Genomic DNA, 144,179 nt, shown 5'->3' with positions numbered 1-144,179 from the left:
AGTAATAATTTCAGCCATCTGACTTCTGTAGTGATGGCAGAGTGCTAAATTTATTAAGCACAATAGAAATTATCACAATACTTTCCAATAATGCTGAAATAATAATTTAAAATAATTTCTGTACTGCGTGGCATGTTAAATAATGATCTTGGGAGAAAATATGAAGATAACTAAGAGAAATTAACTTAATACAATGCTAAATCAGCTGTTTCCTATTAATCTTACAGAAAATGGCACTGCAAATTTAGGGGGTTTAATGACCAATAAGAAATTTTGTTTGCTTCCTTTTGATTCAACACTTTCTTAGTTGAAATTGATAGCTACCGAATAGCATAAATAGTGTATGTAATAGTAGTTTATTTGAGGGGTTTCTATTGCCACCTAGTGGCTTCCCCCCCCCCCTTTCCTGTGCACTACCTTGAGTTCTTGAAAGATTTTCAGTTGTCTGGAGCAAATGAGTTTGTTTACTGACAAGTGAGGGAGTGATGCAAATGATTTAATTTTTTAGACATATAAAGAAGAAAGGCTTGAAGTTAAGTTTCCTCGTTATATGGACTAAACCAAACTCTTTGAGTAACTAAGATCTCCCCCAGCTGACATAAATTAAGACCCATACAATAACTTAGTAATGAACACTACTTAGAAAAGAAGCAGCTATACAAATGTGCTTTTGTTGTTGTTGTTGTTTGAAGCAGATGATATGGATTTGATGTGATTCTGTCTTGCCTGAGTTTTAATCTTCTCTAGTTATCTCTGATTTCTGTCGAATTGATCCATTTTTACCCCTGGAGCAAAACCTGCTTCTACTCTTACAAAAAAGAGCGAGAAGTTCATGTTGGTCTTGACAAGGTATGTTGAGATAAATCGTAAGAAATATGAGATCTTCAGTTCTCGTGACTCTTTCTCGATAATGGTAAATATAAAATGATTTTCTGAGCTTTTGCCCTTGCACGCTCACACCTGAGAGTTAAAATAGAAATGACTGAGTCTCAATACCTCTTACTTATGCCAATATAAATTCTTGGGTTCACTGAAGCCAGTGGAGGTACTCATGTCTATGGAGGTAAGACTTGCTGTAAATAAAATCAGAATCAAGTCCGCAAACTTGAATGAAGTCCAGAAGTTTTTCTTTGTACCTGGTCTCATGTGACTAGTACAGTACAGTAATATAGATTATAATACATAACACCTGCATGTCAGAGCTCCTTGTATCAGAGTTTCATTTCTCCACGGAACAGTTTTTCAAAATATTCTTCCTTTTGAATTAAAAACTTTCCTCTATATAAATTGCTATCACTTTTTTGTTTCAGTATAGGCTAAAAAATGAGATTTTATTTCTCGAAAGTTCTATTTTAATGACAAGTAAAAATTGGAAGCATTAATTTTGCCTTCACTGCTTAAACAGAAATGGTGTGTTCTGAGTGATAACCACTCCTCCTTTTAAAATAAACCACAGAGTTTTGTCTTGGCAGACATTCAGTTCTAGAAGACTTATCTGCTTGTAAAGTTTTCCTTTGCATACATGGTCACTCAGTTTAAATACATTTTTAAAGTATGGAGCAAAATACAGAATGGAAAAAAGTGTGAAAGCTTTGATATATATTCTATCTTCACTGTGTGTGTATAGAGTTAACTCTCTCTTTCCTGGTGAATGACTCCCCTAGACTTAGTATGTCTTTTCAGAGTCACAAGAACTGCCCATCTGAAGCTTAGACTTCCTGCAATCGGTGGCTTTTCTGAATATTTTTAATGCGCAAATTGGCTGGGAAAAAGAGGACTGCTATGAGCCTGACATGGGACTCAGAGACATGCATTAATTTTCCCATTTGGTCAAAGCCTTCCTGTGTAACCTTGGCCAGTTCACTTAGGCTCAGATTTTCAAAGCTATTAAAATACTTTAAGAGTTACTTTTTAAATACTCTTCTGCCTCAGTTTTCCACCTATAAAATAACACGCTCCACAGTAGCACTTCTTTTCCCTGCCTTGTGCTTATTTATAGAGAGTATTTAGGAAGAGCAAAGCACTTACCTGGCTTTTGTCTCTGCAAGTCCCTCTGAAAGACTGCAAGTTCTTGGAGGTTTGGTCTGTCTTTTCACAAGAGGATCTACCTCAGTTAGGACGAGGAGGTCCCATACCAGGTTTAGGCTTTGAGCTGCTGCCACATTTCAAGCAGTAAAATAAAACAGGAAACCAATGTGAATGGTCATTCTTCAAACTGAGTGTGGCTTATTCTCATTGAAACTTCTAATTGCAGAATGAACAATTACAATGATTGCACCTTGAAAAATGAACGCAGCTGATGGAAGAGACAGTACACTACGGCGAGTATATCAAGGCTACCTGCCAATCCTGCATTCATGCTTCCTTGACAACTCCAGGACAGGAGCTAAGCTGGTGTCCCTGGGAACAGCAGTATTCCAGTGATTCCTGATGAAAAGTAGAGCCAGTAAGAACCAGCAGTGGCTTGCCATTCCAGTTTTCTTACTTAAACACGATTGATCTATCTACCTAGATATGTGTGTATATGTGTATATATACACAAACGTTTGAATCAGAAAAAGGTTGTCTGAATTCCCAGTTCACAGGGCAAATTTTCAGTGTCCTCTTGCATTATTTCTTGAAGTGTTTCAAAGTTTATCATTCCTGTAGGCCTTAGTAAGCAAATAAATTTAAAATTAGATTTTTTTTTTTTTAATTACTTTTATTCTCTCTAGAGGCATTTTTCAGCTGAATGCCCTGCCTATGCTAATGTAATAACCATCTTAGAAGCACACTTTAAGTGGTTTATTTATACCATATTCCAGGTTGCATATTGTGGGTTTTTTTTGCTAAGTGAATTTAAACTCGGGGGTGGGGGGGGTGGGGGGGTGGGGGGGTGGGGGGGTGGGTGTTAATTTTTTTGGTTTTGGTTTTTTTTTTTTTTAAAGGGAAACAAGCTTCCAAACACAAGGGTTTTTTTTTCCTCAAATAACACAAGAAAAAGCTCCTATCAGGTTATAGGTTTAAACTCATCTGTTGTGTTTCAATATGATGAAAACTACAAATACCTTAATTTTAAGAATAGTAGTAGCCAACTGCATAATGGTTAAAGACAGGAGTTAGTGGAAATTTAAAGTCACCTTTACAGTTCAGTAATGTGTTAAGTTCCCGAGCGCTTTGTGCCACCACATTAAGCCGTGGTTTACAGGGTTAGGCACTTGTGCCAGGTAGCTGGCATACTGCTCCCACAGTGCAGTCGCACTCCAGCCAAATGTAAACTTTCCCAGTGCGAGCACTGGAATGGCTGTGTTTAAGCTACAGAAGCCTAAGAAAAATTTCTGTAAGGACATAACATAAAAAAACTTGACAGCTAATTGATAGGGTGAGAAGGTCACAGGGAAATGCTGGTCACTTGGATGCCTGAGATTGTAAATATCTTTCTGAAATGTTATGGCGTTTGTATGCCTGCACTGAGTGAGCAAAAAAAGAGAATGAGGCATGTGGGAAAAGATTGAAACGGTCAAGGTACAGAGAAGTAAGTGCTTCTAGTTGCTCTCCAACGGGCTCAGTGATTAATGATGGGTTTTTCTGAGCCTCCGAGTTGCCAGGGATATAGATGCTCACCACAGCAGCCGTCTGGGATGAACTGAGGCGAGTTCAGGAGTTGTGCCTCTCTGCATAGCAAGACGACTGGGTCCTGTTCAGGTCCTCACCAGAAACCCCCTGGTACTGTAACCAGTACCATATTGGGTGCCACAAAGATTTTCTTAATGGCTTAGGATATTTTGGAAGATGGGAAAGATGATTTTATTTGACAAAACTAGACATGATACTGGAATTTTGCTTCTCTGCTACCATTCTGGAGGTGTGAAATCAATACTACAACAGCTTCTGAGATGTCTGTGTTAGCAGCTGGCAGTGTGCAGTTTATCTCCTAGGTAGCTCTGGGCAGCACAGTCTTCCTGCAGTTCATTTGGGTTTAGCACATTTGCGAGTGCCCAGGTAGACGGGTACCTCCCTGGCTGGATGCATCTGCTCTGCGTGGGACATCCCCTGCTCTAACAAGGGGGATCAAGAGGAAGATGAAGATGTGTTGCCTGCTCATCGTCCTTGCCATGACCCAGAGACAGGACAAAAAATTGTTATCAGGCTTCAGGCTTCTACCTTCACATCTTCTCTCAGTACTAATGTAGTAGCACATAAAGTCTCCCATTCAGCAAAGTGCATAATTTAAGTGAGTGGGCATGTGAGTAATCCTTTTCCTCCTCAGTGAGGCGCAGCACGTGTTTAAATCCTATTAAAGCCTGTTGGACTTAAACACATACTTAAAGTTTGGTGGAGTTGAAAGGCAGACGTGGAAAATGAAATTGAAGAAACGCAATTCTGCCTGTCGGTTTAACAAAGGGCTGACTGCACACTCACTGTGTGTGGATTCTAGCTGCAGTATTTTATGTACAAAAATGTCCTGATACAGACAGGTAACATCTATTACGGAGGATTGTCACGCTTCGCAGGTAGATTAGGATTTAGTTAGATCCTGATCGTCTTCATTCCCCAAAAGATTCGCCAAAGTTGCATACTGGGCACAAGCATGTGTTTTTCCTTCCACAAATTTTGGGCCTGGTACAAGTATTTGACAGAGAGAGAGAGAGAAATGTCAGCCTACTCTGAAGATATTTTGTATTTGGAATGGATATTTTCTGGAAACTCATTCTCCAGGTAAATTAACTTTCCTAAAAGCTCTGAAACACTAAGTTTCAGAAGGAAAATGAAGTGCAATCCCAGGCTCAAGGAAAAGATTTTTTTTTTTTAATAAATATTCTTAGTTTAAAAAAAAACCAACCAAAACAACAAACAAATGGAAAAAACCTACCACCCCCCCCCCCCCAAACCAACAGCACCACTTATTTTTCACTAGTTGATGATTCTGAACCCCCCTCTGGGAACAGCAAGCCGTGCTGCTGAGGTGGGGAAAAAAAAGGCACCAGTGTTATCAAGCTCCTTGGGTACTGTGCTGCTTTGCTCTCTGATGGCACACAGTTCGTTTCCTGACCTCTGGAGAGATGGCAGGGAAAAAAAAGAAAGAAAACAACTCTTAATGCTAAGGAACGAACACTGAGTTCAACTTGAAATATAGGGAAGACAGTCGTTCAAAAGTTGTAGCTGTATTTAGCATCAGAGTTCATGAGATCCACATGTACCATCTTCTTTTTCTACAAATCCCAGAGGGGGGAAAAAACATTTATTATGATAGCCTGGAAGGAAAAAAAATGTCTGTTCATCAATTTCCCCTTTTTTTAAGAGATAACCACTGACTCTACCCGTATGTTATCTTTATCCTGAGGCAGCAAATTTATCATAATTTATTCTGGTATATTCTAAATTTACCATGTTGATTACCACTGTATAAACAACGTCTGGCATTTGCCTCAGCCAAAGAATTGAGGCTGGCGCTGATTTGGAGTGGAGATCTGTGGAAGAGCTTCAATCTACTGAAGTGGCTGTAATATCAGTACAAACAGCAGAGATAGATAGCTAAGGATACGGTGGTTTTAAAAGGAAAAAAAATAAGGATTCTTCTCCTATGTAATGCTAATGAGCCACTTACTGAAATGTATCTGTTTGGAGAGGGAAGTCCAAATGACACAAGGTTAAAAAACATTAGAAAGTGGTCTGCAAGTACAGCTGACTGGACTCTGTCATGGAAAAGCTGCTCTTAAGGCTTCTTAGGGATCAGTGGGTAAGGGTTAAGAAAATCTTTTTGTAATTACTGCATACAAATATAAGTAACATGAAAGCATTCTCATAAAGTTGGACTAAAACCAGTTCTAATCTTGGGGACTAAAAAGGATTTAAAAGGAGGACCAGAAAAAGGGGAGGGAGTGCCTGAACTGGAGATAAATCTCTATTTACAGGGGAAAAAAGAATTATTTGATCAATTGGCCAAACTACGTATTTATTGAAAAATAACTGAGACTCCATACAACCAAGTAGATGGAGCAAATCTTGTGTCTGTTCCCTCATGCAATTTCAAGGTGACTCCTTTCTTCACAGCTCTTCAACCATAATTCTAATTTACATGGCAAATTCTGAAATTAAAGTCTAAATTTATGAACAAAACTTATAAATAACATGATGAGTTCTTTTATAAAATAGCATATTCAGGATTTAACTTCTTTTTATCTTTCTTGATATCCTGTTTCTCTGTTGTCCTGTGTAGCATACTTATTCCAGAACACCACTTTTCTGCCTTAAGACTATGAGTGAACTGCACCTGACTTTAATGAGGCTGGAAAAGTCTAATTGACTTCCCTGGCCAGCATTTCCCTTTGGTCTTTTTTTCTTCTGTGAGACATACCCAGACAAGGTACAATGTATATATATTAATTTTAATAATTAAAAGGAAAAAAGCACTAATTACAAGGTTCAGTAGCTTATTCCTGGCTCAATTATGTGTTTTCTATTGTTTAAAAAAAAAAAAAAGCGAGAGAGAGAGACATCAACTTGCCATTTCGGAGCTCTAGCTTGTGCATTAGCTGATTAAAATGAAAAATTAGCTCCTGCTATGTGTGGAGTGCGCACTGTCATGATCTGTGTGAACATGAGAGCTTTTGGGCAAGAAGTGTGTGTACAAGCCTAGCGAATGCATCTTTGGAAGCATCTTGGAAAGTCTGTCTCTAATATTCCGTGGTTTTGTTTGGAATTTTTTTATCTTTGCTTAATAGTGTTAAGGAAATCCAGACATGAGCTATGTTTCTGATTTTCTGAGTTAAGCTAGAAAGATAATTTCAAATTGTTTTCCTCCAGCTTGGCACTTTCTATTGATTCTGCTGTACTCTGCTCTTCTTCCCTTGCAGAGAATGCTTAAATTTAACATCAAAATAAAATTCATAGTTAAACAACAGTGAAGGAAATGGGCGAGGTTATTTACAGTGACATCAATAAATGTACTTTTCTCTGTTTTCAAAGACACAGTGCATCCTAAGGGGAGTGAGGATGTTAAATGTAACTTCTGCACAAGAGATGCAGTGTCAGAAAATTTGCCCTTAGACCACAGTTGCCCTGAAGCTCATGTGTAACTTCAACTACTTGACTTACATCAGTGGCTTCCTAAACTCATGACATTGATTGCTTTGTGGATCAAACTGGACTGAACAAAATCTTGTAGGACTAAGTATTAGAATGTATTTTTCATGTCTCAGTACTCAGTTCATTTCAACTCAGTCATTTCAACTTCTGTTGAATTGATTCATGCTACACACAGACAAGCAACACAGTGTAACTTTCAAATACGAACAACAGGAAAACCCAGGGAACTTTGTATAAATAAATAAAATAAAATTCAGCACAATTCCAAAGCATCTTTTGTGGCTGTTACTATATGAGTAGCAAAGTCACAGGCTTGACCCAGCTAAGTGCAGGAGCATGCGCTGAACTTTGAGCATGTCACCTCATCTGCAGAGTTACATGCTTGAAGGTAAGCACTCTGTTTCAATGTTTTGCTTTCTTGGGGTGTATAAAGTATGGTGGCTTTCCACTTTAAATCCAAAGAAAGTTGTTAATTTTGGTCTTTGCTCTTTACAGGGTTATATTCTGATACGGAGCACCCTGCATGACACTGCAGTAGTATGAAACCTGATTTTTTTTTTCCTAGTACCTGTCAACGAGGAAATGAGGTTATTATAAGAAGAGCTGAAATTGTATGGTTCTTTGACTTTGAATTATTTGCCGGTGTGCTGAAAGAAAGCTATAAAACCCTATAATTGCAGGCCAAATCAGCCTCCCACCTCTATGCATATGCAAGGTAGGAACGAAAACAAGAACATCAGGACTCTGCACCAGCAGTGAGTGACTCCTTGGCCCCCTGTAGCACATATTTAAACATCTTCATGTGCAGCAGGACAGAAGACATTTGGGACGGCCAAAGGCAGCTGTGGGAGGTTAATCAGTCTGTGAAACCTTCTGTGGCACCTTTACCGAAGTCTGTGCAGTAACAGTACTGACCATGATCTTCAGCCTATGTGTTTGAAGCACAGATAAATATGAGAGTGCATCTCTGCAAAGGTAGCTTCTCTATCAGGCCAAATAAAAATGAAAGGATTTTTGCTTAAAGTGACAATACCCTGCACTCAGCAGATGTTGCAATGTTTGATAAGCCATATACTGTGATTCTTTTTCCTTCCTTCTTCATTCCTGAATCTTAAATTCGGTTTTCTGTAAAGCCAGCAGTTGCTGTGAAGAATCCTTATGCCAGTTCTCTTCTGTGTTCTATTATGAGTGGTTTCTTTATACAGTCTCAAATATCCACTTCTTATAATGCTAAGTACATGTTTATAGGAATTGATTTTGACAGGGCAATTTGAAATGCGAAATTTCTCTTAATGCCATCACAATCTTCTGGGACTTGAAGACAGAGACATTTGTTCCTACTTGATAGCTTCTGAATAATACTCTTTGAAAATTGTATTTGGGGTAACCAAGGAAAAATACAATGCCCCCTTCTAAATGGTTTGGAGGGCTTTTTGGCTGGAAGACAGAGACTGAGTCTTTGCTAATGTGTTCTTTAAAGCCCGGTATTGTGAAATACAATATTTTATTGGAGAGTTCATAACAAACACACTCTTCCAGGAAAAAAAGCTGTGCTAATCTGTTTTGTGGTAAGGCAGTTTCTTCTGCGGCGTTAGCAGCTAAGCCGTGTTATCCATACATCAATTTGGAAAGCAGTTTGAGATCATTCACAATGGTATGGTTAAAAACAATATGGTTAAAAAAATTGCAGGTATTTACATTCCATTTCATGTACTGACTTGCTCCTGGTAATGCCATTAGGAAAAGATTGAAGTTCTTTCACGAAATATAATCTAGCCTAAAAATACGTGTAACATTGTCTGGTAATATAGTAATTATTATAAAAATGTGCTAGCCTTCATACAAAAGAATATACTCTTTCCTTTCACAGGCTGCAAGCTAGAAGACAAGCTAACAAATAGAGAAATTTAAGACATAAAATAGTAATAGACCCACTGCTTTTCATAGGGCTGTGTAGTGACTTGCTAGAGACGCAGAGACTAGTTTTCTTGCCACAGATCCACACAGCGTTGGGCAAGATGCAAGTGGTGATCACTGCTGCAGGGCAGAGAGTGGTTTTTTGCAGTCTTGGTCATGTTGCTTTGTGTGCATTGCTCTTGGATCCGGGTGAGTTGCTCTGGCCCAGCTTCTCATGCAGACTCATGGTTGCCTCTGGGGGATGGCACTGCCCCCTCCCAGGAATGCACCAGTCAACATCTCAGCCGTGTGATAATGGCTCAGGAAAAAGGGCAATAGCATTGTGGAGTGATTGTGGGTTTATTCTGGTATTGTGTTGGGGTTTATCCTAGGAAGGAGGGGAAGAGTGAAGAGCTGGATACAGCAGCTCCTTGAGAATAACAGATGCTCAGTGAAAAGTACCGAGGAACATGTGCCAGAATGTATATTGAATGAAATACAGTGCAGAACATAATGTTGCATGAAGAACTCCTTAACACATTGTTCAACTTGGGAGCAAAATGGATGTTCAAAGAATAGGTTGCGTTCTGCATATAGAGTACAAACCACCACGCTCTGATGCGCTGTAGTGAAAACGGTGGAGGTGGTCATATCACCATTTTGGGGAAGAAATTGTTACCAGAAGCAGCGAACATCATCTCTGTTTGTAACTAGATTTATGAGATCAAAAGCTGAGAGAAATGTCACAGTTGTCTCCTAGGAGACTCCTTTACAACGTTCTAAAAAGGCGTGGAGTTGATTTGGGCATCCAAATACTACTCTGGGTACTTCTAGTACAAATGGAGGGGAGCGAAACCTGAAGATGCCATAAATAGAATTGGCAGTCAAACAGCCTATATTTCCTGTGAAAATTGCTTTTTATGTGAAAGCTGAAGTTTCCCCACACCTGCTTTGGATTGCTGACTTATTTTCTTGGAAGTTTTTCTTTAAATTTGGTCACTGAAGTTTAAGCAGCTGAACTTCACAACTGACTTGCCAGGGCGGACACAGGCTCTTGAAGGTAAGAGTTAGGTTTCCCAGAATAATATCTCTGTATCTGTTTAGTTTTATCCATATATTGCAAGCTGCTTCCACTACGATGAGTCTAAGCATAAAAAAAGGAATTATCTCAGTCTGTTTATATTTTCAGCATTTAATTTAAACAAGATATTATGATGTCTTTGTATCTAAAGTAAACACTTGCTCTTTGACACTGCAAAATGTGATGCTGTAAACTAACTGGATCTTTTCCAGCTCTACCTTGCGTGCCTGGGCTGGCCTAGAACCAGATTTTAACATTACTGTTGGGACTACATTTTCAAAGTAATAAACAATTAAACAGTAGCAATGTGGTGGTGAGGAAATTTTTTTTAGTGTAAGACTTCAGCTGGCTCAGGTTTCTGGTTCCAGTGATTTTACAAGCAAACACTAAATTCCTTCTTTATTCTTTCCTCGGATGACTTACAATCAAAACAGGGCAGGAAAAGTTTAGTATCATAACTTTATATAAGAAATTAAATTTTATTAATGATTTAATTCTGTGATTCTCTGTCAATTACACAGAACCAGACTTTTTAAATCAATGGTCTCTCAACTGCTATTTTTATCCTACTTTCTGTTGATGAAAATACAGGACCGAGGCGACATACTATACAAAGCCTCACTAAACTGTAAGTTGTTTTAGTTTGATTGCAGGCAGCATAACTATGGCCTGCAATAGTCATGGTGCAAATAAGATAATAGTGAACGAGAAGAAAGCTTTGAGGGACATTTTGTTAGGATTATTCAGTACTGACTTTCACACTGTTATAGATGTGGAATAGGAAAATGTATATGAAAAGCTGTACCCATCCTACTGTTTTGTGCATTCTCGGAGACTTACATTCAAGTGTGTTACACCCTTTCATCTCATATTTTGTCTCTTCTGGATCTCAAATGGAAAGCTATATGTCCTCCAATATATTAAAATGTCTATAGGAGGGTTCTGTGTAGGTGCCATATAGTGTCTGGGCTCAAAAGGTAATATTTGGACTTCAGTTTTGTGATGTGCTGAATTTAATGATAACTTAATATCCAGTCAGAATAATGGATCAACTCGTTAGTAGAGAGAATCCTTTAATTCAAAACTCACAAAGGACAAACATGAGAGCAAGAAGACAGGAAAACAAATTTCATTGTACAGGGAGGAAAAAACTTACCATCTCAAAGGTATCATCCCATACTTTGGATACACTATTTAGTTTCAGTGGAAATATTAGGCAATACTGGACAGAAGGCTGGAAGTCCTTAGAAGCAGTTTTTCTTTGGATTGCTAATTTCTTTGCTCTGCACGGGTTTCAGCAGCGTGGCCTGGAGAAGCGCGTGGACTACCAGTAGTGCCCCCAAACCTGCGGTACGTGTCCTACTGGCCTGAGCTGCAGCATGGGCTGAGACGGCGCCTCTGCCTCAAGCAGAGGTCACAGACATAGCTGCTTTCAGGTGTCCTCCCCTAGTTACAGCGTTACCCAATATTACCCAAGTTATTTTATTTCCTGCTCTAGCCCTTTCTTACACTTGAATCCAGTGCCATGAAATTTTAGCAAGCTTCATTCTTGCACAGCTGTGATAAAGCAACGCATGTCCTTGTAAGCTGAGATCAAGACTGTCCCACAGGTAAAAATGGTGTAAGATAATCCAGGAAGCCCCTTCCCTCCCTACTTCTAAGTAGGCTTTTTTTGTACTGCTTTCCCAGACAATTTTCCAAAGCATCCAACTGTAATGTCACAATTTAAATCCTCGTGCAGTTGATGTTCTTTCCACTGACTTTAAAGAGATTTGGATCAGGCCCTAAGTAAATAATGAGAAGTTCTTCCACCTCAATTTATGTTTAATTTCCAAACTAAGCAATTATGTCTTTCATCTTTACTCTTTATATTTTTTTCATGACTCTGTTTGTTATTTTAAGGAAACAGTAATATATACAGCATCTATATACACAGAGTGCAATATCTATATATATATATATGTATACACACTCCCTGAAGTCCAGTGGATTGTCTTGGTGAAGGGATGAATATATGACTGTAAGAAATTCTTTAGAGTTCATCCAGAATACATAGTTGCTCCTTACTTTGTAGCCTGGATTCAGTCAAAGGTGTATTTAATAGTAATTTAAGATTTTCTTTTTTACCAGTGTGAACCATGATAAATGGTTCAGAAAAGATGCACATTCAGGGAGAAGAAAAACCCTCTGTTAATATCCAGCTTGCTGCTTAAGTCTGCAAAAATCAGGAAATGTTAATATATGTTCAATAACAAGTTAAAGAATAAAGCCAATTATCTCATCTACTGACCAATGCAAAGTTGTTCCCAACTGTACATTTTCTAGTGTTCAGTCCCAAAACTAAGTGCTTTTAATTCCATTCCTGCGCATGTGTGCATTTATGCAAGGGCCTTTCAGTACAAAATCACATAACACTAGGGATATTAGCTTCTCCCTTCCAGTTTCCAAATTAACTGTTGTCTACGAATGATATCATCACTGGCATGCTGTCTGTAAGCTGTTTTTGCTATGACATGAAGTGCTTTGCATCATACTGTACATTCTGTCACACACTAGCTTTCATTTTCATTTCTGAGTAGAAGGATAAATATTGCCTTTGGAAAGAGTGGCAGCAGAGGAAAGAGCGTGCCACGCGTCAGAGGTTGCTGTGGCTGTCGTGCCCTAACGAAGCAGTCTGCGAGACGTTGGCCTGGATGCACCCCACCTCCCTGTAGGGATGGAAACGAAGTCCCTAAGTTAAAGTAACCTTAGCTGGGATAATGTCACCTTAACTTAACCTTAGTTATGTTAATTTTAAGCCTCACAAGCAATAGAAAGGCATCTCCAGAGGAGAATTTGGGATTTAGGTGCCTCTCCCCACTGCTGGTGGAGAAGGTAACAGATACCTCAGTGCCTGTGGTTAGGTGGTGTTTTGGCAAGGTGGGCTTTATTGGAATTTTACGATACTGAGAGAGGAACAATAATGATTTCAGGAAAATTAGTATCTAGCCATCATCCATGTAAATGATTGTGGCCAAGGCATATTTAGGGGACAAATATGAGAATTAGAAGAGGGACTATTAAGGTATATAAAATCTTAAGTCTATAGACCCATTGGCTGTAACTTAATGCTTTCTTTCATTTCTGTATTAACCTTACTTTTGGAATCAATTAGGACAACTTTTTAGCCTTTCCCCTTCTTTAAATGACATGCTGAAGTGGTACATGATGCTCTTTTTCAGAATTTTTTTTCAATTCATATATATTTTTTAATAACATTTTATTGAGAACTCCCAAGTATGTATTTTCCTAGTGCTAGCAAAGCAAAGAAGTATAAGGACTGGAAAACCTATGGGCCAGAGGACATGTGGAGAAATGATTGTGGGAATATGCTCTTTGGATTTGAAATATGGGTCTTTGGGAAAGGAGAGCAGGGAAGGGGGAATGCTGGCAAGTGTACCGGCTCCCTAGAAAGGAGGAAGAACATAAGAACATGTAATGCTGCAGCTCCTGCAAATGTAAGAAACAGCGGGAAGTGGGGTGGAGAGATCATTCCTTCTATTTATTTTAGCTTTTAACATGTCATGTCTGTTCATATAATATCCTCTTCATACAGATCCTAAGAATTCAAATTGGGTCACTTGAAGCTTAGTTAAAAAAGGGACGAAACAAAAAAACCCTCTCAGATTGTGAGGAAAGTGTTTAATTTTCAACAGAATCCAATGCATGATTCAAAAGAAGGAACAAAGAAACCTACCAAAACAAAAAAAACCCCACCTAGCTCTTCTGAACCAAGCATGCGCTGCCGTGCATTCCCCAGAAGTGCCCCCGTGCAGAACCAGCCTGGGAACGAACTTCATCTGAATCTTCTCTGTCCGGTTCTGGGCTGCTCTTTGATTTCAAAATTAAATCAAACTAATGGACACCTCTGCTCAAGTGCCCAATGTTTTAATGTTTCTCTTCAGATGTCACTGTCGTCTTTCTATGGATAGGCTTCGTAGCTTTATGTGCATTTAAAGGTGGTAATGAGTTGATAGTTTCAGCTTATGTATTCATTGGCTGGGAAATACTGTTGTTGCTTATACAGCAGCTACCTGCTCTCATGATTCTGCTAAAATACAGCCTTATTTACATGCAGCTCTTGCTGCGGGCTGAAAGTGTGCTTTTGAAATAGTTCTTGATCTGTGGCTTAAATGAGTTGCAATATTTGCTCTTCTACTGGGAGCACTCTGCTTAAATATCTCGTGTAATAATCCAGTGAACATGTTGTCCACACCATGCTATAAAGTTCTGGCTAGCTATAACTATAAACATAATTCTTTATGCAAAGTAATTGAAAATGAACATGGATAGTGATTGACTTAGTGAGAAAATGCAGGCATGAAGTTTGAACAACAAAATAATTTAATTGATCTGTTTCAATGTATTTATTAATTTATTTTAGTTGTTTCTGTTACAAACCCAGAAGCTGGTGTTGCCTTCAGATTCAATATGAGTACGTCCGTTTCTGATTAGCTGGTGAAAGTAACTGCAGACACTGTAGAGCAATTATTTTACTTGAGATCCTTTGATCTGAGCATGTAGTCTGTAACTTACATTTTTAGTCGATAGAGAAATACATGTTTGAAATCATGCCCTAAATGACCATTTCTGTCATTGACTATAAAAGATAACCTAGACAACAACTTTTGCTGTGGATGTACCTGTGAACACATAACAAGTATTTAAATCTGATCAGATGATTCCCATCCTTGTAAGTTAAATTATTAAAGCATGAGATACAAACATTTTCTGTTGTAACAAGGAGTCTGAGTGGGGTTTTATGTGTTATTTGAAAACTGAAGAACTGCAGACGATTTGGGGTAATGAGTTCCAGTTAGAAAGTATCCTAAGACTGTAGGGTAGCAAAATAGCAAAAGCTAATTTGTCCTGCCATATCTCCTGTGCTTTTATTTGAACTCTTTCTGGGCGTACAGGTAACTGCATGTAACTCAGGTATAGGACAGTAAGCAAGATTGTCTGTACACAAATTCCTTTGCCCAAAATAATGTCTGAGATTATATGTGCGAAGTTAAGCAACCAGAGAGAACACAATGACGGCAGTAAGTCCACTGTTACTCATGTACAGTCTCGTAAAGCTGAGATCTACAACTATACAGCCTTCTTACACTTTATACGAAAGATAAAATGTCATGTGACTGTATTACTGTCAGGGACAGATTTTTAAGCTAAAATCTCAGCCATGAGAATACCTTAATGGAAACCTGTAGATATTTCCAAACAAGAAACTTGATGTTCAAGTGCCTTTGCCCTAAAGCATGTAGGATTCTTCAGATTAATTACAGTATCCCCAGAGCTAGTTTGACCAAGTCCAGAGACTGGGCACTTGGCTTTGCTTCCCTAAAGATAAAATATGTCTTTTTTTTTTTTTTTTAAAGGAGGAGGGGGTAGGGAGGATATGCTTCTTCCCTTTTCTTTTGATGCACTCTGAAAGAGAAGAAACTGGGAGAGGGGAGGGTGACAAGAACTGAAGCCAGAGAGCTGGTTCTGTGCTTCACGGCAGTACTTCGCTGTGGCCCTGCTCCGAGGTCGACAAGGCTGATGTAGCTAAGGTGACTGTCTGTAGGAATTGTGCCTTACTTATCACAGATACTGGAAAGAGATAAAACAATAGGGGGACAGGAAAAAATAGGCTCATAATGAATGCTGCCTTGAGATCCCCCTTTTTGGGGTTTTTCACTCTTGTAGATGAGGGGGACAGCAAAGTATGCAAATGCTAGTGCTCTCATTGAGTTATTTGCTTTGTATTCATAATTTCTTATGTTAACTAATTTGAAACACCTGTGGCCAGCTTACCAGGGGTGCTGAGCCTTCATGACTACTGCTGAAATTTTTCAGTGCTGCTTTTCAGAATCTATGTAGTTAAAGTCCAATTTTTCACAGTATTGTGTATGTTAAGATGGTGTCACAAATTCATGACTGCTCCTGATCTGAATTTTTGGTTTCTCTATGAGGATAAAAATACCAGTAATCTCATGGGTCTTAACAGTAAGGTGGTGTGAAAATAAATCTGCAAAGCACTCCATTAATCTGGGTGTGAGGGAGAAAGGTGGAAGAGGGTATAAAACCATGAAGTTCATAGCTTTGTATTCAAAGCAGGGCTTGGATAACATGCCTCTGTGTAATACTTATGCATACAATGAATGCAGAAGACACTAAAATGCAGTATTACGCTTTCACCGAATAAGACGGGAGTCCTGTTGAAAAGCTAATGCAGGATCATAGAATGAAAGCTGGATAAAAGTGCATTTGCACAGAGGCAACCGATGTGGGTAGGTTGCATGAATTCAGGCAACATTATTCTGGCATTTCCAAACTTAATCCATCAGCTTTAATATTTGTTAAGTATCCTCTGGGATACTTAAGTTACATTAAGTTACATACTGTTTTCCCATTTTGCTCAAAGTGCTGTGAAGTTAGCTTTGCTTTTAAGTATAATAGTTCGAATGTTTTGATGCAGGAAAGCAAGGGTGCTTTCAAGCAGAAGCTAGTATACATGATAAGAACCCCATCATTCCTTGGCACCCTTCGTGATTATATTGCATGAACCATTTTGCAGTTCTGTCACAGATTCTCTAACACCTAAGTGCATAAAATCTTTGTCGATGTTGAAATGTATGATACTATTATTAACACTTGTAGAACAAATCTATAGGCCTTTGAAATATTTAACTATCCCTCTATTTTAATGAGCCAAAAATTCAGAATATGCTGTTTGGATCCCTTAAATTCCAGTTTTGCACAGAGTAGGTGCTGAATCTGAGAGGTTTCATACTAATAAGGAATAAACCACAAAGTCTAAATCTGAGTTTCTCTGAAAGTCAACTCCAACCACATCCTAGCTCCATTTGTAAGAGGGATCCTCCCAATCCCTCCTCCTTCCGTGTCCTTTTTCCTGTGGAGAGAAAACCTATACGCAGAATCCAGATGAAAGCTATATCCTCTTCCTTCCAGTCTTACATTTAGGATGAACAGGGGCACCTTACTGTCCTCACCCATGTGTTAGTCTAGACAGCCAACCTATCTATACCTGGTTTGGCTCTTGTGAGGGAAATTAGGGAAATTGTTTATTTGTTTCCTATTCACCAGAACGAATGACTAATATTCAGTGTGGACAGGGGAGCTGCATTGTTCTTTGTTTGTATTCCTGTAGTGCCTTTAAATTCTAAATGTCGGCCATGAGCTAAAGGTGTTTGTTGGTCTATAGACACCGTGAAAAAGGATGCTGTGTAAAACTACAGCATTTGAGCAACAAATATGCTATGATCTTGGAAATGATGGGGGTTCTCTGAAGTTGCACATTTGAGGATGTTACCTAAGTTCTTCACTATAGAAGTTTTGGCAATTTCTTTTGTCATTTTAGAAATACCATATCTGTAAAGAGAAAAGATTGAATTACTCTGAAATGCGTATGGAGTGCTTTCCTGGCTGTGGTTTTGGCACATGATATGGGAAGTAAGTATAACGCTACAGTTCTCTTGATCCTGTGTCCTAGTGAAGTCAATATAAAGCTTTTATTGATTCCAGTGCCTCAGGATCTGGATCAGAGTTTTCAAAATTTAGCTTCAGAAAATTAAACATATACTCTTACAAATAAAGCTGAGAGGGCTGTGGATAGTAGTATCTGTGTAAATCCGGACCGTGTTTCATCTCTTTCAGTTTCATTTCCATGCACAGTGTACGCAGCATATTCCTTGGTAGTTACACGCATAACGACCTTTTAAATTTGCCGGTATCATTTCACTTTCTCATAAACACAAGTTTCCTTGTGAAAGCAATTAATGAGTGAGATTACTTTGCAGAATCTTAGCTGGTGAAGAGATAAGAAGAAAGCTGCAAGATAGGTACGTTAATATCATTCCCGAAGCAGAACGAAAATCTCAGCTTCAGCAATGTCAACAAAAACATGTTTCTTTTCAGATTTAATTTCCATGAGAAACTATGTTAAATTAAAACCTTCCAGTGCAGTGTCCTTCCATTTTTTGCATTTTTACTACCTAGAGATCAAACAGTTTGACGCAGCAAAAATTCTAGTGAGTTAGGAAGAAATGCTGATTGGTTTGTTGGCTGGTGGCCGGGGGAATGTTATGACCGAGTAATTATGTGTTCTGGACAGATGTATTAACCAGGCTTCGAGCTGGAGCCACTGGGTATTATTTTAGTCATAAGACTAGAGGAACTGAATCATTTTCAAAGAGCTGGCTGGCTGACACTGCTTTAGTGATGCCTGTTCCAATGATTCTTTGGCAACAACTTCCAACGCTGCACTTATGACACAGTAAACAAAAACTACATTAAAGGTTTGGTTTTTAATCATAAAGAAGTTGAACATTTCCACTGAGCTTTTTAGCTATTTATCAAGAAGCACTGAAGGCTATTGTAAAGCTTCCATCCTTGTTTCTCTTACCAAAGAAGGGGAGCTGTTTAGCAGAACTGTTTTAGATCTGGTGATAGTAAGAATACTTCAGAATTCAAGGTTTTTATCAATTTATTGACTTCTTATCACTAAACCTGCTGTGTCATATTTGTTTATTCACTCACTTTGTGAGGTGAGTAAGAATGGGTTGGGTTGTTTTTTTTTTTTTGGACTGACAAGTAGAATGAGGGAGGTTTTCATTATCAGCTTCAAGTTAAGAAAGGGTGTGATTTCTTCTGTTCTGGTAAGTAATGATATTATTTTGCAAGGTCCTGGAATATTATATTGATAGGTGCAGAATGAAGTTGGAAGGGAAAAGAAATCTGTATTAAATGCAGTCTTCACTAAAAAAAATGTAACTTTTACATGTAAAAGGGCATAATGTGTGCATACATTAATATTTAATCTGTTCTAAATGTGATACTTTGAATACTTCAGCGAGCTTTCTCACCTGATAACCAGGCATTAAAAAAGCTTTTGAGTTTTGAAGAAAAGTTGTTTTATTCATTTTAAAGCCACTTGATTCTTGCAACTAATTTGTAAATGCACATTGCCAGGGTTGGGTTTTTTTGGGGGGGATGTTTTGTGGGTTTTGTAGTTCTAATCTGAGTTCATCACTGGTTCTTTCCTGAGGACACAACATAGAACAAGAGCAGCCCTTCAGAACGAAGCGGGAAAGAGTCTGTTGTTTTGATTTCCCTCTGCAGTGACGGATTATGAATGTAAACTGTTATGTAAGGTCATTTTGAACATTGCCCTGGAGGCAGTATGTCAAGCGAAGCATAGCAAACAAGTCAAAGTTTCTCTTTCTTGGAATCGAAATGGATTTAAATGAAGAAGGCTCTTTTCTGCCCTCGGATTCTGAGGACACAGTATGTGACTGGAAAAATGTAGATATGTACCTAGAGCCTTGGCAGCTGGGTAAAGGAGTCTTGAGAAGAAGTTTTATTTTTAGGTCTCCTACTTGCTCATTTGACCGTGGTAAATGGCAGTCTCTCGGGGCTCCGGGTTCGCCTTTTGTAAAACACAGGTGCTAAAGTGTTGGGGCTGACAACATAGTGCTAAATGTCTGGCGCTTGTGTTTTGTTTGGTTTGGGGGTGGTATGAATAAATGAATACGAAAAACCAATGAGAGAAAGAGCATGGTATGGCAAAATGCAAAAGAGCGAGATCAAAACTCTTCCAGAATTGTGCAGGGGTAAATTCTCCTGTTCCCTGGTGATCCATGGTGTCTTTTGACCATTCTGTGCATATTGGAGTGCCTTATAATTTGTAGACCCTGACCAATTACAAAGGAGCAATTTGGCCTGCATGTTTGCCTTCCACCCTACTACTGTTGGCAAAGAGGGGTTTGTCTGCAAACTTCCTCTCCATATACCTCAGCAGCCAAAACTCCAGAGTCAGTTTGCTAAGACAGTGAACAAGGGAAAAGTGAGATCCCGGTATTGTATTTGTTTTCTTTGTTTTTTTTTTTTTTAATCAGGGTAGCCCACTGTTTCAGACAAGCATAAGGTTTCTCTCTGAAAGACGAAAAGAAAGGGAAAGCTATAGTAATTGGGCTCCCGCACAAATATTTTATAATTGCTTTCTCTTCTTAATACTTTTAATAAACTGTAACTTGTTGCCAGTGCAACATAAAATATTGCAAAGTTCTATGTATTTCCTGGCTTGATGGAAACTTAGCAAACAGCAGACAAACAGGTGCTTCTCTGACAGGGAGCCATTGAAGGAAGAATCAAGGGATACCTCCATGCTTCTGTTTCATTGTCTGTTCAGTAATGAACTAGGTCACTGCTCTGGTTTGGGTCTTTCACGAATCTTTCCTGTCCAGAGAAGACTTGAAAAAAAATAATTTTTTTTTTTCCTTTTCAGAATCCTGTAAGGGAGTCAGAAAAACATACACTTAATTTCCTAAGTAAGACTTCATGTTCTACGTCTTTGTGTGCATCCATGTATGTACATCTGTCTGGGTGTGTGCATAAATTATTCAGATTATAATCTGAGAGCCATCCAATGGAAGACTACCAGACAAAAATGAAAGCCCCAAGTGGCACTTCTAAATTTGTTCCAAACTCTTGATGTGTCTGGGAGTCTGGCCAAGACAAGGTCTGAAAATGTCTTCAAGAGCTGCTTGCTTCAGTGGGTCAAATCACCCCAAGTCAATAGGAGACTCTCCTTTTGCATTTGTCTGATTTGGAATGGGCCCAATGGATCCAACAGGTTGATGTGATGTGAAGCTAAGTGATCACATATGCATAAATGAAATCCTGCTGTTGTACATGTCTGCATTATGCTCATTTAAATCCCCAGAACACATATGAGTGCTCAACAGCCATTAATTCCTTATCCGCCATAATGAGCTTAAACTGTGAGTTGAGGTCCCTGGAAGATTTATGCAAGTTTCTTCTTTTCCTTAATTGGAAAAGTTGGCTTTTTTTTTTTTAAAAAAAAAAAAGTAATAATAATAAAAATTAATCCTTCTGGCTTAATCATGATTTCTTTTCTTCCACTTGCATCTGAGATGTTGACACTAAAGTGTACAGCCCAGACACTGAATTCTCATGAGGCAAATATATTAATGGTTTATAGATTACAATAGCTATTATCCCATTTACTCTGTGAACAAGCTACGAGATATAAAAAGTGAACGGTATAATGAATAAATCTACTAGACCAAAAATTGTTTTCTAAAGATGAAAAGTGGAAGGTCATGGGACTTCAGGCTGGCACTTTTTTAATAAAGTGTGCTGACAATTGTGGCAGGCAACTATAATCCTTAGACTACGACTATACATTATCCTACAAATTGCTGTAAATGGAAATAAACAGTGGTGCTCAGGCAGACTGGCTTAGCTTACACAGAGCAAAATAACCCACTGAGAGTAAAAATGAAGACCATAATGTTTTTTTCCTTCATTAAATTCTTAGAAGTGTGTATATACTACCAAATCTATGAAATAAAATTTAGAAATATATTCTGCATTGGATATATGGGTGTGCATACAAGAAGTGCGATGGATAAATGCCCTCAAGCATTGGGAGCAGCGATTCATGATTTTGGTGTGATTTTGAATAGTAAATGGTCCACTGGTATAATCCTAGGGCCTGGGAACCAACAGCATATTTAGAGAGCTATCACCAAGAAGTGACATTTCGTTACTTCGTTGGTATTTGGAAGTCAGCAGGAGGTAGGAATGGCTACCTTGAAAGAAAAGAAATCCTGCTCATCTGCAGATTGGTGCCATCTTTCCTCCTTCAGCCATAGCAACTCTTGGATCCTGGCTGACTTATAATTTTAGTTTTAAAAAAACCCCAAACCCACAACATTCAATACTGTCGTTAAAAGCCAGAGCATACCTCGTGCACAGTATGCAGCTGAAGCAAAGTGCCACCTCTGCTTGCCCCGCTGTGTGCAGGAGCTGTAACACGCAGGTTAGTTTGGCCCTTGGCTGGTAGTGGCCCTTGGCTTTTGAGTGACTAGAGTAGGTGTGATTTAGAGGCTGACTTGCTTTGCCCTGCTGTTTTGGTGTTGATATTGGGAGCTTTTTATTTTCGTTCTGGATTTTTTTTTTTTTTTTGAGCACAAGAACAACTAGGAGGATTGTGCCGCTTTTAAACACATACACAACAGAGGCAGAGTCTGATTTACAATTTATGGGAGTATATACTGAGAATAAATCCATTACCAATATGGTGCTCCTTGGGCATTATATTTATAAGGCCACCACGCAAGCATTTCTGTTTTCTTACAAACTAAATCACATTTATACTGGAAAGACTCCTGATACAAATATGTTATGGACATAAATGAAAGCTGCCTATGAATGAAGATATTTTGTTTTGTTTTCAAAACAAAATAAAAAATACAAATCCTGGTGCTAGTGGGTTAAGGATGAGGATGTTTACAGGATAATTTGAGTGGGGACTAAAACAAAAGGAACATTTTCATCCTTTCTGATTAATAGATGTTTGTACAGCACCATGAAGATGAGAGGCATGTTAAGTGTTATTAATTAATATTCTTTCAAGATATTTATAAGATATTTATAATATTTATGTATGACAACAAAAATGTTTCGATATAAAAGTGAATTATCCCAGAAAAAATGCCAAGCTTTTGATCTGCTTATACATCACATCACTGCAAACCTTTTCCTTTCAACCTAGAGTTACATTCAAAAGCAGAAAGATATACAGCTGACGTTTCAAACTGAACGACACTACGATAAACTAGGGTTTCTCTAGAAGATAAAATACATCATAAATCGGTGTAACACTTACCTCATTTTAAATATTACTGTCTCCTTTTATCAGGTAACACTATATAACCTCCCCTTACCTCCTTTCTTCCCATATTTTATTTGGTATATTAATTCTGAACAATGATCACAACCAGAATTTTTTTTAATTAAAATCAAATATATGGCTTTAGAGGCTTAGGTTATCTGATAAAAATATTTTAATTAAAAAGATACCAATTCTTTTTATTCCCTGATGAATTGATAATAATTGAAACATACAGTGTTAATTTTAATCTGCACCCAGTTGTTTAAAGAAATAATTATTACCCTTCTTCAAAGTCAAAAATAAATAAGAAAAAAGAAATCTCTTATGGGGAAGAGGAATCTCTGGCCCAATGGACTTTTTTTATTGCAGTTTGTCACAAAATCACCCGTTATTAGAAAGACCTTATTACATTTACTTATAAAGTTATTTTATTTTATTTTTCTAAGAATAAGGAAATACTTGTGTGACTACAGTAGCTGAGCTGTTTCTACTTTCATGGCACTCTACCTCTACAGGAACATTATATTTCTTACAAAAGTACTTGCTTTACAAAATGCTGGCTCCATCATGATCAATTGGGAAGCAGATTTCATTGAAGTGAGGATTTCCCCCGGGGCCTTGCCCTGAGGAGTGTGCATGTAACAAGGACAAATTTCAAACTGAGGAAACTATTGGTATGTCGAGAACACGGTTGCTGTGTAGCGGGTCTGCAATGCCCCGCTAGAGGAAAGCGGTTTAAGGAGAGGATAGGGAATAACATTCTAACACTTCAAGAACAAATCAAGAGCATACGAAACCAGGAAAGAGAAAGTAAATGTTGATTTTTAATTTTTTTAAAAATTTATTTATTAATATTGTAAACCACTATCAGAACAACTTCTTTTTCAGTATTTTTGAGCACTTCTTGGTCAAACTTTTATTTGAAAATTGGTTTTAGAACAAGCATTTTAAGATGGATCAGATGTTTAGGAGTGGTTAATTATTATTTTATATGGCAACTCAGTGTAACATGAATTTGATAACTGAGACTGAAACAAAGGCATAGAACTTGACTGGCAGGAGTTATTTTTTTTCCCTTTTGAGATTGTTGCACTTAATTAGATATTAATTCCAGGTGGGATGTCACCTGGAATTCTTTCATTTAGAATGATTGATTTTTAAGATATAATCTGTTTTTATAAATCACTGTATGAGCATGACTCAGTTCAGACCGGTGATTTAATTCTATCGTGACTACTGTGACCTGAAATATTAAGCAAGCATAGGATACTCTCTAAAAACTGTTATGGAATACTCTTCTGAACAAAACCATTTAGATTTAATTTTTACAGAAATTTGTGATGTCTTTATTTTCCAAATCTGATGATGATTAAGCAAGATTGACTAACTACAATCAAAATCAACTAAATTCAAATAAACTATCACATCTGGTGTTTTTTTTTTCCATAACAATTTAGGTTAATCTACACATGCACTGTCTCTAAGCCACTGGTAAAACAAAAAGCTCAGAAACTGAGAGAAGCTGTGCGTGCCATTGAATACTGTGTAAGAGTACAAACTGTTACTGTGCTACCCACAGAAAAAATCGCACCAACTATGCACGGTAGCAGACCAAGTATGCTGAAAGCGTGTATGCAGGTGCCAGGATACGGAGTGTTATTCCCTCCCTTTAATATGCCTTCTGCCTAACCAAACACCTTATTTAGGCAGCTTGATAAGTATCGCAATTTTCAGAAGTGCAGGGCACTTCCTGCTAGCATTAGTGGGAATTGTTGGCCAGACTTCATTAGGGGGTTAAATAAGATCCTCAGAGTCCAACTGTACGCATATACCTCTAAGGCTTTTGTTCAGCAGCCTTAACCTGCAAAATTTCTTAACATATGTGTAGTTGATTAATGTCACTCTTTCCCGAGCTTGAAAATATTCCTGGACTCAAGCTTATTCTCATGAGTTCTGTAGATTGTGCCTAAATATTTTCTTGTGTATCAGTTTTCACTTTGCACATATTGCTTTGCCTTGATCCTGAGGTAGGGGAAGGGGTAGGATTTATTTATGCGTACTATTTATTATTCTATATGTTATTTCTGCAAAAGTTTCATGATTTCTAATAAGATTTCCCTTTTTGAATATTTCCTGAATGTGTAAGCGAGAGGATGAAACTTGATTTGGTAAATCAATTAAATCAGGAATCAGAATTTTAGAAACAGGTAGGCAACTGGTTTTAATTCTTTGACATTAAATTAAAAAATGTCGGTGACTGAAGTGGTATCGCTATTTTCTCATCATTTAATGTTATAACTTGACAATCTTGACTTCCTAATATCTACCTAATTGCCATTAGGTAGTCGTAATAACAGAATGAAAGAGGCATTCTGGATAGGTGTTTTAAATCAACACTAATCCTTGGTGAGTAGTATTCTCTCTTTAGGGTGAAATGCATTTGTTATCGATTCCCCAAAAACATATTCAGTTGGTGCATTTTAGTCTCTTATTTCTGTCTTTTTCAGGTCTGTAGTAGGAAAAAATAAATGAAGATCAGCATACAAAGCTCTTGTCCATTAAGTCAATAGTGTGGTTCAGAAACAGGTTTGTGGCAACCAGACATCCAATGGCTTTTACTTGTCTTTCATCTTGTGTCTATACTGTTTGCTCCATAAGACAACAGGAACAGCCAATATGAAGAAATTTGGGCTGCTTAAAAGTTATGTCAGACTGTGCTTTTCTTGAGTATAGCTTAAAACAACATATTTCTTATCTCCTCAGGTTTTTTTCTTTTTAATGAATCAATCTTTTATTATCTCCCTTCACAGAAGGGCAACATTTGTTTCTTTATTTTGTATATGATGTTACTACAATAGATAACAGGATATTGCAGTCTTTGTGATGATTTAGAACCAAGGGGGGGGTTCTTTCTTTTTCCCTTTTTTTACGTGCTGTTTCTTTACCTCCTTTGCTTTTGGTTTTGCTCATGTTGGATTGACCTGCACATGTGCTGTAGACAGTCTTCTGGCTTCCACGCATACACGCACATGTGGTGCATATACCAACGGGATCCACCATGAGAGTCTGCATGCATTCCTGCAAATAAAACCTCTCTCTTTTGAAAATGTGGCTTATTGACATGTCTCACTACAAACAAAAAAAAAACCCTCAAATTCAGCATATCCTGAGAGAGGAATGCTTAAAAGCGGTGCTAATAGCTGGGAGAGAGGTCTGTGTTCGTGACTGCTTTTAGCTTCCCGTGTCTTTACAGGAGAAATCCTAGTACTGTGTGGGGTAGTCTTTCAGCTTTGAAAAATACACACACACCCATTGCAGTGACTGCGCCCTGAATACGTGCTTAATGCATATTTTGCTGATTAATCAATACGTGTTGTTAAAAGCATTTTTGGGTTTCTGATGATATAGAAGCAGAAATAATCGTATGGATCACAGAAAAATAATATTTCTAAAAACTGACGTATTCACCAGTTAAAATGTCAGTGGAATAGTCTGCTAACTGAGTACACTAAATTGTTTATTCTTCATTTTTGTAAATCATGTTATTGTTTTGAAAAAAAATCTTCACAAAATTTCGGAGGAAAATCACATTAATTCCTTTGAGATAACCTTTATTATTCTGGTTATCTGTAGAGCAAAACTGTAAACTCATGAAGTTATGTCTGCTTACGTATTTTGTTCAGAAATTAGTTGTATTAATGAAATAGTCTTTTTTTCAAGCAGAAATAAAGGAAATAATTTTTAAACATCACGAATATTGCCGCCAAGCTTTGCATTTTATAAAACTTTTTAACATTCTTTAAATAACTTTATTCCCTCATCAGAGAAAAAAGATCCAACTTCTAGCTGTGCTTTGCTGCTAAAGGTATGAAAATTTGTTAAAAAGGAAGTATAGGATCAATTTACTGTTAAATGTATTACAGAAGTGAAATGTTAAAACGCTGCAATGGTATGTTGGAAGCATTTAATTTTGATAGGCATGATGTATAGCTAGGGAAGTAAGTGTAGTCAAATAATTATGCTGTCTTTGAAAGACTAGGCAATTTAAAAGTAGATTATCCAATGAGACTGAAGTAGTAGTTGTCAAATTTTCAGGAAGTAATTAAACAAGCAGAGGGTCTCTCTTTTTTACTGGCCGTTTCTGGGTTACATAGGGATTATGGAGAGAGACAAGAAAAATGACAGAGCAGGCTAAACAGCACATCAAGCTCCCCTTGAAGAAAGCTTTTTTTTTTTCCTTAGTGACTTTCTGACTTATGAATAAGCTAGGTAACGCTTTGCAATATTTTTGGTGCAGGTATCTGAGAAAACGTGCCCTTCAGACAAACAAGACAGCATAGACATCTTTTTTTTTTTTGAAATACCTCTCAATGAAATCTGTGTGTTGCCCCAAAAGTCTAGTTCCCTGTTTAGGGTTTGGGCTTTTTTTTTCCCTTCTTTTTTTTCAGGGCTTTTGTTTAGACCTCGGCTCTTCTGGTCGGCTGCCATCTGGCACTCTGCCTTGTCTTTCCGAAAGTAGGGCCGCGATTGTTTCTCCAGCTGCGGTCGGTGCTGCCTGAGCCTTTGCACAGCTCCACACCGCTCACGGGGCGCCTCGATCCTCCTCCGGCGTACACAGCCCCGCTTTGTAGCCCTCTGGTTTTTTCAACTCACACGCTGCAACACGTAATAGCTGCCTCTGGGTTTCTCGGCAAGATTATATCTGGTAACGAGCAGCTATTCGCTTCGGTCTTGGTTCGGCTAAGAAATTTCGGTGCCTGCCCCTTGGAGCGGAGAGCAAGGGTGTGCAGCAGGATCCTGCACTTGCGGTCCAGCGCGGGGATGCAGTTAGGTGATCAAAAAACACCCGCTGGCCAGTGGAAACATGGAGGGCAGGGCTGTGTCTTTAACCCCACCTATTTCCACTTGCCTCGCCTAGGGGTGGACAAAATTGCTCCATTTTTTATGATTCACAAGCCAAAATACTCTATGGAGATGCAAGGTAACTCCACGACTTCTACTCCATATCTTAAATTTGTTTTAAATACTAGAAATTGCAGTTTCTCCTGAAGAAAAAAAAAAATCGTTATTTGAGCCCTTACAGTTTAAAAGGCACAGGGTCTCTTTCTTCTGGGTGTCTGACTAAGCTGAGCAACAACAGCACAACCATGTGCTGTTCTTTTTGTTTAGAGTAAATACAATTGCAGTTGATAACGAACTTGATCCAGCAATTACCAGAAGATGTCTTTCGGATGAGACACCTCAGGGAATTTCTGCAGAGAAAGTTAGGCTTTCTCAGTCCCAGGTGGGCTCAGGGTTTAGTTGTGATTATTCAGAGTCAAATTCAAGGTACACAGGAAACTTTAGAATCAAAAAATATACAGTTATGGAATTGAAGTAATATGGACACAAATTGAAAGCGGAATTAAATATCTGAGTCCACAACTGTGACTCATAAATCCTAAAGTTTTTATTGTGCTTAATCATAGTTGTGGCTTTTAGTTTTTGTCTCCATAGGCATGTTTCGGCAGCCATAAACAAGTCACGCAAAATTGAGTGTTTTTGTAAATTCTTATGTAATCCTCCTAAGAATCAGCCCTTGAGTATCTAGGTAGTGAGTGTTATATCAAATCAAGAGGTTTTCTGACTTCAGGAAGATGAGAAAAATGCTAATTTATCTACAGTATGTGTTCTGGAGCATCTCTAATAATACAGTGTACTCTGATATTTCATTGCAGGAAAAGTTCAGTAGTTCTTTCTTCTCCTCACTTCCACGCCAGGGTCCTCTGGTAGTGAGGGTCAAATGGCAAGGTCAAGCTATCCCAGGAAAAAAAATAGCCAACTTCAGGGTAGCTAAAATATTTGAATACTTTGAACCACGGCTGAGTTTGGGATTCTCTAACAGGTTAGAGAGCCCCGAACAGTAAGTCTAGTTCAACGCAGGGCTTTGGCGCATAGACACTTCTTTGAAAGGGTGTATGTATCTCATATCAGTCATTTTTAAGTGAAATAGAGCTGAAATCTGAGGCTCTTTAGAATATAGATTAACTTATTTGTAACAGTGAAGTATCTAGTTTTTTTGGCAGTAGGCAGTACTCATGCTGTTTTCTTAAAAAAAAAAAAAACAACATACACACAAAAAGGAACCCAGTTCTTTAAAGAGTGATTCCATTTCAGCTGTGCCCTGTTTTGCCCAAATGTCATCTCACCGTCAAAGATATATGCCTAAATTTGTATACACTGAGCTGATCTTCAGGGAGGAAAATAAATGATGCTCAGCATACAATTGTGCAATTTTGTATGCGTGTTAGTCCCTTTCCTTCTATTCTCGACAGGCACATAGTGACTTTCTAAAAGCAGCCTAGCCACAATTTGCAAGATAGCCAAAGTAATAAGCATTGCCTGAATAACAAGATGTGCTGCTTCCACCACAGGGCTCATGAGCTGTTTGGCAGGATTGTTGGTGCAGGTGAACAGAGACGTGCAGCTCCTGGATATCTATGCTTACTGTACAAACCAGCTTAGATCACTCTGCGCCATCCTCCCAGCTCTTCTTGGTCTAGTACCAGGACAGTTCTTCAGGAGCCCTGGCTACTTAGACTCTCCTTTTGGTAGCAGCTCACCATCCACCTCATGCCAACACCCACAGAACATATTTCCGAAGTATGTAAAAGCAGGAATGTAGGAATCTGATAGATGAGTGTCCAGCCATGAAAATGACTTTCATCCTTATTCTAAATTTTCCATCCCCCTTTCTCTGTATATTCCAGTAGAGCAGACGCAAGAGGAGAAATCACAACGGTCCCATCCCAGAAAGTGAGGAGCAGATCAGATCATTGCAGCGGGTTTCTCTGAGAAATGCCTCAGTAAAGGATCATAGGCAGTAAAAAGCATTCCTGTCCTTGCATGAGCCTTTGGGAAACCTCCCGCAGTGTCCTGTGCCCAGATTTGCCGTTGCGCTGCACAAAGCGGTAAGCGACACCTGAGACCACTTGGGGGGACTCAAGGTCCATCTGACTGGACTCTCAGAAAATAGGAAGGGAACCTCAGTATTTTGAATAGCCAGACCAACACTACAATTACCTGCAAGTAGCAGTTGCTCTCTTGACTTGTTCCTGAGGCATGACATTTCTCCTGAGAGCAAACTGCTGACCCTGCCATTTTCAGTTGCCTAAAGAGCTAATTCTCCCCCGCACCAGCCAGTGCTGCAGCCACTCTCTCACCTGGCACTAGGACTAGTGTGGAAACTTTCCATATTGATAACAGAGCCAGAAAAGGCTCTCTTCACCTTCTTTTTTAGCCTCTCATACGATAGACTAATGCAGGATTTCTCTCTAGGACATGAGGATTTATAGCTGTTTACCTTACCCGTTCCCTGCTTTAAACTGCAGGACGCAGACTCCTGATTAATGCTACTGACTACTGAACAACAGCCGCTGTAGTCCATTAGGAGGGCTGGAAGTCACCAAAGGGATCTCTGGGAGCAAAATTTCCCTTTAATAAGTCCATAGTTGCCTGTGCAGCAAATTATTCAATAACATTTCCATAAGTAAACCTTAGAAGTGAACTTGTAAATGAAATGTACAATTTCATTTTAAAAGTGGGAATTTGAGAACTTGAGTAAGAAGATTTTTTTTAAAATTTTGAAGCAATCACCTTAAATATTTTCACTTCCACACCTCACGAATGGTTACATCTTTTTTAAAAAATAAATTAGGTTTACTTTTTTCTGATCAGCTTTGTACTTCTACATGAAAACTGCATTTTCAAAACACTATTTCTGGTAGTTGGAAAATTGAGATAGTAGGAAATGATGACAGTAGATGAAGGTGACAGCTATTTTTCTTAAGACTTTCTGCAATCACAGTTGTGATGGCCTGGACTAAGGTGAGAGGGCATTGCTCTTCTGCAATTGCACCACCTAATTAGGAGTGTATGCACGACACTGGATAGTGTTGATGACACTAAACAGGCCCTTTTCAACCTCTCCGATCCCAGTAAACCCAGATATGCACCTGCATATCAAGAATATTATACACCAGCATAATGACTGCATCCACAATATACAGATGTTTACAGGAGAGGTATCAGAAAAAGTACTAGTATTTGCTAGAAATACATATATGTGCACATCAATTCAGTTTTAGAACAGGTCTGTTAACAGACTGATTTTTTTCTTAACTGAAACAGCTGAATGGAACTGATTGTACTGCCTTGGAGTCACCAGTCTTGCTGTTTTTTTATGAAAGTGATGCTGTAATCAGTGTCCAGGGAGAGGCTGACTTGTGAAGAGTTACAAATTGAATTGTTACAAACTGGTTTGGGACCGGTGGGGAAAAACCTCCCCTTGATACCCCGGAGAGGGGTACTTGGAAGGTCACATTCAAGAAAAGAAATGTTTGAGAGTTGTTCTGCATGTGGTAGTAACACTGGAATCTGCAAACTGCAGATCAGCAGTATATTTTCATGCGGAGAATACTATTAGACATTAAATTGAAGCTGTTAATTGCAGCTTTTATTAATTACTGTGGGTGTACAAGGGAATAAGATTGATTTGCAGTCTGAAAGTGTGTGTCCAGAGCAACCTTCGATATTATGCACACTCTCAAGCTGAAGAGCAAGAGGCTAATTCTTCAAACCAGCGTGGTGTGAATAACTTCACAGTTCCAGTGAAAGGGTTTGGTTGTATGCGTCATCCTTTTCGTTTGGGCAATTACTGGACATGATTATAAATACAGGGAGAAAAATTTGTGGATATATGTGAGAGACACCAAACAGCCCTCTCCTGAGATTCGTTTTCAGTCCTTTATGATACTGTCTCAGAATTAGAAGGCTTCGAAGTTTGCCCCAAATAATTAAGATGTAACTGAATTCGGGAACCCCGTTTGATCCTTTGGCTTCTATGCAGAGAAACATGAGTGCGAATACACTTGTCAAAGCACTTGGTTTAAAAACAAAACCAAAAAACCCTGTCAAAGCAGATCTTGCTGCTCTTTTTACCCAGCTAGAAGGCTGGGTTCTTTCGTTAGTCCCGCTGCACTCCTCCAGCAGCACAGGCTATTTGCAGATAAAAAAAAAAAAAAAAAAGTGATATTTCCTTTCATCGGCTTTTATTTGCACGTTTTTAGCTTCACTGCCCGTTTCCCACTCTCACGTCTCCGTACCGCCACCGCGTCCCTCTTCACCCCCTCAAATAAAACTGACCCCCGGCTCCCCACTCCCCGCAGCTGGGGAAGCGTTCCGTGCCTCTCATCCTTTCTCCCTTGTTACTGGACTCCTCCTAATACTATCTTTTTTTTCTTCTTCGGGTGGGGGAGACGGCTGGGCTGGAGCTAAAGGCGAAGGTAAATCTCCCGCCGACGGCACGGGCAAGGGGAGCCCCTGCGCGCCCCGCCGCGCCCCTCGCGTCCCCCTGCTCTGGCTTTCCTCTCCCTGAAGCACTGTGTACACAAAGGGCTCGCTTCTGCCTTTCAATTAGGTAACCGAGATTTATTTACTTTTGCTCTTTCTCCCGTCCCTACACGTATTTGGTGTTTGTAGCTCCTGTCAGCTTTGGGGTTGGGTTTTTTCCTCCTCCCGAAGAAATTATTTATTTGTATTTTTCCGGAGGCAGTTTTAAATCAAATGGCCGTGTCAGGGAGGACTCCGTCCAGCCTGACTCCTAAAATAAGCAGACGGCTCTCCGCCGCTCCGGCCGCAGCGTGCGGGTGGCGGAACGGGTTTTAACGAGCTGTCGGGGCAGATGAGGGCTCCGGCCGCGCTCCTAACCCCCGCCTCGGCAGGGCTGGGGCTCCCCGCCGCTCTGGGGGGTGCCCGAGGAGTCCCAGTTGGGTGGGTGGCTTCTTCCCAGCACGGCGCGGGGGGGGCACGCCGGGCCCAGCCTCACTACATCCCCTCGGAAAAAAAAAACAAACCACCAGGGTATTGTTGGAGAAGGAGGATTTCCCCGTGTTTAAGGGGTTGAGGCGGGGTGGGGTGACCCGGGGTGGCGGGGACAACGCTTGGCATCGGCGGGTCCTCCGGGGCTTTCCCGGAGCGCCTTATATGGCGGAGGGTGGGGGGCCGCCGCGGGCACGGCTGCGAGGCGCCGAGCCCGAGCCGTGGGAGAGCGTGTGCGTGCGGGAGCTGCTGCGGGTCACACGCGATTGTGTGTCATCCCAGGTGACAGAGGGAGCGGCTACCGGAGGAGACGGGGGATCTCAGAGGAGAGCCCATCCCGCCAGGAGGGAGAGTAATGGCATCCCTCCCGACCACGAAAGGTAAATCTGATTTGGCCGCTATAGGGTTTTTTGGTTGGTGGTGGTTTGGGTTTTTGTTTTGGTTTGAGCGGGGGTTTTTTGTTTGTTTGGGTTTTTTGGGGGTTGTTTTTTTTCCTTCTCCTTTTCCCTCCTCTCGGCGTTTTCTGAATAGCACGGACCTACTGGGGGCGAGGCGGCTTTGGCACCCTGGGGAGCGCCGCTGTCCTGTCCCCCGGCAGCTGTCTGTCCCACGCTGGGAGACGAACACGGCCGGCTCCGCGCCGGCGGGGGAAGCAGCGGGGACGTGAAGCGCTCCGTCCAGCAGATGCTGCCTCCGCTCCCCGGCGGCCCCCCCCGCCTCTCCCCCCCCTTCCGCGCAGCTTCGTCCCCAGCCCCGCGGCCGCTGAGCGCCGGCGGAGCCGCTGGCGGGAGGAGCGCTGCCCGGCCTCGGGGGTTCTTTGCTGCCGGCCGCTACGGGGGATGCCACGGGGCGAGGAGAAGGCACTTCTCCTCGGAAGCTCCTTGCGTTTCTTCCGTGAGGAAATGGGGGGGCTGGGGGAGGTGGGAGGAAAGCCGAGGATTTGTCTGTTTTGCATTAAAACAGGGAAAAATAAAAATCCCGTGGAGCGGCCACCTGCTCCGCACCTTCCCGCGGCTCCTCCGCGCCCTACCCGGAGGAGAGCCCGGCCCTGGGCGGCGCGGCGGGGAGCCCCGCGGCCGCCCACGTTCCGCGGCCCCGAGCGGGGCGTGCGGGAGCTTTTATTGTCCATAAACAGCAAAACAGGAGCGGCCGGTAATAAGATCAGGAAAGGAGGTATTAGGCAAAGCAGCGCTCAGGCACCGCACGCGTCAAAGCGTGCTCTCCAAAGACACTTTCGGTCGAGCAGCAGTAAAGGTTTTATTGGTAATTGGGAAGCGACTCGCACCCGCAGGTTTGGCATTAATGACCACTTCAGTGGGTGGAAATTACACGGCCTGGCTTGCGGACGAGACCCACCGGGCAAAGGGCACTGCGCGGTAATAACGAGTATTTACTAAAGGAGTTACTGCCAAATGAATGCCGGGATTTAGGCTTCGATTTGCCGGATAAACCTTTTAGTAACTATGAAAGCAGGCCAATAACTTTTATAGAGGAAAGAAAAATATTTAAAGTCAGTAACTTCTCTAGTAGCTGAAAATTGACTTCTGACAACAAACGGGATTTTCCCTCCTCGTTGAATCAAAGAAACTTCTATACTTAAATTTCACCCTGCAAAATCTACTATTTTAAAAAATAACAACACCCCGCAGGGCAATTTTTCAGCTTTAGAAGGACCTTTTAAACCAAACCAAACCGAAGTGTTCCCTGTGGGCAGGCGGGTACGCTCAGAGCCGTTGAGAGCAGAGCATCCACATTATTTTTGTTAGGATTTTCGCGTGTGCAGGGAGCACAGAAACGTTATTCTCCCCTGCAGATCCTGAAGTTCTTCCTACAAGGTTTTCTTTTTGATCTCCTTGTTGTCAAACGAAGTAATTAGTAAAAGGAATTACCCGCTCCGGCGCTGTGCCTTCAGGTAGCAGAGGCATTACATTTTCTGAACGTCTCGGACTCACCTTCCTCCTCCATCGGCAACTTTCGGGGTTTTTAAAATTTGAATTTAGTTCGGTGTTACTTACTGGTGAAGGGGTGGGTGGTGTCGCCGCCTCTGCCCATTTAAAATTAAGAGACTGGTTCCAGTGACCTGGTGTCTCTGGGCAGAGGCAGGGAGGAGGTTTCGCTGAGAGGCAGCGCCGCCGGCAAGCCCCCCGCTCCGCCTGCCCGCCGCCCGCCCGCCGCGGGGCTGGGGTTCACCGGGGGCCGCTGCCAGGAACATCAGGCCGGGCGTCGATGAGGGCAGTTGCCTTCTTTTGCGATTGAAAATCTACCACGCCAACTTCCCCAGGTGGGCCCCTAGGTGTTAATATTCTCTTTGATGTTAACGTTACCTTAAAAAAAAAAAAAAAAAAAAAAAAAAAAGAAAGAAGAAAGCGAAGGCGCTTGTGACTAATTAATCTTTGAATTTTTACCTTTTCTCGGACATGGTTCTAAGCTTTTAGTTTCATCTGTGTAAACGAAAACAGTAACGATTGGGGTACGGATTCATAAAGATACATAAATGAACGCATAGCTATAATGTGAGTGTGTGCGTGTATATATAAGCAGTTTTGTCACTTGTTCAGAGCACTTTCCTTGGAAAATAAAGGTGGCTGAAGAAACGGTTATCCCTTCATCAGATTAAAATCCTTCTGTTATTTTCAAATGTTTAAATCCTTTCGTCAGGATTATGGCTTTATTCCAAATGATGAAATATAGGGATTTCGCTTGTCGTAGGAAAAAAACCCAAACAAACAAACCCCCAAAACATTTTCTCCACCTTCCAATCTCCAAAACAGCAACAAAATCCCAGAGCGTCCGAGCATTTTTTTGTTTTATTTTGCTTTCATTATTCAACGCTGAGACTTAACAGACGATTACAGGTTGGAAAACACATTTGAAAACAGTAGGGTCACGTTACGACAAAGGTCTGGCCAGCATTAATCTAGTGTTTGGAAAACAGTTGACAGTTGAGAGAGTTCCCCCCCGCCCCGTTTTCATCCTTTCCTTTAAAAATAGACCCCTTCAAAAAGAAATCACAAACGCTGTCTCGGTTACTCTAGGTATAGTCCCCTCTCCCTTTCCACTTGCAACCAGCACGAAGGGGTAAATTGAAAGATCATTTAATTATTTTCATTCTAATCGCTTTAATCCCCCTTATACTACGAGCAAATGATGATAATGGGATCCACATGGAAAAGACCCTCGGGAGGGGGGGGTTAGGGCAGGGGGATCCTCCCGGCCCTGCGCCCTGGCAGGTGGAGCCCGGCGGGGCGGGGCTCGGCTCGGCTCGGCTCGGCTCGGCTCGGCTCGGCGGGGGTGCGGGCTTTAAAATAAATAAAGCATTGGAGCAAGGCTCCCTAATCTGTGGGCATCTTGTTTTTTATTTTATTATTTTGTTTTTGCTCCAAGTGACGCGGCTGTAAAGTGACCCGGTTGTCACCCTGTGGCGACAGGGGACCCTCCTGAAACAGGGGAGGGTAGAACAAGACCCCGCTCTCCCCTCCGCCTCCTCGGAGCCTGAGCAAGGACTCGCTGATTAATTTTCTCGGGTCGCCCTCGCAATCCCCGAGGGCCGCTTCCCTTCGCCGCCGTCCGCGGCCGGCGACCGCGCAAATCCCGCCGGCAGCAGGGCTCCTGGTTTCACCCAGGGTGGAGGAGGAGGAGGGGGAGGAAGGGCAGCTCATCGGCAGTATTAGTTATAACCACTGCCGTAATAATACTCCCATCTGAGGCTGCAGGAATAGAGCCAACAGCGAGATCACCGGACGCTTGGTTTTCTTTGGGTGTTTGCAGATCTGGACAAATTCGGGACCTGCCGGTTTTTATAAACATCTTTCATGATGCAGTCAGTCAATCATACTGGCAAGCAAGCAGACCAGGAGCCTAGGGTATATACAAGGCATAAATATATACATATAAACCCTGTCAACTTTGTAGTATTTACACTTCTTTTTTTTTCCTATAAGCCTTTCCAAGAGAAACTGTATCTAGAACGATCCCAACAGAGTCAGGAAATCACAGTGAAAAAGTAGGAGGTATTGTTAGGAAGTTATGTTACGATGTATGTTTTAATACCAGCAAGGGAAATGTTAGAAAAGAGAAAGAAAAAAAGTGTCTAAGCAAGTAAGACTTAAAAAAAATCCTATTATACTTACAGTCAGGGACACAATTTCAAGAATATGTGGCTGAAAAAAACATGAAACTGGGTCACTTGAAAAGACGATGCAATAGATATACCTGGAAAAGACATGAGTTTACCAGATTTTCTGGTCAGCAAAGTATTCTTTATGTTGCAGTCATTTCTAGTCTTACTTTAATTTGAAACATACTTGTATCCAGGGATAGGTCCTTCCAAATACACTGTATATATTTTTTTTTTACGATCTTTTGATAATAAGAGCTCTGCACAGCATGGAGTTTGTCCCTTCTCTTTCTGACACTGATTCTTTTGCTTGCAGAAGGACATGTGTGAACAAGGAATCCATAGCACGAAGAGCACAACAGATCTGAAGCATCCCAGTAATGCAGAGAGAATAGTTACATATCAAGGTAGGAGGAAATCAAGTTTTAGGACTTAAAAGAGAAGGGCAGATTCTGAGCTGGTGTAAATGAGGAGTTTCACTGAAACAGAGAAGTGGCTGGTGCTGCAGAAATGGGGGGTTGTTGTTCTTATGTTGCCAGGATCCGAAACTGTGCCGCTCACTCTGGAGAGTGAGCATCAAGGAAAGCCCTGGGCTGCTTTGGCCAGAGGGGGGGAATGATGCTCAGAGAGCAGAAGCTGTGCTTCAAGGGAAGCTTTTCCCAACTGGTCAAACCTGCCAAACAAGCCTGTAAAATTGGGGACCTGAGTGTTGGTTTTGCTCAGGAACGACCTTGTGACTGCATTGCCTCTATGGAGCCATTGCCAAGCATATTTTTCTTTTGCTGGAATTACTACATTTGTTGTGCAAGTTTTCCTACCAAGAATAAACTTGATGTTAAACTCACTTTCACTCCATGGTTGTCATCTCTTAAAACAAATCAGAGAAGGAGCCTGAGCCAAATACTACTCATGTCAGCAGAGTGGTTTTTGGTGCTGCCCTTCCAAGCTGGTGGGGTCTTACAGACATAAATAGTATGGAAGGCTGGTTTCACTGGCTTCTCAGAAACTTAAAAGCACGTGTTTAAAGACGTGTATCATCAGCCAAATAGGTACTGGGTTATTCATCTGTGTACATCTAAGACCCCCTCCTGTAAGGACTTGTGTTTAAAATGGATTGGATCAGTTGCTTGCTTAAAGGCCGTTTTCATTTTTATATAACAATTTATACTTATCACCATGTAAGTGAACGCTTCATCAGTCAAAGCTTTATTCTTGTGAACCTGATGTATTATTTTCCATAGCAATGTATTATGGAGTCCTTTCACAGAAACTTGTCTTGATCTATGGTAGATAAGACTGACACAATGAGGGATAAAATTTCCAGTTAAAATAGTACATGAAATAAATAACAATAATTAAAATACTAGGTGAAGATTCTGTAAATATTTAATAACTTTGATGTAAGTGATATTTTTGTAAGCACGGTAACACCAATTCCACATTCTAACCTTCTGGGGTGGTAATTGCAAGGTGACTCTCTTCTGCTCTCAGACGTCAGTGGATCAGTTTGGGCTCACATGAAGTTCATAATCTTTATTCACAAAAATTCTTGGCAACTACAGGAATGGTATTTTAATGTTACGGAAAAACTGTGAAAACTCACACATCTTTTTTACCCTCAAAGATTCACAGTCTTCCTTCCCTCCCTCCCCCCCCCAAGATAAATGATTGTTAAGAATGATATAAACAAGCTTTTTTGGAAATGAAGAAAGTGAAAAAGGAGGAAAGGGAAAGAGAAGTATACGATACGCATACCTGACAGTATAAAAACCCCACCCACGCACCCACCCAACCTGGCTTTCTTCAGCCTTTGAGCATACCTTCTAAACTTTGTGATATGGCAAGTGACAAATCTGTTTCTGGAAGGTCTTACTTCTAAAGACAATGCTACTGACTCACCAAAGACTGTTTGTGAGAAGTGCCAGCCAGAGCAGATAGATTACTATTCATCAGCCTGTGAACACACGAATTCTCCTTTGCTAGATTATGTGGTACACCTGTACCCCAAGAATTGGCTACAAAGGGGGTGAAACCAAAAGGGCGCTTTAATCACCACTTGAGAAAATTACATTATAGTTTATGAAAACTGAGACACCTTTTCTTTTAGACCAATATTCTGCTATGCCTGCATGGGTGGGACTCTGCTATTTATTTTACAGATGTCCTATGCATCATGGGCATTGAATTTTACTATTTCTCTTTTCTCTGAGGTTAAATGCTTTTTGACTAAAGCATTACTTGTATTAAGTAACAGTATTACTTGCATTACTTGTAGCAAGCATAAAATCTCCAGTCAACCTGCTTTTGTTTCTCTTCTTTATTGAGAGTAGGTTATCCAAAAAGATTTGAGAATACTGCTATGTTGCAATTGATAACACAGTGACATTTATCAGCTTAAATAGTGTGCTGAGACCATTGGTCTGTCAGAACGTGAGGTATTAAAGACACTTCTAAGCTTTTGCTTCTTCCAAACCGTAATGACATCCTGAGTCTACTCCCGTGAATTAACTGATTTGCTTTTGACAGTGGTGGGGCCAGAATTTTACTAGGGTGTATCTTGTTGGGTGTGTTGTAAGGATAACGCAGATAAGCCTCTCCAAGTGTTATCTCATATTCTGTGTAAAATTCTGCTTAGTTCAAGTATGTAGTGAACAACTTCTAAAATAGATTAAAGATTGTTAATCAGCATTCGTAGAATTAATTTGAGGATTAATTTGGAATAATTATGAGATTGAAGTTATTGACACAAAGCTGTATTATTGGCAACATGGACTTCCTTTTCTATTTCTTTTGTATGATAGAACAACTGTCTGTACTTGAAAAATACCGATGCTCACTGAGAGTATATCTTAACTGCTAATTTCTTTTGTTTCTGTTACTTAACCAGTGTTAAGAAATTACAGAGAACACTTTATATTTTAAAAATAAAAAGATTACACACAGTCAATTAACTCATTTGGGGGAAGAGAAGAGTAGGCTGCAAAGAAAGACTCTGCTCAGCTTCACGGCGGACAGCTCTGGAGAGGGGCAGCCTTGTTGGACAGGACGGGAAGGCTGCTACGTTACCGCAGGAAAGAGGGAGGATGAGGTATGAACATGGCTGGGACCAGGTATCCTCGTACAGAAACCACTAATCTCACCTCTTCAAAACTTCTGTCTCGATCTGCATTAAAACTAACAAAATTTTAGTTTTAATGAAACCTTTAATGAAAAGTCTTATAAATGAAAATTTCTTCCTTTGGCTTTCCTCCCCTTTTACTGATTTGTGTCTTTAGACCCAGACCATAAATCTTGATTTCTGTTTAACAATTTAACTTAATATTACTAAATATTACTCATTTAAAAGAATTCCCAATACATTTCAGGGTCTTTATGATTTTAAATAAAAACTACTTTATATAGGAAGTCGGCACAATGTCTATCTATGTACCATTTAAATCTTCAAACTAGGCCTTTAAGTGCTGTGATTTTCAGTATATGTTATGCAGCACAATTGTGAACACTTAATACCGAGAAAAGAAAATAATATATTAATACTTTTATTTTAAAAAAGCAGAAAAAAAGTTTTAACAAAAGCTGATTACTAATCATGTGACTTCTATATTTTATTACATATCTAAACCTTATATATAGGGGAAAAAAGATTCAAGCATTTTTTACCATATTTTTACTGTGATAGATGAATGTTGTGTATCTACTGTAAATTTTGCTGCTATGCCGAGGGAAAAAACCCCACAAAATTAGCTTTTGCTAGTACAAATCAGAAATGGTACTGTCAGACTTTAGACAGCATGGAACAGTAACAAATACATTTATTGATATAAATTCCTAAGTGGAATATAGAAATAAGAAGTTACATTTAATGTGAAAAAATGCAGGATCTTGATTGTCACTAAGCAGCACACCGAGAGATGCACTTCTCTGACACTTCTAAAGCAGTTCTGTGATTTCCTTGCTTGTTTTGTCATGCAGCTGATTAATGCTGCAGAAGGCAAGTAAGCTTAAGAAGTTCTCCAGTTATAAAAATATATTTTGATTCAATTGCATTACATGTAATTATGACAATTGGTCTGAATTCTGGATGTGAAGACAAAGAAACGGCAGCTGTGAACATACTTTTTTTAACACATAAGAAATAGCTAAGATAAAAGTAATGCAAAGAATACCCCATAAAGGTATTCTTAAATTATAAATACCCCATAAGGAGTATGTTCTGCCTGGTGTGGCGGAACAGTACTAAGTCTTTTTTTTCACCATCTACACTTCTGTGAAACCTCACAGGATTTTTGGCCTGCTGAGTTAGTGGATAGAACTGATGTATAAAGGGGTCCACAGGAGTGAATGAAAGGTCAGTTTGTTGATACAGGGTTATGTGACTGCAGAGAGACTTGTGCAGCACAGGCAGACATATGTCTTCTTGGAAGGGGAAGGCTGGTTTTGAAATTAATCTTTTCAGTTTTTGTGTATGTAGCCCGCCAGAATAAATTTCCACAAGGAAAGCGAAAAAGACAAATCGTAAATAGTTTTCAGTATCTATGTTACATTTCAAAAGAATTGCTCATTTTCTTATGCTATGGTTACACATGAAAAGCACTGCGAACTTGTTAGGTTTTGGCTATTAGCATATATGTGCACACAGATGCATCTGCCTCAAGTCCAGCAGAGCACTCCTTGTCACTCGGCAGCCTATTTGCCTGCGTAGGGCTCAGAGGATGAGATCCTCCTAACGGAATACAGCCAAAAATGAGACAGGTTGCATAGATGGTCTTTGTCCAGAAAATTGTACCTGAACAAGCTTTGATTTTTTTTTTTTCCCTTTTAAAGAATTTCTTGTCTGCATGGATTATAGGGTTTTCCATAAGGTTAATAATAAAGGCTATGCCTGCTCTGAAAACTTAAATTTATACGGGTATCCACTGTCAAAACCAGACTACTGAAATAATGAATGAGGTTCACTTCCTCAGAATGTGTAAATGTCCCAACTCAGAGTTAAACTTTCAACAGCTGAAAGACAATACCATTGACATGTACCTGGCACTAGTTACTCAGGTTTATTTTTTCCTGGAAAGCTGTTTTGGGCGACAGAGTGGCGTCCGGGTTTCCCAGGTTGTTGTGCTGACAAACTGCAGTGGTGGTAAAGGCAGGGAGTCTGACAAAATCTCATTAATCATTTTAAATTAAATCCAACATTCCTCTCCAATGCTGCCAAGAAGAAAGCTAGCTTTTACAAATGAATACTCTCTCTGAAAAGAACTGGTATCCTGACCATGTTGCTTTCACATAAATATGCTTGATTTCTGTCCTGTACACACACTCAATTTTTAAACTTAAAAAATAATGCATTTGTTGGATTGCTAGAAATCTGAAAAGTGCTTTTTGCTCGTTTTCTGCATTAGGTGCTATGAGTGAATCACACATCTGAAAATTAGAGCCTCTTCATTCTTTCAACAAATTGTATTTTTTTTCTTTCTTAAATTATAAAGCAAATACAGAAAGTTCCTTTTTAATGCAAGAAAATTTCACGTAGGGAATTGAAGTATTCTGTGTAAACATTTTCTAATCCATCTCTTCTCTAAGCTTGTTTATATGAATAAGAAAGGAAAATTGCAAATTTACTAACATCATTGTCAGCAAAAGCACTGAAGTGATGAAGGAGCAATGTGATCTCTTTGAAGCTTTTTATATACACATTAATCTCTGTAACTAATCCTAGCTATCTGGTTATGATTTAATTACACACGTTGTATGGTAAGTCTTAACTTTTAACATCTGATAAATAATATTAGAAGATCACATAAAATTTTATCTTACTAAAATCACTATTAAATGCAGATTATCAAAGTTTGTATATTATTTCTCTTTAAGGCAAAATGAAACCATAATGTGCCTATGGGAGACACAGGAAATCCTTTAAGTCTGTCCTTTGTCCATTTTAATAGTGCTTTTGAGATTAGAGTGGTAGATTTTACAATGGCAGAGAACAAGTCATCAGTCTTAATGTTTATTAGTTTTGATACTTACATGAAATATGTGAAAAGAAAAAAAAATCCCAATCCAATATAAGGCAAGTAAATCTGACTTTTCTAAATACTTAATATTGTTATTTTGACATTTTAACATGATCAAGTAGGTATACCTCAATTTTGCTTACGTACTTAAAATAATTTAATATTGTTTTCTAAAAACAAAACTATAAAAAATATCAGATTGCACAATGACCACCTTACACAGAGAACAAAACTATTACCACTTCAAAAAAGAGCAATTCGTGTTGATTAATTTGTTCAATGTAAAGAACATTAATAAACTGCAGTATACTGAAGAGGAACTAGTAACATTTATTTGCCCAGCTAGACAGTTTATTTTCCTAAATCTGTATTTTGAAACTGTTTATAATTTTTCTTTTTCCAGTGTGGGGGGTGGTCGAAGAGAACAAATTGATTTTTTTTTTCCCTGACCACGAATTTCTTGCTCACTTCAAAATTGACAAATGTGTCTCTAACTTATAATTGTTTGGGCTTTTGTATGTTGAAGCAGCTTTGATTTATTTTAAAAAGCCAAAGCTGTATAAATCTGTTGTTTAGAGTATGAATGGAAAGTATTCAAGACAGAAATAGAGTTTTGAGAAAATGTAGAGTATCAGACACTGTCTGTAACTAAACCACGTGAGTATGTAACATACGCCGTATTCCTTGAATAAATGCAATGAGAGCTTCAGAATTTAATACAGGCAAAAATGAGCTGTATTATATGACACTTTACATGGACAGAGGTACACCTATTTCCCCTACATGAACAAAGAACAGTTGTCCTTCTGTCTATACTAAAGTTAGCAAAATTTCAGAAATGGCCATTCAGAACACAACTTCAGTGTCTTTTAGGACCAGAAGAACTAGCGTTTGCAGGGGGATGGGCTGCAGGCTCATTTCTTCCTTCAGCGCTGCGTACAGTTAGCGTGAAGGCAACATCACATGGCCAAAGTTCAAAGGACATGCAGTGGTGGAATCACAATAGCTCGGGAATCACTTTGCAGTTATAAGTATGACCATGCTCATGTAATTAGGCTTGGGATCCTCTATCTACGTATTCTGAAGTGCTTGATCAAGTAGCTATTTCCACATCACATCATTTAGTGACGCCTGGATCAGTGAAGTATCTATCACTGTTTTCTTTTAGATTGTACGCGGAGACACCAATAGTGCATTGAAGAAGACACTGCCCAAAACTTTAGAGGGCTTTTGGAGGATGACTAAGAGAATTCAAACTTCATCTTTCTCGCTTTGTAAGAGTACTGTTACACCTGCTTAAGATTTTTTTTTCTTTTAAGACAGAAAATTGCCTAACTTCATGAAAAGTCTAGATTTTTAAATGCAAAAAATTACTTCTCTGCCACTCTGGAGAAAGACTCAAACTTCAAAAGAAAACAGGACAGAAGAAACGTCTATTGTCATATTTTGTTTCTTGGTTACCTCCAAGGGAATGCACACTTGGCATGTTGTGTTTGCTGTTTTCTGTTCCACTCTGAGTTAGTAACGTAATGTACAGCACAAGTTGGGTGCTAACCATCTAATACTGTTCAAAATCCTATGGTGCAGATCGGATGCTTTATCTGTATGTGATTAGGGTTGGGTTTTGCTTTTTTTCTTTTCCCCTGGACTTGTGTTTTATGGAAACTTTAACCATATCATTCTGTTTCTAATTTATCTTCTTGGCTGTTACACTGGCCTTGAAGCTTTCTAAACCTTGTTAATAGATGTACTCATCTATTCCAGAAAAAACACGTTCTGTCTGCCTGGAGGCTTTGTTCTGTATCTGTTTGAGGATGGGAACTGAGGGTAACTGGAAATTAAGAGAAATGCAGATTAACAATTTGTACTCTTGTATCAGTGCAAAATCAAAACCAGTGTCACTAATGTCAACAAATACCAGTCAGAAGAGAACTAGGCCTTGCTCTGCATTTGTGGTTTGAGAAGAAAACATTTCCTGATAAGATTAGTTGTAATTTCAAAATTTACTGAATTTTTCTTTTTAAGTGTGTAACATCTGACAATTTTTTTCTAGAAAGCCATATTCTGCAGTCTTCATGTAAGATCACTTTAAGGAGCACAGAAACACTTATCCTTTAGTGTTGTTTTTAGAGGTCATGCTAAAAGTTTTCCAACTTTTTTTTTTTTTTTTTAACAGGACCAGATACCTGTGCCTTAAACAAAGCTCCCCAATGTACTATATACTCCTTATTTGTGTTTGAGATTAATTGACCACTGCAGAGTGCATCCTTGAGCTTTCTGAAATACATGAAATGACACAGGGTGAAGTGATGAGAAGTTATCCTGAGAGGGGGGAGTGGGGAGCGATACTGTAAAATCTGTCTGGAAGATAGCTCCAATACAGCTGGCTCCTGGCTTTGGCTGTGTATGCTACACAAATACAAACGGCATTTACACTTGATTAAAGGTAACGTAATAAAAAAAAATACAACTTTTTCTGGGTGCATATTTGCATGTGGACCACAGCTAAAACCAAAACTAAACACTTGAAATAACAGCAGTAGCTACATTTTTTTCTCCCTGTCATTTATGTAGCCCTTATGTGGACTGTCATTGTCATCACTCTTCTCATATCTAAGACAAATGTAACACCCCCTAGGTTCCAAACTGAAAGCAGCACTGCAGGCAAAGCATGTGCCTATGAGGAGTACGACCTCCATTCAATTCCTGGTTCTGCCATAGGCTTCCTACATAAAAAAATCAGATTAATCTGTAAAACAGAACTAAGAATATCTTCCTACCTCACGGTGTGGAAGGGAAAAAGGATAAATCTACTTGTTACCATGATGAATCCAGATGCTAGCGATAGCTGAATATTATATAAACAAACATCATCAGGAACAGCTCTGATTTCAACTACATGTTATGCCAATTTAAGAAAGCACTCCTCTACGAGTTACCTGAACAAAGACCAGGCAAATCCTCATTCAATTCCTGCACATGCACAGCAGTTGCACTGCTAATATTCTACACACTTCAGAAAATGTAAGACACAACCCGACTGAAACCATTCGTGAAGTATTTTCATAAATCTAGGACTATTTAAAATCTAGCTACATGACAGATTTAGAAAGAGTAATTCAGTATGAGAGTCTGAAATGGCTCTCCAATCCTGCACAGTCACTGCTCTAATCTTGCACAGTCAGTTTTTAACAGTTTTGCTAATGAGTCATCTGGTATATATTTGCCTAGGCATTTCCATCATTGACACTTCTAGACTGAGGGAAGCAGTTGAAAGCAGCAACACGTTAGCCACCCCTACCACTTTCCCTGTTGAGATTTTTCCTTGCTTACCATGCTGAATAGATAACTGTAGTTGTCCTATGTCCCCAATAACTAGTGTCTGCAATATAGGTTAGCTCTCTCTATATAAACTGCACGATTTCCCTAGGCTATCCCTGTATGACATTAGGGTTCATCTAAAATAGAGGTTGCAATCTTCTTTAAAAATGAGTGAATAGCGGATTGGCAATATGCTCATTCAAGTTAGTCAATATAGTATTAAATATCAGCTTAGATATTTTACAAGTGTTCTGTCATCTCCTAGAATAAACTTTATTGTAGTATTCAGACCAATGTTTCTCTAACTTATGTATCTGAGGTAGTCAGCATTGTAAAAAAATGCAAAAGAAAGAAGTACAACAGTATTTTAAGAGATAAAAGGAGAAATTTTAGTTAAAATATTTTACAATAAAATAATTATGATTATAAATCTCTTTAGTTAAATATATACACATTACATGGTATTCTAAAAAGAATGAACTTATTAAAGTTCCAAGCAGATCTAATGCACAAATTCACCACTTTGTCAGCTTAGACCGTAATGTCAGTTTAACATTTGTAAATGGCTGTGTCAGACTAATGGCATTGTTTTGTGCAAAACTAAAAAAAAATTATGAAAAACAAATCTCGAAATCCTTCCGTTCCCACGGTAAATAGATAGAAAAGGTAGTTTACACATACACACACTTACACACACAAACTTTGATTGCATACAGAGGTTAGAATGACCAGCACTAAAATAACCCCCTTCTCTACAAAATAATTAATTTCTTGAATTGATGTAGTTTTTGAAAATTACAAATTTTAAGTGCTAGCAAATTGTGCTTTTAGGCAGCCACATGGCCAATAAGGTAGATGTTGTCATAAAGGTGCCCTACAAAATCTTCACTGATATTCTGTGCAGCTCGTCGTGTATTTCGGATGAATTCCCTCTTTGACATTTTGTTCTTCACGTGAGGGCTTGTTAGGTCAATGGAAAGTAGAATCAAAGAGTAACACAGTACATAAACTGCATCTAGACAAGAGAGAATAAAAAAAAAATTTAAAAAGGAAACTGTGGTCATTAAAAATATTGTTCCCTGTCCAAGAACCTTATGGTCTTCATCATCTGGGCTTATAATTATATATATACACACATATATAACAACTCAAAAGGGTGAGTGAAATGCCAGTGAAATAAAATTTAATATAGCAATTTTCACAGTAATAATGTCAGCACATTGCCAAATGAGCATTTACAAATCTCTTAATATTTCTACGTTATCCAAAAGTCACTAAGGGCTTTACGCACATTCATTTAAACAGATTCTTGAAGCTTTTGTAAACTAAGGCCAACATCTCGCTAAAGCTTATCTTTAAATACGCAAGCAGTCCCACTGCTGAAAACTGGCTTCCCCCAACCTATTAGAAATGCTTGTTAACTTGAGGGAGGCCCAAAATTCCCTCTCATTTCTGTGGGACTATCCACAAGGTAAAATGTTAAGTGTATAAATCTTTGCAAGAGGGAACTTAGAGATAGTACAGACCTTAAGCATAGACAAAAGTGAAGGAAAGATAACATGAAGATAAAACCCACTTATCAGCTAGGTCTAAGAGAAGAATCTGTATGTTATTTTTGTTTTTTTTTTTTCAACGCGAGTGGGATGATGCCTGTATACTGAACCCTCCCAAGCCATGTTTGTACTTTCAGAAATAATTTCTGAAATTATTCTGTTTAGGTGCTGATTTTAAAACTATCAAGAACAGTAGCATCATCCAGAAATACAAAGACTGATCCACTGAATCAAAGCTCTTTTTTGCTTACCGGGGCTAAGGCCAAGCTCTCTCATCAAATCAGGGTTACAAGCACAGAATCTGTGTGAGAACTTTGTTATGAGAGTCTCAAGGTACTCCCCACGCTCCTCAGGAGCATGAATGTGTCTGAAGAACTCCCTCAGTGCATTTGGCAAGAACTGATTTCTGAAGTTGTGCAGCGTCACAAGGTCATCCAAAACATCTCGCCTGATAGAATAAAATCCCACATAATTAGAGAAGTTTCTTTTAACTGTTTAAATATGAAAATGTAGGTTTTAAAAATAAAAATGAAAGCTTTAGAATAGTTTATGAGCTTTGTTTTTTGCCGAAATACACAGAAAATTATCACTAACAGCACAAAGACAATAGAAACACGTTCTTCAGACACTTACAATAGTAACCAAATACTATGAAAATATACATTAACCAGAATTCTAAGTTTCTTTATATGCATATTCGATCATAGTCTACGTAGAGGCTTCGCTTCCTTTCAACTATCTGACAAAGCCATTAAAAAGGACAGTAAAGGGAATAGATTCATGTGTGTCACACATTTTGGTGCCTAACTAGAAGCTGTTACAGGAGTATCTTGTTAAAACCAGGCTTAAGTTAGACAAAATTTGCTCACAAACCCCCTTTAAAGTCTAAGTCCATCAGGGTGTGATGCTCCCAAGCTGAACATAGAAACATCTAAAGGATTCAGACTAGCCTACATGAACAGATGTGCAAAAGACGTCTGAAGGAAATTTGGAAGCAAATTTGAAGTGAACCACAGAATATTCTCGTATGTTTCTCCTTTTTATTAAACATTTCAGTACTAAGAGGGGAGTTTCAACATATAAACCTACTTTTTATTTTTAGTGCTTGATTACACTCTGTTTACGAAGGGAAGATGAATGGCAGTAGGAGTTGCTAATATTAACTTGCAATCCCATCCATTAAATGGTTTTGTATTTTTTCTATTGCCAAAAAAATTGATAATCTGAAGTTTTACAGCACAGGATTGTCAGTGGTGATAACACTACAGAATGACTTGTTTTATTCCTTGAGTGGTACAGGCTGAGGAGGATGAGAAGCAGGAGCGGATGCCTGCTAGAAGTGCTGCTGTCCCTCTGCTCTTCCTATTTAGGTCCAGTTATTATTCTCCTCCTCCTTCAACTTCGCTTGAACGTGTTGGTGCTCCTCTTTCCTGATACTGCACTACCCCAACCTGAAGGTATCCTGGAGGGCAAGAGAAAGCATTGTGCAGGTAGAAGAGCATGCTACAGCAGGGAGAGTGTTCCCTACTGCAGCTCATGCTGTCTCCAAGAGGATGCTCTGTTGCATCTTAGGAGGTGGGTGTGACTTCCATTTGAGAAATATCAGACAACCAAATAATGTTGAATAACCATGATTCAACAGTAGTTAAAAAGCTATCATCACTTGGTAAAGTGATAACTGCTTAACCCGTACTAGATAGGAAAAAGAGAAATCTCAAGTCAAAAAGAGCATCAAAATATCTATAAAATCTGAATGTCATACAGCACAAATATTATCCTGTGCAGTTTAAATGCTCACTATAACTTCAAAATAATTTATGCCCAGAACTGCAAAAATGCAGAAAAAGCACAGGATGTGAGATTTACTAGTTATAGGTGGTATTTTCAGGGGTTCTTATAAAGTGTGTTACAGTCACATAAATACTTGAACTGAATAACTGTTCAGATTTAGCAGCAGCATTACTTAGTTGCATTTTCTTGCATTTTTACATCTTTAAAATTACATCAATACAAGCAAAATATTGTTGAATGGTGCTGTACATTGAAAATTAATAGGAAATGCCTCAAGAAAAATTCAAATTACCTTTCATCAAGATAGATTCTCAGCTTCTTCCAATTTAATGTTCTTGTGCAAAAGATAAACTTAGCTATTTCTTTCGGCGAATCGTCTAGTATGCCCTTGGACATAAAGTAGTTGACTCCCTGAGATAAAATACATGTATGTATAAATATGTTTAATCTTCATAATGTGTTCAGCAACAAGTATTGTACTTAGCAATGTAGGAATATAATCCTACTAATTAGTTGGTTTGTTTTTCAGAATGATTCCTCTTCCTCCAAATCACATTTCAACATGCACAGTACACTCTAAAATTATAAATGAAACGCAAAGAAACAATTTATTGTTATGGTTGAGATTTTACATATAGTCACGGTAGGAAATTTAGAATTATGAACCCCATAATGAGCATGATCGTTCTTTAATAACTTATTTACAGTGTAGACTAGTATTTTCATTTTTATACTTTTGTAATTGTATTTAAAATGCTGTGGGGACCATAACTTTTAATTTCCTAACTTTTGTAAATAAGAAAATCTTAGCCATAATGTGTTTAGTCTTTAATATCTTTCATTAAAACACTGATATTCTCACATGTATATGATGTATCACATTCAAATAGATGCATTAAATGCATTTGTTTAAATGTGTAATAATGCAAATAAACACAAGCACGCTGATTTCAAAGCATAGGTAAATATCAACATATATAAATATGCATACACATAAATAAGAACAGTGCCTAACATAAAAAAAAAAGTTTAAAAAGATAGAACAATTGTGTATATTTTATATTCATATTATGATTTCCAGAATTTTCCACACTTTGCCAAGCACACATTTCTTATAGAATACACATGCCAAATTTCATTTAAAAATATTTCAGAGATATTCTGGATTCTTTCCATTCATTGAAATATCCCAAATCATAAAACTATTTTCCTTATGACCTAAGAAATCAAAACCAACTTAATGGATTTTAAAAATCTTCATATGTTTCAACAACAGAAATCTAAACCTGAGAATAACTAACCAACTGGTTACAATACTTAAGTACAGTATCTCTTGACTATACCATAATGTTGAAATAATATAAAATGTGTAGGACAGTGCATTTCTGCATAGGATAATGTACTAAGGCCACAACTTAAATCACCTTTAAAATACTTCTGAAATCTTTTTTTCATAAATCTTCTGATATCAGACTTCACAATATTTTGCAAGTCTGCCCTTTTAGTTTACATTACATCTATAAAGATGTAGGGGCAACCTGTCATTCAGTGTATAAACTAACTTCCCAGCGCTTTTCAATTTTGCTTAAAAAAGAAATAAAGGACTGAGTGCAGGTTTGGAAAGTTGTTTTATGAAGTGGATTAGTAAAGCAAAGCCTCAGTTATATCAAGGAAAAAATAAATTAGAATATATGCTTAGATATCGGTAACACAAGTGAAAAGCCAACGAACACCTGTAATATTATCTAGCTGTTTTTACCAGTCCATAATTTTTGCTTATATATTTATAGAAAATAGCAGTTAATCAGCATACTTTTTTTTTTTATTAAAACAATGTTTTATAAAATAAATAAAAATATAAAGGTTTTATACAGGTAAGAAAAAAAAAAACCCTAGCAATTTTAGGCCTCAATTTTAAGAGCAACCTTTATTTAGGATCGTAATGAAACATGTATTGCACTATAAACTTGCATTTAAGTCCAAATTGATCATATTTAAGTTTGTCATAATATGGATGGACAACATAAGGTTAAATACTTTCTTGAATTAGAGCTAAATAGGAAACTAAAAATGGGAGATCAAAATGAACATCAACTGCATATTAATTCTTAAAGTATTTTGGCAATTTATACAAGACTAGCAGAACATCTCCTTTACATATATCCTGACTTAATGAGACTTATGCATTTGCTTCAGTAATAACTATTTGCTTAAGGTAATACAAACTGAAGCCTGGCGAGGAAGTCCCAGTAGTGTTCCTCCTGCAATTATTTAACAAACAACATATCCAGAAAATACCTGGCACGTCATAGATGAGGCAGGATGAAAATAACACCTCCTTTAAGACAGACAATGGGTTGGTTTCTCTGTGACAGTAAATGCCATAAGTAATTTCCTTCATGCAGTACATTTCAGCTCAATGTAGGATGATCTTCACCTGATGGGCTACCAAGTTTTTTGCAAAGCGTTTTTATTTCCTATGTCTAGTTCCCTCTCTCTCCTCCCACCACACATAATGCTTGACAATATCTTTCTCTGTGAATGCACTCGTTATTCATTTTCCTCATCTCCTTCACAAATAAACAGGGTATAAATAAAATATATTTCAGCACATGCCATCATTTTTAGTTGCTTTGTATTTCTTCCTAAGCAACCACAAATACTTTGCAACAATAGAAACCTGTTTAAAGTTCTTAAATTTTGGCTTACAGCAAATGAAAATTATTTACAAGATTTATGGCATGACATCGAATCTGCTTTTTGTAACACTGTAAACACTGCCTGGAATTCCTCTCAGAACCCACACTTCAAATAAATCACTTTTGGTAGCTAAAATGGTCGCTTGTGGCAGGTATACTAGCTGAAATAAGTAGTTCTACACACCGTTAAAATCTATGCTAAGATTATTTATCAGTCATCTGGTGATTCTCTTAGGAAACATTTGACTGAAGTCAGGTAGGCAGAGCTGTGCCACTATCCACCAGGTCTGAAGAAGTCTTTTTAGCGCTTAGGAAACACTGCAGGATGAGCACACATCGTACGTTCTTCTGATTCTGATTTAGTGGAAGAGTAGTTAGGTGAACAGTACAACAGCCAAGATTTCCATAGCTCTGTGTCTGCCTAACTTATATGAGGAGCTTGCTTGTCACTATAACGTTCTTAGTATTAGAGAATTAGGAAAGATGTCTTAAAGGGTATCTTGCCTTTGGGGCAGGAATGTTACCACTGAATTTCAAACAGCTCTGGATAAAATCTTAATGTATGAAAGTGATTTAAATTATATATGCAAATAACAATCATAATTATAGACTAATAGTAACAAGAAAAGTCATTCACTGTATTTCAATATGTTATTTTTTACAGTTGCGCCTTTTTTTTCCAGTCACACGATGCTTGTTTTGCCAACTTGTTCTATTACTGACACTCCTAGCTTGCTTTCTACCTGTTCGCAAGAGCCTTTCCATTCATTTATATCCATACAGGACATCTAAAATCGAAAAGTTTTCTTTTTCAGTATTGGCGTCATTTCTGCATTGATTTTCTTCTCTGCTAAGAGTACTTTCAAAACATTTCAGTAGAGCAGTCAACATTAAAACTTTTGTAGTTGCCTTTGAAATCTCTGTTTAGATATGCATACAAAACAAACCAGACATATTCTAAGTTAATGGCATAGAAATTTTGGAATCAGTATTTTTCTACACATATACATGATTTCTCTTTTTGATATTTAAATGGAATTGTTTGCAAAATCAGAGTTGGGAGACAATGAAGCTTTTTACCTAATGCGCAATTAAAAGTAGTGCAGGAAAATATATGACAAATACATTTGTCAATATAAATTTCACTTAATATTTGAAATTTCAAATAAATAAATGGTTGTACACATGCTCTATTTGTTTAGCTTAAATAGTTTTAAAAGGTGACTAAGGACATCACTAGCAGCATATTAACATTAATATTTTTAGGTGATTATAATTCTGTGAGTTATATGCTTTTACATTTTGGTAGGACTACGTAAGTATCAACATAAAATACTGATTTCTTTCTAGTCTGTACTGTATTAAAAAAAGACGATTTTGATCACTAACCAAATTAAAACGTTCTTAAATAAAAGCTGAGGAAATATAGGAATTCAAGTTTAAATACTAGCTTAATTATTTAGATAGATTCTTTGGGGGCAGTGACCGTAATTTTATTCTGTATATACAGTATCTGGCATAGTAGGGTCTCAATTTCTAATTGGGGCTTCTAGGTAACATTAACATTATTAGTAAATAGTAATTAGACATGTATGGTATTATTATTCCCATTTTTCTAGGGAAATGCAATATCTTAATATATTTCATGGTGCATCTTCTGGAACAAAATGCACAGTACTGATGTTGTATTTTGTAATAGAAATTTTTAAGATTCTTTTCCTAAGTTACGAATCAAGTCATTTGGTGACAAATGTGGACACAATATAGAACATAAATTTCAAACAGCATCTCTTTCACTGTATGTCTTTAAAATACAATCTCAGTGATACACACTTATGATGGCAGAAATCACAAGTAGAACGTAGAAATATTTTTCATGTTACACAGAATCCATAAATAATAATTTACAGGATTAAAGTTCTCTGACTTTAGTGTAGAGTTTTCAAAAGGTTTCAGCTGTCTGGTCCATTCCAACTTTTTAGATAAATCACACAAAATAACTTCTTCCTTCTACAACATACACATACTTTTAATATTCTTCAGACAGATAAATCAATGCATCTCAAAATTGGCTTGCTTAGTAGATTACTATGAAACAGGGTAAGTTTTCAAAAAATTTGGTTAGAAATATACAGCACAGTAAATATTCCATCATCTAGACTATCTGTAATTCAAAGTCAGGTAAGGTAACTTTATGCAAGTGGTTAACAATTCATTTATAATCAAGAAAAGGTCAAAAGCCTGACCTCCCTGGCAAAAACTAAGGGCATTTGGTAATGAATGAAACAATCAGAAGAATGGAAAGCCAGGCTTAGTATAAGCACTGTCTTACTGTACTTTATTGTTATTATGCTACATAAAGGAAACCCTGACCTCATTAAAGTCTGAGAGTTTCGGTACAGTCCAGATTCCAATAGAAAAAATTTCCATAAAAATAAATGCTATTAAACAGAATCAGTTAGAATCAATAAGGATGAAACAAAAATTACATCTTTCCTGACCAAAAGATTCTCTTTTCCACCTTCAGTTCCAATTTTAACTACATAGTATAGCTCCATGTAATAAACTTGACAAAATATTTTGTAGGGAGTTAGAAACCATATACAAAACAGTGGGAAATAACTTCTGGTTGCTTACAAATTCTGAGTCATAAGCATATGAGATACAAAATGAGCACTGCACGAGAAACATTTCACATACACCATACACTCTTTAGAATAAAATACAGCAGAGACCATGTAGGCAGATTAAACAACATAATATTCATATTCAAGTATTAATACTAACACTAAACCACCCCCTCTCCCAAAGAAACAAAAACCAAGTTACAAAATCTTGGCTACAATGGTGCTGCCATATGAAAAAAAAACCCCATAAACAACAAACAAAAAATAATGAGAAACCAAACATGCACTGAAGTGTTTTTTCCGATTACGTGTAGTGTGATTAGGCACATCCTTTCAGCAGAATGTGAGCACCTGCTATGAATTATGCAAGCTCATGCACACGATCAATACATTAAATTACAGCAGATATCACAACACCATGCACACAACAATGGCTAACCAGAGAATCCTACCACAAAGTGTGTAGATGCTCTTCCCTACCCCGTGAGCCACCGCTAGCTCTGGAGCTGTTGCTGTGGAGCCTGGTTACCCATTTTCATGACATGGGCGGTGTCCTTTGGAGAATCTTGCTCCTGTGGCTGTAAGTATTCCTATTTTTATAGTAATTTGATCAGGTCTGTTATCAAATGTAAAGCAGAGTTTGGCAGGAAATTCGGAGATGCAATTTGTAATAGTGGAATGTCATATCATATATTCCAGTTACAGTGTCCTTAGAATAATAATTCTGCCAATATCACAGTCGTAAACAATAAAAGCAATAGTATTTGTGAATTCTCCTGAAACTCAGGCCCTCAATGATTCCTACCAGGCTATGGTGCTCCACAGGGAGAGAGGAACAGAAGCCCTTAGGAGATATCCTGAGGTTCTCATCTCTCACTAGGCCTGAAGCAGACTGTTTGTACTACTACCGTACAATATAATCATAATGAACCCAGAAGAAGTAAGTGTAGCATAATAAATTTAATACCTAATTTAGGTATACTATAAGGTAGCTCTAATTTGTAGATCTTAATTTCCTTTAAAAATAACAAATTTTTTATTCAGTGCCTTTTGTGAAGGCTCCAAATGCTTTAAACCTACCAAGATTACTTTAAATTAGGTTGGAATATAACAGCATATTATAAAGTAAGATAGTAAGTGAAAAATTATGTTAAAACAAATTGAAAGACAAAGAAAAATTTGGATGGACAAAGCTGTTACCAATTAAAACTTGATATATTCTTGAAAACACATTTAAGTTACCTAAATATTGTGTTTCATTTGAAAAGCTTTGCATTTATTACTAAATTCACTAAAAGCCTGCTGAAAATCAATGCTAATCACTCAAGTGGCAAGGTGCTGATAAGACGTCTCAGCACTGTGTATCACAGTTCAAGGCAGAGCTCTAGCAGAGAAATTACAAAATACTGTAATTTGTGACTAATAAAAGTAGTGGGTTTCTTTATCAAGCAGAATATGAGATAAACCAAGAATTTAAACAAAATCACATTATTGTAATGATTCATGCGACTGCTTTATTTATTTCACCCTGTGGTCACAAGTTCATGTTTTCTGTATCATATCAGCAGAGTGAACTGTTGGCTCCTAGAAGTGTATCTTTTCATGTCTCTTAGTTCTTTTCCTACTTTGGATTTATTCAATTATCACTTCCTTGTGTATGTATAAATATATGCAGGAAGTTAATACTACTTTTTGTTCGGTACTGTGTACCTTCTTTTCCTAGGAAACATGAAACGGGAGTCTGGTTTTGTACACAAAAGACTCTCTTTGTCACTTGGGTGTTAATTGAATATCTCCCAGGCAAAAGCTGTCTACTCTCAAACTCTTTTCTTCTTTGAAAGGTGACAGAGCGAAAGCAGAAACTGACTTTTCCAGTTAGTTACACAAATTAATAAATTTGACCTGGGGTATTTTTTGAAAATAAATATATGTTGTTATATACTATAAAGAAAGATTACGTTTATGCATAACAAACATCCACAGAAATCAAATGAAACTGATCTTTAGGATAGTTCAGCAGCACATCTTTTTCATAATACTTCAAGATTTGCTCCTTGATAGTGGATATATTTAAAAATCCCTTACAAGAAACCGTAATTGTCGTAGAAGTAATCGGTGTTACTTTATACCTCATCCTGCTTTAACTGAAGTGGGATCAAACTCATACTCTGCAGAAGCATTTTAGCATTTTAATTCATGTAAGCGTATTATTAGCCTTTTTAAATTCACCATTGTCCCTTCAGTTAGGATCTCTGCCTCATTCCTAAGTCAATACGTGGTTATGAATTTCTGGCATCCATAGGTCAGACCGCTGTACAGAGCACTTAAGAGGCAAGCCATGTAAATGATGTGCACAGGTATCATATGCAAAAAAAGATCAGGATAGGGCTGTAACTTAGTATTAACCATTCCTACAGTAAAACAAACACCTATTAAAACCTGGCTTTTAATATGGCTATAATTATAAAACAACAATCACAATTATTTTAACTGTTTATTACTGTCAGCAACAGTTCACTTACCTCATCAGGGTTGGCATTAAAGGTGAGACTGCCCTCATCTAGCTGCATATACAGTTTTCTAAAAGAAAATCCTAGAGGCGGATTCTTATTGTATATAGAACAGTGACCCCAAGTGGATTTGCACAACCTAAGAAAATAGAATTAGTCTATTATCAAAATTCTTTTCTGTATTTCATCTATTTTCTAGAAGCAAAATGTAATCAACACTGCAAAGCCAAATACTCAAACTATAGGAAAAGTCAGAAATAGGTTGCTTGTAACACTTAGTTATTAAGCCTTTTGCATATGTGTTGCTAAAGTCTTCACTTATATGATTATTGTTTTCTTCTCACACGGGTTTTGGTGTATTTGAGTGCAATCTCAAAACATATCCCAGTAGGTGGCATCATAATGATATTCACACAGCTGAGACCTCTGGCACTTCTAGTATCTGAACATTGGATAACTGTGACAAGTTGTTCTCCTGCAGCAGTATGACAGTTTAAAAAATTGTGTTTCTTTTCTGGTGCCCCAGTTGTGTAGCGAGTGGGACACCACATCTGCACAAAATTATGCCATTAACTCACTGCTTTCCCCATCTGTCCTTTTCCACCTGCCCTTTTTCCAGCCTTGACCACTCCTAATTATTTGATTCAGCCCCGTCCCTCTGTATCTTTCATCATTTCTCAGTTTCTTTCCCTTCTATCTCACCCTGACTCCGTATCTCAGTTTCATTGGTTTCTGTCCCTCATCTCAGTTTCCTTGATGACACCATCTGAAATTCCCTTGAACTTTCACTTTCTAGGCACTCCGAGTGTTATCTAGATTCCTTATTGAACTGGTAGTTCTGTTTCAACACATCTGTTCTGTAAATAATTAGGCAAAATGCTTAGGACCCAGCAGGTAGCCACTGAGGACGTGGGAGAGACTTTGTTTTCAGTTCTGGAACCTAGGTCTTATTTGGACTGAGTTCGGAACTGCAGCCACAGGACTTGCCAAAGCCTTAACTCAAACACATCCAATACAGGTGGAATATTGAAGACTAAGATGTCTGCAGAGATTATGCAATTTGAGATTTTTATTAATTTGCTAAATCAGGACACATTTTCACTACCAATGTGTATACTTTGAACTGAGTATCATTTGGGAAGATTTCACTAAAAATGATTGTGCTATTTCCCAGGATGAGCCCTGAGGAAAATATGTATTTTTTTCCCTCTTCTATGTTAAGAATATATACTGGATATAATTAAGACGCTCTAGTATCTTCGAGCTTCGGTCCAGGGAATTTATTTGTATTTAGTGTGGTTCTGATACCAAGAACCTAGTACAATACAATGCATACTTACCCAACTGCCAAGCTATTTGATATACATAACTTAGAAGCTTAGCAGGATCTTCACTAGAATTCCTGCTTCCTGCTAAGACAACAGTCCCCAACAGCAGAACAATTGTGACTAAGAAGTTATAATTGCATTATCCTATGGCTGAGTTCATAAAGCATGATAGGAAGGGAAGCTGCTTAATTCAAATGCAGAGGGGCAAAGAAATAGATGAGGAAGTAAGAGATGTAGAGCGCAATGAAAGGAAAAGAAACAGGACCTGAACAACAACCCAACTATTACAGTAATACTACTTACTGTCTGTTAAGTTAAGGGGTAAGAATATGTTGTGAAAAAAGATACAAGTTCTGCTGACCATCTACTCTAAAGGTAAGTATGATTTCATGAGTCTTTCTAGTGTTGTAAAACACCAAATATCAAAGAAAATATTTTTAATTAAATTTTGATCTTATACTATTTTATTTGATAGAACGTTCCTTTATTTATTTCCTGGACATATAAACTCTGCATATGTTATACAAATGTGTTTCAACTGTTAGACTGCAGAAATTCCATTTGACACATTTGCAGAACTGATGTTTTCTTTCCCCCTTCCAGCACCATCTTCCAAAAAACATACACTTAAGTTGCTCTAAGACAAATACAGTAGATGAGTTATCATCCCTTTCTACCTGGAGCTTCAGCTGAATAGGTTGGTTTGCTCAAGCTAGATACTTGTTTGAAGTTCAGAGAAGTAATAATACAAACATTTGAGATGTGCTTTGAGCTAACAGAAAAGTGAAGACAAGTCCTTGTTTTTATCCCCATGATATATCAAACAACAGGTGTAGCAATACACATGTATACTTGTACGAAGCATACTTGTGTGTGTAGTAATCTCCACTAATACCTGATAGTAATTAGAAATCCACAATAAAACATTTTTAAACTATATTCATGTTTCCCCTATGTCAAATCTCATTTAACTTAGGAAACCTTTGCTAAAGTTAGAATGACAAAAAGCACATGTTGAGACAAATTTAAAATCTAATAATTATTTTTACTATGGCCAGGTGATTTTTTTTTTTTTTTTGCTTACCCTTGCCAGAGAAGCTCATCGTTAGCAAGATCCTGCCAGACACATGAAGCTAGACAGAGATCAGTTGCATTCAGGTATGACAAAATGGTAAAACTAAGCTCTGGTGGCAGCATTTCCAGGTTAATGAATCCTTCTTGTTCTTTAGATTTTCGTGTCTTCAACAGGTGGTAGATGTCAATGCCTCCTTGGGCTTGTTTGCGATGGCTTGTATTGGAAACATTGTTAGTAGCTATCCTCCTACCATGTTCTCTGGTAAGGTAGCCTTGTCCACTGTATCCTTGGTGTTGCAGTTGCTGGTTCCTAGCAACTCTCCAGAGTCCCTGACCCATCTGCGAGCCTGCTGGACATAAAATCCAAATCAAATGTTGACAGCTATTTACAAGTATTTGTAAGACAGACTCAGCACACACTGGAAAAATACAATTGTAGGACTGATCTGAATAGAAAAAAAGTGAGTTTTGTCAAAGTTATGCTGATGATGTAATCTGTCTCTAATGGAGCAACTGAATAAATACTGAAAACAAAAACCATAAAAAAACTAGAAGATTTTTTTCAAAATTTCCATGCTTGAAGAGTTACAAAATTAACAATAAGCTTCTGCAAACAGTATCAAACATTATCTATGTCCTATGCCAGTTAAGAAACGTTAACCATCAGAATGTTTGGAATTACTATCTTCAGACTTCCTTTAAAATTTAATAAAGATAGCTTCTTTAGAGTCAATGAAGTGCTATAAAATGTAAGGAGAAACAAAAATGGCCTGAGTAGTGGGTAGCACACAAAATTAGGTTGTGACTGACATTAAGACAAAGCTTAACAACTTCAATGATAATGCATTAAGGATTCAGTTTCTTGTTTCTGAGCACCCAAAATATCTTTTCAAGCCTTCTTGCATCAGCATAAAAACCTCATGATAAGGCTTCTATATCTTAATTATCACTGTGTTTGTTATTTTTTGTCAAACTTTGCTGCAGATGATAATAAAAAGAACAGATCCTGAATATTAGTCAGTTATTAAGATTTCTGAATGCCACAACTCAAATTTCAGTAACCACCTGTTTTTACCAAGAGAGAAAATTAAAGAACGCTAAATCATACTAGTTCAGTATGGGAATGTTGTCTTAATCCCATCACAAGTAGTGTATGTATGGTGATCTATCTTATTTTTCAACCTTTGCTATGATGACAGTCACTAAAGTGATCATACTAGGAATCTGCAGGTTCCCAATGCTAACTTTCAAGAAAGAAACACTTATGGCCTGGTCTGGTAGGATCTCACATGTGTTTGAAATTATTTATGTTCTATTAGCACAGGGAATTAAAAATGGGGCTTTAACAAGGTTAAAGGTTGGACATAAATGGAAACTGTTCTACATAAGCAGAAAGAAACAAAGCCATGGATGCGATGAGTGATTATGGGGAGAAAATGGAGAAATTAGAGAAATTACAGAAAAAAAAAAGCACAACCAAGATGAAAGTAGACAAAAGACAGGTTCAGCTGGCTGGTGAAGCAGTTATCTACATCCATTCAGGGGAAGTTCAAGAATTCGTTTCTAGATAAGACCACAGTTGTGAAGAAACTGTAGTCACGTTATTATATTCAGTTTAGTAATACGCAAGATTTAGATAAATTCATCATTATTTTTATTCTCATTTCTTGTACAGTTATATATTTAGCTTAATTTTTTTTATCATACAGAGGCAGGTTAAATCATGATCAACTGCTATAAATTATCAGGCAAGTTTAAAAAAAAAAAAGCTTACTGAGTCACACCATAAGTGTGTGTAGGATATACAATTGGCTGCAAGAATGTATGCATAAAGAAGGTATTCTCATTTTCTTGAGACCAGCATAAAATTTTTAAAAGTCCTTAGGGCTACTGGTAAAGTTGCTTCATGAGACGAAGCTATATCACAATCTGCCATTTAAAAAGAAGCAACACAAGGATGAGAGGTCTGATGAAAGTGGGCCTTGGTAATTCATGCTGGTGTTTGCAATTAATTTATGAAACTTCTAGGTGTAAATAAAACATATTTCTTCACAAGATGAAGAACGCTGCCTTTATTTTTTCATTGCCTAGCTAGATTAAAATAAGAGGTAGCAACTTTTTGTAAAGTGACATTCCCAGAGCTGCAGTTGCTCAGCGCCACCTTTTTCTGGTTTTGAGCAACTAAATCTCTCCAAGGAGAAGGAAGTTACTCACCTTCAACCCAAAGGAAGATCACCAAGCGTTGTTACAATAAAATCAAGAGCTATTAAATGAATCAGTGGTAGGTGTGCCAGAATTGGCATTTGGGACTACAAGGATAAACCCATCAAGTCGCCTGCCTCTCCAACTCCAGCTGCTGCTGCTATTGCCCCTGCTGAGCAGGCAGAGCATACAGTGATGTGCTGTGAAGAATCAAGCTAAAAACCAGTTTGTGTGGGTAGGCAGTAACAGCCAAGGGCTGGAAGGAGGAGAGAAGACTTTACTAAGGGATGAAAAGAGCAGATAAGGAATATTTCTGAGTAAATAAAACATTTCAAAAAGGGCTGCTATCACCTAGCTAGAGAATTCAATTAAGATAAAGTTCCCTTTGCTAGGCATTGTACATGAGCTTGTTAATTACTTAAGTACAGTACTTCGTAAACAGATACCTCTAAATATCTTGGGTGGCTTCAACCAATTCTTGACCTTAGCCCTGTGAGTAAATGGAACACTGCCAACATGGCATTACACCTTCAAATTTAGAGGCTGTGTTCACTCTCGGAAGATATCAGATGATCTGAATGACTGAATAAGAATGATCTTTTAATTCAATTATGTAAAAAATTTAGGGTTTTGAAAGAAGCAAATGTACACATACACATGTAGATGTAACTCAAATATAATCTGCACACTTTCTCAGTGTAGCTGTTATGCAAAAACAAAAATAAAATCTGCCTGAAAATATAGCATTGACTCTAAACAACATGATAAAATAGTGAAACAGAAAAACACTAGTTTCAGGGACAGAGAGAACCAGGAGTGAGGGCTTGTAATTCCTCACCATTATTTCAAGTCCTTACCCACTAAAGTAATAGAAATCAGCAAGAAAAAATATGACAACATTACAATATTAAACCTTACATTTTACAAAAGACGAAATGAGAGAACCTATTCTATGTACAGTGTGTAAGTCAAGTAGAGAGAAAGGAAAGTTCTGTTAAATGCAGAAATCTGTTTGTTGAGGTAACTTTTTGTAAGACAAATTAAGGAATTTATTTTGCTAGTATTTTTGCCATATTTTCTGACATTGGTTTATATCTTATAACAAAGCCACATTTCTATACACATTTGTTAACTCCCAACTGTTAAAAATCTTCTGAAAATACTAATTATTTGGGCATAGTTTAAATAAAAGAAAAAAAAAAAGGAATAACAGGAAATTCAAGGCTCTGAAGATCATTAGGAATCATATTGTGACAAGTTTCATAATCATAATACACCAGAAAGACGAGAGAGAAAGACCAGCAGCATTATCAAAAACAATTCATAGAAAGGCTGTGCCCAGCCAGTTATCAAGTAAACTTTATGCTATCAGGTAAGCATCTGGCAATTTATATTATCTTTCGAACCTCTTCAAAGTCAGATTATCGTTCTGTTCTACATGCACTACTTGTAAAGAATTCGGTAGTGGTCACAGAGGACCAAGTTCCCCTACTTAGCCCTAAACCAAATATCCAAATTTTAGTTGCTAGTTTAGTATCTTTATTGCAATATTCAGCTAGAAATTCCTGTTCACAAAATACATTCTATTGAGGAATACTAAGCTAACAAGAATATTACCAGTTCTTGTTGGTGCTCACAGGGTTTTTCTCCCCACACAAAACCTAACTGCTAGACATCACCAACAACATAATCACTTCTAAATTATTTAACACTAGAAGCTCCAAGACAGAAAAAAAATACTATGTCGTTCAAGAAACTAGCCTTCTTATAATGTACTCGCATACTTATACAGAAGATATCAGTGCAGAAATCGTTTTAAAAGTCTTTTTTAATGTAAAAAATGATAAAATGTATTTGCTATTTTTAGTACCAATTGAAGAAATTTCAGAGAAGAAACAAAGTGAGAGACAATTTAAACCATTCTAGAACCAGCTGCTGGAAATCCACAAGCTTTAGTATGTGTATAGCTATTCAGCAGTTTACATGCCATTTGTTAGATCACATCTTATTTTCCACATCACACAATTACTTTCAGCTTTGTAGTAATCCAGGATGAATGCTTTGAGAACTCGTAAAACAAGATGAGTAAACTCATTGTTATTATAAAGCCCTGTAAGTAATGGTGTCCAGAACTATATTTTTAAATTATTTTGAACATACATCTTCAATCTCCAGATACAATAAGCCACTCAAATGTATGTTTCCAAACTTCCAATTATGTAACTTTATCTAAGAATTAAAACCTCTTGATAGCTTGGCTGTAGTAACTACCACAGTAAAAATAACAACAAGCTTGTTTATAAATTGCTGATCTTCTCTGCCTCTGTCTGATATCTATCAGAGTCTGATTTCAATTTTAATCATGTCTTCTTCATGTTACTTTGTTACTGCATAATAAATTCTTCTGCGGTGTTGAACAGCATGATAGGATACTCAAAGCTAAATGTAAGCTGGATTAATGCTGTATTGGTACTGGCTTCTGCTTTATTAAATAAAACACAACACGCACTCTCAATATAAACCCCCTCCACCTTACAGCAACCGAGCCCTACAGCTGCGGCTTGACGACCACAATTATCCTAACAGGAAAATGTTCCTTCCTTCGATATTATCGACCCTGGAGCTTCGTTCACCGCGGCTGCATTCGTAACCGAGGCCTGCTGATCCCCCTAACGCGACAGCCTTTCAAACTGGACTCCAGGCAATGACGCTGGCGGTTCCAGAGGCACAGCCGGTCCCTCACACCCAAGGCCGCCCCAGCTGACGGGAGCGCCCTCCGCCCAGGGCCGCGGCAGCCCTCCCGCCGCCCCGCGGGGCTCCGCAGCCGCCCTGCTCGCCGCCTCCCCGAGTCACGCTTCGGCCGCCCCCCCCTCGGCGGACACCGGCGGGCCTGGCCCACGGGTGCCGCCCCCGCGCACCATTGGGCCGCCTCAACGGCCCCGGCTCTTGATTGGATGCGCCGCCCGCCCGTCCGCACCCGCCTGCCCCGCTGAGGAAACCCGCGGGGGCCCGTACCTGTGCGAGTTCGGGTCCTAACCGCCGCCGCGACGAGCCCGGCCCGAGTCGGTGCGTGAGCCTCGCCGGGCAGGAAGGAGCTGAGCAGCCCCCGGCGGCGGGGAGAGGCGGCGGGAGCCAGGGAGACCCCTCGGGCACGCAGGGAGCCTGCCGCCGCCGCCCCGTCTCCTGCCTGGCAGGTTTGACGTTTGCTGTTGTTGCTGGAAGTGACGTCACCGCGGAGGGACGCGCGGGAAGCGGAAGCGGCTGTCGGCTCGCGCGGCGGCAGATTCAGTCTGTGCCTGCCGCCGGTTGGGAGTCGCTGCGGGCCGGCGGACTCCGGAGGAGAGAGAGCGAGGCGCCCGGCGGGGAGGGGCAGGCGGCCCGGCGGGGAGGGGATTCCCGCAGCGGGGGCGGCCGTTGGCGCGGGTGAGCGTCAGGGTCTCTCTAGGGGCAGGGGTTTGTCCCCCCATAGGGGCCGGCGGCGCGGGACGGCTCCGAGCCCAGGGCCCTCCCCCTCCTCAGGGACGGCGAGCCCCGGGGCGGGGCGGGGGAGGCCCGGTCTCCGGCGGGTCTAGGGACGGGGAAGGGCGGGCGGAGAGCTGGCCCCGGTCCCGCTCTTGCGAGTTCGCCTCAGCTCGGTGGCGCGGCCCCGGGACCGCAGCCGGCCTTGCCCATGGCCGGGCCACGCTTTTTTTTCTGCCGGTGTTTGGATGGCTCCCAGGGCAACGGGCCCGCGACGCGCGGTTCCTTCAGCGGTTCACTCGTTTGCAAGTACCCTGTGTGCTTGAAGCCCGTCTATTACAGCTGGCACGATAGCGAAGTGCAATATTTGTCCTTGACAAATATTTTTGCATCTCTGCATAATGGTGTGATTCCCCCCCTGCTCCCCATCCCATGTAACAGAAGAGTCTAGATACAATTTGAAGAAATAAAAAGTCTTTTTTATTAGACATTTCAAACACGGTGTTTACAGTGCTAAGATACTTCGTAACTTGCATGGGGTTTTTTGTGGGTGTTTTTTTTTTTTTGACATTCGTTAGTTCTTTGAATACTATATGCAATTTTGAGAGTTGTTCTTTAAACCAATTGCAGCTCTAGGTTATCATCTCTTAAAACTTTTTTATACCTGATTTTATTCTGGATAGCAAATGTTCTGTAACTGTTTTGTCATGAATTCCTACCGGCAAAAGCTATGTGCCACTTTTTACAGTGTTCACCTTCCCAAGATGTTGAAGTATTTTCTACTAACTTAACTCTGTTATTTTTATGATCTCTTGAGCTATTCAGTTTGTAGTGACAGTAGTTGCCAGTTTTTGCATCCAGACGTCTGGTGTAGAAAGGATTGTTGATACTTTTGGGAAACAGCCTATATGATTAGATGAATTCCTGTGAGAGTGTCTTCTATGAGTATTTGCATTGTAGATTAGAGCTTCAATTTTATGTCAGACCCTTTGAGACTTGTCTTGAGATCTGGTTAAATTGGCAAAACCATAGGGTGGATCACTTTGTAAGGTAATGCAGGGAGAATAGCTGCCTCAGTTTCCAAGCGCTCGAGGTTAAATTGTCCCTAACCTTTAACAATGAGTGTTGTGTACTTACATTTAGCATAACTAATAACCCAGAACCTAATGATTGAAGAGGAAGAACCTAATAATTAAATAGGAAGAAAATACTTTAACAAGGGCAGAACACACGTGAAGATCTTCATCTTCTTGAAGGTTGCTGATTTAGACACCATAGAGGCACAAGAAGGAAAAAAAAAAACACAACAAACTGAGACCATTCTGAGTGCAAGCTTTAACTGGTGGGTTTTTGTTTTGGTTTTTTTTTTTACTATAAGTGAATCATAGAATAATAGAATCATTTAGGTTGGAAAAGACCCTTAAGATCATCAAGTCCAACTGTAAACCTAACACTGCCAAGTCCACAACTAAACCATGTCCCTAAGTGCCACGTCTACACGTCTTAAATACCTCTGGGAATGGTGACTCGAAGTCTGTGGTCCAGAAGTTCCTTTCAAAAAGACTCATTGCTTTAATGAGTAGGACCAAATAACAAAGCTGCAAACTGGAGTACCCATCAGACTTGATTTCTGACAAGGCTAGACATAATATTCTTGGAGTGTTTGGTTTTTTGGTCTGAGTCTCATGTGTCAGCAAGATATGATATAAAATTTTGTATCTTGAGAATATCTCTTCATGTATAGGCTATCAGGCAATGCCTCTTCACTGCTTGGATTGGTAGGCTTCAAAGTACTTGTTTTCTGGCAAGAAAAGAAATTCAGTGAAGGCAGTGACAGGCAATTATCTCCCAGGTTCTAGCAGAAAACTGAACAGTAAATTCCTGTTTTAAGGCTTTATAGCTGAACTCATTACTTTTACTGAGGCTTTTGGGGAAGTACTGTAGAGGATTAAGCCAGTCACAAGCAGATCTCAAGGATGTGAGGAAAGAGAACTTTTTTTGTGAGAAATATCAACTTTCTGTACTTCTGTACTTTTTCTTTTAACCGACTTTCTCCTTTTTTTTCCCCCCCTTGTTTTTTCTCTAAACCATTCAAAAACCACTGAGTTTGGCAGTTTGCTAATAGACTTTCTCAAGTTCTATCAGTCTGTTCAGAGTGCTAAAATGCAGGCCATTTGGTTTCATTTGTGACTTTAGAGCTGGGCTATCATCCAGTCTGTGCTTTTAAAGTTTTGTGTTGGAGAATTAAGATTGGTTGCTTATAAACCAATTAATATACAAACTAATTAAAAAAAAATACAAATTAATATGCTAAATTAATAGACAAACAGACAGTTGCAAGATAAAGTAAATAGTACTCGTAGGCTATCTCTAAATAGAAATGTTTTTTGAAGCAATGGAGTGAGGGGCAAGGTTCTTTAAGATTATTATTAGTACTGATATTTGAAGGTACTGCTTCGGGTGTTTCTTTTTACTATCTGCCAGCCAGGGGGAGTTGCCAGTATTTTTAGATCTCTTACGGCAATTTCCTTCTTCTCCCCCCAACCTCTGCCCCCCCACGGCCCCAGCTCTTTTTCCTCCATTTGAGAATTTACTAATCAGTTATGTTTGGTAAAATGTATTAAAAGTGTGAGCTTCCTGTACTTATTTATCCATTTGATAGATCTAAAAACTGATTTGAATGATGGTGATTTCATGCTTTGCTGATTCTCTTTTGTTGTCTTTTTTTTTTTTTTTTTCTTCTTTCTTTCTTTCTTGCAGTCTACAGTTTCCTTGCAGGATAGTTCTGCAGGGACAAAGGCACCTTTTTGTAGTTTGCACCGAGTCCTTAGATGAGTCTCTTTCTTCTGTGAAGCAAAGCCCATAATAAATTAAAAGTGAGTTTTCAACTTGTATGTTACAATGCAGAACTTAAACATGGATCTTTTGGTTATCATCCCAATAAACTTGCACCTATTTTGAAATATCTACACAGTCTGTTACCTCCTCCCCCCGTGAACAATTTTAAATGTATTTAATGGATCATCTAAATAGAGAAGTATTGTCTGTGATGAGTTGCTAGTCCTGCCTTCTGATGTTTACACATCCAAACATGGCTTTTTTGGCCAGTGAGCTTGGGGCCAGGTGAAGAAAAGAATAAGAAGCATTTTAAACTGAAGAATGCAAAAGGTTTTCACTGCTTGTGGAGTTTCTGCTCCTTTGAAACAGTGAAGAAACTTGTTTTCACTCAGTTTTAGTGGATTTAGCCAGCCCTAAATTCTTATTATGCTTTCAGATATCTTTATCTTTAAAGATCTTTGATGGTTGGTCAGATTGAGGATTACTACTTGATCCCATTTAGAATGAATGAAGATGATGACATATTAATTGGTATCGAGTCCTAGCTCTGTGCTGTATTGTAACACTTTGGAAATAGGAGTGTCTGGAAAAAAGGAGCAAAAAGCTTTGAATTTCAGTGATAATTCTATTGCATTTTGTAATTTTTGTGTACTTTTTGTTGTTGTTGTTGTTAAGGAGGAGAATGTATTATATTACATTTATTTCATAATCTGGAAGAAGAATAGCATTTGGAATAATGGCAACAGGAGACCTAAAAGGAAGTTTAAGAAAAATAGAACAAGGACTTCGCTTGTTAAATTATCCAAGAGATGTGGATTATACAGTGTAAGTGGCAGTGTGAATAAATTTATGCTAATACATGATGGCAGCAAGATGTGTAAACAAGATATGTGTAAATATTAGCATTGCACCCAGTGATGAGTAAGCAGAGCATATGTCTGTGGGAAGTTGGGGTTTGATACATGTGAACTGGAAGATAAAAGGATGCAGTTTTGCTGTTCTGAGCAATCCTTGGAATAACCCTGAAGTGTATCACTATCTTGCTCTTCTTTCTTCTGCTGTTTTTCTCTTTTCTTTGATTAATCTCTCACCTTTCTAATTTCTTTGTAAGTACTAGCAAAACTTTCTTCAGGAAATTTCATCCTATAAAGATTAAAAAAAAAAGGTGTTGAATGTTGAAATGGAAATGCTGGTGGGCTTTAGACCCGACAATGTTAAAATTATATGAGGGTCACAAAAACGCGTTGTTTGAGCATTTTACAGATAACAGTAAAGACTGCTGAATGAGATATGCCTGGAAAAAAACCTTAAAATGAAGGAGATACTTGGGTATAACATGCTGGCTATATTAAAACACCTTTCAAGTTAAATGTTTGAATTCATATAATGAAAGGCTTTTGTTATCTTCTACTGTGTAAAATACTTTTGTTTCTCAATAGGTTAGTAAAGGGTGATCCAGCTGCGTTTTTGCCCATCATCAGCTATTCTTTTACATCTTTTTCAACTTATGTAGCAGAACTTTTGGTAAAGTGCGATGTGGAACTCACAGCAAAGAGTGACTTGCGTTTTATTGAAGCTATTTATAAGGTATCTGTCTTCATGTTCTTCACAGAAGAGACACAGTGTTGAGTGTGGCCTCATAAAAAATAAAATATCTAGTATGAATTTTACTAAAAAGTGAAAATTTTTGGCAATGAACGTGAATTGCAATTGTAGTAAGTCACCATGTGGCAAGTGTTTACTTAGATTTTCATGAAAATAAGGCTGGATGTTGTTAGCCAAATCTCAATTTTGAGACAACCGCAATCAGTAATATTATTGTGTTTTATGTTAGCTGTGAAGAATACTGAAATATTTATTACACAATAGGTTTTATAGCAGTGACCTTAGAAGAAATCATAACCCGTAAAAAATGACAGCAAACGTCAATAATTGTAATGAAAACACAATTAAGAAATAGTTATTTTAAAACACCATGCAAAATTAATATATAAAGTCCAATTCTTAATAGTTTATAAATTGGAATCAAATCAAATTCTTAACTGAATGAAAATAATTTTGAACTATCCTTAAAAATATCCATGAGCATATTTTTATAAAAGGTGGCTTGATATATTAATGAATACTAGCTTATTCAGACTAGTTTTCCATCTGAGGAGGACAGAGACTTCTTTACAAAGAGGCTCTGTGGGAGCCATACTTAGCCCTCTGGCACATTTGCTGAGATGAATACAACTTTTTATTGTGCGTTCACTTTGGAAAGTTTTTGTTTAACTTTTTTAATATTAATGTCTGCAATAATTTATTTCATGAATCCTAACACTGTGAGTTAAATTTTACAAGAGTGATGCGAATGAAGTGTTTCTGGAAGAGGTATGTTGAAAGTCTAGTTAGAAGAAACAACTGAGAATGTATGAATAACCAAGTGAGAAAAGGTTTAACTGCTGAAGTGCAGAACGAAAGAAAAGATTGTAGAAAAATAAGAACCTAAGCATGCCATTTCTACAACAAATTGCGTGGTGATTTTGAAAGTGAAGTAAACTCTTATTTTGTTGCAGCTTCTTCGAGATCAATTTCAATATAAACCAATTTTAACAAAACAGCAGTTTCTTCAGTTTGGCTTCGCAGAAAGAAAAATGCAGATTGTTTGTGACGTTATCAACTGTGTGGTGAAAAAACATAAGGAATTAAGTAACTCGAATAAGGTACTGATTAAATGGTAACTTTATTATGAGATAAGTGTCTTCTGACATGCTTGATGCTGCAGGTAGAAGCTGAAGACCAGTTTATTTGAAAATGCAGCATCACTGATAGGCAAAATAGGGTGAAAATTAGTATGAAGTTCCATTGTAAGATGCTTGAGTGCTATCAGGTATATGAAAGACACGAAGTTGCCAATGCGTCGTAGTATAAAAAAAAAAACTAGAATGAATATAAATCTGGTACTTGGTGTCTTTACAGTAAGTGATATATTTTCTTTTATATTTCTCAGCATAGTGAATGTTTGTGTAACTCGGTAGACTTTGCAGTTAGATTTAAAACCAAAGCAAAACCGTCTGATATGTTGAAGTTCTGGTAACATTTAATTTAAACATGACACTTGTATTTGTGTTTCAGTGGTATACATCTCAAATCTGATTATTTTCATTAATCATATTTGTTTTACATTGGTAAGGCATTATTTTTTATCAGTGTATGCTGTGTATCACTGTATGCTTTAATAAAAGGAATTTTCAGTCTTCATATTTTACAGGTTTTTGTTTCATTTGAGTTTATAACAGTCTTCAGGACTTCTGTATGCTTCATTTGACACTTTTGGGGGCATAACTACGTTTTTTTCATATTTGTTTGTCTTTCAACTCTGGTACAAGTTGTCTTTTCTCTTCACAACCAGCTTTCATGCAGCCTCACATAGGCGTTAATGAGTGTATGAATATGTCATTCACTTCAGATCTGTTTTCTCTGTAAATTTGGGTCACACTTAATTTTTTTTTTTTTTTAGACATTATTGTACTGCAGAGGTTTAAATATGTTTGTGCCATGCAATATTCCTGCCTGTTAATCATGGCAGAAAATGGGGTGTGTCATCCCGTCCCCATGCTGTTGTGTCCCTCTGCTCCGCCTGGCAAATATTGCCTGTGTTAGAAGCATAATATTTTCTCCTCTTTGTTTCAAAGGTTAAATCCCAAACAAGGAAAAAACTCAGATCTTTTAAATATGAAGTCTGGTCAAATTGTGATAATGTCCTTACTGATCCTAGTGGCAGTGCTCTGAATTCCAAACAGGTATGAAAACAGTTTTTATGTTGTATGTCTAAAGGTTAATCTCATTTGTAACAAGTCATGCTCTTTCTGGAATATGTGCTTTCATTTAGGTTTTAATGCTTGATCAGACCAGTTGTGTGTGATGTGGGTTTTTTTTGTTTTGTTTTGTTTTTTCCAAAGTGTGGTTGGCTGAAATACAGAGGATATTGCTTCTCTCTTTTACTGAGTAGTTGATCTCAAAGTCTTGGTGGTAATGATCTAATACTGTTGTTTGCTGTTTGAATTGTACCTAATGGAGGGACAGCAATGAAAATGAAGATGCAATTGGAAAAAGAATATACATCCTGTTTGGAGATTGAAATGTGTTTGGCCTAACATTGCAATGTTTTCAATGTAGCTTTCAAAACACTTTTTGCTCTTTTGTCTAAACTGTTCAGCAAAGATTTCTTAATGTAACATTCCTCTTGGCTTCGGTTTTACAAGAGTAACACTTGATCTTACGCGTTACGCTACTCTTGGCCTGTGGAGCAGACAACTTTCCTAATATTTTCTGCTAAAAGTAAATTTGTACAAAACTTTTAGGACTGTGACTGCCCATTAAATGTTGGTGATTTCTATTTAAAAGGAAAATATTGTTCTAGCAGAGGAAAATTTCACAAAGAAAATATTTGGAATGACTTATCTGGCACTTCTGGTTGTTGAATGGTAGAACTGAATGGGATATATGTGAGTGTATTAAGAATTCCCTAGAAGAGGAAAGTTTCAGTTTTAGTAAAACATCTAGGAATCTGTAAGTGTTAAGATGCTGCATAAAACTAGTAATTGTGGATTCTTAATCATTAGGTAGTTTATTTTGTTATGTGGCAGGTAGTGATCATAGGACTTGATCCACCTGGAAAGAAAGGCAAAATTTGTCTCATTTTGTTCTCTCTAAGGGACGCATTCAAAGGAAATGAAATGTGTAGCTAGTAGGGCTATTTTGCTGATAGTTGTCAAGGAAAAGAGAGAGTTCTAATCTTCCTAGTTAAACTTTTTTTTTTCCTGAATGTTTGAGTGGTGTTTTTGATGTTGGAACTGTCTATACATATGTTAATACAGTGAGATTCATACCTCCCAGTCCACACTTAGAAATCTAACAACCCTTACAATAAGAGAGGACATTAATGCCTCCATTACTGTTTATGGAAGGGAACTAAGATACACAGTACATATGGTAAAGTGTGCACATATTTGTTTTACAGTTCTCTCATGTCTATATAATATTTTAAATTGAACTGCCTGCTGTTGCTTTCGGTGTTTTGCAACGAGTTGAGATAAGATTGTCAGATTTAAATAAATCTTCTGTGTCAGTTACTTGGCTGATGAATTGAAATGATCTTGTAATGAATAACACCAGTGAATTTTTTGGTTTTTAACATGCTCAGAAGAAGCCTCAAGTAGAACGGCATTCAGGAAATGAAGTTAGTGATGACCTTCATCCACTACCCCTTCCAGCACAGGGAGGTAATGAAGAAGAATTGTACCTAGATCATGATGTTGTGGAAGTTAAATGTGAACAAGTAAGAACTTTTATTTTAAGACGCTGTCCGCGTGTATTTGTGACTTTTCTTACAGGGCTTTTCTAAAGGGATGAAGGTTTTAAAAAGATAGCTGGATGCTCCTTAACTATAACGAATAGATATATAATAAAGTTGAAAAAAAGTCGGTTAAATTGTACTGTCCTTTCAAGAGCCAGTTCTGTCAACAGTTTCTTTAAAAGCTGAATACCATGAATAGGCATATTATCGCAATTCTGAAAAATAATTTTCTAATGTAGCAGAATGTGGTTATTGAACTTGAGGAAGATTCTACTTAATTTCATTGATCAAATGATGAATCATATCTGTTTTGAAATTCGAGGACATGTGTTCTTATCCATATTTTCAGGTCATAGAAGATAATTGTCAGATTGAGTCCCTAAAGAGTCAGCTTGCTGACTGCCAGGAAAAGCTTCATAAGCTAGATTGGATGGAAGATAAACTACATGTTTTAGAAGAGAGGCTGAAAGGAAAGGTGATCATAGATGAGAAGGACTGGAATAACTTGTTGAGTCGAGTTTTGCTTCTTGAAACAGAACTGTTGTTGCAATCCAAAAAGGTATGTTAACTTCTGTTTTTCTTCTATAACAACAATTGCCCAGACACAATGTTGTCAGCCTGTTTCTGTTCTTCCTGCCTCCTGATGTATGCTTTTCACTACTTTTAAAGACATGATCTGAATAGAAGTGCTGTTTATGGAGTTGGTGGTATTTTTTTCTTAACTGTTAAATTCTCTTGCTTTCTCATGCTCTATGAAGCAAAGCTTTCCATTGGAAATTGTTTCCTTGCGGGAACAGCAGGTGTAGCTAAGCCTATTTTCATTAGTAATGACTGTGTGGGTTTTCATTTCCTAGCAAACTTGTAGAAGGAAGCTTTTGAAGACTCTTAATTATGCTGTCTTTGAAAGCTTAATGTTTCTGTAGTTGAGAATTTCATCATGCTAGTGACACATTTAAGGGTTTCCTAATTCTGGTCTGCATTATTCTGAATTTCTTATACTGGCCTGCAAATGTTATTGTTGTTGATACAGTTGAATATCTATTTGTTGTTGATACAGTTAAATATCTATTTTTTAATTCTCCAAACTCTAATTAGATACAGATATTCCCTTTGGAAGATTAAGTCTTCATTGTATAAAACTAACATTGACAAAAACAGATGACATGGTCAATGGAAAATACAAGGTTAATGGAAAAGTTAATACTTATTTTAGTCCTATTCTAAGTTTGTGAATCATTGAAATTTGTAGCCTAATCAATGGTCTTTCTCTTTTTTGCATGCCCCCCCCGCCTTCCTATTTCTTGTCCAGGATGTTCATTGCATTTTTAAATGCGTGAAGGTGCTACAGTTGTGATGTGGCTACAGTTGGCATATTTGTCAGAGCAAATCAAGTATTTTGTTGCATTAAGACTCTGTATTATTTTTCATGCTGTTGAAAGGTCCTTGTATGCACATTATATAATTTGATATATGTGCACATGTAAGTATTTTCAGATGCAGTGAACCATATTATCAATTTTGTGATCACATCCTTAATTTCAAAGTGTATTTGTATATGTGTCTCATGTGTATCCTTCAGATACTGTCAGATGCTTTCCAGAAGTTGAAAATGATTGTGGAAAATAGTTGATCAGTGTTACATTTTTCTCTGTAGCTGTGAAAATGTTGAATTTACTTGTAACCAGGAGCTCTGAGTGTATTGCTGGCCCTGCAAATTTGAAAATGTAGCTAGGTCTTGTATACAAGACCTTTTTTTCGTGTGGCTTGAAAGTGTGCTAGTTATGCAAAGTCTTGAAATGGAGAAGTGTTCAGACTGATCACTAGGTTATTTCTAAAGGCTGTAGCTCAAATGATAAGGATTGACATTCTCAATCACTTTTTTTTTTAAACACAGTTTCAGGTCAGTAATAGTTCAAGTGATTTACCATTTGAAATCAATTTCTTATGGATATTGTAATTTAATTATCAGTGGACATATGTCCAAATAACACCACCAATGACAATGTTTTCTTCTGCTAGCAGTCTCAAGAGGCCTTCAGCTGAACAGCCATAGACAGTTTTGCTCCTGTTTCAAGTGTATTCTCTTCAAGAGATAGTTGCTGCATTTATGACAGTAGCAGCACAGGAAAGCTTGTGTTTCAGACTAGTCTTGTTCTTTTATTTCTGTTAATTTGGTTTATTATTACTTCAGTAACATGTTTATTGCAGTTGTTCAAAGGTTTGGAATAGTATTTGGAAAATATTTGGAAAATACTTAGCATTAGTATCACTCAAAAATTTCCAGTAAGATAATTATATTTCTGTACTGCATGTTTCTGAAAGAAGTCATCTGCAGAAACAAGTTTGAATTTAGTTTGTGTGTGGCATTGTTGCTTGTCTTTTTTCAAAGCAAAAGAAGCTTTTTTTTTTATATTGAAAAAGAAAAAAGTCTTCAAAACACTAACTTTTTTGCAATAGGCGTTTGAAAACTGCCAAGAAAGAATCCTTTGGGCCAGAGAATTGCTGCTTCTTTGTTTCATGAAATTCCATCCAAGTTGTGCTTCACAGATATAGAAAGAATTCAGAATTAGTCCTTTCTTCTTACTCTTGCATTTTTCAGGGAACTTTTGGCATCTAATCAACATAGCAGGAACACTCTAAGATCTGTCTTGCACTGCTGCCAAAGTAGCAGCAGCTGTGCGTTTAGCTCTGGGAAAGTCTGAAAGCTACCAAATCCATTTCAATGAAAGGAATTGAGCAGGAGGAGTCAGTGCAGATATCTTCTTCTTCTTTTAATAAAAAAAAAAAAAAAAAAAAAAAAAGAGGTATCCATTATTACAGTTTTTTTCAGCTTCTTCCCACACAGTACCTACTATTTCTCTGTCATTCACTTATTCAGGTGTAATATTCCCCTGCTAACTGATATAGTTACTCCAGTATATAAAGTGATATACTTTATCAAAGGCTGAGATTTCAAATCATAATGATAACTCATTGGTGAAAAAAGTTTAGATGTTGTTTATGAGTGTTGGATTTTTTTATTTTGAAATTAGAAAATTGAACTCAAAAACATTTCTTGTTAGTACAACATTAATTTTTTTCCTTGTTTATGAACAATCTTTTTTAAGCTAGATTGAGTTAAACTGAGAACCTTTCGTAAAAGAGCCCTCTCTCATTTAGGAGCCTGGGAAACCAGCTTGAAATACTGTTGAGTTCTAAGCATTTAAGTGGAATGAATTTCAGTTCATCTATAGGCTAATTTTTTAGGACCAAGGAGCTGCATTTCTGAATATCAACCAGAAGTAGAAGGTACACTTATTTTGTTAAGGTAACGGCAGCCAAGATCAAGATGTAATTGTTAGCATAGGCCAAGAATGGTCTGATTGTTCATTCTACTCATATCTAAGTTACTTAAATATATTTTTGTTCAGTCAAAAGATGATTTAAACAGGGTGTATGGCTAACATGCAGTAAACTTGTATTTCAGAGAGACTTATCTGCAGAGTTCAGCAATATAAGTCAAGAATGTACTTCTAGTAGGATTCCAGTTTCTCCTGGTAAGTATTAATGATTTTCTTTTTAATTAACATCATATGCTGAACACTTCTTGCTGACCTTAACTAAAATAGTGTTTTTTAAGTAGACAATTGCAATTTAGTGACCTCTGAATTTAAATACATGCTGCAAATTAGAAATTAACCTGCTTGTCATTTCATGTCTGTAATTTATTCTTTAGAAGCTTTTACTGAAGTAGTTTTTAAAGCATTAATGAAAATGCTTTATGAAGCATTTGTTTCATTCATTAATGAAAATGATAATGAATATAGCATAGTAATTAATAGTTACAAATAACTACTAAAAATCTCAAAGATGCAAATTTAATTAAGGTGCTATAGCTAAAGCTGTGAAAAACAGTAACGTTAGTTGCACTTTAAAGCAGTTATGATAATGTTTTAAAAATAAGCTATTCGTAAGCACAAAAGAAATTATATTTGCTGCCACGAGTTTGTGATAATTCAAACAGTGTCACATTTATGTTTTTTACTTTTAGAATGAGGCTCAGGACAAATCAGGGATTTTTCATTCATAATCCATGTTGTTTTTCGAATCGCTGCTGAACATTCTCTATAGTTTCATCCCTTTTGAAGCAGTTAGCAGCTATCCAACTAGCATTTTTGCTAAACTTTCTTATTTGGAAGAGCAAGACAAAATCTTTTTCTTCCAACTTAATTTTGATAACGTACAAGAAGTAAATGAAACAGCCTTAAGTGGAAAAGAAATTAAAAACATTCCCCAGGCCATAAATAATTCTTCTCTCTTCCTCAATGGTAGCTCTTTAGTCCTTACCTTGCATCATTCTCTTTATTAATTTGGCCTATTTCCCCTATGGCGGGTGTTATTCCTACCACCAGTAGTAAGGAGGATATTCTATTTCCCATTCTCACTTATGACGCATTTTTGCCCAGTGTTGGGCTGTTGCATTGAAATTAAAAGGGAATCTCGGTAATCCAGTTTCCATGGAAATTAAGAAGGCAGTTTCTTGGTTATGTCAAGGTTTGTTTTAATTTTGAAGTCTCAAAAGTGGGGCCTTCTTTTTGCAGACCTTAAAAAGCTTGCAACATATTTACTTCCTTTCATAAGTTTGGTGGTATGTTACTGACACTTGAGGACTTCATAGTCAGCAAGCAGGCTGATGGTCTTTAAAAGAGAATTTTCCTATTTTCAGAGTTCTGAAATTCTTCTGAATTCATTATTCCTGTTTTTCTAAAATATAATTCAGGAAATTTTTGGCATACAAGTTTTGCAGCCAGTCTTAACTCTTATATCTGAGGTGTACAGTACTCGGAATGCTTTGATGCTCTTTTTGGTTGTAGTACTGTTCAGGAATCACAGCTGTACAGAAGAAACACTTTTTAATTTTAATTGATTAAAAATAATTTAGTATGATTTTAAATACAGAATAGTGTAGCTAAACATGTTCCAAAGGTATGATCCATAGATGGTGGCCTTACTGAAAATAAGGATATGGGAACACTTTTTCTCTTTTTCTACTAAATTCTCTTCCCTGACAATAGTATTCTGAAATTGCAAAGAGTATCAAAGCCTTCCCAATGTAGAAGAAAAGTCTGTTTCTGCTGAATGGATGCTAAACCTATCCCAACGGGAGGAGAGCTAGGGAAACAGCAAGAGCTTGATACAAATTTTAAGCTAAACAAGGTGGTGATGATTTTGTATATATTTCTGCTGCTTATAAGACAGGTTACTTACAAATTAAAGACATGTTTGAACAGGTAGTTTACAACAAAAATAATGTAAACTATTTGAAATTACTTTTAAATTTTGACCCAGTAATTAGACTTTCTTAAGTGTTGATTTCACTGTAATCAGGAGAAAGGTAGCATTGCTAGTAATCTTTTTTAAATTTGTCTTGTGTATGTTATACATAGTATACTGCACTTACCTTGTTTTAAGAAAATGAGAAACCTATTTTGGATCCTCACCAGTAGCTTTTCTTTTTCCCTCTCTAAACAATGCATTCTCTTCTATTATTACATACTGTAAATCAAGCTATTTGATAGCTGACCTTGCAATAAGAGAGCAAAAAGGCAAAGGTGACACAAAAATGAGTATTTCTCCATAGATACAGAGAGGAAGGAGGAGATGCCAGAAAGTCTTCATCAGTTGTCTGGATATAGTTCACTGTTACCCACAGACCCATCTCCCAAAGCCATGACCATTAATTCTCATGGTCTGACAGACATTTCAAAGGTAAGTAAAACTGGCAAATGCTTAGTTGATTTCCTTTCTGAGGTCAAGAGAACAAGTAAGCATTAGTTTTAGTTGTATATCCTACTAGTGAAAAACAAGGAAACTATGCAAAACTACAACTAGGTCTGTCTCATAAAAATCCTTTTGATATGTAAACAGTGCTTAAAATCACATTTTCTCTATGATTTTTTCAGGTGAAAGTCCATCTGAAGAATGTTAGCTTTGAAGAATTCACTAACTTTGTTGCTTTTAAATTGCAGGAGACAACAAGACAAAGAATGGAAAGGATAAGTAAAATGTAAGTAATAGGAAAGGGCAGCAGGAATTCATTTCCCAGGAGGGAGTTGTCCTGGACTAAAGCATATAGAGAACGTACATATGTGTTCCAAACCTCAAAGGTCTCTACATCAGGTGTGGCATTTCCTTATGACTCCACTGGATAATAAATCCACTTACAGTTCTGTATTTGTGGGATGAGTCACTGTTTTGGTTTCTAAAAAGCAATAGAAAGCATTCTTAATAGTATTAACTAGAGATTAAAGAGTGTTTAGAATCTGGTTGACAAGGAATAGTAATATTATTTATCTTCTGATAGGAATTCCCTGGTACTTGCAGTTTTCTTCCTGAAAAATAACTACAATATCTTAACTCTGTTTTTTATTATTTAAGGAAAAGTAAAACCAATTTCAGGCTAAGCATTGTGAGAATTGTATTAAAGGTGTATTTGATACCAGTCCTGAGATCTGTAATGAAAATTTTTTTTGTAAGATATATTTTTATTACACTTGAAGAGAAATGCATTGCTCTATAATGTTTCTTTAGCAAGAGATTTCTATCCAGTAAGTGCCTGGCCTGAAAAAAGCTGTAGCCTTTTTTGTGATTTAATTTTATTGTGTGGGTTACTTCTTTCTTTATGTATACTTAAGGTTTATTGATATGTGGTAGGCATTTAAAATACAAGCCAATTGCAGAGTTAAAGGGCGTATGAGAGGAAACTTAAGGTTTCATGCTGCTTGTTAGTATTTTGGATTCATTAGAAAGTTAAAGACAAGTCAGTTATTTCTTACCATATTTTAATAAGAGTGTGTGTGTAAACAAAACTTATTTTCAGAATTGAAGAAACCTCAGAATTGTTGAAAACTTCAAGCAACAGCTCTGAGAAGACCTGAAAGCACAGGTCTTCAGACCTGGTCTCTGTAGACTTACGGATATCAGAACTAATATGTATGTTTGTACAGCATTAAATTTTTAATATATCAAATTTGTAATGATCACCAGTGCTTTTATTCCTTTGAATAAATATTTTCTAATGCATCTATGTACTGATTTCCGTCTCCCCGACCCTGATTTTTTGGTTTTAAAACTGTTCATATAGCTTCTCCCCGACTTTTGTAAAGTGAAGTCATTAGAGCAGCGTATTTTTGTGTTGACATTTGTTAGCAGTGTGCTAAGTAATATGTTTTTTAAAGTGTAGGCTTGAGGACCGTGGTTTACATCCTGTTGGAAACATTCCAGCTGGGACTTGCATATTGCACCCAAGAGGCTTTCTTACATACCATCTTGCCATCTGTACTGTTGAATAAGCCTTAATGAAAACTTAAATACACAATTTTAAATATGTACCTTTTTTGCTGTTTTTTTTTAAATAGAAATTTTCATGCTAAGCTGGAGAGCACCAACACATTATGGCTTCCATTAACACTGACAAAGTGAGGGTCAGTTTGATCCTAAACACTAAAACGTGCAAGTGAGTCCACAGACTTTGACTGCAAGAGATGTGTTGAGTGTTTTAGTGCTCTTACCCAACACATTTTAAGACCAGCAGCACAGATGGAGACCATCCAGTATACAAAGATACACAACGTTTTTATGATTTGAAGCCGTATTAAAATTTCTCTTTAGAGATGTAAGTAGATGTAAGACTTCCATAAACATTATATAATCAAACCAAAAATGTGTGAGGCTTCATAAGATTTATTTATTTATTACTCTTGGTAAATTGGTAGCCTATCATATCAAGGTTTCTTTGTGCTATAATACTCACTTCACTTAAAAAGATTTCTGGAGTTTGATATCACAAAACCAGTGGATTTTTTTGGCAGAGTTTGCAAATAAAGGTGAAAGCAGCTGTTTGACATTATGCTGTAAAAAGTGGTTTATATGTTTTAACAATAATTACAACTTTTTTTTCCTGTAACCATATGGAATGTAAATTGACTTTATTTTACATACAAACAGAAGAACATAAGGTGATCCATTATGTTATAATAAACTTTAGTTGAGGGTTTTTTGACTTTTGCAAGAGAATTTAATTTTCCAGTTGTTTCAAAAAAAAAAAAAAGAAAAATTAAATAAAATTGGAAAGTTAGATGATGTGAACATGTTTTGCACCTTAATTGAAAATAGACCTTGCAAATCACAGTTCATTATCCTAACAATGAAATGAAATGAGCTTTTCTTCTAAACGTTAGACCAATTCAACAAAAAAAGGTGATATTTTCTAAAATAGGACTACAGCACCATCTTGTGGAAATCTTATACAAAGTAACTACCGAATGAGGAAAAAAGTATATTCCTATGCAGTTAAAGTTACTGTTTTAAAGCAGTAATGATCAAATATTTTGAAATATTACCTCTCTTTAAATTTTCCTTTTTGCTTTGGAATTGAAGAGTCTTTTATGTTAAGTAAGATTATTATTTGGTATGGTATTTGATAACGTTTGTGACAGGAACCAGAACAATGAATCTGTTGTTTGTTGATCTTATGGCAAAGATGAGAAGTGTTAGTCAATATAAATGATTCAAGTTACAAGGATTTATCATTGAATGCATGTGATTGATGCAGCAAGTGTTAGAAAACAGGTCTTTCTCTAAGTGTACCATTTAATATCATCTCTATTTAGTACTGCAAAATTGAAAATCCAGAGTTGTTTAACTATTTCCTTCTTCCAGAAGCTTAAATGCAGTGCTTTTCTCTGGATTCAGCCTTTGTAATTAAAGGCTTTGCTTCTCCTGTTTTCAGGACCAAGCAGGGACTCACTTTGATCAAGCTGAAGCCAAGGGTGTTTTACTGTTAGGGCAGTGAAGCTGGTTTTCTAAAGGTCTTCCTCTCACATTTGCTTTCTTTTTTTCAATGAAATTTGGTTTTGGAAGTTAGTACCGTCTTCTGAAAACGAAATATTCCTAGTGCATTCGAACCCTCTTTACATGTTTGAGTTATAATTTTTTTTTTTATTCAGTTCTATCATTGGAAACAGTTAGTACTAGTAACGGTATATGTCACAGTAAAACTTCACCAAAGCAGTGCAATGCTGGGAAATACATGTCATGACTGAAAATAGCAACAGTTTTTGAATAATTACTGGTGCAATGCTACTTCGAGCATTGTCACAACAGTCAAAGCGTTGACATTCTATATGTGCAAACAGTTGCATGGGTGGATCTTGCTGAGTGACAGGAAATGTTAGATACCTTCCAAAACACAAGTTAAATAAATCCAGAGAATATTCCTCACTATAGTTTCTATCATGCCTAGCTCTCTCCAATGACTTGGAAAAAATTCCTGTTATTCAAGATATATGCTCTATGATTATAAATCATTAATTGAACTACTGCTGTTTCTTAAAGCTACTGAATTTAATTATTAGTTTAAAAATATATATTATTAATTTTATAGTTAAGAATTGTTTTGACAACTTTATTTCCTTAAACATCAATAGAATAATTCCACCTTATATAACTGAAAGTATGTATGCGTTATGTGGTATTGTGAAGCATAATTGCATTGAAGTAGAATGCTAGAACTGAAGCTTCTACAAAAATATACTTTTTAACTTGATTTTTTTTTAGCAAGATTCTAAATATATTAAAACTTACAGGATTCCTATTAAGATTTTTTTTTTTTACTCTGCCTTATCTAACATTAGTATGCACTTTAATTCGTTTACTGAAATTAAAACATGGCATAGAAAACATAATAAGGATCCTCTTACCCCAAATCTATAATATTTAAAAGCAGTCTGATAACCTCTTTCAGTTTTTCAGTTTGTGTATATACTGCTAAATATTGTGGAATTCTAGTGCTCTGAAAATTATTTGCAGTTATGATGCTAGAATATATTGTTTATGACGTTACTTTTGATGTTTAAGATCTGATACTTGAATTGTATTGCAGATCACTCAAGTTTGGTTGTACCTGAGTATGAGACGGGGTGAGTTCAGTTATATCCTGGTGTTTATGCCTAACTTGGAATTGTTTTGCATCGTCAGAAGTGTATTCAAAGCTCAAAGCCTTAATTACTAAGTGTGTCCTATTTCTTTATAAGTATATCCAATTTTCTTATGCTTATTCTTGGAGTTCTTCTGTGTGTTTCTGTCCTGGTTTAGTCTTGTATCCCATGTCAGGCTCAATTCAGTTTCTAGTCCAACAGCAAACATGGTGCAGAAGCAGCCTGGACTGAAAATGTTTTCTGAAGTTTTACTTTCTTTTAGATTTTCCTGATACAGAATACTTGTTGTCTCGAAGTCAGTTCCATTAAGGAGAAAAATCTCTCATGGAATTTGCAGAACTGAAATCTAGACTCTGGGGAGGGACATTACTTGTTTTTCCTTCCCTGTCAGTCTAGCAGTGATTAGTAGAGCCACCTTGTTTGAATTGTAATATAAAAATAATTTTGTTGCTCCTTTTTTCTGGTAATGTGGTATATTTATTATAGAGTTTTGAAGAAATATTCCAATGTGAAAAATACTGCATATATATTAAATTTTTTTTTCTTTTGTCTTAAGCTACCAGCTTAAGCTGCTGGTAGCATATAGTGTTGTGACTTCAATTTAGCTATACCTGATGAGAGTGGCAGTTTTCTTCTCTCCCTGTGGAATATCAAATAGGTGATAGTTCATTCAAATGAGCTATTCTTTTTAATTTCTTAAACAAGAGTATGTGTTGAGTTGTGGGGATAGCTGTCTGGTGCCCATATGGCTTCACAGCAAATTTTATATGTTGCTAAAGTTGCTATTACAGCTTGTGATACAACCTGCCTATAAGCCTATTGCTCATATTAAACCCAAATTTTTTCTAATGGCTATTTTGTTCCTTCCCCCTTCTTTCCCTTGCTCATTGGCTTTCTTGTTTCATCTATTGTATCTATTTTTATTTTGTTATAGTAATGAAAAGCTAAAATCAAGGATATGGACACGCAAGTATGAGAAGTGTGTTCTTGTCCTGTAAAGGTTAGTTTTTCTGGAGAAAGAGAAAAGTAAGATGATCAAAATGTATGAGAAGCTACTAATATTTGTGGAATTTACTTAGTTACTTTTTATTAGAGATGCTTAAAATTCTTTAGTAATCATAAGTGAACAGGTGTTAAAACAGCTTTGTCTACCAGCTGCTTGTTTTGACATTGGAAGCTAACATCATTTTGAACAGTCACAGTTGTAATATTTTCCACCTTAAGATTATTTGGCATTACAGTTATCTTTCCAAACACCTCATGCCACCTATATTTCCTTTTCAGTTTCTTTCTAGGATCTTTTTTAAACTCTGTGTGGCGAAATCTAAGTAGTTCACTTATAATTCTCAGGCAGCAAAATACACTTCTTCAGGAAAGGTATTAAATCTGCAAAAAATGATAGTATGTTGCTTCTGTGGTATCTAGGCAGATTTCTGTGCGATAGAGGTCTGTGTTGTGTTCTTTGTGGGATACTTAGGGTGATGCAATCAGTACAAAGGTACTAGTTAAAACACTTGTGACTTGAATGTTCCAAATGGGGAAAAGAAGGCATGAACTTGATAGAACTGTGATATTCCTTCACTTGAGCATCCTACAGCTTATTTCATGAGGTGTAGTAAACTTAGTAGCTTTGTTTATGCAATGTGACCTTATCTAAGAGAGAAAGATGATATATCTATGGTTATAAAACTCATCCTCTTTAGGCTCTATCCAGAGCAGATGCTTGATTTGGAAGTAGTGAGGCTTTTTTACTATGTGGGAGAAAACTGCTCTAATTATAGGTTAACAACAATAAGCAGTAGTGTGGAGCACTGATGTTTTAATACAGCAATGTGTGTTGTTTTTCTCCTCCCCTTTACCTTTCCAGTTATCATAAAGGACGCTTCATAGGCCATAAAGCAAAATAACTTGATGATAGGCTCTGGAATCAGCAGAAATATAATTTTGCCAACGTTAGGTTTATAATGATTAATTTTTAGCATAAGCGATATCAAAGAATATTACGCATCAGGGTATTTTAATCAAAGACACAATTATATTTCTAAAACATACTGCAAGGTCATCATAAACTTTCACACTTTTTGTCTATTCTCATCTTACCTGGAGTTGCTGCACTTCAAGTGCATGTTGAAATATGAACTGGATTAAGAGAACTGCAGTTAGAGAGCCTTGAATACTTTCCAAGAATGCTGAGAATAGTTTCACAAAGCTGAAATTTTTGGCAGCTTAAGGGATTTCCTCCCACTGCTGCTCATTCCCATCTGACTGTGCTACGAACTGCATTTTGTAACTGATGTGACTTAAGTATACTCTTCTGAAAATACATCATGAGGGGTATTGGTTTTTTTTGGGTATGGTATTTTTTTTTTTCCATTCACATCATTTCTGTGATCCAGCTTATGACATTGCATACAAACATTTGCATCTGAACTTTCAGTTGGAGCACCACGCTGTGGTGTCAACAACTAACTGGGCAGCAGGAGAGAGAATGGGTCAAGTTAGTATTTTACTGCTGAAGGATTTGTTCTCTGAGCCCATAGTGAGCTAGAAGTGAAGAAGTTTCTATGCAAAGTCCCAATGTACCTATTCATGAAAACTTGTTTATTGCATGTTTGTTTAAGCTATGTTTGAACTGAATGAAGGGGCAAATGTGTGTCTGAAAAAACATGGAAAATAGAATTAAAGGGAATCTACATTTTGGAATTGAGTCAGTTTCAAGTGTTAAAATAGCTCATTTTATTACGTGTGCTTCTGACTTTTTTGTTTCCCTCCTGGCCAATTTTTGTGGATTTAGAGGCATATTTTTTATTGTGTTTAAAAAAAAAAAAAAAAAAAAAAAAAAATTCTCCCCTATTGCTATGTAAAATGACCATAAAATGTACAGGCAAATGCAAAACCAATCCTCAGGGAATATATTTGGAAAACTTTCGTATTGTGTTGTAAACATATATGCACACATAAGGCATTTAAAATAATGTTTCATATAGGTGATCACACTGTATTAAAAAATGTGAAACAAATCTTCCTCTCAACCTTAGTTTAACTGTAAAGTGTAAGCTAGAGAATATAATTAATGTAGTTAAAGCATTTCATTACTATCAATATAAGTGAGTTTTAATATACAAAAAGACTCTCTAGTTATTTTTACTTGTGCGTATTTGCTTGTTTCATAGGTGATCAAGTTGAATGTACTATGCCTTTCGTATCATACTGGCTTATGATCTGGGATTACATAGAGTCTTTATCCCTATATCGTTGCATAAGTCATTTATAGCAACTTCTTTATGTCTGCTTTCTCCAACTGTAAAATTAAGTGATTCCCCTTGTTTTCCTCCTGAGAGTATTATGTGGTTTGGTTCATTGTTTATGCCCACTTTAAGAATTACTTAAGAAAAAAGCTAATGGAAAAAAATGTAGTCTGGTTTTAAGAGTTCTCTTAATTGAAACCATTCCATTGGAACCTATGGAAGTAACTAAAGGTGAGTTCATGAACTTACTTGAGCTTATGTATTAGTAGTAACTTAAGCTCCAGCTTCTTGTAGTTATAAAATTAGTTGACAGCTGTCATAATTTCAGATAAAGTAGTTGTGCTTTTGTGTGAACTACAGAAAAATAGGTGCTGATATGGTGGGAGATTGCTAGCCTGAATACTTAATCAAATTCCTTTTTAAGCTGTGATATAGCAATTTAAGACCAGTAACTCAAGTATTCTGTAGGTTTTTTCGCACATCACTGTTGGAACATTTTTGTATTCTCTATATTACATATAGCCTTTTTCATGAAGCTGTACCAGCAAACAATTTATTGCTCTTAAGTATTTTGTGATTGAATGTCATATTAAAACCTGTTAAAACTTTTCATTTGAAGCTGACTTTGACTTGCATAATACTGCGTTGATGCATTGATCATAAATTGTCTTTGGTATAAAATATCCTCATATCTCTACAGAGGGAAGGGATACAATTGTTATGTTATTTTAGCATTTAAAAAAAAAAGCAATTGTTCTAGTGATTGGGAGGGCACTGAAAGAGATTAGTGTGTCTAGTTATTTCATAGTTGATTAGTTATTCATAGTTGATTTCACGGCCTTGGCTTTGAGTGAAAGTATTTTTATTACAGGCATGGCTTTGATATACTTTTGGATTTTGATTTAGTGAGTTTTCTGATGGTCTTGCCCCCAACTTAAAAGATTGACATAAATATATACTAACTAATACCGATCTAGAACTACAAGAAGCTGCAATGATCTGTAAATGTTCTGGAAAGATTTGTGAGCTTTGCTGTACTGGTACAGTTTCATCTTAGCAACAAGTTAGATTAATCATCATCATGAATCACTTCTTGCTTAAGAAGAGAAGCTGTCCTGAGTAAAGAGCAAACTGAAGTCCTAGCAGAGATGTTTAATGGCCTTGAAAAATGTATGCCCAGCATATGGAGGTCTTTCCTGGTTGCAGGAGATTATTCTGCATGAGATAAAAATGAAACTACAAGGGAAGCAGGACAAAGGCTCTGGATGAACCAAAAGCAGGTGTCGGCAGGATGTATTTTATTCAAATAATGCTTAAAAAGTTAGGTTCACAATGTAGTGTGTCTGACAATCAAGCAACATGAAATACAACGGGAGTGCGTTTAATTAAAAATGTACTAATATTGAGAACCATTTGAAATTAAAACATCTGAAATGAGTAGGGAAAATACACTGTAGTATGATAAATACAATGGAATAACTCTTTTCATGACCAAGGCAAAATGATTATTACAACTTAATCTTCAAAGGTGATGTGTGGAAAGAGAGGAGATGGTTCAGACTCCTAGACGCCTCAGAAGTTCAGCAAACTTTCCACTGGTGAGCAGTGATGTAAAAACGAAAATGTTTGACATAATTCTGTTTTGTATTTGAGGAAAAAAAATGAGGCTGTATCCCTTTGGAGGGATCTTTGGGACTTGGAATCTGAATTGGTGTTTCTGTTCAAAGCCTTTTTTTTTGTTGTTGTTCCACTTCCAGGATTTAGGTAATCCCCTCTGCATTCTCCATGTTCTCATCAGAACACTTTTAGCTCTCTATTAAAACAAAAATATCAAAATCTCATGCTTTAGAACATAGCCAGCAAGGTCAAGGAGGAATTTGTGTCCAGTACATGCATGATTGGTGAGTTGTATTGAAGGCTTGGGGGAGATGGAGTGGGATTTTTGTTTCTCTAAAAAGATATATTGTCCAATGTTCATTGCTAATATTAATTGATGCTAATATTTCAATACAAATTTAATGCAAATTTTAATATAAATTCTTTATTGGTATGTTTTTCCTCCTTTGCCAACACCCATACTGACAGCTGTCCAGGGTCAGGGTCCCCTCTGACTCACAGATGGAGTGTTGAAGATCTCTGGTATTTTACTTTCTCTGCTGCATGAAGTCGATTTTTGCTTTCTAGCCTTGTTTGGGCATATCTCAGCTAATCAGACAACCACCACTGCAGAAACTTGTTGGAGGCACATCACTTTTGATAAGCCAAAACAGGCAGCCCTCTTTCCCATGAGGTTCTGCCCTGACCCTGTGTCTGTCTCTCTTAATGAATTGGCTTATCTATCAGGAAGCTGTGCACATGGAACAGTGTGAACCGGGTCAGTTCAGCTGGGAGGAGACCAGATGCAAGAGAGAAGCAGATTTCGGCCAAACTGGCTAGGCACAAAGGCACAAAGACAAGTCAACACCGGAGGGAGAGGACAGGAGTAAGCAGTTGGGGGTACCCAGGAGTGAGCGTGGGGTGGGTATCCTCTTTGGCAGTGACAGGCCCTGATATTGTTGCATTACGATATTTACTGCACATCAGTTTTCTGGGGACTAAAAATCCCTTCACTACTAAGGATTTTCATGTTAATAGCTTGCCTGCACAGGTTAATTTGCCTTTTTTATGATTTATGAGGTGAGTGAATACTTTGGTACTTGGTCTCTTATTATAGTACCTCCTCAGAGAGGCTCTTCCCAACCTTCTTTAGGTCTGCTGTGGTGATTTTTGAGTGCTGTAATGTTTTAGGGTATATATGAGGTCAGACCTAGTATCACAGATATCACAGTCACCTTGAATACAATGAGAACTAAAGCATTGTTGGTTTTTTTTTTTTTTCCGGGGTTGGGGTGGGGAGGAGGTTTAGGTGTTACTGGCCAGCTGTAGTTGTGTGTTCTGGTATATGTCTATATTTTTCTTTTCCTGTCTTAAGAAGACAGCCATAACTACATGGCTGTGTAATAATAAAACATTGTAGTAGTAAGTGTAAAATTAATAAATACCGTCATTGTTCCTAGCTCTATAAAGCACACAAAACACTCTCCTTTGATTGGTGAATTAGTAACATTCAGTCACTTTCATTAATCTTTAAATATCTTCCAATGATTTCTAAACTATTTCATTTTGTAATGGGGTGAAAAAGGAGAAATAAACAGATCGTTAAGGAAAACCAAGTAAGAAGCTCAAATAATGCTAAAATAATGATTAGTACACAAAATGAATTATTTTCAAGCCTCTGAAATAGAGCAAAAGGAGATCCAGCCATTCCTTATTTAGGTGCTTTTGGCCGTATGGTTGAACTGATGTAACAGATGCACGCTGCTTAAAGATCCTAGTCCTTTCCCCATGGTTGACTGCAAGCTTTCACTCACTCTCTTATGCCTTTTCTCACCTCAAGAGAACTGTTCCAGAGTTCCATGTTTCGTCTCCAAAATGAGTGTTTTGACCCTGCAGGGAACCATTACAGCCGAGCACCTATGCAGGAATGGCAGGAGTTCCTGAGAAAAGCAGCAGGACCAGGACCAGGTTGGCTTACCAGAGAGTCAAACCATACTGCTGCAGCAGCTTCTCAGTGAACCTGTTGTGTGTCTTCTCATTATCAGGTATCGTTGTTTGTATACTTTATTCTACTCCAGCCTTATCTACTGTGTAAGTCTGTTTCTGTATTTTTCTTGCAGGCTTTTAAAAGTGCTACAGGTTATTTCATGTGTACTGTCCCAGTACTAGGAAAGTAATATTGCTTCAGCAAATGATTTCATAGACCTTTAGTCAATGTGAGGACGGAATGTGACAGTCAGTATCTTGAATCTTGTACAAATCTCGGACCTGTAAATGAGAGGAGACAACCTAATTTGACAGGTTATTTAAAATTGCATGGATGTCAGAGAGGGTTTTCGGGCTTTAGGTAATAGACCTTTCAGACCTGTGCTGACCCTCAGCAGCACACTTTAGCACATAGCTAACTTTGAAGACATCCACCTCAGTTAAGTTGTCTTGATTACTCATTTAGCTCTTTCTTCGTTTGCAGTGTCTTCTGCATTTTTCTCACAGTATGAGTCCCATCAGGTATGCTAACAGTATTTATTTCTGTTATGCTTATGTATTTAATTTTTGAAGGGGGAGAAGAACGATTGGAGTTTTTTTGTTGTCTACCTGAGTGAGCTTTAATGTGGACACTTAATCCCCAGGTGTACTCAGCAGAGTAAGCTAGCTCGGGTGATCTTTGGTCTTTTCACTGTAAGTCCATTTAAATACAATTGTAACCATAGCCTATGTAAGCATACCTAAGTTATCAGTAAATTAAGTAGCTCACGTCCTGACTTGTTACCAGGGCTGTAATATTGAGGTCAGCACAGGCTATGAGACCCAGGAAGTCTGTTGGCTGGAACATGCCAATCTCTGTTGCTGTACCTGTGCTCTAGCTGATAACCATGCTACTTCGATAACTCTAGTCTTAACAACTTGGGCAGCAGCATATACATCATTAACTGAATGTGGGATCTAAAGTTAAATGGTGTTCTCAGTAGTTCATGTTACGCAGTTGTAATATCCTACGTATCCCACAATGATTGTTATTATGTGTATTTTTTATGGGTTTTCCTGTGGGAACTAAAGCGAAAAATATGCTTAAAAATATGAAAAAAAAAAAAAGGTTCAAAACATAGCTTAGTTTAATATTAATTTTTAACAGAAATGGTAAAATCAGGTAAAGAATAATCCTTGCTTACCCTTGAGTTTTTTCATAACAACTTAAAACTAACGAGTTTTTGCTAAGCTTGAACTTACCTGAATTCAAGATTTCTATTCTAAAATAGGCTCAGTGCTTTCCTGTTAAAAATTCATGTTGTATTTGGAGTGATTTAAGGAATAATATCCTGTTCCATGTAAAGTAAGCCCGCTATTCATGCAAAAATAATGCTTTTAAATCTGAACTTTAAGTCAGATAATTTACTAGAGTATCATTCTATTTTTATTGCTCCAGTGTTAGTCATTATACAAAATAAAAAGTTGACTCCTACTGCAAATAGAACCTATAGCATGTTCCTCTAAATAAAGCATATAAATTATGATACGTTTTCTATATTAATGTAGTTCATTGGCAAACGTAGACAGATGTGTCTACTATAATATAAACAGTTTAGTCTTTAAGCTATATTTTTTTCATAGAAGATTGACATTTGCTGCTTTTTGCAGATAACAGTAGCCAACATTGTCTTATCAGGAAAAAGGTTAGCTGCAGTTCTGTAAGTCATAGAGAAGATAAGAACAGCTTTGAATAATGGAGCGATAGTGCGAGTTTGCAGCAAGGCCTTTGTGTTTGAGAAAAGGTTAAAAACTAAAGAACTTCCCAATAAGCTGACAAGATCAGCCCTTTTTCTGCATAAAAATTCTCAATAGCTTAGAAATACGAACTTCAGATAAACATGTTAAATTATGCAGCTTATTATAAAAAGCTTAAGTTCTTAAATTTTAAAATTATAAAGCTGTCTGCAATATAGAGGATATTTCAAAATTGTGGGGTTTTCTTTTTAAGAGAAATTCAATTTTATTTTCACTTTTTATTCTTCATGTGGGCCCTTATTTGTAACACTGAGCCTGCATTGCAGATATAATCACTATAATTTGTGTAATTTTTTCTAACTTTTAAGAGAAGATACCCAAGAATATTTTCTTAAAATCTCTATGGAAATTGCTGGTTTGCATTTCTTGCATCTCTAAATGTGTATCTACTCCCTCAAAAAGAAAGATTTTCCTGATGTCAAAGACAAATACACTATTGCACATAATGATGGATAGACGCAGTTAGTTCCAGCTCTCTTATTATCATTACTAGCAGGTAAGTCACATAGTCCTTATCGTAAGTTCAGTTAGAACTATTTTTGTAGCTGAAAGGGAGATTTAATCCCCTTTCTCTTCCTTTCCTCTGCTTTCCTCACACCCAACCTTCTAATTTTTTCCTTCTTTACAAATCAAAGCTATGCTTTTCTGTTTCAGAAACTGCTTCTTGCATTTAATGTCTGGAATACATGTCTGGGAGAAGAGAGAAGAAAGAGCTCGTAGTTTTAGCACTGGTAGCAGAAGCAGATTCTCCTTTCTAGTTTTATCTTCATACTTCCTGTTGTTGAAAATGAAAAGAAGAAAAAGATCAACACTGCCCATATTTTAGGATAAACAGAATTTGTGATTATTTGAAAGAAAAAGAATCCAAAAGCAAGAGCTTTAAGAAATGCCAGAAATACTGTTTCCAGCCATATTATTCTAATATGGTTTTGAGCGTACCTATTACTTTAAGCCCTTGCATTATCTTCTTTGAATAACATTGCACTTAAGCTCATCCATTTTTCTCTCTTTCAGTAAGGAAGAAATTATTAATCGTGTTTATTACAGTATCAGTTGAATATGTGAGTACTTTGCTTGCCAATATTTTTTTATGCCTTGCATTTCAGAAGGAGACAGCTACTACTGTGATGGGTTTTGCGTTTCAGTGTATCTGCAAGAAATAGAGGGAATAAACAAACAGTATCAGTCAAGTATCATAGCAAAAGTGCTGCCCTTGTTACCTCATCCTGCTGTGTTGGTAGAGATTCTACATCACTTAGGATGTTTTTCAGAAAAGGGAGACCACTGTGGACTTTCTGCAGGCACTTGCAGAATGTGAACCATGAGAGAGATGACGGTCTAGAAAAGGTAATGTTGGGAAATATCCCAGGGAAGCAGTAGTTGAGCATACTAGTAAAATTGTGACTATATTTGTATAAATTGCATGACTGGAGAGAAACAGTAGAGGCAAAATACATAGACAATAAACTTCAAGTATGAAAACAATGCTTGCAGAACATAAACAGGTCAGCAGGCAACTAGCAAGGGTATTTCCAGTGTTATTTAAAGAGGTAAGTGTTAGTCTGGGATTCTGTATAAATCATATTCTCATCTTCCGTTTTTTATTTTCTGTTTGAGACCTGAATTCTTCATAGCAAAATGTAATGTGTCTGAGATTTTCAAAAGGGGCTATTTTGCCTCTTAGACCCATCTGTACATCCAGTATCTCACTTTTGGATGGGGAGAATCAACTCAGAACCCATCACTGCAAAGTTAGAGTTGTCATAGATCTTGTTTTATGTTTTTCAGCATTGAACTTTGTCAGCAATATTTTTCATTCAGGTAGAATTTTCAGTAAATTTTTTTTTCGGTATTTCTCATCTTAGCATTCATTTTGCTGAATGTTATCGCAAAAATTATCATATCACAAGATAATCACCTCTTCCAAAACATTTATGAATAGATTTGGATTTGATATTTCTACTTTCTAGCGGTAGCTGCTCACCTAAATCTGTGAAAAGGAAATCTTTGTCCTAACAGTCGTCTTGTAAGTTTACTTCAGCTTTTTGTTGCCTTTTACATTTTGTTTCCTGCTAGCTTTTCTAAGTTTTTACTGGAAAACAGTGAGCCTATCAGTATGTTATCTGACTTTTAACAAAATGTCACTCTGGAAATTTCAGAGAATTGTCTGAAAGAAAAAATAAAAAAATTCAGGAATGTCTCTTACCTTCAGAACCTTTTCCAAATTACAGCCGTATATCCATATATTTCTCTTTCTTTACCTGTTCCCCCGATTTATCCAGGCAAAACAATTTTATCTTTTCACTTCCTTCTTACCTTTCTTAGGTCAAACATTGGGTTCTTTTTGGCATGTTAGCTCTATATGTGTTGTGATCCTTAATGGAGGATATCGGAAGCATAGTATTAAACAGAAATTCTCACCTAAATATCCCTTTAAAATGAAGATGCTGAAGAATGCTTCTGCTTCTCCTTTTGAGTCCTTTGAGAGTATTGCATATCTAATGTTTATATGATGTGAAGAAAATTAGACATTTGTCACAGAAAAGTGCAAAAATACAATATAGATAAACTTGACGGATTCTTAGGAATGTGCCTACCTCTCACAGAATTGCAGAAACTGCAATTTTAAACTGAGTGCAGCACCCTTCAAAGGCAACTTAATTTCATACTGTTAGTGGTGTAACATAACTTATTGCTTGATACTCAATAACAGCTTTAATTTAAGGGTAGTGATTTTACATTTAAACTCCCTTAAAAAGATAACCACCTTTAAATGGACCCCTCAGCTCACTTAACTTAAACTGTCTGTTTAGTATGAAAGACTTTATGCATATTTTTTCCTCTTTTTTTTAGGTTTCTGAGGCCCTCTGCCTGGTACTAAGCTTTAACAACTTGTCTGCCTGAGACCTTAAGGCTACTCAGAAGTCTCTTTGACGAAATTGAGGAAGATTCAAAGCTACTTATTACATAGCTGAAATTGCATCAGATGACCTGTGAGAAATAGGTACCATTGCAAATTCAAGTTACTGCTAAGATTCCTGTCAGCAGAGGCAATCATTTCAGCCCTTTCTTGCAAAAGCAACCAAATAAAGTATTACTCAAACATCTGTCAACAGAGACTTGAGGGTCTAACCCTCAGCTAAGCTAGAAACCCATAATGAATGACAGCTGGTTCAAACTGCTTCTGCTTACATGAGGTTTCAGCACTTCTTTGATGTTATAGGTAGGTCACATTTGTGACAATATAATTTTCTAGAAATAATCTGTCCAACATAATTTATGCAGTCTGTTTAACTCTTCTTTATTAGGCTACTTTGTTATTTATCTTTGGATTCTTAAAATGCCCTGCATCCGAATGTATCGTGTGTTTCTTTGAAACTGCTCAAACTTGCTGTGCTAGTTTTTACTTGTAAAGCAAGTAAGTATTTAATAATTTCTGAGGTAAGCAGAAGCCTTCTGATCTGCTTTCCATACCCCTGTCCTGTAGAATCCACTTCCTCCCTTTTCTAAAATGGTAAATACTCCACTATTTTTCCATAATATTCCCTGTGGCTTCTTCCTCCACTTTACTTTAATGTGCGTACTTGCTATTCCAACCTCTTATCAAAGGGCTGGGTTTGTTTCCTTTAGATTCACCTTCTTTTTAGGTACTCAGATGCTTCCAGAGGTTTTTCAAAGCTCAGGTTGATCTAAAAGTTGAGAGCTAAGAAAAACTAAGATTTCACATTGCATTTCCAAATGGGGTAAAAGGCGGAAGGTGAAGGGCTGTTTTTAAAAAAATAGTGGATAATCGTTACTTCAGTTGCTGCTGTTGACTAGAGATGGGATAGTTCGTTTACTTGGAAAAAGCATAAGAAAGGCCATTAACAATTGCTTATAATGCATGATAGCATCTTATAATTACTACTATTCTACTAGTAATAACCTGAAGCTTAGTGTTGTCTTGGAGGGGAAAAAAAAAAGTCCAAATCCCACAGAGAACAGGATCTTTGTCTCCTTGGGTTTTTTTTTTTTGTACTTTTAAATGGTGTTACTTCTAAGAAGCTTAAAAATAAATAACTAATAGTTAACCTGAAGATTTTTTTACACTGCTGATCATTTTACTGTTCAAATTTTACTTTTATGGATTTCTTACATTGCAGAAAACCTGTGTTTTCTCTTTTGTAGCCTTCCTGTAAGGATCCCTGATTCTTTGTTTCAAACTGTTGAGAACAGTTTAAATTGCCAATTGCTTAAGGAGTGAATCTCTCTCGTGGTATCACAAGGGAGGATATTTTTTGGAAAGTGAGTCCTTAATTTCTCAACCTTGTAATTAGAAATCCTGAAGAAACTAGGATCAGGGTTAGGTGTCTTACATAAAACTGTCACCTTCCTCAAGAAGGTGTAGAAAGTTTTTTGTGGGTGGAGAATGATTAGTTGGTGTGGAAAATCTTGTGTAATGCTAAGTAATACCTGACTGTTCCAGGGATCTTTTTTTAATGTGTATCCACACTAAGATGTTTCTTCCATGTTTGAAGGTGAGTTGGCTACAGCAGGGCCATGTTCTTGGTGCTGAGGCCCTGATGGAGATGTGACCCTAAGAATTGTTGACTGACTGTGTGTAGGTAGATGATTTTTTCTTTGTTTGTTTATTTTCCAGTGCCTCCAACCCTACATTCATTTTTTTTCATATCTCCAGGTATTGTTTTAGGTTACCCTGACCCTTCTTAGCATGCGTGGTATGACTTCTGGTAAAAACCTGAGGTACACTGTAAGAATATCTGAGTTTTTTTTTAAGAAACTCTAAAAGTGTTTTAAAAAACTCTATGGATTTTATGCAGGCTTTCGGCTTTACTGTAATTTTAATTAGGTTTTCTGTATGGCTTTCTTACTCGAAAGCTGCATGAGATTTAAACTACATGTGAATTGTACTTCTGTGTGCTGAGTGGCTTTGCAATTTTCTGCTATTAATAAAGTAGCTTGAACTATTCCAACCCCTACTTTAACAGTGACCTCTTCTTATACTGCGTTGTTATTCAAAATTCGCTAGTGTCTATTGACTTACTTCCTAATGACATAAGAGCTACTGCAAGTCTCCCTTATATTCAGAAGAGAAAACAGATCATAACTGTGATGTGTCTGGCAAGCTTCTTTTTTGAATGGCTGTTCCTGTAGATGGTACAGTTATATCTTTGCTGGTGCAAAATAAGTTTAGTAACATGTAAGTTTTGTCATCTTCCTCACACATGTTAATAAAGTTGTATTTTAAGCATGGAAAAAATGTCACTTTTCAACATAAAGTATTTTTCTCCCTGAAAATGTTCCACTTCTGATAATTGCTGAGGGGCGTATAAATCCATTTCTAAATACAGAACAGATTGAAAACCCGAAATTGGCTACGATAAACATGTTCATGTAACTTTGTTACCTATTCTAATGTACAGTTTAAAAAAAAAAAAGCCACAAAATCCTTTTTTCAGTTTTTTCTCCTCTGTTTTTCCCTTCAGAAAAATAACCACACTGGTAATAGCCAGCCAAATTACTGATGTGCAGTACTCTCAACAGGTTTTCTCCCTTTAACATTTAGTACAATTCTTACTATGTTCTCAAGAGTATAATTTACATATTTACCGTAGATTTGGAAGACATTATTCACATTGTGGTACACTCCTGTGATTAAATCATGTGAATAATAGGTGTCAAGCATACAGCAGGTCTCAGTCTTGCTGACTAGTTTTCAGAATTGTGAAGGAAGAGGAAACTCCAGAAAGTACTGCTGCCTGTTCATGTATGCATATGCACCCTAGTCCATTTTCTAGAGCTAGAAAACCTGAACTGATATAAAAATCTGAAATGCAGTAAGAAAATTGGATGATTAAATTATTTGAACCCTAGACTTGGAATTTGATAGGCTAAATGCAACATAGAACCAATGGTAACTGACAAAAGTGCATTGGCAGATAAAATGTAAACAGTATTTCATATAATTTAAGGGAAAAAAGGTCCAAATTAGTCTTTGTATTTAAGTACTTAAAAATAAAAAAAAGTCAAACTTGAAGAATCATTAGTTTTACTAAAGCAAATATCATTGAATATCTATTGAGAATAAATCACAATGATCAGAAAATAATAACTCTAAAAGTAACAGGACTATTTTGATTCAATGAGTTACCTAATAGTGGATGTTTTACTGGCTCCAAGTCTTAAACTCCCAGCATTTCTAGTGGAAATCTCCATTACCCATCTGTTGTTCTGAGGTAAATATAAAAAGAAATATATGTCTCTATAAATATATAGAGAAAGCAATCTGTGATCAAGGAAGGTCTTGGCTCGTGCGAACAGTATATGAGCATTATTCAGGCAGTCTACCCCAGCCCTGTGTCCATAGAGCATTTAAGTTAATTTTCCTTCAATTAAGTAAACCTGAAGTATATCACTGAACCTTTACCTTCCTGGAATTGAAGCATAGCACATAATGTGAGTGACTGAGTTGCTTGCTAATTGAAGCAATCAGTCAAGATAATGAGGGAGGATTTTCTAGTGAGTGGTGGGGGGCAGGGGAGACATTCAGAACCTCATTGAAAGTAGAAACATGATTAGTGAATACAGGCTTGGGAGGATTTGTGTTAGGGTTGGCAGTGAAGAAGTTTTGCACTCTGCACTCGGCAATGATGTTTGAAAAGTTCATTGTTTATATTTGTTACGCTGAGCCGTTTTACACTCTCACTAAGCATGTTTTTCTTATATATGGCAACCACAGAATAGCTATTGACTTAAATTGGAAGAGTAACTGCAAGTTCTAATTTAAACTGAATTGTTACTTCAGGGTGGAATTTTTACTTGCTTACTGTAGTTCTTACAACTAAGTAAGATCTGGATGGTGTTCAGCCCTCATTTATCACTTTTGCATACCCCTTTTACAGCTGGATTTTCAAATCTGGTTTTAAAGTTCATTTAACATGCCTTCCAGAAAGTAAATATGTCAGTAAGTTTTGGTTTATTTTACATACTCAAGATAGTTTAACTTACTACAAACCTATACTGCATTCAAACTTTATTCAGAGTTGGTCAAGACTAGTTTCATTTCAGATTATGGAAAGTGATTTAGAAACACCTGGAGCCAAGATTTATATCCTTACCTAAATTCTGAAAGCACTGTGTTTTTATAGCTCTGTAGAGGAAAGGCAGGAACTGCATTAACACTTGTTAGTGCAACAGCTAATGCAATGCTGACTAGAACTTCAAAAACCTAAATATTAATGTTAAAATGTTAAAAAAAAAAAGGGGGGGGGCAATAAGTTTAAATATTTGATGTTTAATGAATGAAATTACTTTTTCTCCTTTAAAAAAAAAAAGTCAAGTTTTAAGGCGTTTGAGGGACGTTATAGTAATGTGAACAACGCTTGCTTCTTTATTTTCTGTTGATTTGGTATTGAAAATAAAGACCTCAAATCCTCCTAAAAGTTATTTCACTGGAATAAGTATGTGCAGATTTTAAATCCTCACAGATTATGTACACCACTCGGAGACTTGGAAACTGATTTATTTCTCAAAGAATTGAAATATTCTTATTGAAAGTTACCTTGTGCTTAGCTTTTTCTTGTAGCAGAGAGATTCAGGCTCAATATGTTGGAAATCCAGGTTTCAAGTTGCAAGGATTTGAGAACATCTAACTTTGAGTGCTTTTGTATAGTAATGCTATATCAATTGGAAAATTTGTGTCTGCGTAAAGGTGTACTGATGTTTAAATCCTTCTCCAGAGATGATGAAAATTACACTATGTGTGGCCTCAGGCCCCATAATCTACACTGTGTAATTCCCTTGCTTAAAGTAGATAGTGGAAGGCCACTAGGTTTCAGCACTCCAGGCTGCTTTTCCAAGCTTTAAAATAGTGCAATGATGCCAACTTTTGCTTTCTTTAGTAAATCTCAATCAGCTGAAATTGTCATTCATCACTGACAGCACTCCGTTCAGTATCGTTTCACTTGAGTTAGGGTGATAAATCATACTATGCAATTTCTCTGAAGAGTACAAAACCGTTCCAACACTACATCTGTTAAGAATATAATGCTAATCTTTCCATGCAGCAGAATGTTGAAGATTTAATCATAACAGCACCATTTAGACGTGTCCATTAATGTATTTGGATATTTTAACTAAGAAAGATGGGTTGCTTCCTGAATGAGAAACAAATATGTCTTGGGATAATCTCTTCTATCCAAGCTATTTTCTCTATGAAATGGGATTTGGAGATATACTTGTTTAAAATACCTTCAGGAACTTGAAAGCAACAAGTATTTCCAGTATTTCTACAGCTGCGTGAAATGTTTTGCACATAAAAATGAAGGTGATCAATTATGGTTTCACAAAAGGGGCAAGCAAATTCTATTAAGACTGTCAGCAAAAGTTGTTTTTGTAACTTTCTTGAAGAGGGTAAAACTTTTTTTGTTAAAAATCACTACAAAATAAATGAAAATGATGTATTTGATTTTTCATTTATTTTTATAACGACATTGTGATGCATTATTTTTGTCTACCTCCCTAAATATGTTCTGGAGAAAACCAAATTTCTTCAAGTATTGGAGGGAACTGACAAAAGTTGACAAATCTGTCTAAATTGACCATACTCTCTTCTACTGCCTAAATCCCCAGGGCTAATTTATACATTCTGTTGTCTCCCCTCCCTGTATCTTTTTCTCCACTTAGTCTAGTTCGTACTATGGATAGGTCTTATTCCTTTGCAGCCAATGTGACATTAGTTCTCTTTCCAGCTTAAAGAACTGATACATGTTTTAAGCCTCATTTTATTCACTGAAGAGATATTTTTAGATGCTTTTTGTAATATCTAAGTCTTCAGGTTCTGTTATATTTAAAAAACCCTCAGTGCTCATTTTTACCCCCTTCAGAGCATCGATTCAAAATCTGCTGAAAAGCTTTATTTGGTCACAGTTCAGAGAAGTGTTTTTTTCCCACTTTTTTTCCCTTTTTTTCTTGTTCTTTTCTGAACGTGCAACTGTCACACAGTAGTACCATTTGAAGATTATGTTGTAATACTTATGGATGATTTCACACTCAATTTTGTATAAATGTTGAATACTGGATCGCAGGATAATTCATTCTGTGCCCAATACAAGTCTTTTATAGTGGCTTTTCCTGGTCATTTGGCGTAGAATTGGAACATGTAAAATGAGTATCGATGGACTGGGCAGGGCAATTATCAAGAAATTAAAAGTGAATGGGTTTCAGAAAGTATATTACAGCAAAAATGAAGTCTTGTGATGAGGGAGAGGCAATTTTTGTAAGGCTATGTCCATCTTGGTAAGCATTGCAGCACTGTAAGACTAGACCTTTAAGGTGAAACAGTTGGTAATGTGGACTTAGTGTCCCCTGCGGTGTATACTTCGCGTGTTTTGATTTGAGTTAGACCGACCTGATCTGGCCCCATAGACTGAATACCTAAAAGTAGTTTGAATGTTTTAGCTGCGCTCCACTCCCCCCCCGCCCCCAACAATTGGCAAACTGTTGTTTTTGTTAAAGCTGACCGATTTAACATTCCGGAGGTATCTGTAAATTTACCAAATATGTGACAAAAAATTAAACAAATCCAGTTCTTCTTGTGAGGCTAGCATGCAGTCAGTGGCGAATTAATTTCATATGTATACTCTATCATCTTATCATGGTTTATACTTTTAATTTCACGTTGTGACTTTAGCTTGGACAAAATGATGAGCATTGGCTTAATTTGCAGGACTGCAGACTGTTATAAAACATTTTCAGAGAGAGATATTTTCTCTATTTCTCAAAATTCTATGCTTATAGATGCCTTGCTCTTCTTGGCATATGTGTTTGTTATTCATGTATCTTTCAAGAACTGAATTGTTTTCACTGATTAAATTAAATCATGATATGTTTTCTCCCATATGATGATTATTTTTAAGAAAGCATCCATCTACTTTTTTTTTTTAGTAACATCAGGTGTGTCTTATCTCCTTTTTGGGATATGAACAAAGATGTTTGTCTTATAAATTAGAATAACAGGAAGATTCAAAGAAGCTATTGAACTAAATTTGAAGAAAGTTGGCATCAACTTAAATTAGGATGCCTACGTACAAAGCTGTCTCTCAAAGGCCACCAGAATTCAAAAGAAACATTAAAATGAAAATTCAGATAGGCCAGAGCTCCACAGATTGTACATCTATTTGTGTCCAGTCCTAACTAGTTCTGAGAAGCATTTCACCCAGTCAATATCTAAAACCAACCAGCTCATTTATGGTAATTTTCTTGGGGCTTCATCCGATAGATGTCCTCAGAGACCACTTACTGCACTGATCTGCTTGCAAGATTGGTGGCAGGACTTGCCTTTTGTATTATGGCTTAGTAGTTTCCTCAGTGGTGGGAATGCAAATGTGTCTCCACTTTCAGGGATTGTCCTAACCACCCATCTGTAGAGTAGTTGACATAAGGAGCATTTTTTTTTCCTGCTTCGCAAAACTTTTCACTTCTTATTGCATTATACGTACAGTTATAAGGTAAGCAGTCTTGGGAAAAGCAAGGGGTATGTAACCTGTGAGCTCCCTGATGGCTAGACCAGAGTTTCATAGTTTTTATGTCATTGTGGCCCAGACAATTTCCTCTGGATTACTTTATAAACATCATCACCATGTGTGTTTTAAAAGAGGAAAATGTCTCCCTTCCAGTAGTATGTAGGTACTTGTAATTTGGAGAGTGTTTTCATCTGTGATCCCAAATAGGGAGAGGTATCTTACTGTAAGTAAAACACCTAAGCCCCAAAGAAGATTTTTTTTTTTTAATAAGAGTTTTCTATAATTGGGTCATTTCAGGGAACAGCTTGAAGGAAGGAGTGGCAGGGGTCAGGGAGAAAAGGCATGGGTACATCTTAAACTGGCTTTGCTGACTGAAGACAAGACAATGTATCATGTAACTACGCCTTAATACAGATGTTTGGATTCCTTTGTATTCCTTTGAGGGAGGAGCTGGTCAAGTGCTTAAGCAGTTCTGCAGTACCTCTAAACTTTTTAGACGTGGAATTATAATTTATTGGACTGTGGAGTCCTTCACAGGTCCTGTCAGAATTAAGTACCCTCAGCAATACAAAGGAAATTCATTGTTGTTATAATTTATTTTAATACTTTTGCATATAGCCCCAAACATAAGGCTGCATGTTGTCCTAACCAGCAATTAAGGTATTAAAATAAGGTTATAAGAAAAAACCAACCAAACAAAAAACCCCAAACAAACACCCCCCCCCCCCCCCAAAAAAAGAAAAAAACCCCAAACCAACCTTTTACATATAACTCAAAATATAAGAAGTACTTTGGAGATAAATCTGTGTGTTACTTCTTCCCCTCCTCCAAGAATAGCTTGAAAACAAAAGCATAAATTCATCACCCTTGGCCAAAAAATTCCTATTCAGGGAAGGCATTTTGCAGGGAATTAACTTGTCTCCCCGCTACTGCATACCAGGTGCTTTCCTGACTTGAGACCTCTGTCAACATATAAATACAGAGGAGAACAGGTAAGATTGTAAAGTGAGTTTTAAATAATATCTTAAAGTAGAAGGATGGGAAGATGGGGGAAAGCTACTTCAGGAAGATCATTGTATGATAGATATCACTTGCATGCGGTATGTGTGTGTATTTGCTGTTATCCATCTTGGGCAATCCTTGCCAAGAGAGATTATTTGCATCAAATTACTTTCCCCTGGTTTACTTTAAAATTAAACTGTTTTATTCATTTTATCTCTATGGCATAGACCCAATTAAAATGTGGATGCCTTTATTTGTGGAGAGCGTGCTTTGTTCATCTACTTTTTTCTGAACCGTTTTATGTTTTCTTTTTAACTTCTCATTTTTTTTAGTTGTCTTTTGAACACATGCTCACCTGCTTCAATGGATCCAAAACTACTAATAAAAACACCCCTAAATATATAACAGATGCAGAAGTGAATATAAGTGGAAACAGTTGAATAAGGGAAGCAGACCCAGAGCTGTCATCAAGCTCTTCACAGTCACTAGATTTTTTTTCACCTGCTCATGCAGTGCTTGCTCAAGACCTGTTGGCAGTGACTATGTATTTCATCTCTCACCAGCTTTTTTTCTCCACCTCACAGGCTTTTTCTGAGAGTTTGTGACTATATTAGATTCATCTTTAAATCCTGCTAAATGTGCTAAACAATGTAAAGTGGTTGCCATTAAAAAGACAAATTTATGTGCTGCTAATATTTTAACTAGGGCCTCCTTCTAAAGTTTGTCCTTGGAAACTCTCTGGAATCCTTCCAGCTTGTGAGAATCTGGTGTGGAAGGGAGCGTGTCAGCTCAGTGAGGATTGTACTGAAGGGCTAGGAGTTTATTGGTTTGTTTTCCTGTATAAACAAAACACATTTTGGGAAGAAAGGCGGAAATGCCATTTGGAAATGTATTTTATGTAGTGTTTTGAATCTGACATGTGGTACTCTGAGACATACAAAACCTATTGAAAATACCATGATCCTATGTGTAAACTTGAGAGCAAAAGAAATGGTATTTATCTTTCTTCAAGAATGTTTTTGAAAGCAATTGATGCTCGCTGTTCTCCGACACATTCCACACACGAGGGTTGTGTTTACAGAGATTTTCTAGATGCATGAATAAACTTGTGGCCAAGAGGACTTTAAACAGGCTGCAGAGAAGTTTTGATTTGGTTACAAAAATAAGGACTCCAGAAATCATTGCCTTTCCTTCCAGGAGTGTTCTTGGAACCCATAAAATGCACCAGGCTTTGTTGCCTTATGTACTTTGTGGATACAAAAAAGAAAGTAGATGCTATCAAAACAAGCTTACAATCTAACAGGTGATTTGAGAGAATAAAATCAGCTACTTTCTTCATTGTGATCTTTATCTCCATTTGTTGATTGTAATAATGTAGTTGGACAGTAAACTCATGGTAGAAAGACCATGGCACACCGGCATGATTCTATTAAGTTAAAACAAAACACTTAAATGAAACCGAATTGACAAATCCTTTTTAAGTTCTGCCTACGTGTCCTACAGTGCTTTCTGGTACGATGCTGGGCAGTGAAATAAGTTATAGACACAAGCATCTTTTTAGAAGGTTTTTCAAGGACGTGTGATCTGACTGTCTCTGTCAGCAGCATAGAGAACGCATCCCCAGTTCCCTACCAGAGGGTACAGACAGAAAAACCACCTTGGTCTCCTTCCCTTTCTCTGTCCCCTTTCCCCTATCCACATGAAGTGAAATCATAGAATCATAGAATCATAGAATCATACAGGTTGGAAAAGACCTCTAAGATCATCGTGTCCAACCGTCAACCCAACACCACCATGCCCACTACACCATGTCCCTAAGGGCCTCATCTACACGTCTTTTAAATACCTCCAGGGATGGTGACTCCACCACTTCCCTGGGCAGCCTGTTCCAAGGCCTGACCACTCTTTCAGTAAAGAAATTTTTCCTAATGTTCAATCTAAACCTCCCTTGGCGCAACTTGAGGCCATTTCCTCTTGTCCTATCGCTAAATGCAGCACTCCAGCAAATAGTCACAGTTTTTTTTTCCCAGCTAAACTAAGCAATAGCATTTCTGCAATACATTGGTGGATTTCAAAGGTGTTTTGTAGTTTGTGGTGTTGATTGAATTGATTTATCCGTGTTCAATATGACTGTTCCATTTTCTTTCCAGAACTGAGCTACAGGGTCCTCTACTTTCTATTCCATGAGACCTCTTGAAACCACACATCTTTGTTTGTCGTGCAATCTAGTGATTACTTGCCTGTACAGAGAGAGTAGGACAGTAGTGCAAGTTAGTTTGGTGGTGGCTTGTGAAACTGCTGTTCTTGTTATACTGTGAAACTGCTGTTCTTGTTATACTGCGCACTTTCTTTTCCCCTGCTGAATATATGCCTTTAAATATAAAGTTCAAACTAGCTCTGCTATAAAGAGACCTGTTTCTATGTTTGTGCACAGATGCTCTGTATCAGGCATACAGACAAATTAAAAGTAGAACCTAACTTTGTTTGCAGTCTCATTAGTTCTGTATGGTTCCGGTTTTAAATATGCATAGAAATAACCATGCACTAAAACATATGGATCCAAGTGCTGACCTCAGTTACATCACTGTAAATCTAGACAGTAGCTGTTATCATTTGGATTTATGCTAGTGCTATTAAAATAAAGAAAGGGAGTGATTTATTAGTGTTGAACAGAGGTTTCATGGCCATGTCAGTCTTGCACAAGTTTATAAGGTTGTCTAAGTACCGATACTCACAAGTTTAACTCTATCTTCTATTATGTGTAAAGAAGTCTACGGCAGGTCATTTATTGCACAGTAAGTGAATGGTATCTAAGAGTATATTAATTAAAAGTTCTGTTATTTGAGGAAATGGCTTATTGGATTTTCTTTAAAGTCTCGGAGCTCTCACACAGTCCTTAATTCAACTGAATTATTTATTTTTTTTACTTAATCTTTTTGTTTGATACGTGTATCACTATTGCATGAGAATATCCTTGGCTCAAAGGAAGAGCATTATCAAGAGAGTGAGCATGTTTGTAATTTCTTTCAGGGATACAGAGGTGCAGGTGTTCTGTGTGATACATTTTCTGGCCACCTGCAGGAATTATAATCCACATTCAACAACAAGAAGGGGGGCACAGTGAAAACTTGTTTCAGGGGTGGTGATCATGATTCAGAATTGATGCTGCTGTTTGGTCTATTCTTGTTTTCCCGTTCCCAGCTTTTTGTTTTGTTTCAAGCTGTACTGAAAATGAGATCGATAAATAGATTTGCATATGAAGAAAGAATAAAGAATAATATAAGAAGAATAAGCACTTCAGTCTATAAAAACTTTTGTCTTAGATAGACAGTTTAAATATTTATTGAGCATAAAATACTGTGATCTTATGTCTTTTAAATAGTGTCTAAATAAATTAACATTGTAGGATATACTTAATCACTACATTAATGAATGCTTTGAACATTGTAAACATTCTGTAATGTGCCAAAATGAGACTCTTGTGAGAAAACTGGCAGTAAAATAATTTGGACTTAGAAGTTACAGAAAAGACAGGAATGACTGCTCTTGTAAGGCCTGATACTGCTCCACTTAAGTCTGTGGCAATAGTATCTTTTGCAGTAATCACTGACACTCTGAATAAACTGTACAATTTCTCTTAAAAAGAGCACCACAGTCATTTCAGATTTAGGAGAATCTGAAGGCTGAAGCTATATTTATGGACCTGAGCACATCAAAATCATAACTTTCAGGAGGAATGCTTTAAAAATAAATCCTTTAAAGAAGGTCCCTGATTTCTGCATCCTGAAAAACTGTTCAATGTCCAAGAGTATAGCACTGAAGGAATTCGGAGTGTGTACCGTAGTGCCACAATATAAGCAACGTGTAGAAAGTAGGGATTTTCCTGAGGTACACGTTAATAAGTGCAAAGTCAAGGCCCTAAAGCAGCCCAGAAATATTTAGCTCTCTTGATGTCTATAGCTTTTCAGAATAGATTCCACTCTTTCTTACGTGAAAGTGGTTGTTCTCATCTTGATGTGCATATATAAAACTTCTATGAGTTCTCAAGAGTCTGTGAGAAATTATGCAAGTATACTGTGAGGAACAGGGGCACAAAATCCCCTAAAGGTTGATGTTAAAATAATACAGAGAAATTGTGAGCTGGTCAAATCCTTATTGAACAGAGCATGGAACTGTGGTCTTTTCAGACACACAGAGTTGATAGCTCTAAAATATTAAAGTGATTTCTGATGTCCAGCTCTGAGACAAAAAAAATAGATGTTCAGATTTTTATGTATGAAAACTGGACTTACAGAATAATAATGGCCATCCGGAGAATGCTGCACATTTGCAGACCTGCCATTTTCCGTGCTGGTATGCTACCCATATGATTCAGTCTGCGGTTTTGAGACCACTGAGTCTGCATAACAAAAGCTCGTGTTCATCTGGTCTCTGAGTAGCCTACCTCAGCGCTGAGTACACGTGTGGCAGTCAGGACTTGTCTTGCAGGATGACTTTGCAATCAGCTGTCACCGTTTGCTCTTTGTGGCACAGCAACTTAATTCTGTTCTGTTCTGAATTAAAGAAAAGCATTAAAGATGTCCTGTAGTAGTTTTAAAAGTAGGAAAACATGTAAAATTAGCTCATCACAACATTTTGCAAATGCCTGAGGTATCCCAGTCTGTCCATACAGGCATGATGTGCTTGCTAGAGTTATTTGACAGGCAAGTATGCAATATATGTTATATCATGTCCAGGAAACAAGTGTCTAGCTCTTTGCCAACCTTACTGATATTGTGCCAAGTTCTGTGTTTGAAGTGGAAATGATTTGCTGAAGATTTATTTATGTACACTATTAAAGCATGTTATACATTGGTCAAGACAGATAGAGAGATAGCTGGCATATTAAGGTACAGAATGTATATTTGGTCTTAGATCTGCCACAGTTAATGTGTGCATATATATTTTTGTGTACACGTTTGAAAAGATTGAATGTTTCTGTTAAGTAATTATTTTCATGTTTGTTATCATTTATTGAAATTTAATAAACAGATGTTTTCAGAGTTTCTCACACTTTTACCTAGATTTATTCTATCTTCATTTAAAACTCCCCCAAACTCTATTTCCCCATCTCTTTCCTCTCTTGCACTGAAAATCCCAGGTTGTTAGGAGTATTACTCTAACCTGGGACAATGATACATTCCCCAAAAGGTCTCTGAGTAAATAACTTCACGGTCTTGAGATGCTGAAGAATATCAGACATATGATTTATTAAATAATATTTATTTATTAAAAATAAACCTCTGACATACAACTTTCTTATTAATTTTGTTCTTGTTTCTCACAATTGGAACTGCAGCAGGTGGGGATGAAGGTTTCTGAATTGGGCCAAGAATGTGGTGGTGGTACTGCTGCTGTCCTTGAAGAAAAGCCTGAGGAGGCAGGAGGGGAGAAGACCAGGATGGGTAGGGACTAATTCACATCTTTACATAAGTAAATGTTTAGAGTTATTTCCTATAATCATAAATACACAAGCAACTTTGTACTTACTGTTTTTAAAAACTTTAATATAGTACTTGTCTGTGGAGGCAGACGTTTTACCATTTCACTCTATTTTAAAGCACATTGACTTCTCTGTTTTAACAGACGTGCAAAACTGGGCAGATTTAATAAGCTATGCAGAGGATGCTCTTACATTTGCAGGATAAAAACACAGCCTATTTTTGATAGAACTGCGCTTCTTGCTAATGCAAATGCCAGCTCAGCCCAGGAGCCCTTAAAGAAATTAATGCATTGAAGGTCCCTATCCAACTAGCCTCTTACGGGTGGAGAATTACCTGGGTTTTTTTTGAGTTTTGGTTTGTTTTTTTAGATGCATTATTGCAATAAAAAAAGCTGGATTTTGTGATTGGAAATTGATCCCCTCTCCAGGCATGTGATCCTTATGTCATAAAGATGACAAAAAGAGAACCAAGGAGAATCTCCATCCTTTATTGGATGCAGGGGGGAATGTTGCCACCAAGGATGAAGATAAGGCTGAGGTACTTAACGCCTTCTTTGCCTCAGTCTTTAATAGTCAGAGCAGTTATCCTCAGGCTACTCAGCCCCCTGAGCTGGAAGACAGGGATGGCGAGCAGGATAAATCCCCCATAATCCAAGAGGAAGAAGTTAATGACCTACTACGTCACCTGGACGTTCACAAGTCTATGGGACTGGATGGGATCCACCCGAGGATACTGAGGGAGCTGGCGGAGGAGCTTGCCAAGCCACTCTCCATCATTTACCAGCAGTCCTGGTTAACTGGGGAGGTCCCGGATGACTGGAGGCTTGCCAATGTGACGCCCATCTATGAGAAGGGCCAGAAGAAGGATCCGAGGAACTACAGGCCAGTCAGCCTGACCTTGGTGCCGGGGAAGATTATGGAGCGGTTTGTCTTGAGGGCACTCACGAGCCATGTCCGGGACAACCAGGGGATCAGGCCCAGCCAGCACGGGTTCATGGAAGGCAGGTCCTGCTTGACCAACCTGATCTCCTTCTATGACCAGGTGACCCGCCTAGTGGGGGAGGGAAAGGCTGTGGACATGGTCTGCCTGGACTTCAGTAAAGCCTTTGACACTGTCTCCCACAGCATTCTCCTAGAGAAGCTGGCGGCTCACGGCCTAGACAGGTGCACTCTTCGCTGGGTAAAAAACTGGCTGGACGGCCGAGCCCAGAGAGTTGGGGTGAATGGAGTTAAATCCAGTTGGCGGCCGGTCACGAGTGGTGTTCCCCAGGGCTCAGTACTGGGGCTGGTCTTGTTCAGTATCTTTATCAATGATCTGGATGAGGGGATCAAGTGCTCCCTCAGTAAGTTTGCAGACGACACCAAGTTGGGCGGGAGTGTTGATCTGCTGGAGGGTAGGAAGGCTCTGCAGGGGAACCTGGACAGGCTGGATCGATGGGCTGAGGCCAACTGTATGAGGTTCAACAAGGCCAAGTGCCGGGTCCTGCACTTCGGCCACAACAACCCCATGCAACGCTACAGGCTTGGGGAAGAGCGGCTGGAAAGCTGCCCAGAGGAAAAGGACCTGGGGGTGCTGGTTGACAGCCGGCTGAACATGAGCCGACAGTGTGCTCAGGTGGCCAAGAAGGCCAATGGCATCCTGGCCTGTATCAGAAACAGTGTGGCCAGCAGGAGCAGGGAGGTGATCGTGCCTTTGTACTCGGCACTGGTGAGGCCGCACCTCGAATCCTGTGTTCAGTTGTGGGCCCTTCACTACAAGAAGGCCATGGAGGTGCTGGAGCGTGTCCAGAGAAGGACAACGAAGCTGGTGAAGGGCCTGGAGCACAAGTCTTATGAGGAGCGGCTGAGGGAACTGGGACTGTTTAGCCTGAAGAAGAGGAGGTTGAGGGGAGACCTCATCGCGCTCTACAACTACCTGACAGGAGGTTGTAGCGGGGTGGGTGTTGGTCTCTTCTGCCAAGTAACTAGCGATAGGATGGGAGGAAATGGCCTCAAGTTGCACCAAGGGAGATTTAGACTGGACATTAGGAGAAATTTCTTTACTGAAAGAGTGGTCAGGCCTTGGAACAGGCTGCCCAGGGAAGTGGTTGAGTCACTGACCCTGGAAGTATTTAAAAGACATGTAGATGAGGCGCTTAGGGACATGGTTTAGTGGACATGGTGGTGTTGGTTTGATGGTTGGACTCGATGATCTTAGAGGTCTTTTCCAACCTTAATGATTCTATGATTAACTTTATTTTTATGTTCAACTCTGACTGTAAAAGCCTTGACAGCTTGTGCTTCTACTTTCAGTCAGAAAATTTGTTGTTGTTTGTCTAATTCTGAAGGCTACCATGCTGAGATGGACAGAATTTTATTAAGACTTCAAGGTCTGTTTATCTCTGATAATGTCTCTATATTTTGTAAATTACTATATATCATGGCAGTTAATTGTTATGCTACATACTTGAATTCTCAGATTACCAACGCCTAGTTTCTCTTTTCCAGTGGTAACTGGTATTTATGGTCTGGAGTAGACATGGTGGTTGTCTTTCTCTCTTTCTCACTAGTTCATCATAACCGAGGAGGGTCTCATTGTTTGTGGCAGTTTTACTCAAGTAAAACATGTTCCATCCTACTGTTGGTCTCCCACCCTCCTTTGCCCAGTAATCTCCTCTGCCCCATACGTGATGGACAAAGGTTGGCTTGTTTGTGTTTTAGGGGCAAACAATTCCCAAATGACCTCTTTTGTGGCATTCAGGATCGTAGAATTCAGTAGTCTTCCTGCTGGGGACAATAAAGTAACACTGTTTTAAGAAAATGCTGTGTAGTCTTCATCACCTCAAGAATGACAAAGTATTTTCTTAGAGCTGTTTGGGGGATGTAGTATGCACCAAGTTATATTCATACTTGTAGTGGAAGTGCAATAGAGGGGGATATGGGGGAAGACTTAAGGGGATTAAAGTGAAGATAGAGTAGGTCCAGGTGAAAGTGTGGAAGACTTGGTGACATGTTTGTTAACATACCAAACTGATAGCCCATAAAAGAGGCATCACAGCACATTTGCAAAACCTCAGACTTGATCCCACTGTAGTTTTGCTGCAGTTGTAGTTCATGCTGCAAAGTTTTGTACCCTGTGTTGTGATATTTTGCTTTTTTAACTTTTATGGGTGGTTCCTTCAACATTATCAATCTCAGTATAATGAAATTCAGGTAAATAGAAAATTAGGCAAGTTCTTATCCTTTCACTGAGTCTACCTGATATAACACTAATTGTAAATGAATAATGATTACTTATCAGCCCTGAGTGAAAAATACATATGTTGAGGTTCTTAGAGGCCATAATGGGGAGGAAGTCTGTTTTAACCTGTAAAAGGTGATGGAGAGCTTCTTACACAGGTGCTTCCTTCGCGTTCACTGCAGAATTGGTCCCAGTCTGGCCATCAGTTCTGCTCAGTGACAGCTCCTCTGAGGGTGAGAAATGTTGTACAGGTGTTACTGGAGGCCTTGCTAGAGCTGCTGAGCATATAAAGGTTAAATTGTAGGGGAGAGGGTGTGTGAGAACATTCAACAAGTTGGTCACTGAGATGCATTCAGCGTAATATGATTTTTCCTCTCTCAGTTGCTGGTTTTAGCCGAGTTGCGCTTCAAACTGCAAGTTCAGTGCAGCATCTCTCTCATCCTTTTTATGTTATAGGGTAGGAAAATGAATTCAAGTTAAGCTGATACTGTCCTATTAAAAAAATGTTTACATGTCTAATAGGTAAGAGCAGCATACTAAAGGAAAAGGAAATTTCTTTTTGAAATGGTGTTTGACCTAGCAAAAAGTCCAATCAATGCAAAATGGATACTTTCCACAAGATGGCGGTGTAGATGCATTTTTTAACTTTTCTAAGCTAAAATAAATTGTTCTGCAAACAAGCGTTGTGATAACCTAGCCATTTATGACTATAAAATAATTACTGAGTGTTTTATTATTGGAGTTAGTCAAATCCTGAGTGATACAGAACTTCAGTAACTTCCATTACCACTGGGTTTTAGTATCATTTATTTAAAATATATATAACTGCTTTCTTGCCCTTTGTTTTGTGGTTAGAAGCTGTAAGCACTCTGAGCAATGAGGTGTCTGTTTAGATAATGTACAGTGAGGGAACACCAAAGATGATGAGAAACCTTTGCATCTTTTAGCCCAAAGGTAAAATCAGGGCTAAGGTTTGTCATCAAAACATAGAGAGTAGAAGTTTCTGTGAGGAAAAAATATTTTGGTTTGATGTTAAGAAACAAAATGCCCCCTACGCTAAGTATTATTGGCTTTTAATTGTCCTACATTTTTTCAAGATGAGGCTGATGATAGGGTTTTTTTTGGGGGTGGGTGCCCCCCCTTAGAAGTTAATTGAGTGTTTTAACTAATGCCTCTGCTCAATTTTACAAGGTGTCTTTCATAAGCATTTATATCGGTATGAATTTTGCTGCAGCGTATTTAATTCAGCAGGACTGAACGTTCTCTCTGGCCCATCAGGGAGTGGAATTTCATGTGCACCCACAAATCCATATTCTGATTTTTAAAACTCCTTAATCATGGAGATCTAGTACAAATCTCATAAGGAAATACTAGAAAGCCTGTACTTCATATAGCAGTGTGTCTTGGAGAACACCAAAATCATAAAACTGTATTTTGACAAAAGCACAGCTTTTTGTACATGTTGTTTTAGAGAGTCTCCAGCAGATGTCCCTTGAGAACTTTGCATTTTATGCAGGAGCAACTGCTGCAGCTGCAAAGGACTGGAAAACATAGCTGAGAGGCTTTCTGGAGACGGCTGTTAGCACTGCTTTCCAGAAAGAGCTAGACAGAATATCTCCTAGGATATATTAAATAATAATAATATTAAATATTCTTTAATCTAGGAATTCCCCAAAAGGACTTTCACAATACAGATAGGTATTGTTTTGAACAGAGCTGAGAGGCATCCAAAGACTTTATTTTTCAGACCCATGTGCCTTTTTTGATATTATAAGATGTTAATGTGTGTTTTGCCAGACTGCTTTTTTTTTCAGACCGTCCAGTAGGAAAAATTAGGAATAACCATGTTTTTTTGAATAAAAAATTAATCTACCTACAAAATTTTTATGTAACACTGTATTCTCCTCTTATTCTGAATCTTCAAACTTCCAAAAAAGTGTATAAATAGTGGAGAAGTTATTATTTGCACCTTTGAATGTAGAAGAGGTTTATCTGTCTGTAATGCAATGTGGACTTCAAATGCAACTCTGCAAGGTCATGAAACAAAAAGGCTATCTGAAGCAACTAGGAAAAGGAAAGGCATTATGGAACCGCATTGAGAAAGTAAGCAATTTCAAATATCAGAGAATTACATAAGACTATTCTTAATTTGTTTAAAGCAAAAAAAAAGTATTGGCCATATCAACACAGATCCTGCATTAACTTTTTTTTTTTTTTAATCCCCCTCTGATTCTTTCTTAGGAGAGGAAATCTGAAATATTCCCTTTTGAGAGAAACGCTTTGCCATTCTCAAAGTTTCATGTTTCTTGTAGGACATTCCAAACACAAAAGGATTTGTCCTGTGTGTACTGGGAGGAGAGGAGTTGGTGACAAAAATATGCTAATTTCTGTGTTTCACTGGCTTGGTGGTGGTCTGTGAATAATCTATTTCTGCGTGGATGTTTTCAATGTGCATCGTGTTGTGGTAATAAAGATCAGTATATTGGTGCCCTTTGTATGGGGGAATGACTGCTGGATTAATAAATTTTTCAATTAAATAGTACATTTATAGGTCAAGAAATAACCTTTGCATCCTTGTTATTCTTTTAAGTGATTTTTTTTTTTTTTCTTTCCCCGGCTGTGTTTTCTTGTGGCCAAAGAACAGTAGTTTTGTCTACTTGTTAGTTTGTTTGAGAGATCTGAGTGTTTTCATTTCTACAAAACTGGTGCAAACATTCAAAAGAAAATGAAGGACTCTGAAAGCACTTGTATTTAGAATATTTTGAAGTCTTGGAAATAACCAATTAAAATTTAGATGCAATATAATCTTTAGGCACTTGAAAGAAATTTTCTAGCTCACTGTCTACATCATAAAGTAATAAATTACTGTAATACAATGTGTATTTGATACTAATAACAAGTTGATGTATCTTAGAGCAGAAAAGAGAAATTATTCCTCCCGTCAAAAGGACAATTTCTGAGAATATAAGGCTGCAAATTAAATGTAGTTGCTTTATCCCAGTTCTTTGGAAAATAGTAAGGGAACTTCTACTAATCATAAGCAGTCGGCAACTGTGTTTTCATGTCTTACAAAGGAGCAAAATGGGCAGTATTGGACTGGTAAAATAGAATTTTGCAAACTGGATAGTTAATGCTACTTTCTGTTTGAATTGGACTCACCAAATGTTTGAAAACAAACTTCTGTACATTATCATATAGTCAGAATTTCTATGTATATACACCTGTGGTCCTTTCCTTGGATATCTGTTTATCTGTGTGTGTATACAATTCTTAGAGGCTTGATAATGCATTCAGTCCTCTACTTGTTATTAACTGCTGTCCGTGTTTTAAGTTTAGAAGCAAAGCAGAATTATGCTCTTAAATAATAGAAATCGTTATTTACAAATATTCCATGCATGGTTTTTGGGTTTTTTACTACCTTTGTGGAATCAATTTGGTTCTGCCTATACTAATGGTATCATTGTAAGAGAAATAATGAAAGCACTTCAAAACAAGGAAGGTGGAGAGGGAAAGAGACTGGAGATTAAACATTTGTCAAGCAATATATGTGACTGTAGATTGTGTTTTGGAAGTGGAACTATAAATGCTCTTCTATACATGTCAGGGATCAATAAATGGCAGGAAAAGTTTCCAAAGTTAAACTGGATTTGCTGATTTTTCCCTTTCTCCCAAAAAGGAGAAAAAGGCCGTTACCTTACTGCAATGAACTCTTCTGACATCTAAGAATTTCTGCATACCGTATCCAGTGATATCTCGCTCTAATCAGTATAAATAATCTAAAAAGTATAATAAAAATTGTCCACTGATATGTGCTGCAGCTGGCTTTTGCATGCAGTGCTTGAGAGTTTTCAATTAAGATAAGCGATCTTATTTGTAAAATGTGAGTTTTTAATTTAATTTTCATAGATTCATAGAATAGTTTGGATTGGAAGGGACCATTAAAGGTCATCTAGTCCAACTCCCCTGCCATGGGCAGGGACATCTTCAACTAGATCAGGTTGCTCAGAGCCCCGTCCAACCTGACCTTGAATGTTTCCAGGGATGGGGCATCTACCACCTCCCTGGGCAACCTGTTCCAGTGTTTCACCACCCTCATGGTAAAAAATTTCTTCCTTATATCTAGTCTAAATCTACCCTCTTTTAGTTTAAAACCATTCCCCCTCGTCCTGTTGCAGCAGGCTCTGCTAAAAAAATTTGTCCCCATCTTTTTTATAAGCCCCGTTTAAGTACTGAAAGGCTTCGATAAGGACTCCCTGAAGCCTTCTCTTCTCCAGGCTGAATAACCCCAACTCTCTCAGCCTTTCCTCGTAGGAGAGGCGTTCCATCCCCCTGATCATTTTTGTGGTCCTCCTCTGGACCCGCTCCAACAGGTCCATGTCTTGTGCTGAGGGCTCCAGAGCTGGACGCAGTACTCCAGGTGGGGTCTCACCAGAGCAGAGTAGAGGGGCAGAATCGCCTCCCTTGACCTGCTGACCACGCTTCTTTTGATGCAGCCCAGGATACGGTTGGCCTTCTGGGCTGCGAGCGCACATTGCTGGCTCACGTCCAACTTTTCATCCCCAGTACCCCCAAGCCCTTCTCGGCAGGGCTGCTCTCAATCCCGTCATCCCCCAGCCTGTATTGATACTGGGGGTTGCACCAACCCAGGTGCAGGACCAACTTGGCCTTGTTGAACCTCATGAGGTTCACACGGGCCCACTTCTTGAGCTTGTCCGGGTCCCTCTGGATGGCATCCCGTCCCTCAGGTGTGTTGACCGCACCACTCAGCTTGGTGTCATCTGCAAACTTGCTGAACGTGCACTCGATCCCACTGTCTATGTCATTGATGAAGATACTAAACAGTACCGGTCCCAATACGGACCCCTGTGGGACACCACTCATCACCGACCTCCATCTGGACTTTGAGCCATTGACCACTACCCTCTGGATGTGACCATCCAACCAATTCCTCACCCACCGGACAGTCCACCCATCAAATCCATACCTCTCCAGTTTAGAGAGAAGGATGTTGGGGGGGTAGGGAGGCCGTATCAAAGGCCTTACAGAGGTCCAGAGAGATGACATCTGTAGCTCTTCCCGCATCCACTGATGTAGTCAATCCATCACAGAAGGCCACTAGGTTGGTCAGGCAGGTGAAGCCATGCTGGCTGTCTCAAACCCCCTCCCTGTCTTCCATGTGCCTTAGCAGAGCTTCCAGGAGGATCTATTCCATGATCTTCCCTGGCACAGAGGTGAGATTGACTGGCCTGTAGTTCCCTGGATCTTCCTTTTTTCCCTTTCTAAAAATGGAGGTTATGTTTCCCCTTTTCCAGTCAGTGGGAACTTCACCGGACTGCCACGACTTCTCAAATCTGATGGATAGTGGCTTAGCAACTTCATCCGCCAGTTCCCTCAGGACCCACGGGTGGATCTCATCAGGTCCCGTGGACTTGTGCACTTCAGGTCCCTTAGATGGTCTCAAACCTCATCTTCTCCTACAGTGGGTGGCTCTTCATTCTCCCAGTCCCTGCCTTTGCCTTCTGTGGCTTTTCTTGACTTTAATTAAAACATGCTGCCCCCACCCATGTTCCCAAGAACCTGAAAAGGCAAACATACAGCTGGAAAAGAATAAAAGTCAAACCATGACCAGTGTGCCTTGCCCAAATAGGGCATTAAGAGCATATTGAATATAGAAAGTTTCTTCGGGTTTTTTTGAGGAATGGATGGGAACCAGATGATTGCTACAGAATGCAATCTGACAGTGTAACAGAAACTCAATGTGCTTTAAAATCCCATTAATTTGTTTGTAAGCTGTTTTGCTCCAAATTGAGTGTAGCGGTAATGAAAAGCCAGAATGTGAAAATTTAGGCTTCCTACAACTTGATTTGACTGCAGCCATGGGAAAGTGGAAAAAATTGAGGGGAGTTTCAGTAAGAAGGAACCATCTATCATCATCATGTAAAATGTAATGGTGTTTATCTGTATCGAATACAGATATTTGTGTGTTGTAGCAGTGCATAAAAACTATGCTACAGTCTTGGAGGCCGAACAAGTTTATCTTTGTCCTTTAGGCCTATTTTTTATCTGGTTGGCACAGCCAAGTCTGTATGGGTTTTAGGGAAGCGTTGAGGCTTTTAATGCTTTACACAGGTATGTTAGTGATTAGCAATACAGCTGTTTTGTGTGTTATATGTCTCCATAAGTGTTTGGAGATACAATTGAAAGAACATCTTGCCAGTGTATGGAAGATAGTCAACAAAGAATATGTTTGGTTAATCCCAACAACCAGTGATTTGGTGCAAATATGTTTACTATTTTGGTGCCCAGTAGGATTTGTGTTATGTTACCTAGGTTATTGAACAGTTTCAATATGCTGCTTAAATTTATATCCGCTTCTGAAGCTGATACAATGTTCAGGAACTTCCCTAGTTGACTGGCAATTATTGTAGTGAAAAGTGTTTGGCAATCAGTGAAGTCATGGAAACTTACTGTACAGATTAACTACTGATGTTTGTTTAGTAGATTTCAGTACCTTGTTGAGGTCTCAGTCACTGCCCTGAGGAATTTACAATCAAAGATACATAGAGATAACATTGAGTTTACTTGGCTGAAAATTGTTAGCCAAGCCAAACATGACACACCAGGCATGACAGATATCATATACCTTGCATTCCACTATTAGTGAGCCAGTGAAAATAATTCAAGTATTTAAATTAAATACAGGAGGAATTAGATTGGAATTAGGACTGGAGGAATACGGTGGAAAGTGAGGTAACTTGCATTGCCCAGTGAAAGCTTTAAAAGGGGTGGATTTTTATGTTCCAAAATCAGAAGGAAGTTGGAGATAGGATTATTTTATTCTTCAGAGCAAACTGTTTACATAGAAAAGTGGCCCAGAAAGGATTGAGCTTCGGTATTGTATATAAAAGTCAGGGTGAGAGAAATAGGATTTAATCCTGGAAGATTTTCAGTTATTCCTCAGCATTTTGAAGATGAAAGAACAGATATGAACTTTGTGTGGCAAATTACTTACCTGACTGCTTTCAGAATAGATTTTTTTTTTTTTTCCTGAAAGCAATTTGTCTCATTTGGTTTATCGGTCAATGACAGCCCAGTCTCGAAGCTGAGTCACAAAGTGTGTCAATTACTTGGCAAGCTCAGTGCCAGCCTGCTCTATGCTCAGTTTGCTCTATTTCAAAACACGCTGCTTCATCAAATTGGTGTCAGTACTTCATGGAGCATTCAAGTGCAAGTCCCGCATAGCTGTGTCCTAAAATAGTCCATTGAATTTTAATCAAACTTAAAGCTGTCTTTTCTTATCTCATCTGACAGTGATATCAATGTGTTTTATCACTTACAACAGAACTGCTGTACATAAATGAATGTCTTCATTTGGTTAGTAAAACCATAGTTATCTATATAACACAATTGTTACAGATCCATCGTCAAGGTCACCACAATTCTTACTCAGTTTTACTGAACAGATTTATCTTGGCTTTGTGCAGTTACATGGAAAAGAAAAACAAAACACAAGAAATAATTTGTTTCTTTAATTTCGAATTTGAAGATGGATAAGGTAGATGGATTGAGTAAGTCCTGATTTGCCTTATTCAACTTCTGTGTGGTCTGGATTCTTGCACTTTTTTTACATCAGTTATGAGTTTTCTTATTTAATTTTTCTTATGATCTGTATTCACATTTATGTGCTACATTATTGCAAGACTTGGCTGAGTTTACATTACATTTGCTGTTTTTTTTCACTTGGCCCTTTTCATTTTTATTCTACAGTATTGTATATGTTCTCATTTCATGTTCATATGTTGCATTGCAAATGTTCTCATGTTCAGATGGAAAAAGCTTCATCAGAAAATAGGAGACAAAAATTTGAAGGGGGAAGCTGTGTGCTGTAAGGAGAGAAGCAATAACCTTCCCAGTCCCAAGACCTTGTAAAAAGAATTTTGGATTAAAAAACCCAGAAGACGTGAACTTAAAAGGGCAAAAGGAAACAACTTAAAAACTGGTAAATAGAAGGAAGAGCCATCAGAATAGTTAATAAAAGTAGGCACTGGAGAAAAATGAAGAGAAGGAAGACTTAGAAAGCCTTTTCTGAAAAAAGCAGCTATGGTGTATGGGGTGGGGGAAGGTAAGGATAAGAGGCATGTCAGAAAGGCAGATGCATTTATGGATAAGTTATAGGAACCAAAAAGGGTTTAAAAATAAGAAAAAAAGCCAAAGCCCTGAGACTTCATGAGTAGCACTTCTTTAGAGTATGAAAATATTCTCTGCTTTGAACAGGATTTTACCTTGGTTAATTATTGTGTAGATTACTAACTCGCAAAGTAACTTAAACCTTCTTATATTGTAGTTTCTTTTTGACATGCTTTCTAAGGTGAAATTTTCTATGCAAAAGGTCTGCATAAACAGTTCTCCTCCTGTCTGGATTAGCCTTTGGCAGGCTATAAAGAACATTGAATATAAATGATTATTGAGTGATCCAGAGCATGAGAGGATATGCATATGGTCTTTGCACAGAACAGGATATCAGACTCAGTGAAGGTTATTTCTTAGAATGAAATAAAATTAAGTCTGATTTTGACTGTGACAGGGAAGAGGGCTGATTACTAGTAATTAGGTTTGTCCTCTGTGATAACTTTGTTTGTGAATACTGAGTGCAATAATGCAGGTGAACTGTCCTGTCTGGTAATCACACTTTGTGTTAAATTCAGTAGCAAATTTTTGACATTTCATTTACTAAAGGGAAGTATGAGAAGTAGGGAAAAGTATCTTTTTGTCATTAAGAAGTTATTTCTTCTCTCTGTCTTATCCTTCCCAACACCATGTCCAGTAAAAATAGAATGAGGTTGTTTTGGTTTATTTTGTTATTTTTTACATTCAAATCGTTTCAATTAGAATAGTACTTCCAAGGGGTCTGTGCATTCCAGTCTAAGCAAGCTCAGGAGTATGTTTTAATTCAGATGACCTCCCCAGCTTGTGTATTGATGGACCTGTGGATTATTCTCCTATTCAGTTTCCTAGTGGTAAAAGCTATGGGAGGAACAGGAAAGGGAAATGTCACTTGAAGAAAAAACAAACAAACAAACAAAAAACCCCAAACTAAACCAAAAACCTCTGCAGGATTAGGAGGCTGCTTTAGAGTAGAGGCAGTAGACCACATAATCGGTTTGCTATGGAGGTGGGTAGGAGTTGTGGCTGTATTACCTGTGACCTGGATACAAACTTGGTAGTGATGGGATTCACAGCAGGATATTTGTAACCTGAAGCTAAGTAGTCCATTAAGGGATCATGCTACTGCATTGTTACTTCTCCTATCTCTGAAATCCTTAGCAAATGGGTATTTAACTAGTAGGTTTAAGGAATAGCACCTTTTATTTTACATGTTTCTAATAAGGTAGTTACAGAGTTGTAAAGACTCATGCGTGGAGCTCTGACAATCCTGACTTGCTCTGGATCTTATTATAAGCTCCTGTCATATGTGATAGTGGTAGGCTCACAGCAACATCCTTTAGTGGAGAGATTACCAGGTATGCACGCATTTACAATAGGTTCTTCAAGATTCTGGAGAAAACTGAATGATGAAAATGGTCTCTAGGGGTCAGAGTGCGTTTCCCCTTTTTTTCTTGGGCATGAATAAGGAAGCTCCCAGTCGATGATGCCCTGCCTGCAAGTGAATGATTTCCTTCTCTATTTCCTTAGGACTTTGTAGGGCTCTTTTTCTAATTTGATCTAAATAATGCGAGCAGCAATGTATTGTTGAGAGCTATCAAATGCCTTCTCCAGTTGTTAATCCTTTAACAAAAATATTTCAAATTTCTGATTTTATATTCCCATTGTCCCGTACATCCTGGGATCATGCTGTGCTCGCTGGCAATATGCTATTTGGGATGAATCAGATATGTGTTGTGGCACTAGTAACATGGACTGGAGTATCTCACTGGAGTCCCCATAATAATAATAATAATAGTGAGTATGAGTCAGTGCAGGAGTGGCTAAGATTAACTCAGAGTTTCGGGGAGCCAAGAGATGATTCATCCTTTGAAATAAAGAGAAGCTGCTAATAAACATTAATAGACGTTTTCAGTTTTGTTTGCAGCATACCAGCACTTGCTCTAGGTATTGGGGAAGCAACACGAGGAACTGAGAGAATATCATACCAACAGCAGCTTTGTAAGCAGTGACTTAGTAGATGCACATTGAGTTGTCGCTGCTGTGGATATCGTCACTCTCTAGTGCAACAAACTTTACTGGTTTTACTACGGACTCTATTCCTAGTCCTTAGTGCTGTTTTACGCTTGAAATTTGCTGAGCATTTCCTTGAATTACTGCATGTTAAGTGAATTTTGTCAACAACAAATACGTTTACTTTATAGTATTTAAAGTGGCAAATGACTCAGATAATGGGAAAGCCACTCTGAAGTAGATTCACTGGACAGGAGAATGAATTTCCTCTCCACAGAGTAGATGCGTTTGCTCCTCCAACTTACAGTAGTTTTTGCATATCTGCTAAATCATTTTAACTGGGACCTCATGCTACTCTGCCTGCTATGACAGTCACTCTGAACCCCTACTGCCTTGAAGCCATCTTCACAATTCAATGCTGAACTGTACCTGGCTGTTATCCCATGTGCTTCCAGCTCATGGAGAACTTGCTTGCTTTAGATGAACAAGAGTGTGACACTTATTTTGCTCAGCTGTCAGACAATGTCTTGGACGTCCTTGCTGGTGTGTGCACTTGTAAGAGAGCTTTTATGCTTTCTAGTCGCTGCAGATGTTTGGGTTGGTTTTATCTGGTCAAAGGAAAGAGAGAGGTCAGAGTCAGACTCGAAAGTATCATGATACACTCCAATTGGTATCTAATGTGATACAGAGCTTTCTGCCCTCAGGGATTTTGATCCTCCCTACACATTGCTCAAAGTGGAAGCTAGCCTGGTGTGTCACAAATTGTCATCTTTTCCTGGTATATTTAATACACATACAACTGCTGCTTTTGTAGTCTGTGCAGTGCCTCAGACCATGGTGGCCACTGCTCTTCCTTTGTCCAGCCAAAATAGTTTCATCGGGTAAACTGATAACTTATGTTTCTTTTAGCAGAGACAGGAAAGAAAGCCCCAAGGATACTTTTACTGGCCATGTTTGTTTGTGTCCTTGATTTTTTTTTTTAATTATTTATTCATTTTTTCCAGTATCAGGTATTTAAGTGGGCCAAGACCTACTTCACAAACATTTCCAGAAAAAAAGCTATGTCAGGCACTTTTCTTAACAGCCATACACTCCTCTCATCTGGGTCATGGTGAAATTAATGTCTTCAATACATGCTCTTAAGGTGTGTTTTTCGTTCTTTTTTATCAAGAAGAAGCAGCGCTGCAATTTTTGTTAAAATTCATCTTCTGCATTATTGGTTTCTCACTGACCTGGTACCTTGAGGTCACCATTCACACAAACAGCCGTCCAACATTTTTCTCAGTTCTCCTATTTGTCTTTTTGAACAGAATTCTCCTGTACCATGGGGAAAACACCTTTGCATCTGTGAACTCAGAAGTACTTTTGCAATTTGTCATCTCTTTCAATGCTCAGATATCTCAAATTCAACATGTGCACTGTTAAATGTTCACTAAATTCCTCCTCTCCAAAAAATGCTTGGTTTAAAACCTTGAGAGAGCTGTTTGGTTTGTGTCTGTATATGTCTGCTATCACAGGAAAAATTCATTTCCAAAAAAGACTGTAAAGTACACACCTGCCTTTAGCATTTGATAATGTTTTGCTTTCCTTAAGTGGAAAATGTTGAATAGATAGTGATTTCAGAGGGACTGCCTCCACCTCTCCTTTTTGATTTTTTTCTCTTTTCATGGCTTATAACAACCTGGTTTATAAATTGGTCTGAGCTGACTCTGATTGCTTATTTGACCTATATCTTGTTAAAGTATTTAAAGTATTTTGTTTGTTCTGATTACTTTTTTTTTTTGTGTGTGAGTGTACTGGTTTTGGCTGGGATAGAGTTAATTTTCTTCATAGTAGCTTGTATGGTGCTATGTTTTGTATTTGTGACCACAACAGTGTTGATAATACAGGGGTGTTTTAATTATTGCTGAGCAGTGCTTATACAGTGTTAAGGCCTTTTCTATTTCTCTCACTGTGCCGCCAGTGAGCAGGCTGGGGGTGCACAAGAAGTTGGGAGGGGACATGGCTGGGACAGCTGACCCCAACTGACCAAAAGGATATCCCACACCATATGATATTTGCGCTCAGCAATAAAAGCTGGGGGAAGAATGGGGAAGGGGGGACATTTGGAGTGATGGTGTTTGTCTTCCCAAGTAACTGATGGAGCCCTGCTTTCCTGGAAATGGCTAAACAGCTGCCTGCCAATGGGTAGTAGTGAATGAATTCCTTATTTTGCTTTGCTTGTACGTGCACCTTTTGTTTTACCTACTAAACTGTCTTTATCTCAACCCAGGAGTTTTCACGCTTTTACCCTTCCAGTTCTCTTCCCCATCCCGCTGGGGTGGAGAGTGAGCGAGTGGCTGGCGGGGCTTGGCTGCCTACTGGGGTTAAACCATGACAATAAGTTGTCTTGCTCCAAACTTTTCTTATCCACTCTCCCTAATGAACTCGGGAGTACTGTGCTGCATGCAAAGAGTTTATTGATCTGTCCTTCTTACCTACTCAAAAGTTGGATAATCCTTGGCTTCAAGTGAATCATCTGCTCATATGGAAAACTTTCAGACAACACAGTATGGGTAGCTACCATGTAAGATAGCACAATGGAGTTATCTAAAAGAGACATGGAATTAAGAGCATATAAATATTATTTTTTTTAAATAAATGTAAAACATTATTTTTGTGATCAGTGATTACTCTCTTTTTTTATGTGTTTGTGTTGCAGATTTTGTTAAATCAATAAGGCACCTGACTAGTTATGTCCCATCTAGCATCTCTTCTGAAAAGAGAGTTGTATTGTAATAATGTGTGTAATCTTAGTGAATTTCTATTCACCACAGGCACCAGGAATCTTTCTACCTTGGAAGCTGAATTACTTTATACAAATACTTTGTTTTTCTTTCTCACACTATCCATTTATTGCATGCTACTTCTGTGGTATTCAAGCAGATTAACTTTCCTTTCCTTTCAGATCTGAGTACACAAGTAATATTTGTCTCTTTCCCAGGTAGAACTGGTAAGCATTGTATAAATCAGATACTTCCTAAAACCGAATGTTACTCAAGAAAACTATACAAGTTTTCCCAAGTTGAGACATCTTTCTCCATACCTTCTTACAAAAGTTGTGTCAACTCTCTTTAATTACCATTGACGTGATACCAACTGACAATAGTACAGGCTGTTCAGAGACCTTTGTGTTGCAATGTGGTGTTCCTTTTCATTGTGGGATGACTAGATTGCTCTGCAGTACTGGCCTCCATCATAACACGTTAAAATTTAACCCATTCATGTTCTGGAAATAATGGGGTTTGCCAGGTACCACTACACGTCTGTGTAGAGGTAAAAACCTTCCTTTGTGGAAAGCTTGCAGCTTGAATAATTTAATGGGAAAAATTGTACCCATTTTAGGATTCCTGGATAAATATTTCTTAGACAATAGTTAGCGACATCTATATATGCTACAAAGTTCACATTGTTGAACATGGATTGAGAAGAGAAGGGAAAAAAGAACAGAAAAGAGAGATGAGAATCTGGTTGTCTTTATGCTGAAGATATTTCAAGTTCTTAGTAAGGTAGAGAAATCATCGAAAAATTACAAGACAATTTACTATTGAGCCAAGTATCCTAAAAAGTACTGAGCTCCCAAGCAGATGGAGTCTATTGTGTTTTTCATCTGCTCTAAACAGTTGATTAATTCCTTCCAATTAAATGTACATTTCAGAGTGGGAACATTCCTGTGGCCTTGCGAAAGCCAGGCAAACTCGAGGTGATTCATAGTAAGACTCTCCTTTGTGGGGATCCTGAATTAATCAAAATACTTATGGAGAAAATAATGCAGATATCCAACATCCTGAAAGACTGAACAGTTTTGTTCAAATTCTTTTTATATGGTCTGCTGTTTTTATTAATCTAATTCTGCATGCACACGGTACATGAAATGATATTGCTATGTGAAAAGAATGTAAACATTATACTTCCCCTCTTTCTGTTGTGTAATAAGTCTTCACGTTGTTTTTAGTTTGGAAAATTAAACTAGATTACTCAGTCACTAATTATTTATTAAACAGAATAGTTGGCAGTGTAAGTTATTTTGGAAGTTTGCATCTCTCTGCTGGCTCCCAGTGTATCTCATACTAACTGTGAGCTATTTCCCTTTACTTTAGGGGCACTTGGTGGCCTCTCTCTTTGCTGTCCCTCTTCTTTCGCACTCAGCTGTGACATGGCCTTCATCTCTGGCCTGATATTGATTATTAGTTCAGAAAAGTGGTGGAAAAAAACAAGAAAAAAAAGCAAAAATCAACTCGTAGTTGCTTATGGTTTCGCATGTACAGATACAAAGATTAAGAGGAATTATTTAGTATAATCCGCTGAGCTAGAAGCCAATACAACAGGATGAAATCTCTTGTATAAAATAAAATTAAGATTTGAATATATGAAAGCTTCTTAAGAGTGAAATCTATGAAGAAAGGGACATTTGACAGAAATTGTGGAAAACCCAAAATGGTGGATTTTTATAGAACAAACAACACCAAATCCTGTCTGTAAGAGCAGCCTGTATTGAGATATGCTGGATAATCTAATCCAGCAGGTCTGTCTAGGGTTTTTTTGAATATCATAGAAGGACTGGATGCCAAAGATAAAGGAAAAAGTTAGCTTTGAAATCCTATACTAATGTTATAATTATCTGATGTAATAATACTCAGCAACAAGAGGAACATAAGCTGATATTAAGGTGAACTGCAAAATGAAAAATAACTCCAAAGTTTCATCTAAATCCTTCTACTAGGTCACTTATTTCCCACTCAATACAAGAACATACTTTCATTGTAACTTTTCATTATCTTCTTTGAAAACTATGACTTCTTCACGATAAGTTGGATTTATGTCACCTCGGATATTAGAGAATAACATTTTTGAAGCTTTTGATGGAGAAAGTTAAATGACTTTACAAAGGACAATATTATTATAACTTATTTAAAATTATTTCATGATGAATTTTCTCTGCAGCTTGCCCAGTGGGAATATTCAACACTCACATTGAAAAAGCTCCTTTTTCAATTTTCTTTTTCAATTCACATTTGAGATTACATTGAAGAAGACATGACTTCTTACAGGTAAACAGAGTACCAGAGCTGTGGAAAAAAAATGAAATCGTTCTTTTGATTGGTTTCACAGCGTGCCTTAAAATTTGGAGGCATTTTAGGAAGGTCAGAATGACTTTTCCTAATTATGTTGTCTGATGCTGAGAAGCAGCACTAGGTTCACTAAAGGCCTGTAGATAGTCACTGATAAAATAAACAATATAAGGGAAACTACTTTGATATTGCTAGTACATTTCTGTAGAAAGTTGTGTAATAATTTATTCTGAATTTTAATGATGACCAAACACATGTAATTTGAACCTCATTGATATATCTTGAGGGCGGTTGTAGAGTAGAAACTTTGTACAATTTGTTTCTGTTTGCTGCCATTGGCAATCCTGCACTAGAAGTGCGTGTGTCTCGGCTGGGAAAAAGAACGGTTTTCTATCATTAGGCAATAGAATTGAGCAAGAGATGGGATCTTGTGCTGTGATGGAGAAATGAGATGTTTTTTTGGAAATACACCAGAAGGTCAAGGATTTTTATGTAACATAAAAGCCAAAGGACTAAAGAACTGGCTGCTGCTTTGTAGAGGTAGCAAGATTATTCATATTTTTTACAGTTATTTTGAGGATAGATATCTTCTAGGCATGAATTTCAGATAGTGGGAACAGTTTTCTGTGTTGATAGGGATATCTCATTACTGTCACCTGCTTTCTTCTGACAGTGATAGTGACTGCTATCAGAGACAGGATAGGAAGTTTGACAATTCCTGTGTACTCTCTGATACATTCACTGTTTACGTAAAACAGAGGGAAATACTTTCACTCTACATTGCTTTTAGTTTTAATGGAGAAAACAGATAAAAAAAACCTAAATGAAAAGTCTGTGTGGCAGAGAAGTACTTCATAAAACATGCAGGAGAAGCTGCATGCATTTCAGACATGTAACCTTTTTATTAATTTTTCCTTCCTGGCCCTGTAGGCAGAAGGAAGGAACAGAAAAGACTATGCTGTCCCACTTTTTGGGCTTTCATAACAATTTTGATCCTTGTTTTTCGATGTAAAAAAACCAAACACCATAAACCAGCTACTGAATATTCCCACCTATGTCATCTGCCCAACTATAGTCAGTTCTGGGGGGCAGATCGTGTACAATGACTGAGATCAATAGATTTTCCTAGTTTATTGGATTTGTTTCGAACAACGTAAATTAATTCTCCTGCATCACAATCCATTATTTTTAATGTGGAAGTGTTTTAGGAAAAAGAACAAGATTAGAGTAATTACTATACAAAGTGTTCCCAAAAAGCCCAGCAAACAAAAGGAAGCCAAGATTGCGACAGATAAGGAATGTCATTACGAACATAGCTCAGGGCTATTGTGAATTGTGGCCATAAATGCAGGAAGTAATTTTCCTCCTGGATCCTTTTTAAATATAGGAGCAAAATAAAAGTCTGGTGATTGTAGGTATGGTGTGTGGGAGATACTGAAAGGTCATCTAAATATCTGGGCAATAGGATGGAGGTATCCCCATATTTAGGCACAACAAGAGCTTTTGAAAGGATGAACGATTTTTGTTTGCATGTATATGAATTTGTAACTCCTAATTGTTAATATTTTTAGGACATTACCACTAATACACCAGCATCTGAGTCGGAATTACATAACTTCTTAACAGCACTTCCTTTCTTAACAGTCAAATAATGTGGTAGGATGTCCCTGTTCTTATGCTGTGAACAGTATGTTCACAGAATTGCTTAGAAAAACTCTTCAGTTCTGTTTCCATTATGTCAACTGCAAGAAGTACATGCAGAAGCTTTAGGCATTTTAATAATTAACTGGAGAACTGTCTAGATTGATTAAAAACCTCAGACAAACACGATGTATTTGAAACAAATTAACCCTGCTGAGATAATAAATCAAAACAATTTAATCTCCAGAACTTTACCTTCTTCTTTAGTACAGATCAAATAGTGTATATGTTTATCTCTACATGTGCAGTGTATATGTTTATCTCTGTGTGTTATTTCCTATGAATAATAGGTAATTTTCAGCTTTTATTTACAGTTCAACCAACACTACTTTCACTGCTTTCTCAGGAGACTTTATTAACATGTATGTTTGTATATTATACACATGCTCTTTAATACCTTTATAAATATATTCTTTATAAGGACTTTTTTTGGTGCTAAAGTTTAGCTAAGTATCTTGCTATTGGGGTTTTGACTCAACCACATGTTTTTCATGTTGTATTTCATAGTTAATTCTTGCAAATTCAAACTGGTATCCTGTTCAGCAAAAAAATATAGTTTATTGCTTATCTGGTCATCTCATTTTCCTGCGTATTTCCTGCAGTTCACTGATTTTTCCTGAATGTTTTGAAAAATGAAATTTTATCTGTAAATATTCTTCCTTTACTACTTATTCTGTATTTAAATTAATTCTTCCCCAAATCTTTGTTTGTACTAAACCGTGAGGGCAAACCAATTGCTTTCATTTTAGATTCAGACAAGCAGCTTCCAGAACAAACAGAAATGAATTTTTGGTGAGATAAACAGAGTTTGCACGTTACAGGAACTCTTCCTTTAAAATCTGCAAATCAAAGTTCTTAGAATGTGAAATTACAACACTTGGAGTGAAACAGTCTTCTGTGGGGTAGCTGGGAATGGGGTTGGTGGTAATCTTACAGGTTGTTTCATTTCTTAGTGTTTCCCAGAGAAAGCGTTGTATTGCTTTCCTCCACTAATTAAATGCTTGGTAGATGCAAAGGGCAGCACTGGTTTGTATAAAAAGGACAGGTCAAGTGGTTAAAGATTTACCCAGAATTTTGTTTGAATGCCCCTCAGCCATCAAGCACCCATACAAATTTTGCCATACAAAATACTATCTCCATTAAAGAAAACTGTAAAATCCCATAGACTTCATGAAGGTAGGATTTAATCTTTAATGTCTCCCTGTTTCAGGTCCTCCCCTGTAGATCATAGTCATTCTTTGCTGCATGATCAAGCATACAAAATAAAGAATATGCTTCATTAATGTGAGAATGGGAACTGTAGTAAAACATAAGATAGCAGTGCAGAATGCGATTGTAAGGCTGGGCTTTCTATAATTTATTTAATTTTGCTTAAATTTCTCTCTGTCTGGATCCCCAGCAGGATTATGGATAGTGCAGAGGAAAATTATGAAGTAATCAGCATTCCAGAAATCATACAGTGGACTCTGGAGGAAAACTGCAAGCAAATTAAGTAATGCATATTTCATTTCATTAGTGGTTAGAAATTATGTTGATCAGAATATAAACAAAAGCTGATGGTTGACAATTTTTGTCTCAAGGGAAACAAAATGTTTAAGTTGAAGCATTTAAAACCCTTAGATTTGTTGAAAGGAAAAGTTTTAAAGCTTATATTTGTAACATTTCATTTCAAGAATTTTTTTTCATATTTTATAAATATTTTTCCAAAGAAAAAAGCTGAGAAAATTCATGCATGTTTTTGAAGCATTTTAGTAACAGTATACTGACATTTTACCCCTATCAAGTTCTGTGGGGAAAATTTAATTCAGGTCTCGATGTTAAGGAGGAGATAAGGTAGTTTAGAACACAGCCTCAAGTCAAGATTGACTATTGCTAGCTATAACAATGTAAATTTAAAGTTAAGATATTCAGGGTCTTGTGGAAGCAGTGGGGAGTCTTCTAAAAACTAGCCCAAGATGCTACCTTTTGGGAAACTTACCATAGGACTATAAAATCATCACTGCGAGTTTCATCATGATTCTTGTGAAAAGGCTTGGGTTTATTGTTTAGGCAGCTTTTCTTAGAAAAGGCTCGCCTACATAACCCATATTCAGCAAAAGTCATATTTCTGAGAGGGAGGCTCTTGGTAAGTGTTTTGAGACAGATTTTTGATTTTGCTGTGGTATTAGTCATGTAAACGTTTAGGGGCTATGTCAAAACAAGAACTGAGTGAGAGATGAAAACAAAAAACATTGTGTAATGTTTCTATTGTATCTTTTTGTGTTATTTGGAATTTCAGTTTTATTTATGATGACTTTCATTATTCACTCTTTGTTTTCTAGTTTGATTTTTAAATCCCTTTGCCAATCCCAGCCAGAAGCTGCTGGGTACTAACTTTTGAAAGTTGTTCTTCTTCAGTATGGGCAGTTTGAGACAGAGGTTTAGGATCAAGGTCAGTGGTTTGGTAGACCCAAGGACAGAGTAAGAGGCTCCAGCAAGCTCCTGGATGAAAGAGGCACTTGAGTATGATCTAGCAAAGAACAGGTGGAGAAGGAATGAGGTTCAAAATTACCTGCCCCTGCAAACACAAACCATTTTTCATGTTCTTGTTCTGTCTTTTGCTGAGAAGAGCTTATTGGAAGAAGACAAAGAAAGGGCAGTCTGCCTCTGCCTATCAACCACTTAGTACTTCATCAGTTTTCCCTGTTTCTGCCTGTCCCCCCCCCCCTCCCTGCCCCTCTAAGAAGGCCATGTCTGCAGACCTTCTGGTAGCAGGAAGTCAAGTCTTACTTATAATTAATGTCTTTTTTCTGCAACAAACTTTTTTACTTAAATTAGGGATACTGTACTGTTTCTGCTGAGAATAAATTTCACATGGAAATGTCCCAGGAAGTAGGAATTTCAAAAGGCATTTTACTTGCAATGTTTTTCTCCATCTTCTCTTGATATTTGGTTCATAGACCTTCCACATTCTTCTGTAGCATTGGCTGGTGCAAGGTTTCTAGTGAGAGAGGGGACATTCATATTTATTAAAAAATGGTTTCGTAGCATACCAGAAATCACAAATTTTTTGGAAACTAAGGATATGTGGAATCCTATGATTCAAATCATACAAGTGCAGAGAAATGAAATATTTTTTTTGTAATAAACCAGCAGCAGACAGCTAAAAGGCAGAGAAAAAACATGAAGCCAAAAGAGAAAAAAATTCCCCAAAATTTCAGCAGCTCTGCATTGGCAAGTGCCCTCTGTGGTTTGGAAATTAAATATTAATTAAATATTAAAAGTTAATCCAGTAGGCTTTCCTCCTCAGGCCAAGTGTAAGAAAGAAAAGCAGAACATGCAAGCCTGGTTATGTACTTACAAACATCTTCCTGCGTGGTCAGGATGTGGGCTTGCTAGTCATCCTCGTGCGTCCATGATCCCGTACCAGTGCTGATGCCAGTGCTCCCTAGTGGTGTGAACTGGCTCAACCTTCTGAAAGTTGAGTCAGTCAAATATTGTGAGGTATAAAAGACTGTGGAGAAGCTCTTGGATTACTGGTGCCACTTTATCAGCAGCTGGCTGGTTTACAGGAACAGCTTATTGAGAAAGGCTGTAACGTGACCAAATGGGATGAACATCTGGCGGTGAAGGAACAGAGGCAGCGTGGGTATAGTCAGGTTCTTGATTCCACTTTCTTTTCCCTTTTAACTTGTCACCCTAAATTTCAGCCCTATCTGTGTATTTAACCATGACCTCCAAAGCTGTAGCTTCTCAATAAGCTTGCTTGTGTTACTCTTGTTTTACCCAAGAAAGAGAAGGTGGCATACATTTGTTCCAGTTTTTCTCATGGAGCCTATGTAGTAAAAGTGATTATATGTAAGTTGGAAAAAAACACCAAACCAACAAGCACACATATGGAGCTATCTAAAGTATGTTTCTTTTTGAAAAAACTTACGAATTACAGGGACTGTGGTACAAATCACATGCTTATTACTATATATTGCCACATATGATAGCAAAAACATTGCAATTCAGCCTTTTTCTAGAGCTTCATCCACAATAATGCAATGTGACCTTCAAAAACCTGCCTGGCTCCTTTAAGTGTTTACAAGAGAGTAAGGAAGGTACGGGGTGCCCTGTTATGTTAGTGGTTTTAAATACTAATAGAAAGGAATGATCTTTCAACTCTTTCCCCAACCAGTTTCTTCCCTTCTAAAATATATTGTACATTGAAGCCTAATCTGTTTGCAATGTAGTATGATAAATGTATGACAACTAGTGTTCATGAGAAAATAGAAATCATATTTGAATATCAGTTACTATTTAAAAAATAAAATTGCTACCCCTACACAATAGGGTAGTCACAGCACGCACTTATGCAGGATCAAAGTGAGTTTCAGTTCCAAACAGGTCATGAATTCTTGAGAACAAATTATATGAGCTTTGGCCAGTAATGCTGGAAATACTTTCTATGATGTAACAGCATACATTATCTTTGAAATAGAAGTGTTTTGCCCTGAGCTCCCTACCTGCCAAGGAAAATAACGTAAGTGCATCTAATACTCCTAGTCCCAAATAGACCAAACAAATTCAGGATTGTGTTTATTACTGACAATAAAATTTTCATATGAAGCATTTTTTTATCTTTTGGATAAAATGAAACTGCTAATTTTCCCCTTAATGCTAGAAAATATTAAAAGCCTTTTGAACATGATGCCAACACAGCCAACAATGTCTTCTGAGAAATAAGAGATTACAAGGAAATTAGAGGTATGAGAATATTTTACTAATTAACAATTTGATCATCTTATGTGAGGAAGCCTACCTTACTAAAGTAATCCCATTTAACTGGCTTTCCATCTTGAAAATTGTGTGCTTTTGCAAAGCCAAAAAATACCGTATCTCAGTAAATGCTGCAGCAGGGACCTGTTTGGCCTTTCAGTCCATTTTGCCAGCTTGCTTTCTAAGCTTGCAGCCGTGTTTTTGCCATGATTTGCAAGCTGTAGAATTAGGACCAGACAAGGATGCCCTTGTTGCATACTCCAGATCAGCTGATCAATTCCTGCCAGTGCCTGGGCAAAGAAAGAGAGAGGAAGGCAGGTACAGTAATGTCCCCAGACCTCCTCCTGGGCAGAGCTGATGTTGGAGAGACATACAGGCATTCAGATTATTCTACTCCATTCCAGTCTGCCAAGTCTGGAGTTTCCTTAAGGTAGCAGCATATCGCTGCCTAGGAAGCCCTTTGAAATGTTAGATACCTCCTCCTCATGGCTGATTCCAGGCCAGTTTAGGAAAAAACCCTCCTTTTCTCAGACTGAATTAGATGTGTTCTTTCTGTTCATCAAGGGTAACTTAGAAACAATGAAGGCATTGTGCGTGGTGTCCTCATGCTTACAGCAGCACTGTTTTTTTTCTACCATAAATAGAAATTTCCCTTCCTTCATCAGGATGTGCACATGGAAGCAGGACCTCTACTGTTTCAGGGAGTGGCCAACCTCACAACTGGTTCAGTTTTTTTTTTTTCCTGTTACACTACAGTTAGCACTGTTGTTATCAGTTACTTGTATGAGATAAAATTCTGCAGCCCATTCTTCTGTGTATAATTTCTAAACCTCTGGATCTGGCATGGGAAGTGGAATTTTGCAACCACACTCAGTGATTGCAAGAGAAACCAAGAACTTTGCAACCAAAAAGGCATTTTGCCCTTCTCTTGCTTCTGACCCAAAGCCTAGAACTTGCTCTCTTTTAAGAAGGAAATTCCTAGACATCCACTGTACAGTAGGTCTTTATGCCATTGCTGGCCACCATCTGTCAGGGGCAATTTGTCAACAGATTAGAGTTCAGGATGGTTGTGGGATGCTATGGTGGTCTGCAAATGAGTAGTTCCAGAAGCACCATAGTATGGCCCATGTAGAGGGTGTTAAAAAAGTAATGTGCAGAACCATAGAACAGACCAGGTTGGAAGGGACCTTGAAAGATCATCTGGTACAACTTTCATGGGAAAGGGAGCCTAGATGAGATTATCTAGATGATCTTGAACATCATAGAGTTCTCTGCCCCATAGGAGAGGCCTCTAACAAGGCTTTCCTGCATCTTGGGTGGATTCTTGTCTGTCTCCTTACCCTTTATTCTCTTCATTGGAACTGGTTCATGTTCTTCCCCCATAAGAATTTTGATACTTCATCTCTCAGGCTCTGGACTGATCTCCACCAGTGAGTGACAAATTCCTCTTCCAGTTCCCCTCTATTTAGTCATCTGGTGAATGTGTTTTCACAGAATTCAAGTGAAACTAAACTCAATACCAGTCTGATTCTAAATACTCTGGTTCTGTGTCTGCTAAGGTGACCTCAAGCTCTACCAATTCACTTCCTTAATGACTACCTTTACTTCACCTTCTCATCCTTGACCATCAGACACCCTATCTCAAAGTATAAAAACATGAAGTTGTAGATGTGGAAAGGTCAAATATGAAAAATAATAATGTAATTTCATTTCAGCCTGGCAGTAACAGAACATGAAATTAAAAACAATGCTTCACTAGATGATTGCATGTAGAGAGGCCCCAGTCCTCAACTATCAAGTGTTCTATCTGACTCTAACCCACATCATTTAGAACAGGAAACCCAGAAAAATCTGTTTCCTCCAGATCATGTTGACGTAATGGTATACAAGGTAATTAATATTCTGGATTTCAACCTGGCCCACTGGAATCCTCAAAGGCAAAATGAGACAAGAAAGCAAACAAAACATTTCCTTTCTTTTCCAGAGAAAGATAAATAGGAACAGCTAAACAAGCCCTGACAAGCTTTAAAATCTGATATGAAATTGGATTGTATTATACCACCTAAAGAGGATGCTGGAGTCATCAAATTGGTAAGAGTTGGTTGTTCCACTAAATAAACCTCTGTTTTAGGAGGAAAAAAAATAACAGTTGGTGACTAGAAACTCTTTTAATCCAGAACTGAAATGCTGTCTATGAGACTAAAAGCTGATGGTTTAAAAAGCCTAACCATTTGCTTAGACATTAGAGGAAGCAAAGCAAATCATCTCTCAAAACATTTATTGTCTTTTGCTGTTCTCAAGCCATTTAGTTAGGAAAAAACTCCCGGAGGTATGAAATCTGCAGGAAAATATTGGAACAGATCTCTGAATGGTGGAGACCAATTATTTCAGTACTACATTCAACTTTAGCTTAAAAAGCAAATAAATGTGCTTGAAGTTTACTGCTCTTTCCCCTGTCCTTTCCCTGATTCGGTTAAGTAGATGGAGAGAGAGCGAGACAGACAGAATGTGCTTTCTCTCTCTGCATAGAGGTGGCTATCGGTATGCAGCAGGCTAAAGTCGATGGTACTTGTGATGAATTGATTGAGTTTGCTCTTTTGGTATATCTACCAAGTTCTCCTATCAGAGAACATACAGTATCCTGGTGGATTTTAAAGCTGTACTTTTAATCAAAAGAATGATATATGGCAAGAGGTTTGCTTTTTACCAGCTTCAAGTTTTCTCCTGTCTTTGGCCACCAGGTAAGAGGGGGGTGCAGGATGTAAAAAAATACACTGATCTCCACTGGATTTAATGAGTACAGTTTTAAAACTAATTTCATACAAATTTATCACTCCATTTCATTTTTTTGATATGTGAGTAGAATTATGTATCCAACAACAGATATGCAAAACCCTCAAATGCTGCCAAAGAATACAAGTTATACAAGCGGGCATGTCACAGGCTGACTTAGTGACTCAAGTCTTGGCAGCTGCCCTATAAACAAAGCTACTGAATTGGTTTGAATCTGTCTAATCATAGAATTCCTTATGCAGCTTACTTTCAAAGATATGCTTTAAAGAATTACTAGACAGTGAAAATTTGATCAAAATGCATTAATTACTAATGAGTTGAAAAAATAGAGTAGGCTTTAGAAATCCAATTATAATAGTTGTATTTCAGTCTCTGAGTTTTAATCAGACATGAATACATGCTAAATCTAAAGCAAAGATTTGCAAATCAAAATGCATTCGCTTTCTGTATTACTATAATTTGCATTTCTGCTGTGGGACTCAGACTCCAACTCCTGTGCCAAACACCACTGTCAGAACTGCTGATCACCTACAAAAACTGATTTCAAGTATCAGGCAAATATTGAGGATCCAGTAGTGTAGGTTGCTTTGCAGATGATTAGAGGCCTGTTCATACTTTCTGAGTGTTTTAAATATACAAAAAATAATAACATGCAAGGGGAAAAAAAAGTAAAGTAAATAATTAGAAACCAATGACTATGATTCTGCAGGTCAGATCTTTCCTCAGAGTTATAATATTATAGAGGTAGCCAAGTTCCAAGAGAGGGTAGTCATGCTGCTTATTAGCTGTTATTTGCCAGTTTATAAAAATGCAAAATGTATTTACACTCCAGAGTTCGATAGCAATGAGTGTTAAGTATTAATATTTGTTGAGAATACGTTTGCTAGCATAAAATTTCCTGCTTAATTGATAGCAAGCTCCCTTAAGCAAATCCCTATAAATATTGAAAATTTAGAATGATTGCTATACTATAATGCTAGAGTCTTTATAGGTAGATTTGTGCTAATCTGCACCTGTGACTGTAAAGTCTCATGACAGCTCCTTCTTCCTCTTTTCATTTCTTTTAGAATGTTGTTTGTTGACTTCCGGGACTGGGGACTCTGTCACCTGTCCCTGGAGAGGAGGGAAAGAGTGTTTGGTTTGGTTTGATACCGGCATTTCGTTTAGAAATTGAATATGAGATCTCAGTGTATGCGTATTTTCAACTACCATCAGCAAATCTTGACAGTTTGTCACATGCTCTGGAGCAGCATTTACCGTTAGTTAGTGCCCCAGTCCATGTAAGTTAACACTTTCTTCTGCATTTTCTCTAGAATTGTGCAGCTCAGAAGCTGTGACCCAATACATTTGCAGATGAACTTTAGTTTTCTGGGATAGGCCAAAAATGACTTTCAACTGAATGTTTCTCTGAATATCCAGAAATTAAGGGAAGCTGGAGGCAGAGAGCTAACTAAGACTAAGACAGCTACCGAAGCCCGCTTTTCTCCAGAAGGCGGAGAGCAATGTCGTGCAAGAGGCATTGGAGTGAGGCAGAAAAATCCAACTCGTGTCTTTGGGGGATTCTTGCATAGTTTTTGCCTTCCTGACTACAAGTGCTGTCCAAAATGCTTAGCCTCACAGGAAGATTTGGCAAAGAGGGAAAACTCCACGCCTGCAGGACCTGTATGCAGTTAATGCCTAAGTGCTATATGCTATCAGAGTAGACTCTGGTTCAGTCTACTAGTACGCTGGTTTCAGTCTCACTGAAGTGGATGCGATCTAAGCATTTCCCTGAAGCTGAGCGTGCATTTTCAAGTATTGCTTTACATACAGATGTTTCTGCAAAATGACTAATGTTTCAGTGCCAAAGTTCCATTTAATTTGAGAAAAAAAATATTTTGTTGTAAATGCAGCACCAAGGCTTGAAATTTACAGAAATTAAACACATTTAATTTATTTAAACAACTATGATTGCTTTTCAAGCTATCCCTAATTGAAAATGCCATTAACAAAGTTTAATATGTTTTTAGTCCCTGTGTCTGTGAAACAGATCCCACAAATCTTTGTTGGCACCCTGTATTTTAATTTATGCTACCAGCATATTTTCATGGTCAAATGTTCAAAGAAACTCTCCTTGGAAATGAAGTTTGAATTTCATTCCAGCGTGTAGAGTGATAACTGAACCATTTTTCTTCCTTAAGCTATATAAATATTTTTTCCCAACAGTTTATGGTATGATGACAACCTGAGGGAAAATTAGTGGCCAAAAGCATCATTACTATTCATACCAATATATATACAGACTCTTTGTTGCTCATACAAATGAATCTTATTCTTTTAGCCACAGAGTTTGCACCATGTACACGTTATAGAAAAATATCTATACTGGAAGAAATAGCTACTTATCTCCAATTCAGCTTAGTAGTACAAACTTTGTAATTTATGGAAACGTTTTGTTCTATGTTTTTTTTGAATGGTTGACATATTAGACAAAATGAGGAATGACAAGGAATAATGAGACTACTCAGATGCTATATTTGATAATTTTTCAAGGAACGTAGTCCCAGAGATGGGCCTTCTGAACACATTTTTGGTTTTGGCCACACTGTAACATAATTTTTTTTTTTTTTTTTTTTTTAGGCAGAACTCACTGTTGCACTCAGGGACAGTTCTGTTCAATAAATGCAATGACAATGTATGCTCTTTTCTGCTTTTTTACTTGCCATTATTCTTTGGATGGGTAACTTCCAAAGGGAAGTTGTTTTTTTGGAGGGGTTTGGGTTGTTTTTTGTCTGTTTGTTTTCCCTTCTACAAGTAAAAAATAATACTAGCAGCTCAGACACCAGGAGGAGAAAAACCCATATGAAAAAAAGTAAATTCCTCCTGCCACAAAAACTCTGCCATGAAATATTTGGGAAATATCCAGTGCATAGAATCGCAAGTATTTTGATGACTGTGAAATTGATCCAGCTATGATAACATATAAAATAATATGTAAGATATTATAATAGATAAGGCCTCAGCAGGTGGAATTTTAGAGATACATAATATGTCAAAGATTATACATCAGTTAATGTGTGAGTGTTTAAATTAAAGAGCAAATCTAATTTTGATATAATTCAGGAACTGAGAAGGAAAATGAAATTGCAAATTGGACTTAGACTAGGTAAAACCTGCTTGGTGAAATGTAGTGTATATAGATTTAAGCATATTCCATGAACTTCACAGAACAGATTTGGCAGATGAAGATCACTGAAAAATAATGCTTTATAACTTTTAGAAAAGTTACTAGCTTCAGGTATGTGCATAAATAGTGTATGTTGCTCTAGAACAAAAGATAATTTCTATTGTAAGTATTCTGTGAGTGTGTAGATATATAGATATATATATGTGGAGATATGTATGTGTATATATATATAAAATAATATAGTCATGTACAGCAGGTGTAAAAAAGAAAGTGTAGTAGTCCCTGTATGAAGTCAATATGTACTGTTCTTCCTCTAGGAAAATGTGAGTATAAGATGAAGTGTTGGTGGAAGCATTGGGCACGTATGAATACCTAGCTGCATTTTCTCTAGCCTTGCATTAACACATACCAAGGAAAGTAAGTCTCTTAAATCAAAACAACAGCAGTAGTTTTGATAAGTGTCAGCTAATTTGTAAGCGTTGCTGAGGGCAGTGTATTTAAACAGCCTTACAAATGCAGAGGGGAAAAAAGCTCCATAAAGGAACACCGTATCTGTTTGAATTGAAATTGCCAGAAGGATTTTGTACAAGGAAGATGATTCACTTTTGTAACAGCTGTTCCAGAATAAGTGGCAGAGATTTCAGTATTCTCTGCCCATCTGTGTGTCTTTCTTGAGAACTGCAGCATTCATGTGTACGTGAGGTTAACTGCTTGTAGTGTTAATAGCAGCAATACATCTTCAAGGTCAAATGCTATACTAGGTTCTGAAGTGTTAGTCATTTATGTAAATAGGAATGGCTAGATAAGCTAAAATGCAACTATTTTTCTGAAGAGTTTTACTTTCTTATGTCCCAAAAATATCTTTGTTTCCTCTTCTTTTCTGTGGGTTTTGTTTGCAGCTGTGGGAAAGTGCACTCAAAGTTGTCTTTGTGCTTTTTTCGGAAAGCAGGCAGAAGTGTGCTCATTCTCATGTCCTATAGTAAAGAGTTCAAAGCTGTGTAACTGAGAGTCTTATTTCCTATTCTTTAGTTTCTCAAGATTGTGGCTGCTGAGGAGAGCTTGCATTGCAAAGAGAAAAATACTGCTGAGATACCTTGGGCCATTTCTGTGGAGTGAGCTAATAAACTGGCCTTACAGTTTGTCTGAAAGCAGTGAAATGAGAGATGTCTTAAGTGAATATGTTGTTGGTGACTGCTGAAGAGGTGCAGTTGTGTTTTGGTGCAGTGGAGTGTAGTTCACTGCTGAAATCCTTGTGTTTAAGGTAGTCCAATGGAAAGTTGCAGAGAAGGAGGTGGCAAAGTCAGGGTGATAGATAAGGCAGTAGATAGATCTTTTGCATTTTTCTTGGATGTCAATACAATGAATTTCTGCTTCATGAGGCTAAATCTAGAACCTTAAGCCATCCAGAAATCCTGGACTACATGTCAGACCTGTCACCAGATGATCATCCTGTCCTGTGTGGCCTCTCTTCTGGGTGAGAGCAGGAGGGCTAGAAACCCTCTGATGAAAGAAAAAGCTGAAAAAGTGCAATTCTGTAGCAAGAAATTAATTCTGCCTCTGCAGTGGTAATAATCTCTGTAAGGTTTGCCCAGCAGATGCCAGCAGTGAATTAGTGCAGAGCTTGTGGAAAAATAAAAGGAGCTGGATATGTAACTGTTGCAAATGCTTCACTGCTTAAAGCATGATTGCTTGAAATAGATTAATTTTTTTTTTCATTAAGATTAATTTTTACTTTGAAGATCCTCATTTTATTCTCTGAATCCCTGAGAATAGTGCATTAGACTGTGTCTGTATACAAGTCAGAGAACAATCAGGTTTAGATTTGGTCCACAGTTCATAATAATGGCCCTCCACATAAACAATGGGATTAAATTACTTATTTCAAAGATGTTTTAGTTTTAGCCTTTTTCCATCTTATATATTTTTACCTGCCCTGTTCTCTTCCTGTTTACTGTCCTGTTCAGAGTAAGAGCATAACTCTTCTTGTTTACTGTCCCTCTCAGTTTGAATTACAAATTTGACCTGACATTAAGCTGTTCCTTTTTGTACTGGAGGAAAAAAACCCAACAATCTAAGTCATATGGTATTATCCTTCACTTTCATTGAACCATCTGGACTCCTGGAGCCAGACCTGAAAACTGTCAACATCTCTTGATGCAAAGCAAATAGACTTAGCTAAAAGGGAAGTTCAAGCTGGAGAATCATCCTGTAGAAAGTTTAGAGCAGTTCAACACTGGAGGAAGGAAATCATTATCTGTCAGAAGAGCCCCATCCTGCCCAAAAGCCCTAGCATTAGATATCTAATCCTGTTCCTTTAAAGATTAGGGTCATATTCAAGATTTCAGTGGAAACCAGATTTTGGTTTTACTGAAGTTTATTTTTGGTTTGCTGTTTGCAAAACTTATGTTCCAAACAAGAGGAAGAGGACTAGACTCTCATATCAGGACTTCCTTAATTTGAGGAAACTACAAGGAGGACTTGTTACTGCATGGATCACCCCCTCAATAATAAAATTGATACACAATGATTTTATGATACACATAATACAAGTCAATTCCAGGTCATTCTGAACTGTACAGAATATAACATGTTATCCACATAATTATGTTGATGACTGTGGTTATGTACCTTTTCAAAAAGATTTCCTTGAATCAAGGTGTTAAATAATACAAATAAAGTAAGACTGTCATGTCACAATGTGGTTGAAATGCCTTACGATTTGGGCTTTCATGTAGGATCATAAACACTGAAAAAATGGAGTTCACTAGTAATACTTATTCTTCACCCTTAAAAGATTCCTATTTGAAACTGTAATGACCCACTGAAAAGTAAACTCATGTCACATGGAATTGAATGTTCATTACAAATAATGATCATTATATGAGTCTAGATTATTACTTCTCATTTTATGTTCTTGGCAATTAGTATCTCTCATTTAAAATATTTATTTTTCCTTTTGGCTGAGTTTCCCTACAAAACTGGAACAATCGTCTTAAAAACCATGATCTCCCAGGCAAAATAAATTAAGTCTTGGAATCATGTCAAGACTTTTAACTGAAGATGAAGTTTCAAAACAATCTTTGTGCAGGAATGAAACTCACTTTCTCCCTTTAACTCATCTTTCTACCTGCTGCTTCTCTGGGTGTTTCTGTCTGTAAATCAAACATATGCTCTTTTTCTTGCTTTCTGGAAGACTTCCAAAGATTGGGGGGAAGTCTTACAGGAAACCTTTCCAAAACATATTTAGGACTTGTTCTTCCTGTGCAGATAAAACACTCAGATGTGTTTTAAAACAGACTAACTGAAGCTGGAAAACTGTAATATTTGGTTTGGGGCATTTTTTTTTTAATTAAAAGGTAGAAATTTCATGGCTATTTTTCCTATTAGAATTTGCATCAAGAGTTTTACTTCATTGTTACTTCCTTGTTTCTTTCAGTGAGTTCCAGATGTGCTAATAATTTGAGATTTATCTTAGTATAAATGTTTATTTGATCAAATGAGCATGTATTGCATTCTGAGACTTCCTTATCGGATTATCAGATGGAAGTGAATGCAGTCTGTGCCTTTCATGAAGTTTTCTCTATGGTTTTGATTTGAAAACATCTGTCTTTGAGTTATGAAAATAATCCAGAAGAAAAGACCTATACATACAAGAAAGATACGGCTTTAATTCTTTCCCAGATATAGGCTCAGATTTTCCAGGTGTCCTGGAGTCTAATTGCATATTTTTTTAATCTAATTTTGTCTTGTGTGACTATTGATACACCACATAAATGGAATCCATTCTTAGCATACTGCCAATTTACAGAGTTAGAATTTTGTACCAGTGCAATACCACAAGTTAATTGTGCAATGTCTGAAGTGATTGGCTCTAATTAACTTTAAATTTCTTTCTGTTTTTCTTCCTCCAGGGAGCGTACATCGGACTTCTGGCCTTTTATTACTAACCTTCTTAAATTATATATTCTTTCATTGATCTCTTGGAAAAGTCAACCCTCCCTATTTAACAGGTACTTCTTTTGGGGCAGCAAGGAGTAGAGATGAACAAAAGCAGTCAAGGCAACAATATATCATCAATGTACATACTGACATTTACAATATTCCCATTGTTATTTGAAGTATGTTATTAAGAGAAGCTGCTGAGT

At 37.6% G+C, this 144,179-nt stretch overlaps 2 protein-coding genes and 1 long non-coding RNA gene across 14 annotated transcripts; 2 read left to right on the top strand and 1 right to left on the bottom strand.

The window, feature by feature from the left end:
• Nucleotides 1–46,456: 46,456 nt before the first annotated feature.
• On the bottom strand, nt 46,457–65,068 carry FBXO8 (F-box protein 8). 4 transcript variants are annotated; one of them, XM_075149322.1, is made up of 7 exons: nt 64,891–64,976; nt 61,888–62,131; nt 59,684–60,023; nt 57,284–57,410; nt 49,728–49,846; nt 47,896–48,092; nt 46,457–47,106 (listed from the first exon to the last, which is right to left on the bottom strand). In XM_075149322.1, the coding sequence occupies exons 3-7, from the start codon at nt 60,010–60,012 to the stop codon at nt 46,919–46,921; spliced, it is 960 nt and encodes a 319-aa protein (XP_075005423.1). In that variant the 5' UTR covers nt 60,013–60,023; nt 61,888–62,131; nt 64,891–64,976; the 3' UTR covers nt 46,457–46,918. The 4 variants fall into 4 exon arrangements, with proteins under 4 accessions (XP_075005423.1, XP_075005424.1, XP_075005422.1 ...); XM_075149323.1 differs by having other exon boundaries at nt 59,684–60,020; XM_075149321.1 differs by lacking the exon at nt 61,888–62,131 and having other exon boundaries at nt 59,684–60,020; nt 64,891–65,068.
• CEP44 (centrosomal protein 44) lies at nt 64,834–84,650 on the top strand. 9 transcript variants are annotated; one of them, XR_012673514.1, is made up of 13 exons: nt 65,193–65,298; nt 66,478–66,676; nt 68,848–68,997; nt 69,612–69,759; nt 70,731–70,877; nt 71,850–71,957; nt 73,361–73,495; nt 73,863–74,072; nt 76,980–77,049; nt 79,134–79,261; nt 79,522–79,559; nt 80,373–80,485; nt 83,436–84,650. XR_012673514.1 is itself a non-coding variant. In XM_075149314.1 (12 exons), exons 3-12 carry the CDS (start codon nt 68,909–68,911, stop codon nt 80,428–80,430), a joined length of 1,131 nt encoding a protein of 376 aa, XP_075005415.1. In that variant the 5' UTR covers nt 64,834–65,069; nt 68,095–68,210; nt 68,848–68,908; the 3' UTR covers nt 80,431–81,618. The 9 variants fall into 9 exon arrangements, 8 of the variants coding, with proteins under 8 accessions (XP_075005415.1, XP_075005420.1, XP_075005414.1 ...); XM_075149314.1 differs by lacking the exons at nt 65,193–65,298; nt 66,478–66,676; nt 83,436–84,650 and adding exons at nt 64,834–65,069; nt 68,095–68,210 and having other exon boundaries at nt 80,373–81,618; XM_075149313.1 differs by lacking the exons at nt 65,193–65,298; nt 83,436–84,650 and adding an exon at nt 64,976–65,069 and having other exon boundaries at nt 80,373–81,618.
• A 193-nt stretch (nt 84,651–84,843) lies between these two features.
• Nucleotides 84,844–98,083, top strand: LOC142081937 (uncharacterized). The gene is made up of 4 exons (XR_012673515.1): nt 84,844–84,867; nt 90,231–90,379; nt 90,805–90,842; nt 94,971–98,083. It is a non-coding gene; the product is annotated as an uncharacterized LOC142081937 (long non-coding RNA).
• Nucleotides 98,084–144,179: the final 46,096 nt, after the last annotated feature.

Source organism: Calonectris borealis, chromosome 4 (assembly GCF_964195595.1).
Source record: "Calonectris borealis chromosome 4, bCalBor7.hap1.2, whole genome shotgun sequence".
Classification (NCBI taxonomy): Eukaryota; Metazoa; Chordata; class Aves; order Procellariiformes; family Procellariidae; genus Calonectris; species Calonectris borealis.
The sequence above is the reverse complement of the archived record's forward strand: the minus strand, read 5'-3'. Positions and strand labels throughout refer to the sequence as shown.

Coding starts and splice junctions, on each gene's coding strand:
- FBXO8 (XM_075149321.1), bottom strand. CDS start 60,012: ATGGGTCAGGGACTCTGGAGAGTTGCTAGGAACCAGCAACTGCAACAC. Junction 57,411..59,683: donor GATGAGCTTCTCTGGCAAGG/GTAAGCAAAAAA, acceptor CTATTTTCTTAG/GTTGTGCAAATCCACTTGGG. Junction 49,847..57,283: donor TTAATGCCAACCCTGATGAG/GTAAGTGAACTG, acceptor ATTTTATCTCAG/GGAGTCAACTACTTTATGTC.
- CEP44 (XM_075149314.1), top strand. CDS start 68,909: ATGGCAACAGGAGACCTAAAAGGAAGTTTAAGAAAAATAGAACAAGGA. Junction 69,760..70,730: donor TTATTGAAGCTATTTATAAG/GTATCTGTCTTC, acceptor ATTTTGTTGCAG/CTTCTTCGAGATCAATTTCA. Junction 79,560..80,372: donor ATGGAAAGGATAAGTAAAAT/GTAAGTAATAGG, acceptor ACTTATTTTCAG/AATTGAAGAAACCTCAGAAT.